Consider the following 137,615-nt stretch of genomic DNA (forward strand, 5'->3'; position numbering starts at 1 on the left):
GAATTCAGCAAGAGGAGTCTTTCTGATTAGTGCTCCATCCATTATGGCACCACCTAGTGGATCTTATCCATTATTACCAGTCCTTATTTCTATCTTGTGTGTGTATAAACATTATGTGTATGTTTATATATTTATCAACATATTTTAAGAATCTAAAATGGTGGATTCAAATTGGTCTCCTCATATAAATTTGATTTTTCCTTCTCTTTGGAAGAAATTTCCATTTATGTCTTCAGAATTTCATTGTTTGTTTTCTTCCATAACATCCTATCATGCCTTCCCATCATCTGTGGAAGCATTTCCTGTGGAAAAGGAGCCAGCCGTCTCCACAGGCTGATGGTCACAGAGCAGCCAAGCCTACCGACTTGAAATATCAAGGCACCTGGAAAGGAGGGACAGACAGGCAGTTTTTGCCAAGGCAGGTCAACCCCCAACTCCCTTGATCACCATCTCCCCATATACCCTGATAGAGACTGCCCAGGAAACTGAGCCCAAGGGACTTGGAAATAGCCTTGCTTCCATCCCGGTGCCCTTAGCTGTCATCCTGGAGAAATATGACCCAGAATTGCTCCTGCAAGGTTTGCAGTCACAGCTACCAAAGACCCAGATCAGAAAATACTTGTCCCCCAAATCCTTGGCATTTTCAAATGATTCAATAACAAGATAATCAGTGGACATCATCATAATAATATTTATGTAGAGCTTCCCTGGAAAAGGTAGGCTAAACTTTTCACGGTGATTATTTCATTGTGTCAAGCCTCTTCTTTTTAGTAAGCCAGGAAAGAGTTAAATGCCCATTCGTGCTTCCTAAGGTTTTTACCTTGAGTTCTTCCTATAATTCCACAAACCTGAGTTCTGATAACAAGGTTCAGGCTCCTTTCTTACAGGAGTTTTTTAAGTGATCCCACACTGCTCTTCTGTTTTCTCAAAAGTTCCCTAACTTTCTAATTCCTTTCATCTATGCTCTTCTCATTTCTATATGAGAAATATTTCTCTCTCTGTATATATTTCTCACTATTTTGCTATATTAAACATATTTTTTTTCTCTCTCCCTCTCATGCAAAGCTTTTGCAGTCAGCCAGAAGTATAGGAGGGAAAAAGATTTTCTCTCCTTGCACTACCCTAATCTTGAAGAGCTCAAAATTTGCTCCCAAATTATCTTACATGATCAAATACACTCTGAGTCATTTGAAAAGAATTACTACTCTGAATGAATTCTAATTTTAATAATTCACAGTGATATTTTTCCTAGTCAGCAATACAGAGGCTGAATTCTTCTCTCTTTTATGACAGAGAAATCTTGCTAACTTTTAACACAGAATTCAGAATGCAAAACAGACATACACATACAGAGGAGTCTATTTTCAGCTTTTATATACAATTTTTTTTTTTTGGTGAGGTAATGGGGGGGTAAGTGACTTGCCCAGGGTCACACAGCTAGGAAGTGTTAAAAGTGTCTGAAGTCAAATTTGAACTCAGGTCCTCCTGACTTCAGGGCTGATGCTCTATTCACTGTACCACCTATCTACTCCTTATGTACAAATTGAAGCCTAATATACTCAAGTAATCTTGGAAGTGTCCTCCCAGTTTTCTTTCTTTTATATATTTTGCTTCATTGCCAATTTCACAAAGAAGAAAAGGGAGTGGGGGAATTCATTTTTACTACACTGAGGTCTCTTTGGATTTTTCTCCCTTTCAGGGGAAAGTCCCACATCCAAAGTCACCAAAAGTTCTGGTGTGATGTCTGCTTTCAGATTTCGGTTGGGAAAGGAGTCAAAAATTCCAGACAAGTTTCATCTGTCTTCCTATTATTTCCCATTTTTCCAGGTCAAGACTTCTCTGAGGTGGGAAGCTGTGATAACTGCGTATTTTAAAATCAGCTGGAGTCAGGAATTCAGGTTAAGGGAAAATCTTCAATCTTTATTTTCTGTGGAGGTGAAGGGGGATTTGCAATGTGAACAGCTGCAACAGGAACCAGCCAGCAGTCTCTTTCCCCCTCTCTCTCTGCCCCTCTGCTTCCACCCACCAAAATCATCATTTCCTATACAACACATCAGGACTTGCACAAAGATGGGCGGGGGCCATTCTTTCTCCAAGCATATATATTAATAGAGTATGGTCCAATTACTATTTAGCCTCATTTGCTTGGGACCTCAGTGCATCAACTCGAGCTTCAGCCCATTACATCTCCCGCTTTCTTTTGTTTTAGATCACAGGTGGTCATGACATCCCTGAGGGATGGTCAGAGCCCCCAAGGGGAGGTGATCACACTCTCCCTGACTTCTCAGGAAGGGAGGTGAAAGCACTAAAAAGGAGATGATCATGCCCTCCCCAACATCTCAGGAAGGGAGATGAAAAGCACCAAAGGGAAGTGGGGGTTGCTAGTGGGTTTCTGGGCTGAAGGGTCTTATTATGCACAAACCCATCAGCATGGGAGGTATTACATAAGCACATAGCAATAACACAGAGGCTATTAGTGGTGACCCTTCCCTCAGTCATGCAGGCTTGATGTGGTGTAACAAACATGAATTGTACACGCAAGTAGCGGTGTAACAAACAATATAAATCAATCTGGTGTTGTAAAAGATTTCCAGAAGTCCCAGAAGGAGGGTATGTAAACAACAGTCACACATACGCCTTCTTCAACAGCAAGAGATAGTCCAAAACAAATCTAGTGTCCATGCTTCACATGTCAGGAAATCCAATGATCCCTCCAAGATTTTGAAGTCCTGCAAAAATCTTTTTATGTGTTAGGGAATCCGATGATTCCAGCAGATTTTGAAGTTCTGTAACAGTCTTATCATTTCTCAGAAAATCCAATGATTTCTGAGGGCTTTCAAGTCTTATGTCTCAGAGAATCCAGTGATTCCTAAGGGTTTTCAAGTCCTACGACAATTTTATCATGTCTCAGAGAATCCAATGATTCCTGAGGGTTTTGAAGTCCAATAATTTTCGATGTCCATGAGTCAAACACCATAACTGCCACACTCTTTCAATAATGAGCACAATCAGCAACAGAAACACCCAATATTTCTTGGGTCTTCTCCTTCGTTTCAAGGGTCTTCTCTGTCTCTCTCTCTCCAATGCACAAGGCGAATACAGCTTGCTGGCACTCATCTGATTCCTTCCCCACCTGTAGAAATATAAGTAAACCCTCTCCCTCAAGCAGTTAGCCTATCTGGTCCCTTCCATTCACTACTTTCTGGATCTCTCCACATCACCTGGTAATTATCTAAAGATAGTGGAGCTGCTTGCACTGGACACTGCCCTTCTGGTGGGTTACAAAACCTGTCTGCCGGAGCCAGTGCATCTTTGTCAAAAATCAAGAAGTTAATAGTATAAAGGGTTAGATTTAGAAGTTCTCTAGGGTTACCCGTGGTTCCCCCTTTCTTTTATTTTTGGAGGAGCATCTTAATGTCTCTGTTTCTCCTCTCTACTATTGCCTGTCCTTGAGGATTAAAAGGTATGCCAGTGTTTACTCATACAGAATCCTAATAAGCAACCTGGTGATAGTCACCCAGATTCTGACTCCAGGCCACAAAATCCAGGAATATACTAGACAGCAGCTGTAACAGCTGACTGACCTATGCTCATGATCTATATAAATGACCTACCATTAGAAGGATTGGTAGACACAGGTGCAAATCATACACCAGTGTGGATAGAACAGTGGCCCTTTGGTAGCAATAAAATTCAGGCCTTATTAGATATAGTACAGGAGCAACTTGACCAAGGACACTTACAAGCTTCTCTAAGTCCTTGGAATTGCCCAGTGTTTTTTATAAAAAAGAAATCTGGAAAATGGAGGATGTTGACTGATTTAAGAAAGGTAAATGAACAGATGGAAACTATGGGAACTCTTCAGCCTGGACTTCCATCTTCTACTCAATTGCCTGGAGAATGGTCTCTTTGGGTCATAGATATTAAGGATTGCTTCTATTCTATCCCTCTGGATAAGGAGGATATGAAAAGATTTGCCTTTTCAGTGCCCAGCGTTAACTTAGCTGAACCTTATAAAGATATGAATGGACAGTTTTGCCACAGGGAATGAAAAACAGCCCCACGTTGGGCGCCAAATGTGATGACTGCGTATTTTAAAATCAGCAGGAGTCAGGAATTCAGATTAAGGAAAAATCTTCAATATTTATTCTCTGTGGAGGTGAAGGGGGGGTTTGCAATGTGAGCAGCTGTGACAGGAACCAGCCAGCAGTCTCTTTCCACCTCTCTCTCTGCCCCTCTGCCTCCACCCGCCAAAATCGTCATTTCCTATACAACACATCAGGACTTGCACAAAGAATAGGTGGGGCCATTCTTTCTCCAAGCATATATATTAATAGAGTATGGTCCAATTACTATTTAGCCTCACATGCTTGGGACCTCAGTGCATCAACTCAAGCTTAGCCCATTACAGGAAGCATTTTTCTATACACATCATGAATTCCTTTAATTGATCAGTAATTATAAGCAATCCCCTATCTTTTACTTCCTTTTTCAAAAACCACTTTTAGATATACCTGTCTGCTTTTCTGCTGATTGATATTGTTCCATTTTGCTAAACTAAATAAAGTGAAATTAAAATTAGCCCAAGACTTTAAATAAAACTGCAGCTCCTCTTCTATCTCTAATAATGACTGGGCCTGTAAATTTTGTGCTTTCCTGTTGTCTCTCTTACCTCTTGTTGCTTCAGAGTCTTGAATGATTAGGGATACCTTGTCCTCCTCAATGTTTCTCTGCTTCACTGTAGACCTGTGTTCATCCCTGTTTGGGCACCACTTGAGACCAGTTCAAGGGCCTCATTGGGAAGAAGGCATGAGTGGGACAGAAGGAGACTTTGATTAATGAATTTCGAAGTTCGTTTATTGATTTGAGAGCCAGAGTTTATATACTTTTATGTTAATGTTACAATAACGTACATGTAAAGTTACATAATGTATATTCCATTGTTAGATTGTAGCTAGGCATTAATATTAAATAGTAACTAGCAATAACAACCTGTGTACCACAACATAACGATAGCTTGTCTGGTTTGTGATGTCTTGCAAAGTTCAGTGAATTTCTCTCAAACACGGTTTCCTGATGCTTACATGTTCACATAGGTAACTTCCAGATTTATTGCACCTTTGTGCTAATAGCGCTTCTTTGATCTAATAGATCAACACAGCCTATTCTCAAATTTGGTTATGGGAGAGCGGTGAGCCTATTGCACATCAATCCAGAGCTGCACAGAGAGTATGCTAACTGTTAAATAGCTTTTTAGGAGATCTGCTTATTGGCAGCCCTCTACAGATGTGCTATTATTATTCCCACTTTACAAATGAGAAAATTGAGACAAGTAGAAGTTGAGTAATTTGCCCAGCTAGTAAGTATTTGTGGCTGGATTTGAACTCAAGTCTTCCTGTTTCTCCCATTAGAATGTGAGTTCCTAGAGAGAAGAGATTCTTATATTTCTATTTATATTGCCAGTGCTTTGCACATAGTAGGCACTTAATAAATGCTTCATTCATTTATTCATTCAATCCCATAAATGGTTTCTTTGAGAGAAATTTCATCCATGGGATCCTACCTATTCTTCTTCTAAAACTTCTGAAATCTGCTCTCCTAAAATCTAAGGAGAATGTGAGACTCTGCTTGGATTTCCTCTCTTCACAAAAGCCCTAGGATGGAGTAATCCCTTATCTCCAACCTTCCTATAATTTCCAGCTCCTTCCTGTTAGTGACTATCAAAATCAAAACTCTTAGACCTTTTGAAATAAGAACTACTGTTAAAATATTTTATCTGCCTGGGTTTCTTACTTCAGAGATCTTAAAGGAGGAAATGGGACCCACAGCTGCATTTTTGTTTGTGGCAGCCCTTTTTGTAATGGCTAGAAACTGGAAAATGAGTGGATGCCCATCACTTGGGGAATAGCTGGATAAGTTATGCTATATGAAAGTTATGGGATATTATTGTTCTGTAAGAATCGAGGGGCAGTGAGGTGGCACTTAACCCCAATTGCCTCAGTAAAAAAAAAAATCTAACTGTAAGAAACGACCAGCAGGATGATTTCAGAGAGACTGACATGAACTGATGCTGAGTAAAATGAGCAGAACCAGGAGATCATTGTACATGGCAACATCAATATTATTCTATGATGATCAATCCTGATGGGTGTGACTCTTTCCAAGGAGTTGATTCAGGCCAGTTCCAAAGACCTGTGATGAAGAGAACCATCTGGACGCAGAGAGAGGACTGTGGAAACTGAATGCGGATCACAACATAGCATTTTCACTCTTTTTGTTATTGTTCTTTTGCATTTTGTTTTCTTACTCATTTTCTTTCCTTTTTGAGCTGATTTTTCTTGTGCAGCAAGAGAATTGTATAAATATGTTTACATATATTGTATTTAACATGTATTTTAACAGGTATAACATACATTGGATTACATGCCATCTAGGGAAGGGGGTGGGGGGAAAGGTGAAATTTGGAACACAAGGTTTTGCAAGGGTCAGTGTTGAAAAATTATCCATACATATGTTTTGAAAATAAAAAGCTTTAATAAAAAAAAAAAAAAACATTTGCTTTTGGCAGAGATAAAGAGATATCGAGAGAGACATATTTGGAGAGACAGAGATATGGAGACAGAGAGGCAGAGAGATATTGAGAAACAGAGACAGACACAAAGAGACAGAGAGAGCACCAGGAGACATCTGGATAAAATTGAAGTTCTCCATCAGTCCTTTGTCATGCCTCATTCCCATGTTTTCCAACTGTCTCTCAAACATCTCCTTTCTTCTTTCTTTCTGCCTGGTGGTCTGTAAGTCTAGTCTGATGACAAAAATCACTTGTTTCTCCCACCCCGCAGGCCTCCATCTCTGCCCAGACGCTCTGCCGAGATTTCCCCTTATGATCCCTGTATTTCCTCACAAGGGCACCTCCCCAGCGCTGGCCCCTGGAGTTATTTCCCATCTCTGTCTTTATCTAGCCGATTCTCTTGGCTCCTTCTGAAGACCAAATGGCCTCTTGGCTGCCGGACCTCGTCTTCATCTTGCCGCTTGCCCAGACTTGGAGAATCTGCAGAGACCCTTGAGCTCATCATTTCAGGCCCTTTTCTCCAATCTCCCGTGAACTTGTGAGTGTTTCAGCTCCTTTTCTTCTTTGCAGCCATTGGCATCTGCTTTGTTGGACCCGTGCAGGAGGGGGCAGCGCCCCTCCCCATTCCTTTTAAAAAATTGCTCCTACAACGACTAGACTTCCATGATTGGAGGCAGATGAACCTGGCCAGGAATCTGTCTGTATTCCCAACGTTCAGGAGGGGCCCCTACAGGTGGCCTGGAGTCAGGAGGACCTGAGGAGGACCCCAGAGCCATACCAGCCTGGTTATTCCCATTTTCCAGCTGAGGAAACTGAGGCGAAGGCAGCCATAGCACTGTAAAGCATAGAAAGCCGTGGCCTGGAGTTAGGAAGCCTTGAATTCAAATCCGGCCTCACACACTTACCAGCTGGGCAAGTTTTCACCCTGTCTGCCTCAGTTTCCTCAGCTGGAAAATGAGCCCCGAGAAGGAAATGACCAACCGCCCCAGTATCTTTTTGCCAAGAAAACCCTAACGGGATCACGGAGGGTTGGACCCGACTGCAATGACTCAAGCCCACCACCACCGCCACAATAACAAAGCTCGCAGAGAACGGGGAGGAGGGTGAAGGAACCAGAGGAGATTCCAGAAGTCAGGAGGAGTGGAACAGGCCGGGGGCGGGGCTCCCCCAACGCGCACGCGCGGCCCCCGCCAATGGTCGGCTTGGCGGGAAACAGAGGCGGGGCCGCGTCCCGGCGCCTTGCCCCGCCCTCTGTCCTCCCGGCGGCGAGCCCCGGATGAGGAAGTGCCGGCGGCTCGGGCGGGGGCGGGGCCGCGCTGAGGGGGCGGGGCCTAGGCACGGGCACGAGCGCGGGTGCGAGCGCGAGCGCGGCCCCTGCCCCCGGTGCCGGCTCTGGGAGCCTGGGTCCTGGGTCCGGGCGGGCGCGTCCAGGCCGGGAGCGGACTGGCGGACGAGCGGGTGAGTGCAGGCTGCGAACCCCTCCGGACCTCCCCCGGCTCCGAGCTCCTGGGGAAACTGAGGCCCAGCCCCGCTTCTCCCCTTCTCCCGCGGCCAGTGTCCCCTCGTTGCAGCGCGGGCGGTGCGGGCTCGGCGGACCCCGGAGCGCTCCGAGGTTACAGGCGCTGACTGAGGCCCGGAAACACCACGTGACCTCCTGACCGGCGGAGGTGGGACTTGAACCCAGCACCTGGGAAATCCGAGGGGGCGAGAGCAGTGCGCACAGCAGGCGCTGAATCAGTGCTTGTTGACTTGCAAGAGGAGGGAGAGGACACGGGGCTCTAGCGTGGAGGAGGCGGGGTGATAGAGAACCTGGAAGTGAGGTCGGTGCTGGGGAGCCGCAGGGTCACATGGGTGGTGGGGTAGTGGTCTGTGCCCGGTTTCCTCCCTCTGCCCCGCCCCCTCCTTTCCCCCCTTTTCCTCCCCCTTCACGGCCTCCTCCAGCTCCCGAGGGAGCCAAGCCGAGTGGGTGAGCACCTACTGTGTGCAAGGCCCTGCGCCCCCAAAGGCCAAAGGTGGGCCTGCCCTCAGGGGGCTCCCGGTCTCGGGGGAAGGTCTGCAACCATTTATGGTCAGAGGAGACACAGGATAAATTGGAGATTGCCTTGAGGGGAAGGTGCCTGTGAACTCGAATTAAGCACCTACTGTATGCGGGGACTGTGCTGAATGCTGGGTACTAGAAGCGAGGCACCCGCCAGTGCCTGCCCTCAAGGAGCTTTCTGTCAAAGAGGGGGGAGGGGAAGAGAGGCACCTGCACACAAGCCTGGGCCATGGCCATCCCGGAGGGAAGCGGGGTCACTTAGGGCCCGGCCTCAGAGGAAGCCAGGCGGGGATCAGGCTCGCCAAGGCTGCGGGGGGCCTGCAGTGAGGAGGCCTTGTGAACCGGGAGGCTATCCCAGAAGGCCGTGGGGTCCCTCCTCCCTTGCTGGCGGGCGCTGGAGTAGAAGGAGCCCCTGTTTTGAGGTCCTGCCTTCCCCGGCTGGATGATCTCCAAGCCCTGACCTTTTATACATTCAGCCACATTCGAGGCGCTTTGCATCTGTTGTGTAGGATGGCCTGGGCCGATTCTGTGTTACACCGTGGTGAGCGAGGGGGGGGAGAGCAGGAGCCCTCCTGGAGCTGGGAGAAGGTCCTAGGCTTGGGTGGGCTTTGTGGGCCCTTGGCCCCTGCTCCCCCTCCAAGGTGAGGGGTTTGGCCCTTGGTCCCTGCTCCCCCTCCAAGGTGAAGGGATTGACCCTTGGTCCCTGCTCCCCTCTAAAGTGAGGGGATTGGCCCTTGGCCCCTGCTCCCCTCTTAGGTGAGGGGATTGACCTTTGGCCCCTGCTCCCCTTTAAGGTGAGGGGGTTGACCCTTGGCCTCTGCTCCCCTTTAAGGTGAGGGGGTTGACTCTTGGCCTCTGCTCCCCTCTTAGGTGAGGGGATTGACCCTTGGCCCCTGCTCCCCTTTAAGGTGAGGGGGTTGACCCTTGGCCCTTGCTCCCCTCTAAGGTGAGGGGATTGGCCCTTGGCCCCTGTTCCCCCTCCAGGACCCCCCAGGCTCTAGGCTCCTGCAGGACCTCTTCCGGAGTACCTTCAGATTTGATCTTTATAGAGGAGAGGCAGGAATTCCATTGCTCTGTCATTTGTGTAAAATAAAGGGCTCACCCTAGGTTTTGGTTGAGTTGTTTTCAGGCAGTGTTTGGGGCGAGTTTCTTGGCTGGAGCAGTTGCCTTCTCCAGTTCATTTTACAGAGGAAGAAACTGAGGCAGGCGGGGGAAGTGGCTTCCCTAGGGCCACACAGCCCGTCGGTGTCCGAGGCCGGCTTTGAACTCAGGGCCTGTAATCTACGAACTCTGTCCCTTCTCTGTCCCTCCCGGATCGATGAGAAGGGGAACAGTGGGAACATTTCCTCCTAGTCTGGCTTTCTCTTCCCGTGCTTTTCCCCAGTTTTTTCCCATTAGGCTGTGTTCCTTCCTCTAATTGCTGGAACAGGGGATAGGGGATGGTGATAATAGAGACATCCAGGAAATCCGGATGAACGTCCAGCTTGGTTAAAGGGAAATCAGAAGCCTTTGGTTCAAACCCCCCCCCCCCCCCCCACCAGTGACACCTGTGGGCACTGAAGTCCCTGAGTGTCCCTGGTCATTCTGACTGCGTTACGGAGCAACGGCAGATGGGCCTCGGGAACTAGACTTCCTCACGTTTTTTGGTCCGGCCGTAACTTGGTCCGAGTAGGGAATCCCCCACCTCAGGGAGTCGGCAGCTGCCTCGGGGTTTCCATCTGCAGGTGCCGTCTGGCCACAGCTGGCTGACTTGCCGTCGTGTGTTAGAATCAGGACCTGAATCCGGGCCTTTCAGCCCTGAGCCCAGCCAGGGGCCCCGGAGAATTCCAAGTGGGGATTTTGTTGTCGTAGCTTGTAGTTTGCCAGATACTGAACCTAAAATCTCTTCTCACGCCTCGGCAGCTGAACTTGCAAAGTTATTATTATCTTATTTTCACAAGTGTGTGAGTGTGTGTGTGTGTATGTGTGAGTGTGTGTGTGTGTGTGTATGTGTGAGTGTGTGTGTGTGTGTGTGTGTGTGTGTGTGTGTGTGTGCAGGGTGATGATGACTAAGTTTCCAGGTAGTGAAATGACTTGCTCCGGATCACGCCTCCCATGGGTCAGTACTGGGGCTCCCGGCCCTCTAACTCCAACTCAAAAGCTTGGATGGTTTTCTAAAATCCATTTTTATTTAGGATACTTTCTTTCTCTATGACAATAAATAGATGTTAAATCTGTTCCCTCTGAACGAATCATTTTAAAGCAAGTTTACTGATTTCAGCACGGGAGCTTCTTGAAGTTAGAATCGGTTTAATTTTTGTTTGTCTTTATAGCCCTGACTCCTGTCTTGGTTCCTGCACATAATAAATCCTTAATAAATGCTAAAAAAAAAAAAAAAAGAATTAATTTTTTATGTCATTATAGTTTCCCCCTTCTTGCCCCGAGAGACGTCCTGTATGACAAATAATGATTTCTTAAAAGACTGAAGAAAAAGATGAAAAATCTGAACTGATCAGTAAATCAAAAAAGTCAGCAACTCCACGATGCCCTCGGATCTCTCACCCCGCAAAGAGGAGGGCTGGGGGCGTCCTCTCCTCTCTCTCATTTTCTCGTGCCGTCGTCTTCCCACGTACGCTGTTGTCGCTGTACGTGTCGTTTTCCCGGCTCCGCTGAGTTGTCCGCGTCGGTTGTGGCGGCTCTTCGGGTGCTTCTCTGTATTTGTGACACCGCCGTTTCTGGTAGCGCAGTGATATTCATTCAGGGGCCACCATTCGATTAGCCGCTCCCCGGGCGATGGGCTGCCCATCATTCCCGGTTCTGGGCTGCTGCTGACCTGTCGGTGTGAGGTTTTTCCCACGTCAGACCCTTCCTGCCCAGGGTGTCGGCTCTTGCCATCCTGGGCCCCCCTCCCTCGCCCGCACCTCCGGGTAAATCAGCAGCCAGTTGCCAGGGATGAGTTTGCCAGCCTAAGCCTCTCCGCTCCCTTTGGGTCGGTTGAGTCGAATGCCCCCCTCCCCCGATCCCGTTTCCTCTGGCCCAGCAGCTTTGTGGGTGAGCGAAGGCCGCCTGAGCCTGCAGATCTTTCTTTGTTTTTCGATGGCAGGGAGCCACGATGATTTCTCTGCGCCCGGCTCGGAGCAGTTGAGAGAGCGCCGGCCAAGATGAGGACAAACAAGCTCTACAAACTGGTCATCCACAAGAAGGGGTTCGGGGGCAGCGGTGAGCATTGCTTGGCACAGGGGGAGGGGCGCAGGGGAGGGCCCGATGCGGGGGGGGGGTGGCCTCTGGGCCTGGCATCCCGGGACCCCAGAACATTGCCGGGGGCTTTGGAGGGGACCTACTGAAATCTACCCCAGCTGACTTCTGAGGTCTCTGTGAATTGGCCAACGCCCCCAGGGGCCCCGCAGGAGGACTGGGGTTTTCCTGATTGGGAGGACTGGGGTTTCCAGATGCCCAGCCTGATTCTAGCCTGACTAGAACTTCTTGGTGGGGGAGCTTTGCATCCCTACTCTCCCTGGGCCTTTGATCAGCCCTGTGTGGGAGGTGCTGGGAGGGTTTCTGAGCCGGGCCCTGAGAGGTTAAGTCATTGGCCTGGGGCTGAGCGGCTAATCCAGGCCCGGGCCTCCAGGCTTCACGTCTCAGCGGGTTCCTGGGAGAGCGCACCTGGCGCGGGGGAAGGGGGCTCCGGGTCTCCCTCGGATGCCCTGGTGCTAGGGCCTCTGCCTTCCTGGCTCCGCCTTCTCCCCCACCTGCAGTTTCCTCTCATCTACAGATGCCCCAAGAGCATTTTTCCCTCTTTTGCACCTCTGAACCCTCCCGGTGTCTCGGGGGTGACTGGCTAGATTGCTTTCTTAAGGACCAGACCTTAAACCCAAACCGATTTGATTCTCCTCGATCACCCGGAGGTCCCAGACCGAGTCCCATTTGGTCACTGTTTGGGTCCTGATTGACTCAGACTGAACTTAAATAACGGTCATTTCTGCTTTGGCCAGAGACCCTGAAGGTCTTCCCCTCCCCAAGTCATTCATTCATTCATTCATTCATTCGTCTAGATTTTTGGGATTAGGTGCAAGAGGGGATTCTTTGCCCCGTGGCTCCCCAGCCTTAAGCACTGACTGGGTGTCGCCCCCATTCTCACTCTGCTGTGGCGCCCCCGGCTGCTCCGGCTTCACCTCCCACTCCCATGTTTTTGTTCCCCTCACCTGGGGAGAAATGAGCACCTGAGGGTAAATCCTACAATCACGCTGTGGGAGAAACATTTTGGGAGGCGCCACGTGGTCAGCACGGTCACGTGAGGTTTAGACCAAATCTTCCACAAGGAGAAAGAAAGTTTCCTGAGAAAGTTAGCGCCGTCGGGGTCTTGGGACTTGGAGCCCAGTCACCCCCTCAGGGACGCGAAGAAACTTTTGTCCCCTTCCCCAGTCACACCAAGAGCGGGTAGAGATAGGAGAGTAGGCCGATCAAGGCCTTACCTGTCCCTCAGCCAGGAAGCAGGGCCGGGCACGGTGCAGAGCGCCAGGGAGCAGTGGGGAAGGGTGCCGGGCACGGTACCGGGCATTGGGCTGCCAAGCCAGAAAGGCGGCATCTGATGGACCCCATGCTGGGCTTTATCTGTCCCCTCCCTTCTGGCGGCGGGTGTGACTCCCATTTCTAGGCCATGCTGCCTGTACACATTTGTTCCATCCCGTGACCACTGCCCCTGGGAAGGAGGTTGGGCAAGGTTATTCTCCCCATTTTACAGCTGAGCAGACTGAGGTCTAGAGGAAACAAACCCGAGCCATGGCCCTGGCTCTCCGTGGGGCTGCTCTGCCTCAGGCAGTTTTGGCCCCATCAGGGTGATGTGATCCTGCACTAATGAGAATCCCTCATCTGGGATCAGTTTGCTCAGTCTGTTGGGGGATCCCCATGGGGAGACCATAAGCCCCACAAATTTGCTGCATGACTGTGGGCGGGCCGAACCCCCTGCTCTGTGGTGGGCTCCTCAGGCCCCCGGGGTCCCCGGCTCTGCCCTTAAGGATTTGTGGGCCCTCGGACAAAGCCCCAAAATCCCATAAGGGATTGACTGCTCAGGGGGCGTTTGGGGTCCCTGGAGGAAGCGGTTGGGGTCAGGAGGTCAGAGCTTGCGGCCCAGTGTTCCCATTTACTCCTGGCGTCTTTGAGCCTCAGTTTCCTTGCCTGTAAAAGGAGGCCCCTGCCCAGGGCTGAGGGAGGGCTGTCCTTGGAGACTTCCTGTGAGGGCACTTGGGGTTTCACGCGCTGCTCGCCTGTCTTTGCAGATGATGAGCTTGTGGTGAATCCCAAAGTGTTCCCCCAGATCAAGCTGGGGGACATCGTGGAGATCGCACACCCCAACGACGAGTACAGGTGAGGGCGCTTTCTCCCCTGGGCTCGGGCGGCAGGGAGGCCCCGTGTGCCCACGCGAGGTCCGAGGAGGTGCCGGCTTTGGGAGGGGTGCCATGGCTGCCGAGAGGTCTTGTGAAATGGGATCGTTAATGTCTGAAGATGGCCGGGAGACTCCAGGAAGCCCTCGGGCCTGCTGTGGCAGAGCACTGGACGGTGGAGAGTTGGGTCTGGTGCTCGGACTCTGGGGATCGGGAGACCCAGGGGCAGGGGGGGAGCTGGCTTCAGACACTGTCCAAATGATGTGAGCCTCCATTTCCTCACCTGTGAAATGGGAGCAGTAATGCACTCCTTCTAATCTAAGTCCTTGAGGGGGAAGGAGGGAGGAAGGAAGGAAAGAAGGGAGGGAGAAAGGAAGGAGTGAAGAGAAGGAGGAAGGAAGGAAGAGAGGGAGCAAGAGAGGAGGAAGAGAGGAAAAAAGGAAGAAAGGGAGGGAGGAAGGAAAAAAGGAAGGATGGGGAGAGGGAGGGAAGAAAGAAAGGAAAGAGAGAGGGAAGAAGGAAGGAGAGAAAGAGAAGGAAGGAGGGAGAGAGGGAGGGAAGGAAGAATAGAAGGATGGAAGGAAGGAAGAAAGGAAGGAGGGAAGGAAGGAATGGACAATTGAGTAATTTATGTAGTGTCTTTAGGAACTGGGACACAGATACAAAAACAAGACAGTCCCTGCCCTTGAGGAGCTTACTTTTCCCCAGGGAAAGAGGGAACATCTAGGGGAGAGGCTCCGATGAGGGAAGTCACCAGCATGTGGCTGGAGCCCCAGGATCGCGGTGCCACCTCCTTGCCAGGAATAATTCGATTCCTGTTCCTTGGAGTGTGGGGGGAACTGTAGGAGAGGAGGGGCCGTGAGGATGGCCAGAGCCAGTCAGTGAGCCGGGAGGAGTGGGGGGGAGGGCTTGGCCTTGTCCGGAGCCCAGTGATCCGGAGCCAGGGCGGGAGCACTAGTGGGGAGTGACGGGTGCAGCAGGCTCTCGAGAAGATGCTTAATCATGAAAAGAGCGCCAAGGCTTGCCGAGCAGCCTTGCAGTCGCAGCCCTGCTTTCAAATCTTGTCTCTGGGTGACCCTGACATTGAATCTCAGCTCTCTGGGTGAGCCCTCAGTCACAGACCAGCTGCAATCTTGGGGTGCTTTCCCCCAATCACGGCTCGTCTTTGAAACTGCCTCTGTAACTCATGAGAAAGAAGAATCAGGGATCAGGGGCTTGTGATTTGGGGGAGCCTGGGGCTCCAGTCGTAGAAGGTTCCCCCCCAGGAAGGGAGTGACTGGCCCAGAGACATGCAGCCCAGGGGCGAGCTGCCCATTCGCAACAGTGACCTCTGCCCGGGGGCCGGTGCCTCCCCAGCTCCCGTGTGTGGGGTCTTCAGGCCGGGAGGGCCAGAGGCTCTGGTGTGAAATGTCTGAGTTCTTCTGTCCCTTTCCTTTCCAGCCCTCTGCTTTTGCAGGTGAAGTCACTTAAAGAAGACCTGCAGAAAGGTAAGCTAGCCGCTCCCTATCCTTGGAGCCCTGTGTATTTGGTTGGTTTGGTGGGATGTCTGTGGGCCCAGAGGGTCGGCCGGGTCCTGCATTTCTGGTCGTGTCCAAATTAGCTGGGAGCTGAGCGAAACGAAGCACGGTAGCGCCCGGCCCCTGCTCCTTCTGGGGGTCCTGAAGCTTCTGTAAAAGTACATAGACTGAAGCCGAAGTATCGGGGACTGGGCAAGTTTGGGAGTGATTCAGAGTCTGAATGGGCTGCCTCGGATAAACAATCAGAACGTCCGTTATTCTAGGCCAGGATCTGTGCTGGAGATACAAACACAAGCCCAGAGAAGGCTCGGGCAGCCCGCGTGCCCGTGGAGGCTGGTGCTGTTGGGGGGCTTCTTGGGGGAGGCCTGATTCAGTCAGAGTCCAGACTGGTTGAGCTCAGAGTTCCTGTGGATCCAAGGAAATATGAGGGTACGCTCACTTCCTCTACATGCGAGCGTTGGGAGAAAGAGGGTTCATGGAGAAGATGGTTCTCAGGTCCCGTCTTTAATGACACGGAGGGGGACTCGAGGCTCAGCTAGAAAGGAAGGATGCATACGGAGAACTCACACAGCGCAGGCCCTCACGCCAGGGTCAGAATAAGCAGTCCGAAGACATTTTCAGTGTCTCCCGGCAGAGCTTTGGAGTCACTTCTGTGACATGGGAGACGCCGGCCTAGGACCTCCTGACGTGGAGCGCCCGTCTCAGAGAAGGCGTGTGCTCTATGAGGGAAGCAGGAAGGTAGGAGCTCAAAGGAAACGGGAGATGAGCAAATGTTTATTTGGACTGTTTATAGCTGATCTGTGGTAAACCTGAGCTTTCATTGGTCTCCTCGACCACACTGGACTTTGACTCCAACACAGTGACGGCATTTTGGTCCTTTCTGAGAACAAGGAACAACAACCACCCCGAGAGTGCCGCTCCCGATTTTTTTTCTGCGTGGTGAACCTTCGTCTCTGCCATTGACCTTCTTGCAGAATCTGCTCGGGCACGGGCTTGCCAAGTCCAAGAGAATGGGCAGTTTCGTCATTTTTCTTGCGTAATTCCGAACCAGTTCACTGCTTCCCCAACAGTTTGGGCAAGTCTGTCTTCCCACAGCCCCTTCGCCATCGATCGTTCCCATTTTCTGGCATCTTTGTCGATGCTTGTGGTTTGCTGTAAAAATCTCGAGCGGTTGTAATTTACCTTTGTCTTATTCTTTGGAATAATTCTTTGTGAAATCGGTCATTTTGGTAATATTGATGTAGTGTGAATTATTCTTAAGGATGATGGCTAATTTGCACCCAGAGAGAGGCCTATGGGAACTGTGGATCACAACATAGCATTTCCACTCTTTTTGTCCTTGTTTTCTTGCTTTTTGTTTTCTTTCTCATTTTTTTCTTTTTTGATCTGATTTTGGGCAGCAAGAGAATTGTGGAAATATATACAACATGTTTAACATAATATTGGATTACTTGCCATCTTGGGGAAGAGGTGGGGGAAGGGAGGGAAAAAGTTGGAACACAAGGTTTTGCGAGGGTGAATGTTGAAAATTATCCATGCATATGTTTTGAGAATAAAAGAACTTTAATTAAAAAAATAATAATAATGGCTAGCCTTTATATAGAGCTTTAAAATGTGCACATCTCTACAAATTTTAATTCATTTAGTTTTCGCAGTGATCTTGGGAGTGGGAAGGGTGTGATAGTCCTCATTTTATAGGTGAGGAAATGGAGGCAAGCCGGGAACGTGGTTAGGAAGTGTCTGAGGCCATTTGAGTGAGGGTCCAGGGCTCTAGCGCTCCCTTGACTCTGCCTCAGTTCATATGCATCTTCCTGGGTTTCTCTGAGGCTGTCTCTTCATTTCTGAGCACGATAGTGTTAGTCTTTGTAGTCTTTATTGACTACCCAGTCCTTCTAGATAGTCTCTTGTCCCAGGGTCCAGTGGGCCCGCCTTCTCTTGGTTTCTCCTAGCTTTCTGACCACTCACTCCTCATTTTGCTTGTCTGGCTTTTCACTTAACCATTCTCCAGTTTTGGGTATATCTGGGCCCACTTTCAGCCTTGGTACTCTTGCTTGCTTGTGCCATCTTGGTGAAGAACACAGGTCCGGCCTTCATCTTTTCCCTAAGTTCTAGGCATGAGCTACTTGACTGGATGGCCCGTGAGCATCTCAGGAGCGCCTCAAAACAAATCATTTTGTCCCCCACAAAACGCCCCCTCTTCTAGTCAGTTAATGAATCAACAAGCATTTATTACATGTTTACATTGGCTCAGCCACTGTATTATGGGTCAGAGATACGAAAGTGAAATGTGCCCTGTCCTCAGAGAGCTTACGTTCTAATGGAGAAGACATTAGCTATACATACAGTATATGTAAAGTGGGCTGCTACATGGTGCAGTGGGTAGAGTGCTGGGCTTGGAGTCAGGAAGACTTCTTTTCCTGAGTCAGATCCGGCTTTAGACACTAGCCATGTGTGTTCCTGAGCAAGTCGCTTTACTTTATTTTCCTCAGTTTCCTCATCTGTAAAATGGAGGATGCTATTTCAGCATCTTTGCCATGAAAATTCCAAGTGAGGTCATTACGAACCAGAGAAGACTGAATGACAACAAATGCACAAGTTGTGTGGGGAGGAGATATTGGAGGTTCAGGGTAGGGGATGCACCAAAAGAATCAGCTGTTAAGTATTTTTTAATTTTATTTTTTAATTGTATTTTATTTTTCCAAATATGTTCAAAAATAGTTTTCTTTTTATTATTGTTAAAGCTTTTTATTTTCATCATTCACCTTTGCAAAACCTTGGGTTCCAAAATTTTCTCCTTCCACCCCTGGACAGCAAGCAACCCAATAAAGGCCAATCATGCACAATTCTCCTAAAAATATTTCCGTATTCATCGCAAGAAAAAAACATCAAAAGGAAAAAAAAACACAAGAGGAAAAAAAAGCAAACAAATAACAACCAAAACAACATAAGGTGGACATACTATGCTTTGATCCACATTCAGTCTCCATAAGCACTTAAGAATTGAAAGAAACCAGGGATTCTGTGAGTAGTGAGGACATTCTCAGCCAGATTGTGACAGATCCTGCCAGCTTCTGGTGGATCAATAAAAGGGATACTTGTGAACTTAGAGTACGGAAAAGATGGGTTCAAGTCTAACCTCAGGCACTAATGAGCTGAGGGACTCAGCCAGGTCCCTTCCCTTCTTTTGCTTAGCTTGCTCACTTTTTCAGACAAGGGAATGGGACTCAGTGGCCTCTGACGGCCCTTCTAGCTTGGCCCCCCCAGATCTGAGTGTATCATTCTCAGCCCCTCACTCTCACACAATGTCAGATCTTGTCACCTTTCCCCACGATATCTCTCCTGTTGGCTCCGCTTCTCCGTACTCCCACGGCAGCCGCCTGCCTTCTGGCCTTCTTGACTTCTCCCTTGTACTGTTGTAATAGTCTTTGCTGCTTCTGTCCCCCTGTTGTCCCCGCCATTGCCCCGGTACAGATCTGAGCCGGTCACTCCCACTCGGGAAATTCCAGTGGCTCCCTTTTGTCTTGAGGCCCCGATGCAAACTCCTCCACTTGCCATTTAAAGTTCTTTATAACTTGGCTCGTTGCTATGTCATCTCTCACTCCCTTACCCCAGATCTGTAATTGAGCCCCATTAACCTGCTCGTTCCTCACATGGGACGCTCCAGCCTTTAGGGAAGAGGCCCTCGGAAATAAAGGACCAGTCAGCCATTGCCTCCCATGGTGGCACACTACCAAGCATGGTGAGCCAGCTCCACCGGAACCGCAAAGCCCTGAAAGAGACAGACAGATGGGGGCCGGGCACCTCCCCCGTGCTCTGCTGATAGACCATTCAGGACTCCTCAAATTGAAGGGCCTCAGACCACTGGACCTGCTTCCAGCTGGACCACACATATCATTGGGAGGAACAATCCCTGTGGAAAAGGGGCTAGTATTCTGTCCACTATCAGCCCTAGTCACTGACCAGCTTCTTGCAGGAACCTCCAGGATAGCAGTGCTCCCCAGAGCACTGGTCGTCCCAACGCCAGGAACTGCCTCTGACCAGCTTCTTGCAGGAACCTCCAGGATAGCAGTGCTCCCCAGAGCACTGGTCTTCCCGACACCAGGAACAGTCACTGACCAGCCCTCTGTGTCTTTGTCCTGGCCATCCCCCTTGCTTGGGGCCTCTTTCCTTTGTTTTGGCTTTTGGAATCCCTGGCTTTTGGAATCAGCACAGACTGGGTTTTTAGGGAACGATAGCAGCGTGATGCGTCGGTCATGGCGGCTGATTTGCTCTCGGGCTGCATGAAAAGGCTCCATCTCCAGGAGTCAGGGGGGGCGGACCTGCTGGGCCCTGCTCTCTTCATACTCCATCTGGAGAACTGGGCTCAGCTCTGGGAGCTGCACTGACCAGCAGGAGAGCATCTGGAGGACAGTGAGAGGATGCCGAAAGGCCTGGGATCACGTAGCATGAGCAGCGGGGGAAGAACAGGACTCTCTTTTTCCCGGGTCCCCTTTGCTGCGTCCACTCCAGGTACATCTTGGAAGTGAGGACCTGTTTGTTTACGTACATGTGACCTCTCCCGGGGAGACGGAAGCTCCTTGTAGACAGGCCCTTCTCCACACCTAGCAAAGAAACCAGCACTGAGTGAACTATAAATAAATATTGGTGATTGACTTTCGAGGGCATTTTAGCTTGGAGGAGGCAGAACTCCATGGCGACACCATTATTGTCAGGTAAAAGATTTGTTCTGTCACAGAGACTGGAACCGGGATGTTCCCGGTCGGAGTGGTGGATTCCGCCGTTATAGCAGGCTTCCTCCCAATGAGAGTTATCCCACAGTGCAGGGAAGAGCCCCAAGAGCTGGGGGGTTCGGCCTCCTCGGAGGTCCTCCAGCCGAGGCTATCCCCTTTGATTAGAAGGACAGGGGTGGGGTGGGTGGGGGTGGGAGAGTCTTTTCCGAATTTAAACATTAGAAGTCTGGTGGATAGATTGGTCCTGGGTAGTGGGTAAAGGAGAGTATGGAGCGGGGAGAGACACTTAACACTTCCTGTCTGTATGACCCTGGGCAAGTCACTTAACCCCAGTTGCCTCAGCAATAAAAAATAAACAAATAAATTATGTATCCATTTTGACCTTAACTTGGTATATGGTGTAAGATTTTGGTCTATACTTAATTTCTGCCAAACTACTCTAGTTTTCCAAGCATTTTTCGCCAGATGGTGAGTTCTTGTCAACAGCTTAGGTTTTGGGGTTTCTCAAAGTAGATTATTGTGGTCATTTACTATCGCTCATTGTGTATCTATTCTGTTCCCACTGATCCTCCTCTTTCTTAGCTGGGACCACGTTGTTTTCCCGGCCTCCACTTTCTGATTTGGTTAGAAACTTCTTGGCCGCCTTCCTTCACACTTTTCCATTGATCCCAAAGGTCTCATTCTAAGGAGGGAGATAACCCGTAAACAACTGCATACATACAAGGTGTAATTTAAAAATGCTTCCTCCTAAATCTTAGAGAGGAAGGCACTAATAGTGGGCTGGCAGGGAAGCCTCCTGCAGAAGGGGGAATTTAAACCGTCTTAAAAAGTCTTGAAGACCAGAGAACCCCCGAGGCTGAGAGATGGGAGGGCATCTACTCTCAGGTCCTGATTTCCATTTTGGGAAGATTTAAAAAAAAATTTTTTTTGGGGGGAAGATTGTTTAAAACAATACACAAAAATCCCCCTCCTATCTTTTTTAGTTGTTCCTTATTTATGAAAACTTGGATCTTTTCAAAGTTTTTTGATATTTATAAATCTAGTTGGGAGGGTAGTTTAAGCGCTTGGCAGCTAAGCAGATTAATCCTGACGATTGTGGTCTCTGATGGCTTCCTTCTTCCAGAAACGATCAGCGTGGACCAGACGGTCACTCAGGTGTTCCGGCTGAGGCCCTATCAGGACGTCTTTGTGAATGTCGTCGACCCCAAGGTATGTCTGGGTTAGGATCTGAGCTCTTTGTGGCAATTTTAGGGTCCCTCTTATCTTCCCCTCCCCCAGTATTAAGATCACAGCCTTGAAGGTGATTGTTTCCCTTCCGAGGCTGAGCATGTGTGAGGGTGTGAGGGTGTGAGTGTGGGCTGGCTGTGGGCGGGAGCACTGCCTTGTCCAGAGGCAGGCACTTGGTGGGGCAGCCGCTGCAAGTACCTTACGCTCCGGATTACAGAGGAAGCAGCCAGGCCCTGCGAGGGGCTGCGGCCTGTCCTTGGGCAGAGCGAGTCCCTCCCTGGCTGACCCGGGCCCGGAGCCTCCCTTCTTGATTGTTCAGCATCTCTAGGCCGCCCACGTGTTACTCTGGAAGTGCTTCATGCACACATTGCTCTTTTCTGAACATTCTAATGCTGTTCCCCATTAAATTTAAATGCAGAAATAGAGCCTGTGTTCCAGTGTCAGGCTGGGACAGCCTTGGTCCTGACCTCTGGGTTGCATTGGGAACTGAATCCCGGGACCTGGAGAAGAAGCCCTGGGCCGGGGGACCTTTCCTGCACGGTCCCCCTCAGCCGGTCAGCCTGCCGTGGGGACACTCAGTGAGGGGGCATCCGTTTGATCTCGGGACAGCTTTATGAGGAGGTTGTTTTGTTTCAAGCCCACACTTGCCCTGCAGATTCCTCCCACGGCTGGGCTCTGCTCCCGGGGCCAAACCGTCCCGGCAGGGCGCCGATTCTCTCTCCCAGTTGGCCCTCCAGACTCTTGAAGGCAGCGACTTATCTTGTGCACTCCTCCTGTCTCCAGTTCTTCCACCATGGTCTCTGTGCTAGGTTTGAACAGTGTCTGAGCACAGGCCAACCAGAGGCAGGAGTCATTGAACCCCTCCGTTTCTGCTCCTGAGAATCTTGCCCAGTGCTGTAGCTTTTTTGTCTGTCCCTCAGCCCTGCTTGCCTCAGTTTCCTCATCTGTCAAATGAGCAAGAGAAGGAAATGGCTAACCGCTTCAGTACCGGTGCCAAGAAAATCCCAAAGGGCTTATAGAGAATCGAACGTGACTTAAACAACAGAACAATCACCAGTCACAAGGTTGCTTCAGACTGAGCTTGTGGTCCCCTAAAACTTCCTGATCTTTTTTCCACCTGGTTGCTCCTATTTAAAAAAGTTTTGATGGAATTATCCACGTAGTAATGAAAAGAACTCTCTCTGTTTGTGTCCCTCCCCGTTCCTCTCCTCTGTTTTCTCCTATGTCCTATGGGCCATTTTTCTTTGTTCTCTTGATCGTCAAGATGATTCTCTTTGGAGAGAACTCCCATTGTGTGGTTCGGCCTCCCCTCTCTGTGCCATGTGACAGCAGTCTCTCGGCCTCTTTCCCCACATGGGGGGGGGGGGGAAGTCCCTCTTCTTTTCCCCTTGTCCCCTGCACTAGCTACCAGTGCGGGTACCCTCTGTGCCAGCCTCCATCCAGTCTGAGCCCTGCCAACACACACTCCTACAGGAGAGCATCCTCTGCTCTTGGCTGTCACTGCCAGCCTCTGCCCAGCTCCCCTTTCCCCTGGCTCTCCCTGTGTCTGCCCAGTTTTGTGGTGTCTCCCATTCTTTGGCTCCATCTACTCCCACGGGCATCTTTGGGCTCCTCCTTTCCTTTTCCATCCCATTGGGCCTCTAAAGTTGGCCTTCAGCTGAGGCAGCTTTGGTGCAAGCGTGGAGAGTGACTCCAGGAGCATTCTGGGCCCATTTACTTCCCAGAATTTCCTTGGCCTTGGGGGTTTTAGTAATCCTGTTTGTCCCACTCCTTCCGTGGCATCCCAAAGCCCATCGGAAGGTCCTGGTGGGCAGGGGCCATCCATGGGGCATATGGATGAGGGGAGGGAGAAGCTCTCGAACTGATATTGGGGGCCTAGGATGGGGGCCAAGCACCGGGATGGGAATGAGACCAAAACATCTCTCTTTCTCTTTCAGGAGGTGACTCTTGACCTAGTGGAACTCACTTTTAAGGACCAGTACATTGGGCGTGGGGATATGTGGAGGCTGAAAAAGAGCTTGGTAAGATCTGGTGGCACAGGGTTTACTCTGCACACTTGGTCTTAGAAAGTTTTGTCGGTGCTTTTTTATCAAGTGGGAACATCCCAGGATCTCCCTCTCCCTGTACTTATCAAAAGGGCACAATAGTGTATCAGCATCAGATCCCGTAGACTTCTACCTCTCTCTCCCCTTTATTGTTTCTCCTCCTGGACCAAGGTTGAGTGCTGTCCGAGTTCAGGTGTGTGTTTTTTCTCTTTTTGTTTATATTGCCTCAGTTTAACATTTCCCACATCCATTTTTCTGCTTAGAAAGACACCCCTCCCCCCCCCCAAGTTCAGGCTTCAGTCTCCTCTCACTTGGGCCTTCTGATTGTCTCTGGGCTTCCCCTCAGCTGCCAGGGCCATTTTCCTAAAGCACAGGTATGGTCACTTTCTTCCTCTCCTTCTCCCACTTCCAGTTGTCATTAGGATCAGATCCCTCCTTCCCTGATTGTGGGTGGAAAGGTACTTTCCCTTGCAGTTTTTGGTGTGACCTTTTATGTTTCTGTCCTATGCCTGTCCTTGCTTGACTTCTCTTGGTTTAGAAGAAAAACATTCCTGTTAAGGCCTCAACATAATATGTATTGCTAGAGGGAAAAATGCCCGTGCATTGTCGCTGATCTTTATCCAGTTCTCTGAAGATTCAGTGGGCAAATTGCTCTTATTCTGCTGTTTTTGCAAACTTATTTTTAAACATGGCATGACCAGAATTCAAATCTGTTTTTGAAAAGTGTTTTCCTATTTAACTATAATTTCTTTTTACATTCATTTTTTAAGCTTTTTATTTTCAAAACATATGCACAGATACTTTTTCAACATTGACCTTTGCATAGTCTTGTAGCATTCATTTTTTTTTAAATTTTTAATAGCTTTTTATTTACAAGTTCTATGCATGGGTAATTTTATAGCATTGACAATTGCCAATTGTTCCTTTTGTGACCTTTTGTTCCAATTTTTCCCCTCCTTCCCCCCATTCCCTCCCCTAGATGGCAGAATGACCAATACATGTTAAATATATTAAAGTATAAATTAAATACAGAATAAGTATATATGTCCAAACCGTTATTTGTAGCATTCATTTTTTAAAAAAAACTTTTTGCGTTCCCTCCCTCTAGTCTTTTTTCCGTACTGAGGCTAGAAATATACTGTCATATATATACATATATATTTATTTTTCTCTTTTTATTCTTCCTGGTTTAGGTATTAATTTCATAATTGTTTCATAATTTATATAATATTGGAGTTGGTTGATCTTTGAATGTTTGCTGGAATTCACTTGTAAATCCATTAGGTCATAGTGCTTTTCTCTTAGGAAGCTCATTTATGGCCTGTTCAATTCCTTTTTCTAAAATAGATATATTTATTATCTATTTAGATTTTCTATTTCCTTGTCTGCTAATATAGACAATTTATATTTTTGTAAATATTCTTCCATTTCACTTACATTGTTAAATTTATTAGTATGTAACTGGACAAAACAATTCCTTATAATTGTTTAATTTCATCTTCGTTGGTGGTATATTAAGCCTTTTCATTTTTAATACTAGTGATTTGATTTTTTCCTCTCTTTTTTAAAAATCAGATTAGCCAAATATTTATTTTGTTTTTTTCATAAAATTAATTTAATAATTTGTTAATTCAATTTTTTTATCATAAGTTTTATTAATCTCATCTTTAGTTTTTAGGATTTCAATTTAGTGTTTAAATGGGGATTTAAAATTTGTTCTTTTTCTAGTTTTTTTAGTTGCATACTCAATTTATTAGTCTGCTCTTTCTCTATTTTATTGATGTAAGCATTAGCAATGAAAATTTTTCTCTAATCGTTGCTTTTGTTGTATCCATAGGTTTTGATATTTTGTCTCATCACGGTCATTCTCATTAATGAAATTATTGTTTCTGTGATTTTTCTTTAACTCACTCGTTCTTTAAGATTAGGTTGTTTACTCTCTAGTTAGTTTTTAATTTATGTTTCCTTGTTCCCTTATTAAATAAAATTTTTATTGCATTATAATCTGAAAAGGATACTTTTAGTATTTCTGCTTTTAATTATGAAATTTTTATTACTATATATGGCCCATCTTTATAAAGGTAACATGAGCTAGTGAGAAAAAATTGTATTCATTTCTGTTTCCATTCAGGTCTTTACAGATATCTGTCATAATCTAGTTTATCTAAAATTCTATTTTTCCTTAAGTTCTTTTTTATTTATTTAAATGAATTCAAACAAATTTTTATCTATTTATTTATTTGATTATTTAATTATTTATTTTGGGTTTTTCTAATTCTGAGAGGGGAAGATTAAAGTACCCTACTATTATAACACGCCTACCTATCTCCACCTGTAATTCATTTAAATTTTTAAAATTTAGATGCTACAATGTTTAGTATACAGGGTCAGTATTGATATTGCTTCATTGTCTATGTTACTTTTATCAAAATGTAGTTATCCTGTTTCTCTTTTAATTAAGTCTTTGAGAGCATAATTGCTACTCCTGTCTTTTTTGCATCAATTGAAGCATAGCAAATTGTGCTGCAACCCTTCATTTTCACAGGGTATCTCTCTCATTTTAATTTTATTTTATTCAAATCTGGAAAATGCAAAGCAAAAACAGGACTTTGAGTTACCTACATAACTTTAAAAAACATTTATTTTATTTTCTCTGAATTAATTGTAAAAACAGTTTTCAATGTGAGTTCCAAATTCTCTCCCTCTCCTTCCACCCCCTCATTGATAAGGCAAGCAATTTGATATAGTTATATTTGTGTAATCATGTGAAACATTTTCATAATTAGTCATGTTGTAAAAGAAAACGTAGACTGAAATAAAAACTCAAGAAAATAGAGAAAGTAAAAATATGTTTTAATCTGTATCAGAGATAGATCGCTTTTTTCATGATGAGTTCTTCAAACTTAGCTGTCATTTATAGTTTGATCATCTTACAACATTGCTATTACTCCACACAGTGTTCTCCTGGTTCTACTCATTTCACTTTGCATCAGTTCATATAAGTCTCTCTAGGTTTTCCTGTGGGCATCTGGCTCATCATTTCTTATATCACAATCATATCCATAAATTACATAGCCATTCCCAATTGATGGGCATCCCCTCAATTTCCAGTTATTTGCCTTTAGAAAAGAACTGCTATGAATATTTAAGGATCATTCCAGATTGCTTTAAATAAAGGTGGAATGAGTTCACAATTCTACCAATAATTCATTAATATCTTAATTTTTCCACATTCCCTTCAGCATGTATCATTTTCTTTTTGTGTCCTATTAGTCTATCTAATAGGTTCGAGAGTAGTACCTCAGTCATTTTTTAAAAATTTCATTTCTCCTATCAGTACTGATTTAGAGCATTTTTTCATATGGCAGTAGATAATTTTGATTACTTCATCTGAAAACTGAGTGCTCATGTTTTTTGATCATTTTGTCAATTGGGGAATGGTTCATATTTTTCTAAATTTGATTGATTTATCAGAGACACGTGCTTCAAACATGTTTTTACAGTTATGATTGTTAATTTATATTTCCTTCTATCCTATTCCTTCCCACCATTTATTCTGTTGCTCTTCTTTTACCCTGTCCTTCCTCAAAACTTTTATTTTTGACTGTTGTCTCCCCCACTCGACTCTCTTTTCTGTGAAAATTCTTCTCTTCCCTCCATCTTCTTCTCCTAATTTCTTATAAGGTATATACAATTGAATATGTATGTTATTCCCTCTTTGAGGCAATTCCTTTTGCCTCAAAAGTAAGTTCAACCATTCCCTCCCCGCACCCCATCTTCCCCTGCATCGTAATAGCTTTCTCGCCTGCTTTAGGAGATATAATTTACCTCATTCATTTCTCTTTTCTTTTCTCACAGTGCATTCCTTTCTCACCCTTTAATTGTTTTTAAAGATATCATCCCGTCATACTTGACTCACACCTATGTCCTCTTTCTAACTGCCCTAATAATGAGAAAGTTCTTAGGAGTTACAAATATCATCTTCCTTAAGTCCCTTTCCTGTTTACTTTTTATGCTTGTCTAGATTCTTATGTTTGGAAGTCCCATTTTCTATTCAGCTCTGGTCTTTTCATCAGCAATGCTTGAAAATCATCGATTTCGTTGAATAACCACTTTTTTCTCCTTAAAAATCATTTTTTTCTGAGTAGGCGATTTATGGCTGTAATCTTAGCTCCTTTGGAATATTAAATTCCAAACTCTCCTTTCCTTTAATGTAGAAGATACTAGTCTTATATTATCCTGCCTGGCCCCATGGTACTTGAATTGTTTCTTTCTGCTTACCTACTTGCAGTATTTTTCTCCTTGATGTAGGAGTTCTGGGGTTCCCAGTATTCCTGGGAGTTTTCATTTGGGGATCTCTTTCAGAAAGTGATCGGTGATTTACTTAGAGACTTCCGGTTAAGATGGCAGAAAGTGATTGGTGAATTCTTTCAATTTCTGTTTTATCATTTGGATCTAAGATACGAAGGCAATTGTCCTTGTTAATTTCTTGAAAGATGATGTCTCGACTCTTTTTGATCATGGCTTTCAGGAAGTCCAATAATTGTAAAATGATTTCTCCCAGATCTGTGTTCTAAGTCAGTTATTTTTCTAAAAAGTTATTTCACATCGTCTTCTAGTTTTTCATTCTTTTGGCTTTGTTTTATTGTTTCTTAATGTCTCCTAGTCATTAGCTTCCACTTGCTCAATTCTGATTTTTAAAGAATTATTTTCTTCAAGGAGGTTTTCTACTTACTTTTCCAAGTGCACTTTCTCATGCGCCAGGGGTTTGGGACGGCTCTTTTCAGAAATATGTCTTTTGATTTGTGAGTTTTCAGTTCTTCCAAGATAGTATGATCTAAGGAAAGGTGTTTACTCCTCTCCTGGCTTGTGAGTGATCAGATATCTTTTCTGCCCTGGAACTGTAAAGAAGGTAAGGAGCAGAGGCTCCATTATGGCCACAAGGTCTGGTGGGATCCTCCTCAGTCTGGGACTGCCACCCACGACCGTGCCCCAGATTTGAATATGGCGACACAGTCCTGCTCTCATCTGTGGGCTGAGCGCTCCAGAAGTAGCTTGTTGCAGCTGCTGATTCATTCAGTCCCAAGGTCTGCTCCCGGTTTCCTGGGCCCAATCTGGGCATGTGCAACCACTCAACCTGGTGTGACAAACTTTTCCTGCCAGACTTCCAAGTTGTCTTGAGCTGAAAAATTGTTTACTGTCTCCTTTTGTGGGTCCTGCCCCTCTAGGATTTATTTTTGGGCTTTATTTAAATGGTTTGGGGGAGAGCTCAGGGAAGTCCCTGCCTTCTCTCCGCCATCCTGGTTCCCTATTTCTCATTTTAAAAAAGTATTCCTTGTAAACAGCATAATGTTGGAAATTTGTTTTTGCTCGATTCTGCTTTCAATTTCTGTTTTATGTGTGAGTTCATCCCATTCACATTTAGTTAGAATTGCTATTTGTGAATTTCCCTCCATTTTGTTTTTACTCATTATTTGCCTTCCTCGTCTCTCTTTTTACCCTATCCCTGTTACCTTATTTTCTCTTAGCCTTTTATCAACTCTTTTCAAAAGGAGTAAGAGAGAGTAAATGAGTGAGTGAGAGTAAGGGTCCAATATTACCACCCCTCCATCTCCACCCGATTCTTTTGGATTAGTTTTTCCTTTCACGCCACATTTTGATGACCTATTTTTTCCTTTTAAAACCTTTTCCTCCCCAGTTTTGTATTTTAGAATCATCTCATCATATAATAATAATGTTTTCATAGCACAAGTAAAAGATATTAATCAATGGTTTATAATTAACCTTGAATGATTTCCTTGTATTTTGAAATGCTTTTTCTTTTTCACTCAGGATTATACTAATTTACTGGATATTCTATTCTGGAATGCAACCCCAGCTTCTTTACTCTTCTAAATATAATGGTTTTTTAGTGTAGAAACTTGTATGTCTTGTGAAATTCTGATTGTTTTCCCACAGTATTTAAAATTTTTTTCTTCTTGATACTTGCAGTATTTTATTTTTAAACTTGGCTATGACATTCCTGTAAGTTTTCTTGCTGGGATCTATCTTGGGTGATGATTGGTGGATTGTTTCTTTTTGTATTTTACCTCTTTGTTTCCTTCTAGAACTTCAGGGCAGTTAATAACTTTTTGTATTATTGTATCCAGATTCTTTTTTTTCCAAATGTAAAATAGATTTTACTTATACAGAAACAGACACAGAACTTAAATCTAGTAATCTAGATTTAGTAATCTCAGTAATCTAGAAACCTATTATTCCTTCTGGTGGGTCTTTACTTTTTCACATCCTTTTTTTTTTTTTTTTTTTTCTTTTCTCCAGTTAAATGTAAAAACAATTTTTTTTTTTGGTGGTTAAACATGTACTTTCGTTTTTTTTTTTTTACATATTTCTTGTAAATCATGTTGGGAGAGAAAAAGCAGAACAAAAAGGGAAAACTATGAGATATTTAAAAAAAAAAAAAACCAGACGAAAAAGGAAAAAAAAGTGAACATAGCATATGTTGATTTATATTCAATCTCCATAGTTCTCTCTCTGAATGCGATGGCATTTTCCATCCAAAGTTTATTGGGATTGCCTTGGATCACGGAAGTGCTGAGAAGAACCAAGTCTGTCGTAGTTGATTCTTTTTTTGATAAACTTTTAGGTAGTCCAACAATTTTTATAGTCTCTCCTTGTTCTCTTCTCCAGATCAATTGTTTTCTAACGAGATGTTTCGTATTCTTCCAGTTTTTCTAGTTGTATTATATCTTGGTGTCTTTTTAATGTCATTCTGTTTCACTGGTTCAATTCTAGCTTTTAAGAGTTATTTTCTTAAGATTTTGTATTTCTTTTTCTTGATATGGTCGATTGTGGCACAGGTGTAAATTCCACTTGGTCAAAGTGTATTTTCCAGCTGATAAGTTGTAATCTCTTTGCTACTGTATTTCTTTCTTAAATAGATTAGCTTTCTTTTCATAATTTTCTTGGATTGCTTTTATTTTGTTTTCTAATTTCTCCTTGTTCTCCCTTATTTGATTTTTGAATTCCTTTTTAAGTTCTTCCAATAATTCTTTTATGGACTTGTGACCATTTGATGTTAATCTTTGAGGCCGGAATGGCTTTTTTTAAACCCTCACTATCTTCCTCTGAATATGAATCGAGATCGTCTTTAACACCAGTGTAGTTATCTATGGTCTTTGCTTACTCATTTTTATTTTTAATTTGTATCATTTAATTTTTTAACAACTTATTATTACCAAGTTGAATATGGATGGAAACATCCTAAATAAAATACAATATATTACAAAGATTATACATTGTGATCAAGAGGGATTTATACCAGGAATGCAGGGATGGTTTAACATAAGGAAAACGATTAACATAGTGGATCATATCAGCACTAAAATTTTTTTTAAAAACCATATAATTATATCAGTAGATGCAGAAAAGGCTTTTGATCAAGTTAAAAATTTATTTATGTTAAAAACACTTAAAATAATGCTATAAGTAGATTTTTTTCTCTTGAATTGATAAAAAAAGCATTTATTTAGAACCATCTGCAAGCATTATTTGAAATGGGGATAAACTAGAGGCCTTCCTAGTAAGAACAGATGTGAAACAAGGTTATTGACTGTCACCAGTATTATTTAGTATTGTATTGGAAATCCTACCAATAGCAATAAAAAAGAAAGAAATGGAAGAATCAGAATAAGGAATGAGGTAATAAAAACTATCTGTAATTGTAGATTTTATGATGATATTCTTGGAAAATCCCAAGACTCACCTACAAAGTTGGTTGAAGTACTTCATTAATCATTTTAGCAAAGTAGCGGGATAAAAAGGAAATCTACAAAAATCATCAGCATTCCTGTATATCCCAAATAAATTTCTTCTTTAAACTTCAAGATAGTTTAAAAATACCCCATTGGAAAGGTAGGTAAAAATATTTGTAGCAGCTCTTTTTTTAGTGACAAGGAACTGGAAACTGAGTGTATACCCATTAGATGGGGAATGGCTGAATAAGTTATAGCATATGAATATTTTTTTAAATAACTTTATTGACAGAACCCATGCCAGGGTAATTTATCCTGCATTATCCCTTGCACTCCCTTCTGTTCCGATTTTTCCCCTCCCTCCCTCCACCCCCTCCCCCAGATGGCAAGCAGTCCTTTACATGTTGAATAGGTTACAGTATATCCTAGATACAATCTATGTGTGCAGAACTCAACAGTTCTCTTGTTGCACAGGGAGAATTGGATTCAGAAGGTATAAATAACTCGGGAAGAAAAACAAAAATGCAAGCAGTTTATATTCATTTCCCAGTGTTTTTTCTTTGGGTGTAGCTGCTTCTGTCCATCCTTGATCAATTGAAACTGAATCAGTTCTCTTTGTCAAAGAAATCCACTTCCATCAGAATACTTCCTCAAACAGTATCGTTGTTGAATATATATAATGATCTCCTGGTTCTGCTCATTTCACTTAGCATCAGTTCATGTAAGTCTCATGGCATATGAATGTAATGGAATATTATTGTTCTATAAGAAATGATGAAATGATTTCAGAAAAGCCTGGAAAGACTTACATGAACTGATGCTAAGTAAAGTGAGTAAAATCAAGAGAACGTTGTTCAACAGCAGGATTTTGTGATCGACTACGATGGACTTGGCTCTTTTCAACAATGAAATTATTCAAGGCGATTCCGACAGAGTTGTAATGGAAAGAGCTGTATGCATCCAGAGAGAGGATTATGGAGACTGAATGTGGATCATAACATAGTATTTTCACCTTTGTTGTTGTTTGTTTGTTTGCTTGGGTTTTTTTTTTTTTTCATCTTTCTCATTTTTTCTCTTTTGATCTGATTTTTCTTGGGCAGCATGACACACATGGAAATAGGTTTAGAAGAATTACCTATATTTAACCTACATTAGATTACTTGCTTTCTGAAGGAGATGGAAGGAAGGGAGGGAGAAAAATTTGGAATACAAGTTCTTGTAGAGGTTGAAAACTGTCTTTGTATATATTTTGAAAAATGAAAAGCTATTATAAAAATTAAATTAAATTTTAAAAATACATAAATGATATTCATTTAAAATAATATATAGTATCAGACACATACCTCTCCTTGTGTCTAATGGTATCTATCTCCAGGGTAGAGGGGGAGGAGGAAAAAAAAGAAATTTGCGTGATATTTTTGTTGTATATTTGAAAGGTAATCTTTTTTTATTGTACCGTGTTGTGGAAATGCTTGTTTTATTCCATAAACTTAAATAAAAGAAAATAAAGCAAAACATTTTCATATGAGCCATGTTGTGGGCTCCCCTCCCCCAATAAAAAGTAAGAAACACTGTTAAAAAAAGTCAGCTTTAATCTTTCTTCATTATTCATCAGCTCAATGAGTAGGTCCGTGTCATTTTTCATCGTGGGTCCTTTGGAATTGTCTTGGTCAGAGTAGCTCAATCCTTCACGATGATAAGTCTTACGATAGCGCTTTTGTTTTCGACAACGTGTCCACATATATCAGGAGATCCTGATTCTGTTCACTTCGTGTATGTCTTATATGGTTTTTCTGAAACCATCTTCTTCTATCACAGTAACATTTCATCATAGTCATTTATCACTGTTTGTTCAGCCATTCCCTCATTGATAACCATCTCTTCAATTCCTAATTCTTTGCCACCGCAGAAAGATTTGCTGTAAACATTTTGGTACAGATTGGCCCTTTTCCTTTTTCAAATGAAGTCTTTGCGATATAGACCTCGTAGTGCTATCCCTGGGTGCGAGGGTATGCGGTTTGATAGCCCTTTGGACATACGTCCAAATTGTTCTCAGAATGGTTAGATCAGTTTACAGCTAAACCTAGGGTAGTGTCGCCATTCGCCGAGATCGCCTTCAGTACTTTCCTTTTCTCTCGTCTCAACCAATTTACTAGATGTGAGGTGATACCGCAGTTATTTTAATTTGCATTTTTCTAATCAATAGTAATTTAGAGCATTTTTCCATGTGACTTTTGATAATCTTGATTTCTTCTGAAAACTGCCTGGTCTTCCATTGGGGAATGGCTCTTGTTTTTCTTACAAATTTAGGTCAGTTCCCTAAATATTTGAAAAATATGGCCTTTAAATATTATTGTTCTGTAAGAAATGACCAGCAGGATGAATACAGAGAGGCTTGGAGAGACTTACATGAACTGATGCTAAGTGAAATGAGCAGAACCAGGAGATCATTATACACTTTGACAATGATACTGTATGAGGATGTATTCTGGTGGAAGTGTACTTCTTTGACAAAGAGACCTAACTGAGTTTCAGTTGATAAATGATGGACAGAAGCAGCTACACCCAAAGAAAGAACACTGGGAAATGAATGTGAACTATCTGCATCTTTGTTTTTCTTCCCAGGTTATTTTTGCCTTCTGAATCCAATTCTCCCTGTGCAACAAGAGAACTGTTCGGTTCTGCAAACATATATTGTATCTAGGATATACTGCAACATATCTAACATATATAAGACTGCTTGCCATCTAGGGGAGGGGGTGGAGGGAGGGAGGGGAAAAATTGGAACAGAAACGAGTACAAGGAATAATATTATAAAAAAATTACCCTGGCATGGGTTCTGTCAATATAAAGTTATTATTTAAAAAAAAAAAAAAAAGAAAAAAGAAAGAAAAATATGGCCTTTATCGGAGAGGCTGAACGCATTTCCTCCTTTCCTATTCTTTGGTTTTGACTGCATTGGTTTGTTTGTATAACCCTTTTAAATTTTGTATAATCGGGATTTTCCATTTTACATCTCCTGCTTGGCCATAAATTCTTCCCTTGTATATACAACTGAGAGTTAAGATATTCTGGCTCCTCTGACTTGCTCACGATACCAACCTTTACGTCCAAGTCGTTTGTTCATTTCGAGTTTCTCTTGGCACATAGTGTGAAATATTGTTCTGTGCTTTGTTTCTGCCAAACCGCTTCCCATTTTTCCCAGCAACTTTGTCCAATGGCCAGTTCTTACCCTAAAAGCTTAGGTCTTTGCATTTGTCAATCACTAGATTACTGTGGTCATTTATTATTGCTTGTTGTGTAGCTAATCTAGTTTATTATCCACCACTTTATTTTTTAGATAGGACCAGACTGATTTCACTATCAGTGCTTTGTAATGAGTGCGTGCGTGTGCGTGCGTGTGTGTGTGTGTGTGTGTGAGAGAGAGAGAGAGAGAGAGAGACAGAGACAGAGACAGAGGCAGACTGTTTAATCAGTTATGCTCCTGACTTTATACTGACATGTCCATGAGACTTGGGCAGCCTGGGGTCTTGTTTCCTTCTGGGGCCTCTGGGTGCTCAGTCGCTCTTTCTTTTTTCTTCCTTCCCAGGTCAGCACCTGTGCCTACATCACTCAGAAGGTGGAATTGGCAGGTATCCGGTGAGTCATTCCCCGTATTTGCCCTTTTGTGACCCCGCGGGAGCAGCTGTGTAGACCATTACCGATGGCGGCTTTCTATGAAATGTCAGACTTTACTTACCTCCAAGGGAAGCAGTTGTAAAAATAAGAGCAGCAGCAGCAGCGCAGATTAGCAGATGTTTAGAAATAGGTGATGTGGAAAAAACAATGGACGTGAAGTCTGAGGACCTGGATTCCAATTTCACTTCTGTCTCTTAACTACCATGTGACCATGGGCAAGTTATTTCACCGTGGACCTCAGTTTCCTCATCTGTAAAATGGAACTATGGGCAGCACTCACTTCCTAGAGTTGTTTTAAATACAAATGGGAGGATGTGATAGAAAATGTTTCACAAATCTTAACTGTGAGAATGATTATAACAGGACCCCGAGGGAGGGGCAGCCCGGTGCCTCCCAAGTTTCCCTGCTGCTGCCTCACTTTTACACAGCTGTCATTTGGGGGATTTGTTGTTCGCTTGACATTGTATCGAAATCTTGTTCTGTTTTCCTCCTGTACGTGCTGCCCCTTGCTTGTCAGACTCCTTTGAAACACCTGTTGTGGTCTCTTGCTTTTAGGGCCCAGGCGGGTGAGCTGTGGGTGAAGAGTGAGAAAGTCATGTGTGGCTACATCAGTGAAGACACTCGGGTGAGAGCCCTCCCAGAATCCCCAGCAGCAGCCCCCGCCTCCCCTCCCCAGCCATGCTTGTCCCGCGCTGTTCTTCCTCCTGCGATCTGTGAGGGATCTCTGGCCTTAGTCCTCGGGGAAATGTGACCGTGTCTGGTTTTTTTCAGGTGGTGTTCCGTTCGACTTCAGCCATGGTGTATATATTTATTCAGATGAGCTGTGAAATGTGGGATTTCGATATTTATGGTAATGTCGCTGTTAGCTGTGAATGGTCAGAATCGGGCTGTCCCCGAAGCAACGCCGAGATCCCCCGGTCCGACAGCCGGAGCGTCAGTGCTCCCTTGTCAGGCCCCGGAGAGGCCGCTGACCCTCTCGTTGTGGGGCCTTCCTCCCTGTTAGTGCAGCCCGAAGCCCGGCCCCACCTTCCGATCCTCTGAAACTCTTGTCATATCAGAGACTGTGTGCCAAGTGCTTCCCACTGTGTGCGGCGCTTAGTAGTTGCTATATAAATGCTTATTCCCTTCCCTTCCCCCTCCAATCTCCAACTACACTTCTACTAAGAGATTCACTCAGGATAAGAACTAGTCTTTATATAATGCTTCACAAATATCTCATTTGATCCTCACAGTGACCCTGGGAGAAAGATGGATCCCATTTTATGATCCCCATTTTACAGATGATGACACCGAGTCAGAATTAAGTAACTTGCCTAGGGTCACACCGTTGGGAAATGTCTGGAGCTGGGTTAGAATTCAGATCTTCCTTTCTTCAGGCTTGGTGCTCTAGGTCCTATACTGTTCTGGGAATTGCCGAGGAAGCGTTGGGTCTTTGGGCAAGGCATTTGCTTTCAGGACCTCAGTTTCCCATCTGGAGAATGAGCTCTCTGAGGTCATCCTTTCTTCTGGTCCTCCGGTTGCTTTTGCTCCTGTGCACATTTCTTTTCTCCTTGCGGGGCACGTGAGCTCCCAGAATCATAGAACTTATCGGAGGCAGAAGGATTCTCGGCGCCCATCCAGTGAACTCAGAACCAGAACCAGAAGAATCTTGCTCTCTATTCCGTGCCTCCTGCTTGAAGATCTCTGTTCCGAGAGAGCCCACCCCCCATAGGGGCCGCTTATTCCCGTGGGGACAGCTATATGCTTACTCTGAATAAGGTTTTCTTGACATCAAGCCCCTATTTGTCTTTTTGCGCCTCCCTGCCCAGGAGGATCCTGGATCTGTTTTTTGGGGCCAAAAAGAAGCGTATCGCTCTCCCCGCAGGCACACCTTCTGATACTCGACTACAACCATCTCATTGCCTTTTCCTCCCCTCTGTCCCCCAAGTCTTCTCTTCTCCAAGCTGACCGTCCCCGGTTCTTTCAGCCCCAAAATGAGACCCATTGGTGTCCCCTTTGCTCTGGTCTGGACGCCCTCTGGTCCTTCCTGGACAGTGAAGCCCACCACTGGGCACAGTTCTGCAGATATTGTGGGATCCCTGAAGCGGACGCGCTCGTCCCTTCCCGCCCCTGCGCCCCCTGAGGCTGTTAGTCTCCTTTGCCCTCCTGACACCCTGTGGTTTACCCTGAGCTTACCCAATACTCTGAGCTCTCACACAATTCCCCACAGCTCTCTTGGATAAAAGGCAACCTCTGCCCGGCTTTGCTTGCCCAGGTTAGGAAGCCAAGGTTGCACAAGCCAAGCGTCAGACTTGACCTTTGCCCCTGTTCCATTTGATCTCATCTGACCTGTCCAGCTTCTGTGGAGGCCCAGCTTTGTGCCATCCGGAGGCCTGGTGAGTGCCGCCCTCCCCCGTGCTGCTCATGGTCAGTCACATGGGACCGAGGGGGCCTCGCAGCCTCCGGAGACCTCCTTCCTTTTTTTTTTTTTTTTAATAACTTTTTATTGACAGAACTCATGCCAGGGTAATTTTTTACAGCATTATCCCTTGCATTCACTTCTGTTCCGATTTTTCCCCTCCTTCCCTCTCTCCACCCCCTCCCCCAGATGGCAAGCAGTCCTATATATGTTAAATAGATTACAGTATATCCTAGATACAATATACGTGTGCAGAACCGAACAGTTCTCTTGTTGCACAGGGAGAATTGGATTCAAAAGGTAGAAATAACCTGGGAGGAAAAACATAAATGCAGTTTATATTCATTTCCCAGTGTTCTTTCTCTGGGTGTAGCTGCTTCTGTCCATCTTTGATCAATTAAGGCTCTCTTTCTTGAAGAGATCCACTTCCATCAGAATACATCTTCAAACAGTATCGTTGTTGAGGTATATAATGATCTGGTTCTGTTCGTTTCACTCAGCATCAGTTCATGTAAGCGGAGACCTCCTTCCAAAAGAGGCTGCTCTGGTCTGGCCGCGCAGAACGTCGTCCCAGCCGCAGCTTTCTCTCTTTAGAAGGAAACGCCCCACGACCCGAAGCAGGAAAGGGGGCTCAGATGCTTTAATGTGGACCAGCGATCCTTGCAACAATGATCTGCCAGTTACCACCCAGCAAAAGGCGCCAAGGCCACTGGGGAAGGAACTGGTCTGTTTTGTTAGACTTCTGTCCCCGCCTTTGGGCACCACGTCGTTTCCTTCCATTTTCTTTCCTCCTCCCTCCTCTGTGAAACCTTCTGGCAACAAAGAACCGTTTCTCAGGGCCGGCCCCGGGCAGCCAATGCCGCGTGCCACGTCCGTTGTCCGCCACGCGCAGGGCGTGGCAAAGGGTGCGTTTGCTTCGGGCGCCCGTCGGTCTCGCCGAGCCCGCCGCCTTCTGTCCGCTGTGGGGTCCCGGGGTGATTCTCTTCTCATTCCGCCTCTTGCCGTGTTTGTCAGGATCCTCGTGTTGGTCCCATTTGGGGCGCGCTCCATCGTATTCCTCTCCTGCACTTGGGCTGCCCATCTCACAGTTGAGGGGGCCCCTCTCCTGCACTTGTCACTGCCCCCAGGTGGGGTCCCCGTGTCTGCAGGGGTCCGCAATGGGGCCAAGCGGCCATTTTGGGAGTCCTCCCTCTTCTGCCCCGTTCACAGCGTGCGCTAGGATTTTGTCGGACCTTGGAGTCCAGCGCCCTGGCCCTTACTTCCTTATTCTCCCCGGCTGCTTCTCGGGGTCTCGCCAAGGAGGTCACGGGGGGCTCGGGCGCCGCATCGGTGCCTTATTTCACTGCGCTCCATCGCGGGGCTCGGGCCGAGGTTCTTCGGGTTCCTCGGGGGTCGCTGGGCCCGCTCGCCATCCCCGTCTTCCTCCGCTGCCCCTGGCAGTCCTGACACAAGGAAGCAAAAGCAGCTTGTCTTCTTTCTGTTGTCATGAGCGAATGAAAGAAAAAGCATTTACTCACCGCCTGCTGAGGAGGGAGGAGTTTGCATGTGGCCACTGGGATACCCAGGGTCCCACAGCTAGGAAGTGTCAGGTGTCCAAGGCCGGATTCGAACTCGGCTCTTTTTAAAAATGCTCTTTCAGAATGACATGGCGGCCCCCGGAGGGCGCCGTCCCCTCGACCCCTTGTCCTTGAGGCTGGCTCCGGCCTGTTCCCCGCGCTCCGTCTCCCTTCCTTCCCCTTTGCCAGCCCCTCCCCCAGGACCGCCGCAGCCCCTCTGCCCCTTGCCTTCTGGGTCACGTGACGGGGCGACGGCAGAGAGCTGGGGCTCTGGGTCCCCGGTGGCTGAGAGCCTGCGGCCTTGGTGCTGGCCGGGCCCGGGCTGGCTCCGTGGGCCCTCGGGCTGAGGCCGCCGTGTGGCTGAGGCCCAAGGGAGGGGGAGGCTCCGTCAGGCCCTTCTGGCTGGTCTGGGCCCCGGCTTTTCTCAGACTAGCCCTGCTGCCGGCCGGGGGTTCGGGGAGAAGCGCCCCCCCCAACTTTGCTCTGCTCCTTCCTTTGCAGGAGACTTGTATTTTGAAAAAGCTGTGAATGGTTTCCTTGCCGACCTCTTTACCAAGTGGAAGGTAGGCTCAGACTCTGGGTTGGGACTGTGGGAGTGGGGGTGGGGCTCCCCCGTGTGACCGGGGGCGGCTGAGCCAAGGTTTGCTGACCTCTGACCCCGCCCGGGGCCGTGACTCCGGCCAGCCCTCCGTCCCCCGGGCCACCATCGGCCTGTGCGGAGGGACGGCCCCAGCCGAGGAGGTCTCGGACCCGGACGTTTGTGTCGGCCTCTACGAGGAGCTCTGGGACGGGCAGAGTCCGAAACTGAGCGCTGATTCTCGTTTCCCATGGGCGTGGCTGCCGTGGGCCCCGGCTTTCACAGGCCCCGGCTTCCACTGGCCCCCGGCCTCCATGGGCCCCGGCCTCCATGGGCCCCGGCTTCCACTGGCCCCCGGCCTTCATGGCCCCCGGCCTCCACGCGCCCCAGCCTTCACAGGCCCCGGCCTCCACATGCCCCGGCTTCCACTGGCCCCCGGCCTCCATGGGCCCCAGCCTTCACAGGCCCCGGCTTCCACTGGCCCCCGGCCTCCACGGGCCCCCGGCCTCCACGGGCCCCGGCTTCCACTGGCCCCCGGCCTCCACGGGCCCCCGGCCTCCACGGGCCCCGGCTTCCACTGGCCCCCGGCTTCCACTGGCCCCGGCCTCCACGGGCCCCGGCCTTCACGGGCCCCGGCCTCCACATGCCCCGGCTTCCACTGGCCCCCGGCCTCCATGGGCCCCGGCCTCCACATGCCCCCGGCCTCCACGGGCCCCAGCCTTCACGGGCCCCGGCTTCCACTGGCCCCCGGCCTCCACGGGCCCCGGCTTCCACTGGCCCCGGCCTCCACGGGCCCCGGCCTCCACGGGCCCCGGCCTCCACATGCCCCCGGCCTCCACGCGCCCCCGGCCTCCACGGGCCCCCGGCCTCCACGGGCCCCCGGCCTCCACGTGCCCCCCGGCCTCCGTGCGCCCCGGCCTCCATGGGCCTCCGGCCTTCACGGGCCCCCGGCCTCCACGGCCCCCGGCCTCCATGGCCCCCGGCCTCCACGGGCCCCGGCCTCCACGGGCCCCCGGCCTCCATGTGCCCCCGGCCTCCACGGTCCCCGGCTTTCACAGCCCCCGGCCTCCACTGGCCCCCGGCCTCCACGGGCCCCGGCCTCCATGTATCCCGGCCTCCACGGGCCCCCGGCCTCCACGGGCCTCCGGCCTTCACGGGCCCCCGGCCTCCACGCGCCCCCGGCCTCCACGCGCCCCCGGCCTCCACTGGCCCCCGGCCTCCATGTATCCCGGCCTCCACGGGCCCCTGGCCTCCACGGGCCTCCGGCCTCCACGGGCCCCCGGCCTCCACGCGCCCCCGGCCTCCACGTGCCCCCGGCCTCCATGTGCCCCAGCCTTCACGGCCGCCGGGTTCCCATCCCTGGGCTGAGCCGAGCCGGCTTCCCGGCAGGACGGAGGGTCCCAGCAGGAGGGAGGGGGCTTCCATTGGGAGCCTGTGCGGGAAGAGTGAATCCGCCCGGCCCACACCCTCCCTCTCGTGCAGGAGAAGAACTGTAGCCACGAGGTGACCGTGGTCCTGTTTTCTAGGACTTTCTATGACGCCAAGTCGATGGGTGAGTCTCCAGCCCCCCTCCCCAGGGCTCTGGGCCTCTCAGCGGCACCTTCTGCCTCCCAGAGGCCAGGGCTCCGCCCACCTTCTCTGCCCACCACGCCCCGGGGGCGCCCTCATGGGCACGCCCCCGACGGGTTTCACTGGCGCAGGGGTGCGGTTGGGGGGGGGGTCCGGGTGCCCGCCGGGCGTGCTTGTGGGGGCGTCGTGGGGGCCGCGACCCCTTGGTGCCCGGGGACGGCCCTCGGCGGGGCTCCTGCGAAGGGGGGAGGCGCTGCCCTCGGGCCCCCTCTGCCCTTTCTGACCCCCCCCCTCTCCCCCTCAGATGAGTTTCCCGAGACTCACCGGGCCTCGATTCGGCAGGACCATGAAGGCAGATTCTATGAAGACTTTTACAAGTAGGTTTGCTGGCGCTGCCGTTTTCTGGGCCGCCCCCGAGGTCTGTGGGTCAGGCCCTGCCCGGAGGTGCCGGGAGAAGCTGGGAGGCCCCGGGGACTCACGGGGGGGGGGGGGGAGGGGAGTCCCCGAGGGGGAGGGGCCGGGGGTGCAGGGGGAGGGGCCGGGGAGGGCCTTTTCCTGCCTCGGGGGGCTCACAGTGGAGAGGAAGAGGAGGGAAGGAGGGAGGGAGGGGAGAAAAGGAGCAGGGGGCGTTTCCCGGGGCCTCCGTGTGCCGGACGCAGCGGGCGCGCTGGGCGGCGGGTCCCGGAGCGTCCGGTCCTTCTCGGGGCCATCGAGGGGAGCCGAGCTGGGGCTTTGGCCGGGGCTGCTGGGTGGGGCCGTAGGGCGGATCGGGGAGCCCAGAGCGAGCGGAGGGAAGGCCCCTGGGGGGTGGCCACGTGAGAAGGAGTGACCGGGCATTTATTTAAGCAGCTCCTGGGCCAGGCACTGGGCTGGGGTAGGGTCTCTATTTGTTCCACTCCGGGAGGGAGCTGCTTTTCCCATTGAACAGGGGAGGAAACTGAGGTACGCAGAGGCTGTGTGACTCAGTTGGGGCTGGATTCGAACTCAGGCCCAGCCCTCCGTGTGGTAGTGCTCCCTGGCCATCTCAGGGGGAAGGGGGGATGGGATGGGTGAAGGACCTGGCTCAGCCTGGCGCCCGGGGGGCCGCAGACCCAGAGCTCCGTCCTGGTGGTCCAGGGCAGCGGGGACCACGTGGGGGCTAAGGGCGGGGTCCGGGCTCTCGCCCTTGTGGCGCTCTGGGCCCCGAGGGGTCACTAATGCGGTGTCCCCCCAGGGGCTCCCTCGGGATGTCCCCCTCAGCCGGCGCTGTCCAGGGTCCTGCAGCAGCCCCAGGGAGCCTCCTGTCAGCATCTCCCTGGCCCCGAGGGAGGCTCAGGCTTCTGGGCCCAGCCCGGGGGGAGGGGGCAGGGGCAGCGTCCAGCTTTCCCCGCCCTCTCTGGACGCTGGCGACTCCCTAGCTGGGCCGGGCGGGCCTCGGGTTCTTCCGCAGACGGTCCTGGGGGGTCCGTCCTCAGGGGGCCCTCGGGGACAACAGTGCCCCCCCGTTTCCGGTCTCAGAGGACGCTTTGGGGGTGACTCCTCCCTCACAGAGCCCGGGGGCCAAAGCACGTCCGCCTCTACTCCCGGGCCTCCGAGCTGCCCCTCCTCCCACCACCCCCGCTTTCTCAGTGCGACTGGCCGAGCGCTCCACAAATGGGACCCCCCTCATCTCGCGGCCGGGGAGCCCGAGCAGGCAGAGGCGCCGCTGGGGGCTTGTGCCGAGGTCCCGTGTGACTCGTGCCCCTCCGGCGCGTCCGGCTTTGGCCGGCGTTATTAACGAGCCCCGCCTCGGCGGCGGTTTTTGTTCAGTCCTTGGTGTGGTTAGAGTCTGCTCAGGTGAAAGCTCCAAGGAGGGTCCCACGAGGGGCCCGGGCCCGGCCTTTGTCTGGGCCTCCTTCACGGACAGGAGGCTTTGGCGGAGCCGTCCCCTTTGGGAGGGTCCGGCCCGGGGGCTCTCGGGAGGCCTCTGCAGGCTCTTGTTGGATCCTTCCCGGGACAGGGAGCTCGCTGCCCGCGCGGCTCAGGCCCCCCTTTGGTGCGTGCCCGGGCAGCTCTGCCAGAAGCGTCGGCTCGCGTGGCACGACGTCCGCCTCAGGCCTTCGGGTACGGCCCTGACGCCCCCTCCCCCCAGCTCCAGGCTCTGCTCCCCGGGGAGGCTCAGCTTCCGCTGGGGAGGGGGCTTGTCAGCGCCTGGTCGGGGGACGCGGGGCAAGGACGGGCCCGGGGGCCCGGCTCTCCTCTCCGACCCTGGCTGCTCCTTGGGAGCGCGGCTTCCGCCGAGGCCGGAGGGGATGTGGGGCTCGTGGGAGCGATCCCGCCTCCTGGTGGCGAAACTGGGCCCGGAGCGCGGTGGTGACCGAGCCCCCGAGGCCGGAGCCAGCGCCCACTCTGGCCCCTCCGCGTTCCCGCAGGGTGGTGGTTCAGAACGAGAGGCGAGAAGAGTGGACGTCGCTCCTGGTGACCATCAAGAAGCTCTTTGTCCAGTACCCGGTGCTGGTGCGGCTGGAGCGAGCAGGTACCGTCCCTCTCCTCCCCGGCCTTGGGGGTCACCTTGGGGGTGACTCAGCTCGCTTACTTCCTGGGAGCCTCATTCCTGCGAGCCTTGTGGGTGCCCCGCTCTGTGCCCGGGAATGTGCCCACGCTTCCCTGTGCCCGGGACCACCCTGTGCCCGTGCTGCCCTGTGCCTGTGCTGCCCTGTGCCCACGCTTCCCTGTGCCCGGGACCACCCTGTGCCCGTGCTGCCCTGTGCCTGTGCTGCCCTGTGCCCATGCTTCCCTGTGCCTGTGCTGCCCTGTGCCCGTGCTGCCCTGTGCCCACTTTCAGGAGTGCGGCTTGTGGGGACTCTGAGAGGTGAGGGAGGGGATGCAGACCCTCCTCGGGCTCCTTTTGGGGTGCAGCAGTGACCGGGCCCCCACGGGGCCTGATGGTGGGGGGGCCTCCCGGTGAGACCCGGAGCCCAACCGTCCATCTCCGGTCTGAGGCTGGCCAAAGCCGGCGTGCGCAGACTCATCCCCGGGCAGCTGCGGAGGGATTTGGCCCCTGCGCTCTTGGGCCCGGGGCCGAACGTGGGTCCTTGGCCCGGCCTCCACTGACAGTCTGCTCTTCCTGCGCCGGGCGTGGGGGCCATGGGCCTGAGCACCCGCCTCTTCGGGGGTCCGAGCACGGAGGGCTGTTCCGGGGGAGGGGCTCGCCCTGCCCTGCAGACCCCTCCCCCAGCTTGGTGCTGTGCCGCGGGGATGCCCTCGTGGGAGCCGTGCGGGGGTGGAGGGGAGGGCTCGGGCCCGCGGGGGCTCACGCCGTCTTTGGTCTCTTTGCACAGAGGGCTTTCCCCAAGGAGACAATTCTACCTCGGCCCAAGGGAACTACTTGGAGGCCATTAACCTGTCATTCAATGGTGAGTGGGGCCTCCCGGACGTCCCTCCTGGCTGGGCAGCGCCCGGGGGCTGGGAGCCCGAGCGCCTGCATGAGACCCTTGTGCCGGGCCCGCCCTGCCTTGGGCCAGCGGAACTGCCGGTCTCCGAGAGCGCGGCCCCCGGGGTCCCTCCGGCGGCTCTTCTGGGGGGCACAGTAAGCTTCCACTGAGAACCCCCCCTTGTGCACGGCCCCCTCTGGAGTCAGGAGTGGAGACCCAGGCGTTAGCCCACGTGTCCTGGGGGGGGTTCGTGTGTATGAGTGAGTGTGTGTGTGTGTGTGTGTGAGACACCGTGTGTGAGTGAGTGTGTGTGTGTGAGTGTGTGTGTGAGACACCGTGTGTGAGTGAGTGTGTGTGTGTGAGTGTGTGTGTGAGACACCGTGTGTGTGTGTGTGTGTGACACGTGTGTGTGTGAGACATTATGTGTGTGTGAGACACGTGTGTGTGAGACATTATGTGTGTGACACTGTGTGTGCATGTGTGTGCGTGTGCGTGTGTGAGTGAGCACACTGTGTGTGTGTGTGCGTGTGTGTGTGTGTGTGTGATACCGTGTGTGTGTGTGTGTGTGAGACACCGTGTGTGTGTGTGTGTGTGATACCGTGTGTGTGTGTGATACCGTGTGCGTGTGTGAGTGTGAGCACACTGTGCACCTGCCCCGGAGCGGGGGCTCCCTGAGCGCGGCTGCTGCTTTTCCCAAGCCCCGGCGGTGGGTTTTGGAATTGGAAACGAAGGTGGCTAAGAAACGGACGAGTGGCCGGTGGACGGGTCAGGGCCAGATCGTGCATCAGAGAGGTCTCCGTGGTCACCGCGGTAATCTGGTGTTCGCCAAGCCCAGAGGCCCCGGCTCCTGGGACGGGCTTTCACTGGGTGACAAAGTCACCGAAAATAGCACGGCCCTGACCGACGTCTCGTCCCCCGTCCCAAGGTCAGGGACCGCGCCTTAGACGTGGAGAGCGACACGATAAGCGGGTGGTTCGCGGGCCGGCCCCCTCGGACCCGTGGGGGGGAAGGGATTCGTGGCCAGAGAAGCGCCGGAGGCCGCTCCGAAACGCAGGCGGACCGTTTTAGGTTAAATGAAAAGGTTTTGTACAAACAAAAGCGATGCAGACAAAATTAGGAGGGAAGCAGGAAACGGGAAAAGCGCTTTGCGTCCCGGGCTTCTGGGAAGGGCCGAGAGAACTGACTCAAATGTATAAGAATTCAAGCCATTCCCCAATTGATAAAGGGTCAAAGGGCAAATTTTCAGGCAAAGAAATTAAAACCATTTCTAGTCACTGGAAATGCACATTCTCCCCCCAGTGGGGCGGGGCCTCCAGTGGCCCGGCTGCCAAAGGGGTTGGGCGTCCTCTTCCGGGCCCCTCCCCCCCCCGGGGGCCGTCTTCTCCAGGTGCGGGAGCCCGTCACCCCCCACCTGGGCCTCCTGCCGCCCTCCTCCCGTGGAGGGTCCTGGGACCTAGTTCTGCCCAGGGCCTCTAAGCCTCTAATCCAAACTCTAGTTTTTCAGAGGAGGGAAACAGACCCAGCTGGGGAAGGGGCTTGTGGTGGGGGTCCCGGAGGCTTTGGGGGGCCGGTTGGAACCTTTCCGTTGTGGTGCGCCGGCCTGGCTGGACTTTGTCCCCACGGACACGGCTCTGAGGGCCCGGGGTCCGGCAGGATTCAGGGGGTTTTCCCAGGGGCCGTTTCGGGGACAGAGAGGGGGTCCCCCTGCTGAGGGTGGGCCCTCTGCGGCCGGTTGTTTGCGGGGGCCCCGAGCCTTGGATCAGGCGGAGCCCGGAGGATTCTGGGGATGCCCTGAGCCGCGGGCCCGCCTGTGCTTGTGTCTCCTAGTGTTTGACAAGCACTACATCAACCGCAATTTTGACCGGACGGGCCAGATGTCGGTGGTCATCACCCCCGGGGTCGGCGTGTTTGAAGTGGACCGGCTGCTCATGATCCTGACCAAGCAGCGCATGATCGACAACGGTAACGGCGCGGGGCTCTGCGTCTCGGCTTCCGCCCCCGGGCCGCGCCCCTCGGTGCCAGCCCGCCCTGGCCGTTCCCACCCGGCACATTCCAGATCAGCGCCGAGTGACGGGTCCTGCCGGGGGCGCAGACAGAGCCGCGGGGGCCGGGCAGGGAGGAGGCGGAGCCGCCGCTGGGCTTTCCCCCGCCCATTCTGCACGGCCCCAGACCCCCCCCCAGCCCTCCGCCCCCGAGAAGCCCCCGATCCAGGCCGGGAGCCTCGGCTCCTCAGACAGGCTCCTCCTGTTCTTCGTCCTAGGGATCGGCGTGGACTTGGTGTGCATGGGGGAGCAGCCGCTGCACGCCGTGCCCCTGTTTAAGGTGAGGAGGCCGGGGCTGCCTTTGCCTGAGTCGGGACAAATAAGTGTGCATTAATTAAGCACCTGCTGGCTGCTTCGCTGAGACAGAGACGGGCAGTGGCTGCCCTCGGGAGGCCCCCAGGAGGGAGGCTGACGCCCGTGTCTCTGGGCGGAGAGGCCGGGCTCAGGAGCCGGGAGGATCCGCCGAAGGCCCTTGGGCCAGTGCACTGTGATGGGCCCCGGGCCGTGAGACGGGGCCGTGGCAGGAGAGGTCCTGAAGGATGGCGTTGTAGGCCCCCCAACTGAAGGGGTTTGTGCCCGGGGCCGGCTCCCGCTCCAGCTGACCGAGTCCCCCCTCCCCCCTGCAGCTGCACAACCGGAGCGGGCCCCGGGACTCCCGCCTCGGAGATGACTACAACATCCCTCACTGGATCAACCACAGGTAGCGGGGCCCGGGGGGCCTGAGGGTCGGGGCCCTCGTTCCGGGCTGGCCCCCCCGCCGGCCGGCTTGCCTTCGCGAAGCTCCTTCCCGCGCCCGGGAGCCGGGCTCGCTGTCCGAGAGCTTTGTCCCGTGCGGACCTCGCGGGGCCTCCCTGGCCGGTGTCCGGGGGCTGCGGGACCGGGGGCCAAGGTGGACCCGAGTGTGTCTGATCTGGCCCATCCAAGGACGGGCGAGGAAATCAGGGCACGTGGGGGGAGCCCGGCCTGCCGGGGCCCAGCCCGGGTGCCTCCGCCCTCCGTGGCCGCGGACAAAGGCCGGCAGGGTGGCAGGCGCGGGGGCTTCTGGCCCTCTGGGCACGGTAAAGGGAGCGGGGAAGTCGGGGTCCCCCTCCCCTCCCCTCCGGTGGTGATGCCGGGTTCCCTCCTGTCCGTGCGTTTGGGAGGGGGGATGGGGCGGGGCCAGATGCGTCTGGAGCCGGGCGAGAGGGCCCGTGCCCCCCCCCCCCCGACTGCGGGCTCAGGTCTGTGTGTCCCGAAGGAGCCGGGCCCAGCGTCACGGGCTCTCTCTGCTCTCGGCAGCTTCTATACCTCCAAGAGTCAGCACCTCTGCAATAGCTTCACCCCGCGAATCAAGCTGGCGGGAAGAAAGGTGGGTATCCCGGCCTCTCCCGGGCCTCTGCGGCCCCGCCTCCCTCCCCCGGCCTCTCCTGGGCCTCTTCGGCCCCGCCTCCCTCTCCTGGCCTCTCCCCGGCCTCTGCGGCCTCCCTCCCCCCGGCCTTGCCTCCGGCCACCAGGGGCCATCAGGAGTGGCCCCTTTGCCACGTACCCCCTGGCGCTTTTTGGCGCCTCCGGCTTTGGGGCGAGGGGTGTCCTTCGCTTTGGGAGTTCCCCACACGCCCCTCTCCAAGGTGCTCCCCTGGGGGTCCCCGAGACCCCTCCCTGAGCCCCAAATTACTCTCATCGGAGTTTGTCCATTAAGGTTCTCCCCCTTTCTCTCTCCCCAAAGTATCAGAAGCCGAGGGGGGGAGCCGGGCCCCGGGGAGGGGGGCACCATATCTACAGACAGGGCCTCCGTTTGTTTTGCTCCCCCCTGAGGCAGTTGGGGGTAAGTGACTTGCCCAGGGTCCCACAGCCAGGAAGCGTTAAGTGCCTGAGGCAGGATTTGCCTGACCTAAGGCTGGCGCTCTCCCCACTGCGCCCCCTGGTGCCCGACCGGTGCCGCTGCTCCGCGTGTGGCTTTCTCCAGCGGGGTCGGTGGGGGCCAGGCCCTTCCTGCCTGAGGCCCCCGGGGCGCGGTGCCAGAGCTTCTGGGAGAGGAGGGGGCCCAGGGCAGCCCGGGGCGGGGCTTGGCTCGGCCTTTCCCACATTCTTGCTCATTTTCCGTTTTCGTTTTTTCCAGCCTGTGACCGAGAAGGCAAAAAATGGCCGGGACACCTGTGAGTGTTTCTTGCAGCGGATCCGCCCGGTGCCCGGGGGGGGAGAGGGGCCGCGGGGGGTGGGGGGGGGTGGGGGAAGGCCTCGAGGGGGGTGACTCGCCTCGGTGCGGGCGCTGAGAGAGCTTCCTGCTCCCGCCCGGGCGCCCAGAGCTGTTGCTCCCATTTTCTAGATGAGGAGACCGAGGAGACTTAGGGGCCGGAGGTGGTGACTCACCTGGGCCCGCTGGCTCCGACCCTGGGGCTCCTCCCACTGGCCGGGGGCAGAAAGTGGGGCTGGGAGAGACTGGGGGGGGTTGCTTTGAGGGAGGCTCCTCGCTGCTCTGGCCCCGGGGAAGGGAGGGCCCGTGTCTCCCCGGGGTCTCTCCCGCTGGGGTTGTGGCCCCTCTTAGTTCAGGCCGATGCCGCCCCACTCGGCGCCGGGACGGCTGCGCCCTGACCCAGAGCAGCCCACGTCCTGCCATGTTTGTGCGTCTCGCCAGCTCTTTCCCCGCTGGTTTTTCTCCGGCCGGGCGCTGGGGAGTGTCGTGGGCCGGGCGGCCTCTGGCACAGCGTGGGGTCGGGGTGGGCTGCGCTGGTTGGAAGCGTTCCCGGCGGGGAGACCCCCCCCCAGCAGGGCATCCCTCCCCAGACCTGTCCCCCGAGCTTTCTGCCCCCCCCCCCCCCGAGGTGCTCAAGGCCGGGCCCTCCATCCCAAGCACTGAAAGCACCGACTCTGTGCCAGTCTCGGGCTCGGTGCCCAGGCCAGAGAGAATGGCAGGAGCGCGGCCCTGGCTCGCGGGGGCTGCGGTCCGAGTGGGCCTCGCGGAGCACAAGTGGGAGGGGCCGGAAAGGCGGGGCTGGAGAAGTCGGGGGCGGGGCTGGAGCCCAGGCCGGGGAGGGGCCCGGGGGCCCGGCAGAGTCCGAGCCGTGCTTTCGCGCCCCCTCATCTTGTCTGTTTTTGGATTTCAGCGATCGGGACCCCGAAGGAGTCGGAGAATGCGCTGCCCATCCAGGTGGACTACGACGCGTACGACGCCCAGGTGTTCCGGCTGCCCGGCCCGGCCCGCGCCCAGCGCCTCAGCACCTTCAGGTCCGTGTCCGGCCGTGCGGCTGCGCCGGGGGGAGGCTCTCGGGGCCGGGGCCGTCGGGCGGCCGAGAACGCGCCTTTAGCCCGCTGCGGCGGGACACGGGGCGGGGTCGCGGTCCCGAGGGCGGCCGCTGGAGCTGGGACGCCGGGTCCGTGACCGGGATTCGGAGATCCCGTCCGCTCGGCGTGGCCTGTTCCCCGGCTCTCCGTGGCCGTGTCCCGTGGACTGGCTCCAGTGCCGGGCCACCGTCGCGGACGTTTGGTGGTTGGGGACCCCCCGGGGCCCCTCCTGCGTCGAGGGTCTGGGACGGGGCGTGTTCCTCGCCTCGGCTGAGCGGAGCGAGGCGGGCCGCGTTCTCCGAAGGCCCGGGGCCGCCCTGAGGAGGCTCTGGCCTTTGCTCCCAGGCTGCCTCGCACTCGCTGCCCTTTTGACTCTTGAGGCCTCACTTTTCCCATCAGTGAAATGGGGGCATGATGCTTGCAGCACCTTTTCAAGCGCGGCCCAATCAGTTTCATCTTCATAACCACAAAAACCATTTCTTTTTTCTTTCACGTTTAACGTTTGTTTTTTCCTCAATTACACGAAAGGCGCTTTTAACAGCCGGTTTTTAAGATAGCTCCAGTTCCCAGCACGCTCCCTCTTTCTCCTCCCCCTCCCCGAGAAGGCGGCCGACCCGATCCAGATTATCCCTCTGCGTCTCGCAAATCGTTTTCCCATCGGCCTCATTGCGACAGAGGATGCACCGAAAAAGCACAAATGACGAGGAAAGCAGAAAGCGTCCGCGTGGTCGGCGGCCCGAGAGCGTTTCTCAGGCCCCTCCGGGGGACAAGGTGGCGAGGAGCGCCGGTGCTCCCTCCACAGGGACGCCGCCTGGTTTGGTTTCAGTTCAGCAAACACTTAGTAAGCACCTACTGTGTACCCGGCCCCGTGTTAAGCAGGAAGAGGCAAAAGTCCGAGCCTCTCGAGGAGCTTTTGCTCTAACGGGGGAGACCAACTAGACTGTCCCGAGTGAGCCGGAAATACCGGAGCGAGGGGAGGCCGTCCGCAGCCCAGGGAGCCCCCGGGGTAGCCTCGGCCCCTGCGCTCCTCCCCAGGTCAGAAATGCTCTGAGCACGTGTGGGACAAAGACCGAGACCCAGAAATAGCAGAGTCCTCCGTACCGAGCAGAGCGCTGTCCGGTTCATGGGACTGATCTTCAGGTTCTGGTGTCCTGGCTGGCGGGTTCCAGGGTTCCGTGGCCGTCACGGGCGGCGCGGGGCCCACGTGGCCCGGTCACTGTGAGGAGGAGCGTCGCTGCCCCTGGTGACCCGCTCGCGGGCAATGGCTGGATTCGAATGTGGCTCCCAGGACCCCCAGGTCCGGCGCCGGCCTTCCTCCCCGGCCGTCCTCCTTCAGCGCCGTCCCGTCCTCCCACAGGTCCGTGAGGGAGCGCGAGAGCCACACCCGCAAGAGCTCCAGCTCCTTCGACGTGTCCTCGAGCCCCTCGGTGCAGAGCCGCGCCCTGCCCGCCGAGGAGGTCCGGAGCCAGGCCTCCGACGACAGCTCTCTGGGCAAGGGCTCCCACGTGCTCATGATCCCCCACGCCCACCTGCACCAGTACGACGTCAGCAGCTCCCTCGGCTACACCAGCACGCGAGGTCCGGGGGCGCGGGGGGAGGGGAAGGGGAGAGGGCTGCCCGGTTGGCTGGGGGGGGGGGCGTGCGGGGGGCATCTTGGTGCCAGCCTGAAGCTGGGCAGAGCGCGGGGTCAGCTGATGTCACCTCCCCTCCAGGAGGTCTTTCTTTTTTGGGGTCTGATGTATGATTTCATTGGCCTGAGACCCTGGGGAAGCCCCACCCCCCACCCTGCAGAGGGGCGTCTCTGGGAGAGGAACAGGCCCTGTCGGGTGGGTTCAGAATTCAGGTCCCTGGGCTCCATGGCCTGCCCCGCCCTCCCGTTGCATTTTCGGTGGCCTCTCCCTGAGCAGAACTGTGGGCTCACCCTTCTGGGGTCTGGGTTCGGGAATTCTTCCCCCAGCCGTGAGTGCTCCCCTCCCCCAGTTGTGAGTGCTCCCCCTCTCCCAGCCATGAGTGCTCCCCCTCCCCCAGCCGTGAGTGCTCCCCTCCCCCAGTTGTGAGTGCTCCCCTCCCCCAGTTGTGAGTGCTCCCCTCCCTCAGTTGTGAGTGCTCCCCCTCCCAGCCATGAGTGCTCCCCCTCCCTCAGCCGTGAGTGCTCCCCTCCCCCAGTTGTGAGTGCTCCCCTCCCCCAGTTGTGAGTGCTCCCCCTCCCCCGTCTCATGCTCGCCCACGGTGACCCCCAGATGTCCTGGAGCACATGATGGAGGCCCAGCAGCGGGACTCGAGCGCGCCCGGGAGGTTCCACGTGGGCAGCGCGGAGTCCATGCTGCACGTCCGTCCCGGCGGCTACGCGCCCCAGCGCGCCCTCATCAACCCCTTCGCGCCCTCCCGCATGCCCATGAAGCTGACGTCCAACAGGAGGAGGTGGATGCACACCTTCCCCGTGGGTGAGCGGCCCCCGCCGGGCCCCTGGGCCCGCTCCAGCTCCGCGGGTGCCCCCCTCCCCCCAGGGGGGCACTTGGGTGGGGGGCCCGGGGTCGGCCTCCCCTGCGGCCCCGCTCCGCCTCGGCCTCCTGTCTCTGGGGTTGGTCACCTTCTGGGCCCGTCCCCCTCGGACCGGCCCTGGACGCCCCACGTTCCGCCTCCGGGTGTTTTGTCCCAGCCTGAGTGCGGGTGCCCAGGCGGGGGGAGGGGAGGCTCTGAGAGCTCCGGCCGGGCCCCGCAGCCACCGCCCGCCCGCTCGTCCGTAGGTCCGTCCGGAGAGGCCATCCAGATCCACCACCAGACGCGCCAGAACATGGCGGAGCTCCAGGGCCGGGGCCAGCGGGACCCAACTCACTCGTCCGCGGAGCTGCTGGAGCTGGCCTACCACGAGGCCGCGGGAAGGTGAGGATGGGGGGGCAGGGGGTAGGGGGCAGGGAGCGTGGGGCAGGGAGCATGGGGCACAGGGCACAGGGCAGGGGGCAAGGGGCACAGGGCACAGGGCAGGGAGCATAGGGCAGGGGGCAAGGGGCACAGGGCACAGGGCAGGCTCCTGCGGATCCTCCCGGGCCCTTGCTCAGGGCGGTCTGACTCTGGGAGCCCACCTGGGGCAGAGACACTGGGGACTGAGGCTCGTGGGCTCCCAGCTAGGAAGGGTCCAAGGCAGCATTTGAACTCGGGTCCTTGGGACTCCAGGGCTGGTGCCCTGCCCCCACCCCCCTCACTGCCCACAGCACGGAGCAGTCACTAGGTCACGGTGGTTCCAGGCAAGGGGACGGGGGGCGGGGCTGCCCCTCCCCCACGGCCGCCCTGGGTCACACACCTCATTCACAGGCCTCTCCTTGGTTCGTTTCCTTTTCTTTCTCTTCTTTTTTGGTCATTGAGCATGTCTCCCTCTCTCTCTCTCTCTTTCTTTCTCTCTGTCTCTGTCTCTCTCTCTGTCTCTCTCTCTCTGTCTCTATCTCTGTCTCTCTCTCTCTCTGTCTGTTTCTCTCTGTCTCTCTCTCTCTGTCTCTCTCTCTCTGTTTCTCTCTGTCTCTCTCTCTCTGTCTCTCTATCTCTCTCTCTCTGTCTCTATCTCTATCTCTCTCTCTCTCTCTCTTTCTCTGTCTCTGTCTCTGTCTCTCTCTCTCTCTCTGTCTCTCTGTCTCTGTCTCTCTATCTCTGTCTCTCTCTCTCTCTCTGTTTCTCTCTGTCTGTTTCTCTCTGTCTCTGTCTCTCTCTGTCTCTGTCTGTGTGTCTCTGGGCTGGCTGGGGCCCCGTGCCCTTCCTGCTGCCGGGGCTTGGGCTGCCTGCCCACCTCGGGTTCCCCAGGCCCCGCCGGGGCTCCCTGGCAGCCTCTGCCCCGTGCCCGCCCCACAGCCGGCCTCTGTTCCCTGCAGGCACCTCCCCTCCCGCCAGCCCGCAGACGGCGCGTCCTTCCTGAATTTCAGCGGGAACGGCGAGTTTTCTGCCCGCCTGCTCAGCAACAGTGGCGCAGGTAAGTGGTACGAGGGGCGCCGGGCGCGGCAGTCCTGGCAGAACCGGGACTCGGTGCCATCCGTGCCCGTCTGCAGCTGGGCGCCCACCGGGGCCGCGTCATTAACAGGACTCGGGAGTGGGCGCGGTTCTGGGCGAGGGCCCCCGGCCCCTGACACTCGGTCTGCGCCAGAGGGGGCCGCCCTTGGTGCTTGGCCACAGGGAGCTTAGGGCAAGGTGGGCGCGGGCCAGCGAGCATTTATTAAGCCCCTGCTGGGTGCCCGGCTGCCCTCGTTGCACTCCTCACCTAATGGAGCTCCCCAGGGGGAGGGGCAGCATGGGCATGGCAGCTGTGGGCAGAGGACTTGGAGTGGGTACCTAGGAGAGCAGCGGGCATCCTGCCAGGGCCAGGTGAGAGGCGAGGCATGTGGCGCCAGGCTGCGGGCTCTGAGTCTCACCCACCTAAGGTGTGGGTTTCTCGGGGGCCGAACCAGCCCTTGATGGGACCTTGGTGCGGCCATGGGGGAGATGCTCGCCCAGCAGGCCCGAGGCGCCAGACGACCAGGGCAGGAGCGCCGGGCGGGCTCTGGGGTGGCCGCAGAGAGGGCACAGGGTCACGGAGCCCTGGGTTCGGAGCCTCCCTCGGGCACCGATCGTGAGACCCTTATTCTGGAAGGAAGAGCTCGGACGCGAGGCCCCGGCCGCACGGGGGGCCCTCAGCCACCTCTCGCTGCCCCAAGTGGCTCCGGGGCCGCCGCTGGCAGGGCCTCCTCCTTCCTGGGAGCGTCCCACCCTGAGGAAAGTGCCGGGCCGGTCCCAGAGTGCCAGCGCGCCGCGGGCTCTGCCCGGGAAGTCGGGGGCAGCGGGCATTGCCGCCGTGCCCAGGGGGGAGGGAGGGGGAGCGCGGCCCGGCCGTCCTGGGGGTCTGCATGAGGCCCTGGAGAAGCCCCAGCGGTGGCTGCCCTTCTAAGTCCCTGAGTGTTCGTTGGGTCCCGGTGTGCCGGGCACGGTGCCCGAGAGCCCCCAGCGGGGAACGGCCCCCAAAGGTGCTCTGGGCCCCGGAGGGGAGGGGAAAGTGGCCCAGAGGGGGCGAGAGGCTCCGGGCTGGCGAAGGCCGGGGGGCGAGGAGACTGAATCGGGACCGGGGGGCCCAGGGAAGGCAAATGTGGGGGCCGTGGGGCGCTGGCCGCCCTTCCCCCCGGCCTTGGGGCAGCCCCCGATCCGCGCCCGGCGACCACTGAGGTCGTTCACGAAGCGCGTCCGAACGGGATCCTGGGAGGTCCCTTGTACAGATGGAACAACTGAGGCAGGCGGCCTCCGGGACGGGCCCAGGAGCTCGTGGCTACGCGGCCGAGGCAGGATTTGAACTTGGCTCCTTGAGGGCTTTGTCCAGTCTCAGAGTTCCACAGACGGCGGGGACCCCGCACCTCCCCGTGCCCGCTGTGTTCCTCAGGGGCAAATGTGTCGGTTTTGTGTGTATCCCACATATATAACAACGTACAAACAAACGTATTTCCGGTAGAAATGTCCTCCCGCCGGTCACGGAGAAGACGCTCCCAGCCGAGCCAGGCGGGGGCGCCCTTAACCCTTCGGAGGCGCCGCTGGGGCTCAGGGCGGATTTCCCCGAGTTCCCGGCTCCCAGAATCCCCCGGGGGGGGGTGCGTGTGGGCGGGGCCCAGACTTGTTGGCAGGTGGGTTTGCGCTCTGTGTGCCGGGGGCGGGGCCGTGTCCCCAGCGCCCCAGCATTAGCTGCCCCCCCTTCCCCGTGACCAACCACCAGACGGAGAGAGCGCACTTCGCCCCCGTTGGACACCAGGTGGCAGCAGAGACAGGCCAGCTCTGCCCTCAAAGGGCCCGGACACAGGGTCTGGGACGGAACAAGGGGGCGGAGGGCGAAGGCAGGGCTGCGGTCACCGGGAGCTTTGGAGAAGGCCCTTGTTCCCCCTCGGAGAGTGGCCGGAAGGCCCCGGTGCCCCGCTGGCCAGCGTGAGGACCCTGGCTCCCCGGCCGCCATCGGCCTGCGGAGGCCGTGCCGCGAGGGCCGCCACCGGCCTGGGACGCCCGGCCCCTTCTCCCCCACAGGCCCCCCTGTGGCCCTCGCTCCGCCCTCAGACCGTCAGACCCGCCTCCTCTGCCAGCCGGCCGTCGAGCGTGGCCACGTGGGCAGCTCCGGGGACCGGGGGCCTCCGGGGGAGGACCAAGGCTCTGGGCCCGTCCGTCACGTCCTCAGTCACCAAGACAAAGGCGCGGGGGATCGTCCCGGCGTCGCCGCAGCTCCTTGCGAGGCCCTTTGCACGTGGGGGTGCCGTGACCCCCGTTTTTGCAGATGAGAAAATTGGGGCGAGAGAAGTGAAGGCGCACAGCGACCGAAGCAGGACTCGAACTCGGGCCTTCCTCACTCCAATGCTCCCCGCCCAATGCTGGGCTGGAACTGGGAGATCTGAGTCCAGTCGGCTTACCCCACTTAGGCGGCCTCGGTTTACTCGCCTGTGAAATGGAGCGAACGACAGCACCCGCCTCCAGGACTGGGACCTTGGCACCGTACCACTCTCTGCCTGCCCCTCCCACCGGCCTGGTGATGCGCCGTCACTCTGCTCTGCCACCCGCTGCCAGTAGATGGCGGGCATGGCCTGGCACACGGCAGCAGCCCGAGCCGGGGCAGGTCCAGCTTCGTGTCGGCGTTGGCCCGGAAACATCTGTCTGGGGAAAGCCTGGGTTGTGGTGACTAACACGTGGGATGGGGCACATGGCTGGGGGCGGCTCCGTGTCCAGAGTTAAGGGTGGCATCGGTGCCCTCCTCCGGGGGCAGCCCCAGTGCCCTCCTCCCGGGGCATGAGGTCTGCTAAGTGTAGATGTGGTGCGAGAGCATCTTGGTGTGTGGCCTGAGATAAGTTGTGCAGCCCCTGACCTGAGGGTGGTCTCCATGGTCCCTGAGGACTGGTCTCCGTGACCCCCGAGAAGTGGTCTCCGTGGCCCCCGAGGACTGGTCTCCGTGGCCCCCGAGGACTGGTCTCCGTGACCCCCGAGGACTGGTCTCCGTGGCCCCCGAGGACTGGTCTCCGTGGCCCCCGAGGACTGGTCTCCGTGACCCCCGAGGACTGGTCTCCGTGGCCCCTGAGGGGGTTCTCCGTGGCCGCTGCCTCAGCTTCCGGCTCTGCCCGAGGGTCCTCGGGCCCTGGAAGACGCTGAGCCGTCCCATTGGACGAGAACATGTGTCTGGTGGGCCGGGAATCTCGCCCCCAGGCGGCTTTGTGTCAGCACCTGAAGACCTCCGAGGAAGCCTCCGGCCCCTTCACTCTGCCCGTGGCTAATCCCGCCCCGTCACGTTGGGTCCCAGCCCGGTTGGCCGAGGCAGCCGACGCCCGGCAGAAACGGGGACCCCTCTGGGGCTGCCGTCCCCACTTGCCGCGTCCCCCCAACCCGCGGCGTCTTCCCTGGAGCCGATCCTCCCCATTCTGCGTTTGGCTCCTCTGGGGGCCTGATTGAAGGCTCCCGGGGCTTCCCGGTGTGGGAACTCCCTTCGCCGGCGTCGCTCCCAGGGAGCCCAGGGCCACACGGACGCTGTCGGAGGCCAGTTGGAAGCCGGCTCTTCCTGCCCCTGGGCCGCCTTGTCTGCGTTCTCTGGTGGGGCAGCGAGCGCCCCTCGGGGGCCACAGAGAGAGCGGGCGCGCGTCCTCGGGGGGGATGTTCCACTGTGCAGACTCGCGTCTCCTGGCCTTGCAGTCTGGCCTCCCCGTGTGGGGCAGGGTGAGGGGGTCGGGGGGTGTCACGTGGGTCAAGGGTCTCTCTGTCTTTCCGCAGGAGCCAGGACCCAGAACAAGGATTCCCTGGAAGACGGCGTGTCCGCCTCTGCAGATCCAAGTAAGGGGAGCGGCCGGTCAGAGGCGGCGGGGAGGGCGTGGGGAGGGGGCGAGGGAGGGCCGTGGCTGCGGCCCGAGAGGAGCCGAGAGGCAGTTGAGGCAGAGGAGGGGCAGCCTCCCCGCGGCCAGGCTCCCCCCGTGGGCCGGCCGTGCCCGAAGTGGCTCTGGAGGCGCTAGAAACGGGGGCAGGGAACTGGGCCGGGTTAGACCGAGTGCCTTTGTCCCCCTCAGCACCATGGTCAGCGCCAGCCTCAGGGGAGCCTCCCCTTTGTTCTGAAAGCTCCCCAGGCGGCCAACAAGCTGCCCCACTGCGCGCCGGCCTGGGGCTGGGGGGGACAGAGCCGCGGAGCTCTCGGCCCTCAGGGAGCCGTCAGGCGGAGCTCATTCAGCGCAGCTAAGGGGGGCGGAGCGGAGGCCCTCTGGGGCTGGGGGAAGGACGTGGCCGGAGGGCAGCACCCGCTCCCAGGTCCTCGGGCCTGGAATAGTCTGGCTCTGTCCCTTCCCCGGGTGTGATGGTGACTGGAAGGGACTTCGCTTTAGACAGAGGGGAACCCGAGGCCTCCAGGGGAAGGGGCTCTCAGGAAGTGCTCGCCCGGGGCCGGCGGGATTCAGGTCCGGGCCCTTGATGGCCGAGCCCCGGCTTTTTGGGCGAACCCGCCGTCTCTCCCAGGGGAGCAGTCCCCACCTCCCCGGGGGCCTGGGAGCCGCGGCAGCGCCCTGGACAGTCACGGCCCCCCCGGCTCTTCGGTGGCGGGCACAGCCGTGGCCCCCGCCCAGCAGCTGTCGGGGCGGGTGAGAGACCGTTCCTTGGTCCCGACGGGCAGACGGCCCTGGCGTGCGGGCGCTCTCCCGAGTCGGGGGCAGCTTTGAGAGGTCAGGATCCCGGACGTGCCTCTGGGGCCTGGGGGTCTCTGCTGCGAGGGGCAGTCTGGTACGGGCGCAGGTTGGCAGAGGGCATTAAGCCCGGCCGCAGGGGGGCCCTTTCTGCTCCCAAGCGTGGCCCCTTCTGGAGTCTCTCCCTCCCGGGCTGCTGCGGTCCAGGAGCGGGGGGCTCTGGGCCGGCCCCGCAGGCCCTCCCCTCCCCGCCCCCTTCCCCTTCCGGGTCTGTCGCTTGGGTGGCCGCCTGCGCAGTCGCTCCCGTTCACGCTCTGTCCGCTGCTCCGTCCAGAATCCGGCCGAGCTTCCCTCCCGCCCCGGCGGCGGCCCCGGCGACTTTGCAGCTTGTAGCCGACCAGCGATCGTAAGGATTAGCTGAGCTCCCACTGCATGCTGGGACTGGACAAGCATGTGCGCTGCCCTGGTTAACCAACTCTGTGTCTCTCTCTCTCCCCCTCTCTCCTCCCCTGGCGACCCGACCCTCTCTCGCTCCGCTCCTGGTCTGCGTCCTCTCCCTGCGTCCCCGCTCCTCGTGGGGGACGCCCGCGCCCTCGGTCCCCGCGGCAGCTCTGACACTGTCTGCTCCCCCTGTAGTGCCAGGCTTCTGTTGCACGGTCGGAGTGGACTGGAAGTCTCTCACTACTCCGGCCTGCCTGCCCCTCACCACCGACTACTTCCCCGACCGCCAGGGCCTGCAGAACGACTACACCGAGGGCTGCTACGACCTCCTCCCGGAGGCGGACATGGACAGGTGAGGGCCCGGGGCGTCCCCCGTGGGAGGGAACCCTCGCTTCTCCCCGACGCCCCCTCCTCGCGCCCCGGCACCGGCTGGCACGTTCTGCCCCAGGGTCCCCGGCCCCGGGGGAGGCAGCTCCCCTTCTCCGCCGCTCCCCGATGGGTCACACGGCCGCCGGGCTCCGCGCCACCGTTCTTCTTCGGGGCGGGGGCGGTCGCATCTTGGGGCTGCGCGGTTTTCTGTTTTCAGAAAATCTCAGGACGGGAGACCCTGACACGAGTCCTCGTATCCTCGGCAGCTTAGGGAGCGGCTAAAGGGCCCCCCCTGGATCCCCCCCGCAGCCCGGAGACGAGGCTGTGAGGCCCCCCTTTTCCTGCCGCCCACGGCAATCGACCCGTGGCCCAGACATGGCCGACACATTGCTCGTCCTGCCGCCGCTCCTCCCGGCTGGCCCAGGACCTTCCCGTTGCTCGGGTTTGCTTAAGGTCCGAATTCCCGAGCGGTTGGGACGCAGTCAGGGGCGGCGGGGCGTGAGGGCCGCATGGCCAGCCCTGCCCTCGCAGAAGCAGGGAGCCGAGCACTGGTGGGGAGCCGAGCACTGTTAGGGAGCACTGTTGGGGAGCTGAGCACTGTTAGGGAGCATGTTGGGGAGCTGAGCACTGTTAGGGAGCACTGGTGGGGAGCCGAGCACTGTTAGGGAGCACTGGTGGGGAGCCGAGCACTGTTAGGGAGCACTGTTGGGGAGCCGAGCACTGGTGGGGAGCCAAGCACTGTTAGGGAGCACTGTTGGGGAGCTGAGCACTGTTAGGGAGCATGTTGGGGAGCTGAGCACTGTTAGGGAGCACTGGTGGGGAGCCGAGCACTGTTAGGGAGCACTGGTAGGGAGCTGAGCACTGTTAGGGAACACTGTTGGGGAGCCGAGCACTGGTGGGGAGCCAAGCACTGTTAGGGAGCACTGTTGGGGAGCTGAGCACTGTTACGGAGCATGTTGGGATGGGGAGCACTGATGGGGAGCCCCTCTGGGGACAGCACCCTGAGAATGTTGGCTGGACTCGGAAGAGTTGCCCCTGTGGGGGTGCAGAGCTCCCAGAATGGCTTGAGTGGCCGAATGTGGGTCCTGGGGGCTGTCTGGCGCAGGCCCAGTGTGTGGGGAGATGGGCATCCTGCCTGAGCCGCCCAAGAGGAACCCCCCCCCTCCCCCTGGTTAGACTGACAACTGCTTGAAGTGGGTCGGCTTCCCAGAGCTCACACCCCATGGGCCGCGCCCCTTCTGAGCGTGCCCCGACTCACCCGCCAGGAGCCCGAAGGACGTGCGAGTGTTTTCCGAGAAAGCCGAGGGTTCGTGCAGAACTTGGACCTTCTGCTCAGAGGTCGCAGCTGGGGCCCCCTCCGGATCCTCCGTCCGGCCCCTTTCAGTCCGGGCTTGTTCTCTGGTCCGGGCTTGTTCTCTGGTCCGGAGCCCCCGGCACACGGAGCACCGGGCCCGGGGTCAGGAATGCCGGGGCCTCAGACACTTGGGAGCTGGGGGCCATTGGGCAGCTCATGAGTCGCCGTCTGCCTCGGCTTTCTCAGCCATAAAATGGGCTCATGGCTGCAGCTGCCGGGCAGGGCGATATTTGGGAAGTGCCGAGCGCACTGGCGAGCCGGGCAGGTGCGACCCCTCCCCACCATGTGGGCGGCTCGTGCTTTTTTCCCCTGCGAGAAAAATTGAGTTTTCCCATAGAAACACCATCGGTCCCATCCCAAGGCAACGTGATGAATCCCACCGCTCCTCGGGAAGGCTTTAAGCCCCGTCTGCCCGGCCTCGGGCTCGGGTGCGCCTCTTGCCCCTCGGTGCCCGCCGCGTCTCTGCTCTCGGGCCCAGGTCGGGCCGCCCGCCCCCAGTCAGGACTTGGGCCCGGGAGCCCCGCGCGGAGCCGCCTCGTGATGCGAGCGTGTCTTTGCAGGAGGGACGAGGAGGGCGTGCAGATGACCGCCCAGCAGGTCTTTGAGGAGTTCATCTGCCAGCGTCTCATGCAGGGCTACCAGATCATCGTGCAGCCCAAGCCGCAGAAAGCCAACCCGGCTGTGGCCCCTCCCCTGAGCAGCAGCCCGCTCTACAGCCGCGGTGAGCAGCTGTGCCCTCCCCCACCCCGGCCTCGTCCCGCTGTCCCTCTGTCCGTGTCCCTTGTCCCGCTGTCCCTCTGTCTGTCCATGGGTCTCGTCCCGCTGTCCCTCTGTCTGTGTCCCTCCTCCCACTGTCCCTCTGTCCATGTCCCTTGTCCAGCTGTCCCTCTGGCCCTCTGTCTGTCTGTCTGTGTCCCTTGTCCAGCTGTCCCTCTGTCTGTCTGTCTGTGTCCCTCATCCCGCTGTCCCTCTGTCTGTCTGTGTCCCTCGTCCCGCTGTCCCTCTGTCTCTTGTCTGTCTCTGTCCCTTCTCTGTCGATCATTTTTTCTCGTTTCCCTCCACCTTCCTCGTGGGCGCCCAGAGAAGGCTCGTAAGCTTCCTGTGGGAGGGACCGGGGCCTTCCCCGTCTGAGGAAGTCTGGCCCCGCAGCCCGGCCTGGTGACCGTGGCCCTCGCTCGGGACCACGGGCGGCTCCGGCGCCTCCTGCTGGGCAGCGGCTGCTCCCCCGAACCTTCACTGCTTCAGGCCGAGCCCCCGCAGGTCTTCCCCGGGGCTCCCCCTGCTGGCCACATCCGGGCACTGGCCGCCTTGTCTCTGCCCATCCTGAGCTCGGCTCCCCAGCTGGGGTCGGGTCAGAGAGAGGCTCCGGGGCCTCGCACTTGTGGCGGCCCCTCGGCTGCCCGGCAGGCGGGAGACCCAACCCTGGGCCTTCCGGCCGCTTTCCACACAGCCGTCCCTTAGCCCACCTTCCACCCTAACTCTTGGGAGGGAGAGGCTCAGGGTGGGCCTTTGCTCCCCCGCCTTTAAGCCTGAGCCGGGCCCTGGCCTCCAGGAGCTCCCTCTGCTGGGGAGGGGGGGGGGGGGGGGGGGGGGGGGGGGGGTCCCGGGGGCGGGGGGGGGGGGCGCTGCCTGGAGGGGCCAGGAAAGGCCTGGGGGCGGAGACGGGGCTCGTGCTCTGGAAGGGCTGGGAGGCCGCTCGTGCCCAGCATCCTCCCGCCTCCGGGGCCGGCGCCTCCCATCGTGGGGTCCCACTGCTGTCCCGCCTCCGGCCTTTGCCGCCCCCTGCAGCGGAACCCGCGGGCCCAGGGCGCCTCCTCGCGGAGAAGCGCCCCTCCCCCCTCTGCCGGGGTCCGGGGCGGCTCCTGACCCTCCTTGTGCTTCCAGGGCTGGTGTCCCGCAACCGGCCCGAGGAGGAGGACCAGTACTGGCTGAGCATGGGCCGCACCTTCCACAAGGTGGCGCTCAAGGACAAGATCATCACCGTCACCCGCTACCTGCCCAAGTGAGTGGCTGAGGGCCATGTGGCTCCTGGGGAACCGGGGAGGGGGAGTCACACACCTCAGCTCCCATGGAACGGGGGGGGGGGGTGGGGGGGCACACACCTGGGCTCCTGGGGAATGTGGGGGAGAGAGGGGGGCACACGCCTGGGCTCCTGGGGAACGTGGGGGGGGGGGGAGAGGGGGGCACACACCTGGGCTCCCGTGCACCAGTGCCGGGGTCGCCCATCCAGAATCCGGCGCGCCAGGGGAGCAGCAGCTGTGCTCGTGGGCGGGGGGCTCGTCGAGCTGGTCCCGGAGCAGGCCGGCGGGGACGGGGGCGCCCCCTGCTGACGGGCGCTGCCCTGGTTCTCAGGTATCCCTACGAGTCCGCCCAGATCAACTACACCTACAGCCTGTGCCCCTCCCACTCGGACTCGGAGTTTGTCTCCTGCTGGGTGGAGTTCTCCCACGAGCGCCTGGAGGAGTACAAGTGGAACTACCTGGATCAGTACATCTGCTCGGCGGGCTCCGAAGACTTCAGGTGAGAGCCGGCCACGGGCGGCTCCGGCCACGGCGGCTTCCCTCCGCGTGCGGCCCTCGGCTGTGGCGGACAGGGAGGCTCCCTGAGGGCCACAGCTCCGGTCCGGGAGGGGGACGGTCAGCTGCCGTCGCGTGCGGGCCATTTTGCCGACCTTTGGGTTTTTAAGCTTTTATTCTTGGTCGGCGGTGGGGAGGGAGCCGGGCCGCAGCCCAGGAACGGGGGGTAAAGGCCGGCCTTTGCCTCGGCGGGTGCTCCCGGAAAGCTTTAACAAAGGTGGCGAGCGCTTCTTTCCCCTCCCCCCACCGAGCTGAGAGAAAATGGCGTCCCCGTAGCCGGTGGGCTCCTCGTTGGGCCGTCCAAAGCCGGGCCCTGATCCTGCCCCTCGGGGCCTCCGGCCGCTGTCCCCGGTCCCGGGATGTGGGGCACGCGCCACCCTCGCGGGGAGGACGCAGTGACGGCCGTCATTTCTGTGGTGCCCGCTCCGGGCCGGGCGTGGGGCCGGGCGCTTCGCCTCCCCGGGAGGTGGTCCCGCAGCGGCGCGCCCGGGGGTCAGGGATGGAAGTGCGGGGGCCGGGCCCGCTGCGGGGGCCCCCAGGGGCGGCGTCTCTTTGGGGCGCTGACTTACAAGTCTGCGTTCGGGTGGGTGCAGTTGTGCCCCCTCCCCCACTGGTGTCGGGGCCCCTTCCCCTCCCCTCCCTTCCCAGCTCAGGGGCCTCCTCGCCCAGCGGGGGGCGCCGGCCCGGCCTCGCCAGCCCTCAGCGGGGCCCGCGCTTTCACCCCCGAGGCTGTGAGGCCGCATCCCTCCCGCGGCCCTTCCTCCCCGAGATGTTCCCAGCGCGAGGGAGCCGCCCGGGCTCTGGCCTCCCTCGGGCCCCTCCCTGCGGGGGTCCTGCGCGGCTCGGGGCGAGCCCCTGTTCTCTGCTCTCCGCGTCCAGCCTGATCGAGTCGCTGAAGTTCTGGAGGACGCGCTTCCTGCTGCTCCCGGCCTGCGTCACGGCCACCAAGCGCATCACGGAGGGCGAGGCGCACTGCGACATCTACGGCGACAAGCCGCGCTCCGACGAGGAGGAGTGGCAGCTCCTGGACGGCTTCATCCGCTTCATGGAGGGCCTGAACCGCATCCGCAGGCGCCACCGCTCCGACCGCATGATCCGCGTGAGTGCGGCCCCGCCGGCCCCAGCCGGGCTCCCCTTGTTGCGGGGTCGGGGAGACGGGGGCGCGAGGCTCGAGTCAGTGGGATGGACGGACCGAGAGGAGGGGAGGAGGGAGGGGGGGAGGAGGGAGGGGGGGAGACTTGGGGCTGCTCCACTCAGAGATTCTGGGGGGGGGGCGGGTATCAAGGGGGCCCCTCCCCCCCAACGTCTTCTTCCCCTCCTCTCCAGAAGGGGGCGGCCATGAAGGGCTTGCAGATGGCCGGCCCGCTGCCCGCCCACTCGCTGGAGCCCGCAGGCCCCCCGGTTGGGAAGAAGGGGACATCCGCTCTGTCAGCTCTGCTGGAGATGGAGGCCAGTCAGAAGTGAGTGCCGGGGGCCTCGGGGAGGGGCTCCCCCGGCCGGGTCCGGCCACGGGAACGGCTCTTGGGCCATTTGTCTGGGGCCGGCTTCTCCCCGGCCTCAGAACGGCTCCAGCTGCCTCTGCTGCCCACTTTTGTCCCAGAGGGACTGAGCCCCTCCGAACAATCACGTGCCCCCAGGTGTCCTGTTCTAAATGGGGGGCCCCTCTCCAGGCTGGGGGCTGGGCAGATCCCTCGTCACAGATGAAGAAAGCGGCTCTCGGGTGCTCAGGGGACTGGGCCGGGGCCTCGTGGCAGCTCGCCGAGGTTCTGACCCAGAGCTCGGGGCTCAGCCCCCGGGAGCCCCCCTCCCCTGCCCTTGTCCCCCGGGAGCTTGGAGGGGCTCCTCGCCATGGGCTGTTATAGAACCTCCCAGAGCCCCTTGGCCAGACCCAGGTGGGCGACAGGGGCGGGGCTGCCTTGGAGCTTGGGATCGGGCGTCAGAGAGGCGGTGAGCGGTGCCGGCCGCTGATTGTGAGCGTCAGGAGCGCACTCCCGCCGCCGGGCAGAGGGGTGCGGCGCCCGGAAGGGAGGGAGGGGCTCCGACGGCCGCCGTCTCTGCTGGGGGCGGGGAGCTCCCTTCCCTGTAACATGCTGGGGCTGCCCTTTCTGCCTCGGAGGCTGGTGGGGAGGGGAGGCCGGACGGGGCCGAGTGCCCAGGGAGGTCTCATGGCCCAGAATTGAGAGAGGTCGGGGTGGGGGGCCTTTGGGGAGGCCCCATGCTGGGGACCCGGGGCTTCCAAGGCTCTGCCAGCAGCCCCGGCGGCGGGTTCCTGGTGCCGGGAAGGCTTCGAGCAGAGGCTGGAACAAGGGCCGGGCCGGCTTCCTCGGGTGCGGCGCGGCGAAGGCTGGAGGGGCTCGTGCCCCCGGGGACGGGTCGTGTCCGCACAAAACGGCCCCATCGTGGGACGTCCTACAGGAAGTCCCCCCGGCGCCCGCTCCCCCTTAGAAGTGGGGACTTTGTGCCATGGAGCGTGGAGTCTGAAAGTGGGAGGGAGTCTCCGCGGCCATCTTGTCCGACACGCCCATGATGGAAACCCATGAGAGCCTGGCTCGGAGAGCCGCGCAGGGGAGCCCGCCGCCTCCTGTGGTAGCCCCGGCTCTGGACGGCTCACGTCGCCTCCTCCGGCCTGGTTCTGCCTTCTGGGCCAAGCAGAACAAGCCCTGCCCTTCCTCCCCAGCTCAGCCTTCCATGTGCTCCCGAGCTTTCATTTCTGGGGCGACGAGGTGCCCCAGAGAACCTAAAATCTCCTTAACTGAAAATTTTGGCCGGTTCCAAAACTGCGGCAGCCAAGGGCAGCGCCAGCGCAAAACGTCAGCTTGCAGATGAACATTTAATGGCGGGTGCTGGAGGCGGATGCTGGAGGCGGGCGCTGGAGGCGGACGCTGGAGGCGGATGATGGAGGCAGATGCTGGAGGCGGATGCTGGAGGCGGACGGTGGAGCCTAATGAACAGTCACTTCATAGAAGAGAGAAAAGCAGCAAAGGGGGGTCAGGCTCCCCGAATGCTTGCAGGAGACCCAGCCAGGCTGTGCCATCCGTGGAACATTTGGGGTAACCCTGGAAGGAGGAGGACAGTTGAGGAAAAGGTCTCTCAGCATTCCCAGATCTCCCTCAGTTCCATCATGAAGGGCCCAGGCAGAGCCTGTCTGCGCGTCGTACAGCCACGCGATTGGCTGCAGCGCGGAGATGCGCCGGCCCTCTGGGTCTCCCGTTTGTTGGCGTTAAACGCTCGCTCGGGGCTCCAGGAGAATCGGGGACCCCTGGGGGGCTGCTGCACGCAACGCCCACCGTGGCTTGGTGCCCCCCCACGCAGGTTTTAAAACCTCGGGATTCTCTGAAGGTTCTAATGGCTGATAACCCTGATTGGGGGTGTCATGTGAGCCCTAAACTGGGAGCTGGGCAGCCCTCAGAGGCACTCGGGCGATGCCCCCGCAGAGGACGGGCCGAGGCTTTGTGCCCATCGCGCCCGCATCGTCCCGGAGCCTTCCCCGCCAGATTCCTCGGGAGCCCCCCACCCCCAGAGCTAAACCAGAGGAGGGGACGCTGCGTGTCCGGAGTCCGGCCGGCCCGTGAGGACGTGCGTTTCGCGCAGACCCGGGGACGGGCCCAGAAGTGAAGCAGGAGCGGGGAGCTGGGGAGCCCTGGGGGCTCCTCCCTTAGAGAAGGCCAGTCCTTGCTGGGCTTCTCCTTGGCCGGGGGTCGCTGTGGGTCACTCTCCGGGTAACCACGGAGACAAGAAGGCCCAGAGCGGCAGCGTGGGGAAAGCCCCCGGAGCGAGGCCAGACGGAGGAGGAGGAGGAGCCGTAGGCCCGAGCAGCCCCTCCTCCCCTCCGCCCTGTCCCCCCCCCCCCCCCCCACGCCTCCCGCCCACGGGCGGCCCTCGGGAGCGAGCTCTTGCTGCCGACGTCACCTTAGGGGGAACCGACACCGATAAATCGCTCAAATACGGTTCAAGTTGTTTAGAAATAATCAACCTGCTCCAAGTGACCAGAACGTTCTCTGTGAGAAATAACCGGCAGGAGAAGGGCCTGTTTTACGCGGCTCGGGCCGGTTTCTTCCTGGAAGGCAGCCGGGCTCTCCCCCGGCCCCTGCTCGCCGCTGGGCCGATGATGTTGCTTTGGTTGGGGCCGGGGAGGAAGTCTGGCCCTGCCCCCGGGCGCCGTCGGCGGAGGAAGATCTCGGAGAGCGGCTCCGGGTTAGGCTGAAGTGGCCAAACCCCGGGGGGCTGGCCCGGGGCGGCTTCTTTGTGGGCCTGGGACTGGGGGGAGCTCAGAGTGGACACGGAGGGCCGGACCTGGAGGATGGTGGGAGGGTCGCTGCCTTGGCAGAGAGAGGCCCGGCTTCCCGTCGTGGCCGGCGGTCCTGCTCCTCGGCCTCTGCCCGTCTGACTGAGCGGTCACACCGGGGGTTCCAAGGCCTTCTGGCCCCGGTCTGCGTCTCCTGCCCCGTGAGAGGGTCACATTACCCGAAGTCCGGCCTTCTCCCCGGCCCGGCCCTGCTGCCTCTGAATCTGGCCCTCGTCCCGCAGGCGTGGGCAGCATGGCCGAGGTCTGGGCTGCCCTTGGGGAAGGCGTCCTCGGGGGGAGGGCGAGCCCGCGGGCACAGCCGGGTGGGAGGCTCCGAGCTCCCGCCTCCCCTCTCGGGGCAGCTGCCTCTCCTTGGGGTCCCTGTGCGCAGGGCGGCCAGCCCTGACTGGCAGCGAGCCTGCTCCAGCCCCCCAGCCCCTCCCCGGGGCTTCCGGCTCTTCCTGCCCTTTGCAGCGGGCGGAACACGCCTTGTCCCATGCGGCAACTGTTTAAATGGGGACTGAGAGGAAGGAGATCTCGGGGCAGCTTTGGGGAGGAGGAGGAGGATGAAGGAGGAGGAGGAGGAGGATGAAGGAGGAGGAGAGGAGGAAGAAAAAGCAGCAGCTGCCATTTAGGTGACACTTTCTGGTTTGCAACGTGCTCTAGAAACATTTTCTGATTTGAGCCTCACAACATGTGCTGTTAATTATTCCTGGCTTACGGGTGAGGAAACTGAGGCAGACAAAGGTAGAGTGACTCGGCGATGTGTCTAAGGCTGGATTTGAACTCAGGCCCAGGGCTCCATCTGCGTCCTCATGTGGCCTGGAGGAGGTGGGAGGGGCCACGACTGCCAGCTCAGGCCTTGAAGGCCATGTGGGCGGGTCCCTTCTGCTCCCTCCACCCACAGACAGGGGGCCCCCGGCTGCCCCCCCCCAGCTGCCCTTGGCCCTTGTGGCCGTGCCCTCGGCCTCGGGGACCTCCAGGGGTCACCGCAGCTTCTCCGCTGGGTGGTGGCCCCCCCCCGGGCCTCTGTCCCCCCCCCCCGGCCTCTGCCCCTCCCCAGGCACTGTGGGGAAACGGCCTCCCCTGGGCAGCACTTCTCCGGGGGCTGGGGCTCCTGTGGCCCCGGGGAAGGAGACGCTCAGTGGTTAGCCCGCCCTGGGCAGAGGGGCCGGGGGTCAGGGCCTTAGCCCACCGTCCCCGCCCCCCCGGGGCCTTTCCTCGGTTTGGCCACTCGGAGGCCCAGCCTTGGCCTCCCTCCCTCCGTGGGCAGGGCCAGGGTGGCAGGACTGGGGGGGGCCCTGGGAGGCGCTGGGAGCCCCCCCCATCCAGGGCCATCAGAAGGAGCCGGATCTCTCATTCCAGGAGGGGCCTCTCGGTGCATGACTCATTTGGCAAACGTTTATTAGGCTCTTGCTGGATATGGGGGGGGGGTGCCTACAGCTAATACTATAAGGGAGGAGAGCGGGGGGAAGGAAGGCTTCCAGGCCTACGAAGGGGCCCGGGGACGCAGAGAGCGCCGGCGTTTGCTGAGGGACTAGTGGTGACCCCGTGAGCTAAACCCTGGGTCACAGCAATGGAGGCTTAGAAGGCTCCGGGGGCCTCCTGGCCAGGCAGCATCAGGAGCCGGCTTGGGACCCAAGTTTCTCCTGCCTCCAAGTCAGAGCATGAGGGAGCACAGAGCGAGGAGCCAGGGCCAGGGGGAGCACAGACTGGGAGGCAGGACCAGAGGGAGCACGGAGCGGGAGGAGGCAGGGCCAGAGGGAGCACAGACTGGGAGGAGGCAGGGCCAGAGGGAGCACAGACTGGGAGGCAGGACCAGAGGGAGCACAGAGCGAGGAGCCAGGGCCAGGGGGAGCACAGACGGGGAGGCAGGACCAGAGGGAGCACGGAGTGGGAGGAGGCAGGGCCAGAGGGAGCACAGACGGGGAGGCAGGACCAGAGGGAGCACGGAGTGGGAGGAGGCAGGGCCAGAGGGAGCACAGAGCGGGAGGAGGCAGGGCCAGAGGAGGAATGGAGAGGGAGGAGGCAGGGCCAGAGGGAGCACCGACTGGGAGGAGGCAGTCAGGGCTCTAATCCGCTTGCTCAGCACGTCTCAGGGCTGTTGTTCACCCCTTAGGTGCTTGGGAGAGCAGCAGGCCAGCCTGCATGCTGGCAAGGGCCCTGCCCATCCGGCGGAGAACAGCAGCGTGGCGCTGACGCCCACCTACCTGGACAGCCCTCGGAAGGTGAGCAAGGGCGGCGCTGCCCCCACCCCCATCCCACTCCAGGAAGGCCCGTGGCCCCTCCCACTCCTGTGGGCCGTGGCCTTTCCTCCCCCGCTGGCCTGCTGAGTCCCAGCTGTGAGCGGCCGCTGCTGCAGCCCGGAGCCTCTCTTGCCCCTCCCGTCCCAGAGGACGCCATTTTTATCATCACGAAAGACGCCTGGACTTTGTTAATGAGAGTTTTAAAAATTGACGACTAGGGGCTATTGTACAGAAGAAATACTTTGGGAAGTGAGCCGTGGAACACCACGCGGGCCCGGCCCCCGGCCCCCCGCGCCCAGAGCTCCGTCCGCAGACCCGGGCTCCCCGGCCCTTTGCCCTTCCTCCTGTCTCTTCTCGGCTGAGGGAGGAGGGGGAGCTTGTGGGGGGTGTCAGGAGAAGGTTCCGTTTCTGGAGTCGGAGGGGCGGTCGGCTGCTCTCGGGCGCCCCCTAGATCCCCCCCCCCCCGGTCTCCTCGGCCCATCGGTCCCGGCGTCCCCTCTCAGACCCCCTCGGAGGCCACTGGCCGCTCGTGCCTCATTCTCGCCCACGTTGGTGGCTCATCGGGAGCCGCTGGCTTCGGCGCAGTGAGAGCCCCGTCCCCGGCGCAGTGAGAGCCCCGTCCCGGCGCAGGGAGGCAGCCCTGAGTGTCCCCGGGCAGTGCCCCGGCCTTGTCCGGACGCCCACGGGGCTCACCTTCGTTAGCTGGTCAGCGGCCCCTGGGAGGCAGCTCCGGCCCCACCGCGCGGCCGGGGCGTCCGAAGGGGCGGGAGTCGCCTGTTCTCGGGAGACGGGGCTGCCCGCGGCTCATTCTCTCCTGAAGAAACCCCGGCAAAGCGGAGTCGGTTCAGAGGAGGGGCCGGGCCTGGGACGCGGTTTGTGGCCCATGGGGGGAGGCGTTCAGGGGGCGAAGGAGCCCGTGAGAGAGTGGGCGGTGTCCCCGCGGGCACCAGGCTGAGGGGAGGCGGTGGATGCCCCGGGCGCCTTTGCACCGGCTTCCTTGAAGGCCCCAGAGACCCGGCGAGCGCCGACGGCGAGGAGAGCTCTCCTAGGGAAGGAGAGGGAGCGACGTGGGGCCCGGCTGCGCGTTCCGGGGGATTCCGGGCAGAGATGCGGCGGGGTCGGCTCCTCCAGCTCCTTTTACAGAGGAGGAAACTGAGGCGCGCCGGAGCAGGGAGTGGCCCAGGGCCCCCTGCTGGGGAGAGTCTGAGGCTGGGTTCCAGGTGTGCGCCACGGTGCCCCCGACCCGCTGGGAGAGGGGCCCCGGGGAAGGGGAGCGCCCGAGCCGGCCAGGCCACCGTCCCCTTGTCGGGCAGTCCCTCCCCCGCGGACCGGAGAAGCGCCGGGTGGTGCCCCGGATGTGGGCGCGGCCCCGCGAGAGGGGCCCTGGGGAAGGCGGAAGTCCCGCCCGCGGGGCAGCCCCTCATCAGCGGCCCAGCGTTGGAGCCCCGGGAGGGGGTGGGGGGGGTAGCCGGCGAGCAGAGCCTTGGATCTGAGCTGGGGGACCCCCAGACGGACCTTCTCCATTTCCCTCAGTTTCCTCATCTGTAAAAGGGACCCCCCCCCAGGGTTACCATGAACTCCAAAGGAGGCCCCCTGGGGCAGGTGCTTGGCACCTCAAGTGCCACAAACACGGCTTGGGCCTGGGGACCGGCTGGCGGCTTTCTCCCAGGACCCGCCCATCGGCCACCGCGGCCTCTGAGATCCCCTTTGGCCCCAGATCTGTGGCTGCGGGCGCCTCCGTGGCGCAAGGGGCCTCGGTCACCCAGCCCGTTTGATTGGACCGTTCACTTTCGGCTTCTGGGGAATCTGGTGGAACTGTCCATCAGTCCACAAGTGTTTATTTCGCACCAACTTCCGGGGATGAACTTTTATCAAGCACCTGCTCTATGCCACGGATGAGCATTTATTAAGCACCTGCTCTATGCCACGGATGAGCATTTATTAAGCACCTGCTCTGTGCCACGGATGAGCATTTATTAAGCACCTGCTCTATGCCACGGATGAGCATTTATTAAGCACCTGCTCTGTGCCAAGTGATGGAAGGGAAAAAGACAGAAGTTAGAGCTCTACTCCTACCTTGAATCATTCCAGTCTTGTCTGACTTCCCGTGGACCCATTTGTGGTTTTCTTGGCAGAGGTACCTGAGTTGGCCATTTCCTTCTCCAGTTCATTTGACAGACGGGGAAACTGAGGCACACAGGGTGAAGTGACTCATCCAGGGTCACACAGGTCGGGGTGTCTGGAGCTGGATTTGCACTCGGCCTTCTCCAGGCCGGTGCTTTAGCTCCTGGGCCACTTAGCCGCCCTCCCCGCCTGAGGGAGAAGCCTGTCTTTTATTGGGAAAGTCGGATGTCCCCAGTGTCCCAGTTAAGCTCTAGGAGGGAGCAGGGCGGGATGACCGGGGCTGGCAGAGCCTCTCGGGCGGCCGCCTCCCTGCAGACCAGGATCCGGGGGGCAGGGCTGGGACTCAAACCCGGCCCTTTGGGATCAGGGGAGACGGGACCAGAAAAGCACAAGGTGTTCACAAAGGCCCCAAAGAAACCTCCTGGCCTTCCTGCCTCCTCTGCGCCCTGATCCCAGAGGAAGAGAAATGACTCGGGCAGCGCGGCCCCTCGGGCCCGGCCTCGGGAAGGCAGCTCAGACAAGAGTGCGGACTGAGTCTGAGGAGGCGAATTCGAATCCAGCCCCGGGACCTCGGGGCCGCCTTTTCCCCTTTTGTAAAATGAACGGCTTGGACTCCCTGGTCTCTGCGCTCTGGGAGGATCCTGGCGTTCTCTGTGGAGGGAGGAGGCTTCTGAGAAATGGCGGAGGGAGAGAAAGGGAGAGGATGTCACCAGACGGAAGGAGAGCGCCGAGGACGTGCCCCTGGACATGAGTCGGCGCAGGGAGCTGAGTGCGAATCCCTGAGCCTCGGGGGTCCAGGCTCCTCATTGGGCACCATGGGCGGCCTCCCTGCCCAGAGTCTGGCTGCTCCCCCGGCATCCCCGGTGCCTAACACGCTGCCCGGCTCACAGGGGGCGCTTCCCGGCTGCCGGGCCGACAGCGTTGGGGGCTGCGCCCGCCCTGCGCCAGGGGCTCCTCGGGGCCGCTCTCGTCCTCCCTGCCGGGCCCGGGCGCCCCCCCCCGCCCCCGCCTCTGCAGAGAAGCCTCGGGTTGGTTCATTTGCTGTCCTGTTGTTCTCCCCTCCGGTTCTTTCTGCTGCCCTGCCCCCGGCCCCCGTGACCGCCTGCTGGTGCCCTTCACCTCCTCGACCCGACCCGGCGGCCGCCTCTTCCCCTGCCGCCTCCAGGAAGGGGCCTTCTTTACGGAGTCCGTCCGCAGCCCACGTCCGGCCGCCTCCGCCTTCCACCCCCAGGTCAGTCAAACCCCCGCCACCGTCTCCTCTGGCCGCACAGGCCGGGCCACGGACTCGGGAGGAGGCTGGGCGGCCCCGGGAGCCTCTCTGCCCACCTCCGGGCTGCCCGGGCCCCGGGCCTCGGCTCTCGGGCTTCGGCCTCGGCTGGGCCGGTCCCTGGCGCAGCCTCTCCCCCAGAAGGACTCCCGGCCTTCACGTTCTTGCCCCTGGTCCGACGGGTTCTGTTCCTGATCGGTTCTTGTTCCTCCTGCAGGGATGGAGGGGGAGGGGGAGGAAATGAGCATTTATCCAGCGCCTGCTGTGTGCCTGGCGCTCAGCAGTGTTGCCTCGGTTGTCCTTCCCGCACTCGTCCCGCCTGAGCTGCCCGCCGCTCCCTCCTGGCCCGGGCAGCATCTACGGGCCCCTGGTGCCCTTTGGGAGCCAAACGGCAGTTTTTAGGTCAGCCAGGGTTCGGGGGGCGGCGCGTCGGGCCCAGAGTCAGGAGGACCCGAGTTCAAACGCAGCCTCAGACGCGGCTTCCCCGGGTGACCCTGGGCAAGTGCGCCGCCTGCCTCAGTCTCCCTGCGGTGCCGTGGGGCCCTAACAGACCCCCCTCCCAGAGCCCGGCACCGCGGGCCAGTGCAGAGCGGCCATCGTAGAAAGGGCCCCGAGCCCTGGGCCCCATCCCCCTCCTCTTCTTCACGGCCGCAGGGTCGGGGCCCGGCTCTTCCCTTGCCCGTCGGGGACCTGCCTGTGCCCGGCCCAGCCCCCGCGGCACCGAGGAAGCGGCTCCTTGTCTCGTGTCCTGCAGAGGGGGCAGGGCCCGGGACCCCCGCACCCCTCGGCCGCAGGAAGGGGGGCCGGCCCACGCGGGGCCTTCTCCGCTCGCGCCCCCTTCAGGTGCCGCCGGGCAGAGCCTTCTCTCTCCGGTCGCCCAGGGAGCCCCAGGGGGCGGTGCTGCTGAGGGTGCTGGGGGCGGCTGCTTCCCCCGGGGCCCGAGGCTGGGAAATGAGGCTCGGGGACCTTGATTCCACAAACGTTTATGGAGTGCCGCCTGTATACGGAGCCCCCTGAGTAAGCCGGGCCCCTCCAGGAGGGGTCACAGGGGCGTTCTGCGGGGCTGGCAGGAAGCGGGGGGAGGCCAAGAAGTTCTTGGGGGGGTCACTGGGCTTTAGGGAGGGATGTCAGAAAAGCAGGGGAAGGGGGGGCAGGCAAAGCGAGGCTGGGCGCTCCCGCTTCTCTCAGCGAAGTGCCCGGGGGTGCTCGGGACGTCCCCCCCGGGAGGAGCCTGGGAGCCGAGAGCAGGTGATTGGGGGAGGCCCCGAGACCCACAGGGCTGCTCCGGGCGGTTAGAGCGCTGCGCCCTCAGTGGCGTGGCAGGGTCTGCCTCGGTTTCCTCATCTGTACGATGGTGATAATGAACAGCACCCACTTCCTCGGGCGTATCCACGAGGTGCCACATAAGCGCTAGCGCGGGCCCGACTTGTTTGTTGGGCCCCCCCAGCCACGGAGGGGGGAGCAGAGGAAGACCTCTGACCCGAGGGCGGGGACTGGCCCAGAGTCACGTGACAGAACCCCCGCGGCCCTGCCCTCGTCCCCTCGCCGCGGCTCCTGTGAAAGGGAGGCTGATGCTGGGGGGAGAGTGGGCGGCAGCAGAAGTGCCAGCCTGGGGGCAGCGCCGCGGGCAGAGTGAGGCTGGCAGCACCCCCAAGGCGGCCCCCTCGTCCGGGGAGCCCGGCAGTGAGCAGCCCCCGCTGCTGTGGGGGGAGGAGACCCCGGCTGAGCGGCACTCGGGGCTGATGGCCGGGGGACCTGGGCAGTGCGGCCACGGCGAGCGGCGATGGGGAGGGGGGCGAGCGGCTGACCCGAAGGGGCCCCAGAGGCATCTCTGCCCGTTGTCCTGCAGTGGGCGCCCTGCCCCGTCCCTGGGGAGCCCTCTGGCCCTCCGCCTTCCCGGGAGAGCTGGCACTGGTCACTCCCCAGGCCGAGCGCCCGGCCCGGGCCCCAAGGCCCAGAGTGAGCAGGGCCGGCCCCCCGGAGCGAGCCTTCCTTAAGCACAGGCCCCGCTGCGTGCCTGCCTGTCGGGGGTCCCCGCCCGCCCCGGCCTCGGGCCCCCCCGCCTGGTTTGGCGACGGGATTGGCGAGGATTGGCAGCCGATGCCCAGTGCTCCCCGTCCGGGACCAGTCTCTGTGCCCCCCCACGTTAGCGCCCGGCTGGCGCGGAGCCGGGCGCTGACTCGTCTCCTGGGTGGGCAGCGGGACCCCACGTTCCTCCGCACGGGGCGCGGCCCCCCGGGGCCTCCTTCCGCAGCGCGCCCCGGGCCGGGGGGCCCCCGCTGACCCCGCACGTCCCGCAGGTCTCGGTGGATCAGGGCCCCGCTCTGGCCTTGGACGGCGTCGGCCCGGGTGTCAGCCTGGGGCAGCCCGCGGACAGAGGCGGCGCGCAGACCGCGGGGGAGCCCGGCTGCCCGCCCGCAAACCCCGGCGATGGCAGGTGAGACGCGGCCCCGGAGCCTGCTGGGAGTCCTCGGGCCGTCGCGCTTCCCAGCGCTGGTCCGGGAGCGGCCGGGCCCTTCCCGTGTGGGGAGTCCGTGGGAAGGCTTCCCGGAGGAGGCGGCGTCTGGCCCGAGGGAAGAGACCCGAGAGAGGCCTCTGGGGAGGGCGGGGGCCCCCCGCGGCCACGCTGAGGGGGCTCCGGGCCCAGAACGGAGACCAACGCTGCCCCCCGTGTTCCAGCTCCCAGCAGCTCCCGACCAGCGCGCTGACCACCTCCTCCACGCTGCTGGAGATCCTGGAGGCCATGAAGCACCCCTCGTAAGTGGCCGGAGGCCGGGGGAGGGAGGCGGACGTGGGCCTGGGAACAGGGGGCCCGGGGCCTTCTGGGAAAGGCAGGGAAACGGGCTCTCCCAGCCCCCTTTGCTCAGGCTTGGCCTCCTTCCAGGAGCCCCCCAGAGCCCGGGGCTCCCTCTCTGTCCCTCCCCTTCCTGGCGCTCCCTGGAGGACGGCGGGGGGGCGGGGGTGAGGCTGCCCCCCGGGGCTCGGCCCTTGTCGGCGGTGTCCCACTGAGCTGTGCCCCCCCCCCCCGGCGGCTCCAGGACGGGGATCCAGCTGCTGTCGGAGCAGAAGGGCCTCTCGGCGTCCTGCTTCATCAGCGCGGAGGTCGTGCACTGGCTGGTGAGCAGCGTGGAGGGCGTCCAGACCCAGGTCATGGCCAGCGACATCATGCAGGTGAGCCGGGCGCCCGTGGGGAGCGGGGTGGGGGTGGGGGGAGCCCCCTGCGCCCTCGGAGCCGCCCGGGCCCCGCCCCCGCCTGACCCTTGCCGTCTCCCCTAGAAAATGCTGGAGGAGCAGCTCATCACGCACGCCTCGGGGGAGGCCCTGCGCACCTTCATCTACGGCTTCTACTTCTACAGGATCGTGGGCGACAGGGAGCCCGAGCGAGGTCAGCGGGGGCGGGGAGGCCGTGGGGGGGGGGGGGGTTCTCCGGGCCGGCCGGGGCTCCGCCCCCAGCTGCCCCCTTGGGCCTCTCGGGGTGTGGGGCCTCCTGGTCCCTCCGTGGGGGGCGGGGGGGAGCCCCTGGGGGGGGGGCGACAGCAGCCCCCGGCCCGGCCCACCCTCCCTCGGCGTCTCCCCAGGGGCCCTGCAGCAGCCCGCCACGTGGCACACGGCGGCCATGGACGACTTCACGGCCTTCCAGCGCAAGTGGTTCGAGGTGGCCTTCGTGGCCGAGGAGCTGCTGCACTCGGAGATCCCGGCCTTCCTGCTGCCCTGGCTGCCCAGCCGCCCCGCCTCCTACGCCAGCCGGCACAGCTCCTTCAGCCGCAGCTTTGGCGGGAGGAGCCAGGCCGCGGCGCTCCTGGGTACGTCACGGACGGCGGCCGGGGGCAGGGGCCGTCCCCTCAGCTTCCCGGGGGTCTGCGGGCCGCGCTCTCCAGGGTGCTGACGGCCTCCCCGAGGCCTTGGGGAAGGGGCCGGCGAGGCCGGAGGGCGGGGGAGGCCGGGGCTGGGGGCCGGCCCTGTCAGCTGTGCCATCCCCCTGTGCCACAGGCCCGGGTCCCCCCCTCGGCCCCAGGGGCCGCTCGGCCGAGCCCACGCGGAGTCACCGCAGCCCCCGGCCTCAGGGCCCTGTCTCCCACCTTCCCCCAGGGGGGCCGTCCTAGACCCGGCAGGCTCCGGGCTGCTCCGGGGCTTCCCGGTCCCCTTTCCCCTGCTCCACGGCTTCCGAGGCCCCCCAGGCTCAGGCGGGTTCGGCACGTCGGGTCCTTGGAGCCTCCCCCTTTCCTGCGGTGCCCCCCCCGATCATCCTCAGCCCCGCCTCTGCCCCCCGAGACTCGGCCCCGAAGCCTCCTCTCCCCCAGGCCTTTCTCTTTCCCTCCTTGTCCTGCCCCCGTGGGCAGCCCCTGGGCCGGCCCAGTGCAGGAAGGGCAGCCGAGCCGAGGCTGAGCCCCTGTGAGGCCCCCAGCCTGGGGAGAGGGGGCTGGTCAGTGTGACCTCGGGCAAAGGGAGAGGCGAGCGAGCGGGGGGCCAAGGGGTGGGGGAAAGGGGCGGGGCCAAGGTAGGGGCCGAGGGGCGGGGGCTCAAACCGAGAATGCCCCCCCCCCGCCAACTCCCCCCATCCCCACCCAGCGGCCACGGTGCCCGAGCAGAGGACGGTGACCCTGGACGTGGACGTCAACAACCGCACGGACCGGCTGGAGTGGTGCAGCTGCTACTACCACGGCAACTTCTCCCTGAACGCCGCCTTCGAGATCAAGCTGCACTGGATGGCCGTGACGGCCGCCGTGCTCTTCGAGATGGTGAGGGCCTGGCCGGGCGGTGGGCGGGGGGCGGGACCCCCCCCGAGGGAGCCCGGGATTTACTCTCGGGGGACCCGGGGGTCGCCGTCCTGCCCCCGTCTCGGGGCCCGCCGGGCAAGCGCAGCAAGGGCTGAGGCCCGGCCTTCTCTCAGGTTCAGGGCTGGCACCGTAAGGCCACTTCCTGCGGCTTCCTGCTGGTTCCGGTTCTGGAAGGCCCCTTCGCCCTGCCCAGTTACCTGTACGGCGACCCGCTGCGGGCCCAGCTCTTCATCCCACTCAACGTCAGCTGCCTGGTGAAGGAGGGCAGCGAGCACCTGTTCGACAGTAAGGCGGGGCCTCGGTGCCCGGGGGAAGCCCAGGGGGCGCGGGCGGCCCTCCCTCCCACGGCCCCTAATGGGTGGGACGCCCTCGCCCCCTGGTTCCGGTTTCAGGAGTTCAGCCCTTGGTCACGGTCTGGCTTCCCGTGGGGCCATCCAAGCCCGCAGCCTCCCCAGTCCCTCCTGGCGTCCGCCCTGAAAGCAGGGCCCGTTTTTGGGGAGAGCCTGTCCCTCTCCCTTGTGGGAAGCTACCGTGTGCGCCCCCGAGGGGTGGGATGTGTCCCGTCCCAGAAGGGGCAGACTTAGGGCCGACCCCCACTTTGCCAGCCAGAATCCGAGGAGCCAGAAGGAGGCGCCTGGGGGGCTGCGCCCCCCACCCCCGCTGTCCCTCGGGCCAGGACGCCTCCTCTCTGAGCCCCTGCCTCTGGGTCGGGGGGGGGGGGGGGGGAGCGGGCTCGGCTGCACGGCTGCTTTGTCTGGGGATGCTGCTGCCTGCATCTGCCCCAGGGGGCTCTGGGCCAGCAGCCGCCGCAGTTGCCATGGTGACAGTCAGGGAAAGGTACCGCTCTAAGTGATTAAGGACCAGCAGCTGGAGGCTCGCGCTGGCCTCCCTTGTGCCCTTTGTGCGTCATGTGAACGTGCTCCAGATTTTTAAAAGCCAAAAGCTGGATAGAGTGTTCAAAGGGAAAGCACCGAGCCCCCCAAGCCTCTCTGGGTGCTCCAGCACGCACATGGAGGGACCCCCAAAGGGCCACCGGCCCCGCTCGGGTTTCTGGGGACAGCTTCCTCCCCATCATGGCGGCCTGTTCCTATGGCACAGCCCGCCCACTGTGGCGCGGCCCCTCCTGTGGTTCAACCCCCTCCCGTGGCGTGACCCCCTCCTGTGGCGCGGCCCTGCTGGCCGGCTGGGAAGCCTCCCTGATCCAGGGCGTTGAGCCCCGCCTCCTGTGCCCCCCTTGCCAGGCTGACCGCACCTTTCCCCCCAGGCTTTGAACCAGAAACCTACTGGGACCGCATGCACCTCTTCCAGGAAGCCATCGCTCACAGGTACGCCAGGTGCCAGGCGGGTTTGGGGCACCAGCCCTGTGATGCCAGGGGACCCCGGGCTCGCCCCTTCTTTCCCCAGGCTCTCGCCCACACCTTCTCCTGCACCCCTGGGGAGCGGTCCCCTCCCCCGCCCCAGTCCATTCCTGGCTCTGTCCGTGGCCAACTTCCCAGCATGCTCTGGGCCTCTGCTGTCTCAGCCTGAGCCCTTCAGAGCTCTCCTCTCTGCCTGGTCAAGCCCCGGGGGCCGAGTTCAAGTGGTGGGAGCAAGGCCAGGATGTAGAAGGGGCGGGGCTGGGGAGCCACGTCCGCCCAGTCAGTCCTGTGGGGCCGGGCTGAAGAGGGGGCTCCTCGGCCCTCACGCCCCCTCCCGCTCCTCAGGTTCGGGTTTGTGCAAGACAAGTATTCCGCCTCCGCCTTCAACTTTCCTTCGGAGAACAAGCCGCAGTATATCCACGTCACGGGTGAGGGCGCGGCCGGGAGACCCTCCTGGGGACCGGGGGGCGGCACCCAGCCTTAGTGGGAGGAGGGCGTCACACGGCGGCCCGTCCCGGGCCCAGAAAGACCCCGCTCTGGCCGGGGACCTCGCGGCCCCGCGGCCTTCCCCTTCGGGCCCCGCCTCCCAGGGCGTGGGGCAGCCCCCGGGGCAGCGCCCTTCCTGGTGGCCTCCGGGACGGTCCCCCACGTGGCACAGGCCCCCGCCCCTCCCCCGGCCTTGGACGGAGCCGGAGTGGGGGGAGGAGGCCTGGCCTGGAAATGTCTGCCCCAATTCCATCGGTCTCCAAACCTCACTTACGTCACCTCGAAACTGGGTTAAGCGCCCGGTTAAAAATGGATCCTTCTCCCTCCCTAAGCGGCCCAGAGGAGGAGGGGGCGGGGTGGGTGCTGTCCATGGTGGGAGAAGGCGTGTGTGGCTGCTGCTGGCTCTGGGAGTGTGTGCCCATGTGCCCGTGTGTGCCCATGTGCCCGTGTGTGCCCGTGTGTACTCATGTGCCCGTGCGTGTGCCCGTGTGCCAGGTCTGAGTGTCGGGGTGAGTGTGAGCAGCCCGGAGCCAAGTTCTGGATTCGAGGATTCAGAAGGCCTCCAAGCTGGGGGCTTGGCTCGGAGGAGGGGCCGGGCCCTGGGCCTTGTGCAGGACCCCCGTGCCAAGGACTGTGGGACCCTGGGCTAGGAAGGGCCTTCACTGCTCCCCTTCCTCCTCCCCGTAGTTTCTCTGGTCGGGAGCAGAGCGAGGCTCCTCCCACTTCCTTAGACATGTCCCCCCCCAGCACGGTCCCCCTGCCACAGACACTCCGGCTGGCCCGGGCCTCCCAGTGGGAGAGCAGAGCGCCCCCTTGTGCCTCGGCTTCCCCCTCTCTGACCTCCCCGTGGTCCAGGGCCGGACCCTTCCAGGTTTCCCCGTTGGGACTCCTAAGGCCCCTCCCATCCGGGGGGCTGTGCCCTCTTTGTCCAGAGCAGCATTTCCCCCAGAATCCTCTCTGGCGCAGCTTGTAGGGACCACGTTCACCTTCCCGGTGGGGGTTCCCTCTGTGAAGGCCGCATTCGGGCCCAGGGTGGGCCCCTCCGGTCACGGGCGCCCCAGGGAGCCGCTCCCCCGGGCCTGACGGCCCCTGCCGCCCTCTCTCCGCAGGGACCGTCTTCCTGCAGCTGCCCTACTCCAAGCGCAAGTTCTCGGGCCAGCAGCGGCGCCGGCGCAACTCGACCAGCTCGAGCGGCCAGAACCTGTTCTGCGAGGAGCGCGTGGGCTACAACTGGGCCTACAACACCATGCTGACCAAGACGTGGCGCTCCAGCGCCACTGGCGACGAGAAGTTCGCCGACCGGCTGCTCAAGGACTTCACCGACTTCTGCCTCAACCGCGACAACCGCCTGCTGGCCTTCTGGGCCGGCTGCGTGGAGAAGATGCACGCCAGCGCGCCCTGAGCGGCCGGGGGCGATGCCGTGGGTGTGGGCACGGGCCGGGCAGCCTCCCCGGAGCCCCGGCCCACTCAGGGAAGCGGGCATCGGGTGGGGGGCGGGGCGGCGCGGCCCCACTGTGCGCCACCAGGTTCCCCTCCCCCCCAGAGGGTGTAAAATAATCCTGTGAAATAATGTCAATACGAGTGTACATAGCTGTAAATACGCAGAAGAGAAATAAAAACCGAACCAGCCTCTGCCTCCGGCTTCCTCTCTGGGCAGTGGGAGGGTGCCCCCCTTGGAGCAGGGATGGGGGGGCCTGAGAATGAGGGATGTCGGGGCTGGGAGGGGGCTTAGAACAGGGGGTGTCAGAACTGGAGGGGCCGGAAAACAAGGGAGGTAATGGGGGATCAGGGTAGTTTAAAACAGAATGTCCCAGACGGGAGGGGCTTTATTACATTGGATGTCAGTGTGGGTGGGGATGGCTTAGAACAGAACATTCCATGTGGGGGAGGTGGGAGTGGCTTATGTCAGGGATGAGAGGGACTTGAGAACATGGGATGTCCGTGGGGGGTGTTGCTTAGAATAGAACGTTCCATGGGGGAGGAGCTTAAGGACACTAAATGTCAGTGGGAGGTGGGAGTGGCTTAAATCGGGGAATGATGGGTGGGAGGGGCTTAACGACACAGGATGTCAGTGGGAGTGGCTTAAGTCGGGAAATGTCGAACGGGAGGGACTTGAGAACATGGGATGTCAGTGGGGGGTGTGGCTTGGAATAGAACGTTCCAGATGGGGGAGGAGCTTAAAGATACTGTCAGGGAGGAGGTGGGATGGCTTGTCAGGGAATGACGGATGGGAGGGGCTTAAGGACACTAAATGTCAGCGGGGGAGGCGGGAGGGGCTTAAGTCAGGGAATGTCAGGGATGGGAGGGGCTTAAGAACATGGGATGTGGGGGGTGGCTAGAACAGAACGTTCCAGATGGGGAGGAGCTTAAGAACACTAAATGTCAGCGGGGGAGGCGGGAGGGGCTTAAGTCTGGGAATGTCAGGGAAAGGGGGTTTGGGAACCCGGAATGTCAGTGCGGGGTGGGGGGGTTTAGGTCCGGGGATGTCAGGGATGGGGGCGGCTCTAGAACGCGGCGGGAGCTGCTTGAGATGTTCGCAGTTTAGAATGGGCGCATCCCCGGGGCCGGAGAAGCGGTGACTTGTCCAGGGTCACCCGGGGTGGCAGGAGGCGCGCCCCCTTCCCGTTGGTGGCCCCCCCAGGCCCCGCCCCCGAGGCGCTGACCCAGCGCCGACCCCGCGCGGAGAGGGGGCCTCGCTCCCGGGCTGTCCCCAAGCAGTGGCAACAAAGTGTCGCCGCCCCGCCCCGCCCCCTCCGGCGCCACCCCGGCTCGTGCGGATGCGCCAGCCCGCCGACCACACCCACGGGCCAGGGTCCGAGCAGCCTCTGCAGCTCCGGCCGCGGCGCAGGGCGCTGTCCAGGGCCTGTCCCGCCCCCCGCAGCCAGCCCGGAGTTCGAGGTGAGGTCCTCCCCTTCGGAGCTGGGGGGAGGGGCTGGGGCGCCGCCGGGCCTCAGTTTCCCCGGCTGCCGGGAGGAGGGAGTGGCCCGAGGGCCTCCTCCTCACCAGCAGTGCGTCCTGAGGCGCCGCTCCGCCCGGCGGCCAAGCCCAGGATCCACTGCCCGGCGTCCCCGCGGGCCACCTCGGGTTCTAGGCTCTCATCTCCCCGGGGAAGTCGGAGCCCTCAGGCCCCTCCCCCCCACAGTGTAATTTCTGGTACCCCTCCCCCTCTGGCAAGCTGTCCTAAGGCCCCTCCCCCTTTGGCAGTGTCTTCTAAGGCTTCTCCCCCCATTGACAGTCTGTTTCTAGAGTGAGTTTCTAGACTTGACTAGGGGTCTGGGACCCTCCCCCTTCGGCAGGCTGTGTTCTATGACTCCCCCCACCCCTGCCATCCCCTGACCTTTCACAGACCCGGAGAGCCTCCCCACTTGCCTTAGTTGCTCACTGTGTCCCATGTGGGGTCCCGTCCCCTCTGACTTGGGGTTCTGGGTTGTTCCTGCGGCTCCTTCTAGCTCTAGGCCTCCGGTTTGGGAAGTTCCCCTGCTCGCCGCCCTGACTCTCCTTTCCGCTCCCACAGACTCTTCCATGGAGACCCCCGAGGGCCCCCAAGCGGGGATCTCTCCCGTGATGGGTGAGCCCCCCGCCCCAAACCTCCCGCTGCCACCTGCAAAGGCCGAGGCCGTAATCCCTGCTGAGGACTCCAACACTGACATGCAGTGGCTGCTCCAAGCCCCCCGGCTCTGACACCCCCTGTTCCGAGCCCCCTCCCAGCTCCGTATTTCTGTTCTAAGCCCCCTCCCAGCTCCGTATTTCCTGTTCTAAGCCCCCTCCCAGCTCCGTATTTCTGTTCTAAGCCCCCTCCCAGCTCCGTATTTCCTGTTCCGAGCCCCCTCCCAGCTCCGTATTTCTGTTCTAAGCCCCCCCCAGCTCCGTATTTCCTGTTCCGAGCCCCCTCCCAGCTCCGTATTTCCTGTTCCGAGCCCCCTCCCAGCTCCGTATTTCTGTTCTAAGCCCCCTCCCAGCTCCATATTTCTGTTCTAAGCCCCCTCCCAGCTCCGTATTTCTGTTCTAAGCCCCCTCCCAGCTCAGTATTTCTGTTCTAAGCCCCCTCCCAGCTCCGTATTTCCTGTTCTAAGCCCCCTCCCAGCTCAGTATTTCTGTTCTAAGCCCCCTCCCAGCTCCGTATTTCTGTTCTAAGCCCCCTCCCAGCTCAGTATTTCTGTTCTAAGCCCCCTCCCAGCTCCATATTTCCTGTTCTAAGCCCCCTCTCAGCTCCATATTTCTGTTCCGAGCCCCCTCCCAGCTCCGTATTTCCTGTTCTGAGCCCCCTCCCAGCTCCGTCTTTCTGTTCTAAGCCCCCTCCCAGCTCCGTATTTCTGTTCTAAGCCCCCTCCCAGCTCCGTATTTCCTGTTCTAAGCCCCCTCTCAGCTCCATATTTCTGTTCTAAGCCCCCCTCCCAGCTCAGTATTTCTGTTCTAAGCCCCCTCCCAGCTCCGTATTTCTGTTCTAAGCCCCCTCCCAGCTCAGTATTTCTGTTCTAAGCCCCCTCCCAGCTCCATATTTCCTGTTCTAAGCCCCCTCTCAGCTCCGTATTTCTGTTCCGAGCCCCCTCCCAGCTCCATATTTCCTGTTCTAACCCCCTCCCAGCTCCGTATTTCTGTTCCGAGCCCCCTCCCAGCTCCGTATTTCTGTTCTAAGCCCCCTCCCAGCTCCGTATTTCCTGTTCTAAGCCCCCTCCCAGCTCCATATTTCCTGTTCTGAGCCCCCTCCCAGCTCCGTATTTCCTGTTCTGAGCCCCCTCCCAGCTCCGTATTTCCTGTTCTAAGCCCCCTCCCAGCTCCGTATTTCCTGTTCTAAGCCCCCTCCCAGCTCCGTATTTCTGTTCTAAGCCCCCTCCCAGCTCCGTATTTCTGTTCTAAGCCCCCTCCCAGCTCCATATTTCTGTTCCGAGCCCCCTCCCAGCTCCGTATTTCCTGTTCTGAGCCCCCTCCCAGCTCCGTCTTTCTGTTCTAAGCCCCCTCCCAGCTCCGTATTTCTGTTCTAAGCCCCCTCCCAGCTCCGTATTTCCTGTTCTAAGCCCCCTCTCAGCTCCATATTTCTGTTCTAAGCCCCCTCCCAGCTCAGTATTTCTGTTCTAAGCCCCCTCCCAGCTCCGTATTTCTGTTCTAAACCCCCTCCCAGCTCCATATTTCCTGTTCTAAGCCCCCTCTCAGCTCCGTCTTTCTGTTCTAAGCCCCCTCCCAGCTCCGTATTTCTGTTCTAAGCCCCCTTTCAGCTCCGCATTTCCTGTTCTAAGCCCCCTCTCAGCTCCGTATTCCTGTTCTAAGCCCCCTCTCAGCTCCGTATTTCTGTTCCGAGCCCCCTCCCAGCTCCATATTTCCTGTTCTAAGCCCCCTCCCAGCTCCGTATTTCTGTTCCGAGCCCCCTCCCAGCTCCATATTTCTGTTCTAAGCCCCCTCCCAGCTCCGTATTTCTGTTCCGAGCCCCCTCCCAGCTCCGTATTTCTGTTCTAAGCCCCCTCCCAGCTCCGTATTTCCTGTTCCGAGCCCCCTCCCAGCTCCGTATTTCCTGTTCTAAGCCCCCTCCCAGCTCCGTATTTCTGTTCTAAGCCCCCTCCCAGCTCCGTATTTCTGTTCTAAGCCCCCTCCCAGCTCCGTATTTCTGTTCTAAGCCCCCTTCCAGCTCCGTATTTCTGTTCTAAGCCCCCTCCCAGCTCCATATTTCCTGCTCTAAGCCCCCTCTCAGCTCCGTATTTCTGTTCCGAGCCCCCTCCCAGCTCCATATTTCCTGTTCTAAGCCCCCTCCCAGCTCCGTATTTCTGTTCCGAGCCCCCTCCCAGCTCCGTATTTCTGTTCTAAGCCCCCTCCCAGCTCCGTATTTCCTGTTCTAAGCCCCCTCCCAGCTCCATATTTCCTGTTCTGAGCCCCCTCCCAGCTCCGTATTTCCTGTTCTAAGCCCCCTCCCAGCTCCGTATTTCCTGTTCTAAGCCCCCTCCCAGCTCCGTATTTCTGTTCTAAGCCCCCTCCCAGCTCCATATTTCTGTTCCGAGCCCCCTCCCAGCTCCGTATTTCTGTTCTAAGCCCCCTCCCAGCTCCGTATTTCTGTTCTAAGCCCCCCCAGCTCTTCCGTTCTCTGCCTCTAGGTGCCAAGCTGAAGCAGTTCCTGGCCGTGCTGGAGGAGCACCGGGCCTCCCCGGCCCCGCCGCTGGAGCTGGTGCACTTGGCGGCCCGGCTGTGCCAGGAGCTGGCGACCGTGCCCCTGCTGCTGCTGGAGCCGCTGGCCGAGGGGGTGCTGGGCAGCCCCCACTGGCAGTACTTCCTCTCCAACATCGAGATGGTCAGGACGTGCGTCCTGGTCCTGGCCTGCCAGGGGCAGTACCCGTCGGCCTGCAGGCTCCTCGAGGTAGGCGGGGAGGGCCCGGGGGCCGTGCCCTGGGCGAGCGGAGGAGCCCGTGCCCGTCCCTCCTGCAGCAGCCTCGCGGCTCCTGGTGGCCCGGCCGAGCCCCCTTATCTGGCCTTCAGAGCCCCCGCTCTCGCCCGCCCGGGGCTCTCCGCCTGCCCCTCCACGTGTCCTGGCCGCTCCCCCGAGGCCTCCATCTCTCACCTCCTCGCATGGGTCCTGGCTGCCCCCAGTGCCCAAGGCCCCTGGCTTCCCCTCCAGGAAGCGGCTCCCACCCCCTGGCTCTGGAGCCTTCCCTCAGAGTCGCCTCCGGCCCGGCTTCTGGCGTGTCCCCGGCTCCTGGGGGGCAGGGCCTGGCCCTCCCCAATGCTTAGCCCGGCGCCCGACCCTTGTGGGGCTCACGCCATCCTGTCCGGGGGGTTTCCTTGGCACGGGGGGCAGCGGTCGGCCATTTTCTTCTCCGGTGGATGGAGGCAAACCAAGGTGGTTGCCCAGGATCACGCAACTAGTGACTGTATGGGCCCCATGTGAACCCAGGTCCTCCTGGCACACAGTAGGCGCTTAATAAGTGAGGCTTGCCCAGGATCACACAGTTCGGGAGCATCCGGGCCCCATGTGAGCCCAGGTTTTCCTGGCTGCCTCCTGGCACACAGTAGGCGCTTAGTACATGTGGCCTGCCCAGGAGAGTGGCCGGGGGCTCCCAAGCCGCAGGTCGGTCTTTCTGGCACCAAGGCTAGCTCCTTTTGGATGCTGCCCTGACCTTCTCCACGGGCCTGTTTTTCATTGGTCAAACGTGAGTCAGTCGGAGTAGATCGGGAACCTCAGATCCTGGATCTAGAGCAGGAACGGCCCGCAAGGGCCGCCCCCCCGGCCCCCCAACACCGCGGAGGGGGCCCAGATCCCGGGACGCGCGGTGGCCGCCCGAGACCCTCCTCGGGGCCAGGGCCGGAAGCCGCCGCTCCTGAGGGCCCGGGCTGAGACCCCCCCGCTCCCCCCGCAGCACTGCAGGGAGGCCGGCGACTCGGAGCAGCTGATCCACCTCTGGCACGAGATTCACTACCGCAAGGCCATGGACAAGTACCGGGTGGGCGCCCTGACCCCCGTGCAGAAGTTCCGCTGCCGGAAGAGGTACCGGGGACCCCGAGCGACCGCGTCCTGGGGCTGGGCAGCGGCCGGGCTGCGCTCATGCTCCGCTCCCGGCCCTCTGCTCTCCCCCCCAAGGAACCCTCCTCCTCCCTCCCTCTGCCCGGAGGGCATGAAGAGCCGCAACTTCTCCAAAGACGTTCGCCACAAGCTCCTGGGCTTTGCCTCCAGGGTGACCATGAACCCCAACAGGGAGCAGCGGGTAGGTGGGGGCCGGGCTCCCCTAGTACAGCAGGCAGGTGGGGGGCCAGACCCTGCCCCCCGAGCACTGAGCACTTCAGGGGCTTTGGGGGCGCCCAGGGTGGCTGCCCCTTGGCCACTCGGTACAAGAAAGGTGGGAGCTCCTGGGCTCCCTGGGCCTTTGCCCAGCTGGGCCCGTTTGAGAGTGAGGTTCCAGAAAGGGAACGGGTTCAGGGAGACCTCGGGCTGGGGGTCTAGGCCAGAGCTCCCTCGTGGCCCCCGACCCCTGGAGGGCCTGGGACCGTCGTGAGGTCACCCCAAGCCGGCTCGCCGATCTGGTCACTCCGGCCGTTGGGCAGCCCCTTCCCTGGCGGATCGGCCTCCCGGCCTCCTCCGGCTCCGGGCCTGGCCAATGGGGCAGCCCCGACACACACCTTTCTGCAGAAGCCCCCCTGGTCTCGGGGCTGCCCGGGCATGTTTGGGTTCTCTGTGCCTTCCTCCCAGCGGCCTGTGATGTCCGCGCTGCCTTGGGCCCCCACTTGTGGCGGGCAGCCTCACCCCCGGGGTCCCCGACTTCCCCCGGCCCCACCCCCGGGGTCCCCGACTTCCCCCGGCCCCACCCCCGGGGTCCCCGACTTCCCCCGGCCCCCAGGATCCCCGACTTCCCCCGGCCCCACCCCCGGGGTCCCCGACTTCCCCCGGCCCCCAGGATCCCCGACTTCCCCCGGCCCCACCCCCGGGGTCCCCGACTTCCCCCGGCCTCACCCCCGGGGTCCCCGACTTCCCCCGGCCTCACCCCCAGGGTCCCCGACTCCCCCCGGCCCCCGGGATCCCCGACTTCCCCCACCCCCGGGGTCCCCGACTTCCCCTGGCCCCCGGGATCCCTGACTTCCCCCGGCCCCGGAGTCCCCGACTTCCCCCGGCCTCACCCCCGGGGTCCCCGACTTCCCCCGGCCCCACCCCCGGGGTCCCCGACTTCCCCCGGCCCCACCCCCAGGGTCCCCGACTCCCCCCGGCCCCCAGGGTCCCCGACTCCCCCCGGCCCCCAGGATCCCCGACTTCCCCCACCCCCGGGGTCCCCGACTTCCCCCGGCCCCACCCCCGGGTTCCCCGACTTCCCCCGGCCCCCGGGTTCCCCGACTTCCCCCAGCCCCCGGGATCCCCGACTTCCCCCGGCCTCACCCCCGGGGTCCCCGACTTCCCCCGGCCCCGGGGTCCCCGACTTCCCCCGGCCCCGGGGTCCCCGACTTCCCCCGGCCCCACCCCCGGGGTCCCCGACTTCCCCCGGCCTCATCCCCGGGGTCCCCGACTTCCCCCGGCCCTGGGGTCCCCGACTTCCCCCAGCCCCCGGGATCCCCGACTTCCCCCGGCCCCGCGCCCGGTTCCCTGACCTCCCTCCACCTCCCGGGGCCGCAGGGCAGACTGGCGCTGGAGACGGGGCTGCAGGTGCACCAGATCTACAACTGGTTCGCCAACTACCGCCGCCGGCAGAGATCGTCGGTGCAGAGGCAGGAGAGGTTCCCGGGGCTTCCCCAGGAGGAGGAGCCGGCGCCCCCCCTCGCGGCCCAGCCTTGGCCGGACCCCGGCCCTTGCAGCCGCCAGCCCGAGGGTAGGCTTCCCTTGGTCTCCAGAGGGGGCAGCTCGGCGGGGAAGCGTGAGGGCGCCCCTCCTCCACCGCCGCTCCTTCCCGACCCCTAAGCCCCTCCTTCTCTGCTTTCAGCCCGATTCCAGGGAGAGGGTCACCTGGGGCCCCCCGAGCCCCCCCTGGGTCCTTGTGAGCTGGCGTGGGAGCCCCCCCTCCTGGGCCTGCGGTGCCCTCCGGAGGAGGGGCTGGCCAAGAGGCTGGACGCCAGGTAGGGCAGCAGGGCTAGCTGGGGAGGGGGGGGCAGGAGGCCTCGAGGAGCTCCCGGAGAGTGGGGAACAGACCCGCGGGGAGGAGGCCCCGGAGCTGGGCCTTGGAGGATGAGCTTGGGGAGACGGGTCGGCAGGAGGGGACCCACACCCGGCCCGAGGCAAGCGGAGGGGGCCGGGAAGGGGGGCCCTGGGCTCCCCGGTGGGGACCCTCCTCTCCGGCTCTGGCTCCCCCCTCTGCAGGGAAGCTCCGGTCGTGGCGGGTTTGCGGGGCCCGGCCCCTTCCTCTCTTCCCTTTCCTTCTCCGAGGCTCCTCTTCCCGTTTGGGCCTTTGGAAAGTCTCAGGTCCCCCCTCCCCCCTGTGATTCTGCTCCCGTGTTCCCGGCTGCCTCCCTCCCCCGCCTGGCCCAGCCTGACCGCTCTCCCCCTGCCCCCCCCCCCTGCCCCCCCCCCCTGCCCCCCCCCCCTGCCCGGCCTCTTTCCGGCTCTGCCCCCAGGTTTGTGAGGGGCAGCGAGATGGCGGCTCAGAAGCCGGGCCCGGACCCCCGGACCCTCATGCTGACGGCGGGAGCCGGCTTCCCCATGGAAGGCCCCGGCGCTGCCATGTGCCCCCCGGCCTCCGCCGGCAGGCCGGGGCCTCTCCTTCCCGCCCCGGCCCCCTGGCCCGAGAACTTCGTCCTGGGCCCCTGCGGCGCGCTGCCCGGCCAGCTTCCTGACACCCTCTATGGCCGAGAGCTGGAGCTGCTGCCCCCGCCGGGGGCCCCCCCGGAGCCGGCCCCCCTGGGGCCCTTCTCTGCCTTCTGGGATCCCCGGGCCTCAGGTCAGCACCCAGCCTCCCACAGCGACCTGAAACCCTCGTTTTATTCAGACGGGGAAACCGAGGCTGGGGAAGCGGATGGGAGTCAGCACACTTAGAGCCTGGCCGTGAGCCGGCCCGGCCCCCGCCTGGGGCTTTCTGGGCAGAGACACAGGAGGGGCCGCCCTTCCCTTCTCCAGCCCCTCCAGAGGAGGCAGCAGAGGGGGGCGGGGCGAAGGGACTCCTCACACAGCGGGTCGGGGGGCGAAGGACTTGTCCGGGGTCACACAGCGGGTCAGGAGGCGAAGGGACTCGTCCGGGGTCACACAGCGGGTCAGGAGGCGAAGGGACTCGTCTGGGGTCACACAGCGGGTCGGGGGGGGCGAAGGGACTCGTCCGGGGTCACACAGCGGGTCAGGGGGCGAAGGACTCGTCCGGGGTCACACAGAGGGTCAGGGGGCGAAGGGACTCGTCCGGGGTCACACAGCGGGTCGGGGGGCGAAGGACTCGTCCGGGGTCACACAGCGGGTCAGGGCCCCCGCGGCCGCCTCCAAGGACCTGGGCCCTTTCCTACTCTTCCCAGGAAATCTCGAGGTCCTGTCACAAGCCCCAGATGCTCAGTTTCACTGAAGGGGGCCCCACAGAGAGGTGGGGGAGCCCCCCCGGAGCCGGCCCCCCTGGGGCCCTTCTCTGCCTTCTGGGATCCCCGGGCCTCAGGTCAGCACCCAGCCTCCCACAGCGACCTGAAACCCTCGTTTTATTCAGACGGGGAAACCGAGGCTGGGGAAGCGGATGGGAGTCAGGACACTTAGAGCCTGGCCGTGAGCCGGCCCGGCCCCCGCCTGGGGCTTTCTGGGCAGAGACACAGGAGGGGCCGCCCTTCCCTTCTCCAGCCCCTCCAGAGGAGGCAGCAGAGGGGGGTGGGGCGAAGGGACTCCTCACATAGCGGGTCGGGGGGCGAAGGACTCGTCCGGGGTCACACAGAGGGTCAGGGGGGCGAAGGGACTCGTCCGGGGTCACACAGCGGGTCAGGGGGGCAAAGGACTCGTCCGGGGTCACACAGCGGGTCGGGGGGCGAAGGGACTCGTCCGGGGTCACACAGCGGGTCGGGGGGCGAAGGACTTGTCGGGGGTCACACAGCAGGTCAGGGCCCCCGCGGCCGCCTCCAAGGACCTGGGCCCTTTCCTACTCTTCCCAGGAAATCTCGAGGTCCTGTCACAAGCCCCAGATGCTCAGTTTCACTGAAGGGGGCCCCACAGAGAGGTGGGGGAGCCCCCCGGGGGCGTCAGAAGGAAGCCATCTTTTGGGGCCTCCCCCAGAGCAGTTTGCCGCCTCTGAACACTTAGAGTCTGAGACAGTTGTTTGGTGCGTCCAGACCCCAGGGCGACACAGGGAGGAAATGGAAGAGACAGGACTTGAACCCAGGACTTTCTTGCTTAGCACAGTGCGGGGGCAGTGCCTGAACATGAGCACTTAGTAAATGCTGATTGTCTGAATTTTGGAAGAGCTCTTAGAACAGGAGAGTCAGGGCTGGGAAGGGGCTTAGAACAGGGGGGTCAGGGCTGGGAGGGGGCCTAGAACAGGGGGGTCAGGGCTGGGAGGGGGCCTAGAACAGGGGGGTCAGGGCTGGGAGGGGGCCTAGAACAGGGGGGTCAGGGCTGGGAGGGGGCTTAGAACAGGGGAGGTCAGCCCACAATATTGTGCAGTTGAAGGAAGGATAGAGTTGGAAGCTTGGGGTCCCAGCTTTTCCATCACTGGCTTCCCCTCACCCCCCTGAGATTCGTTTCCATAAGGGGGTGCCGCTGGAGCAGGCGGCCGTCCCGGCTGGGTAAGGGCGACAGGAACCCCCAGTTCTCTGACTTGGAGGGAGCTCTTTTGGGGGCCCACCTTGCCTGGACGATCCTGAGCAAGCAGGCACCCGGAGGGCGGAGCCTCCCTGCCCTGGGGCTGCCTGTGAAGCTCCTCATTGGTCTCTCCAGGTTACCAGGTCCCCCCAGACCGGAGCCCTCCCAGGGCGGGCATGGGGCCCCATCCCGAAGTGGCCGGCAGGCAGCCCGGCCTGGAGACGGGCAGCTTCATGCTCAGGGAGGAGCCGCTGGGAGCCCTGGAGTGTGTCCTTCCGCAGAGGTAGGGAACAGAAGCGGGCGGGGCTTTGGGGCCTAGGAGGAAGGCCCAGGTGAGCCCTGTGTTATTGTGAAGGAAACGTGTTTCCACCCCCTCCCCACCCCCCCCAAAACCCCCAGCCCTGTCTAAGGGCTGAGCCCACAGGGAAGCGCAGGGGCCGGGGAAGGGGCCGGGGAAGGGGCCGGGGGACCCACTGGTGGCCAGGTGGGGGCCCAGCAGGCGTGAGGCCCCAGCGGCTTGGCCACATGCAAGGGGTAAAGAGCCCTCGGAGGTCCGGCTGCCTCCGACATCCCCTGTTCTAGAGCTCTTCCCCGTGTGACACTCTCTGGGTGCTGTTCCAGCCCAGCTGGTTCCTTGGTTCCTGTCTCGGGGCTTAACTCTCTGGCTCTTCTCCTGACAAACGAGGCACAGGAAAGTAGGATCCTGGGAGGGAGCCCTCGAGTATGATGTCCAAGCTCCGACGGAGGCAGCCAGGGTCACATGGCTGATCAGTGTCTCCAGCGGTCCTTGAGTCCAACTCTTGACATGACAAACTGAGTACCATCAGAGACCATCCCGCTTGCTCTGGGACTCAGTTTCTTTCTTTCTTTTTTTTTAAGCTACATTTCTCTCTGTGTCTGTCTCTGTCTCTCTCTTTCTACTTACCTGTCTATCTGTCTCTATCAGCCTATCTATCCATTCATCATCTATCGATCTATCTATCTATCATCTATCTGTCTTATCTATTTATCCATCTATCTGTCTGTTTGTCTATTTATCCATCCATCCATCTATCCATCCATCTATCTGTCTGTCTATCCATCCCTCTATTTATCCATCCATCTATTGGTCCGTTTGTATGTCTGTCTATCCATCTATCTGTCTATCCACCCATACATCTGTCTATTTATTCGTCTATTTGTCTGTCTGTCTATCCATCTATCTGTTTGTCTATTCATCTATCTATTTATCTATCTATCTGTCTGTCTGTCTATTTATCCATCCATCTATCTATCCATCCATCTATCTGTCTGTCTATCCATCCCTCTATTTATCCATCCATCTATTGGTCTGTCTGTCTATCTATCCACCCATCCATCTATCTGTCTATTTATTTGTCTGTTTGTCTGTCTATTTATCTATCCATCCATCTATCCATCTATCTGTCTGTCTGTCTGTTTATCCATCTATCCGTCTATTTAGCCATCCATCTATCTGTCTATCTATCCATCCATCTATCTGTCTATCTATCAGTCTGTCTGTCTATCTATCCATCCATCTATCCATCTATCTATCTGTCTGTCTATCGGTCTGTCTGTCTATTTATCCATCTATCTGTCTATCTATCCATCCATCTATCTGTCTGTCTATCTATCAGTCTGTCTGTCTATCTATCCATCCATCTATCTGTCTATCTATCAATCTGTCTGTCTATTTATCCATCCATCCATCTATCCATCTATCTATTTGTCTGTCTATTTATCCATCTATCTGTCTATCTATCCATCCATCTATCTGTCTATCCATCCATCTATCTATCTGTCTATCAGTCTGTCTGTCTGTCTATTTATCCATCCATCCATCTATCCATCTATTTGTCTGTCTATTTATCCATCCATCTGTCTGTCTATCTGTCTGTCTGTCTAGTTATCCACCTATCTCTGTCTTTCTGTCTGTCTAGTTATCCATCTGTCTGTCCTGTCTAGTTGTCCATCTATCTCTGTCTGTCTAGTTATCCATCTACCTATCTGTCTGTCTGTCAGTCTGTCTGTATTTAATTCAGAGCTTTTTCTTTTCCAAATCCCCACAAAGAAAGTTTTGCACATTCCCTCTTACAAAGCTTCGTTTGCCAAACTTTTCTCCCTCCCTTCCCACCCCTCCTCCCCTCCCCATGGCCAGTGATCCAATTTAGGTTAACCGTGTGCACAGACTTCCACCATTATCACGCTCCATAAGAAAAATCAGATCAAAAAGGAAAAAAATGAGAAAGAAAACCAAAAGCAGGCAGCCATGAACCAAAGGGGAAAGCAGGCAGCCACGAACAAATGGTCCCCTCTGCGCCCCCCATCCCCCAGCCTCTCTCTGGGTGCTGACGGCTCTCTCCGTCCCAAGTCTGTCGAACGTGCTTCTCAGTTCCTCGGTCTAGACTTCACTCTCTCCTGGGAAAGAGGAGCAGGACCCGGGCAAATGCCAGCCCCGTTCTAGAGAGCGGGCTCGTTCGGGGAGCAGCCCACGTTCCCCTGGACGAAGACAAAGGCCGGGAGGAAGCCGTGTGGCTCGTGGGGTGGCCCCGGACGGTTGCACTGGGGGGATCCCTCCAGCTGGCCGGCTCTGGCCTGGTCTCCCTGAACCTTCATCCCTGCCACGGTTCCCGGTGTGCGCACGAGGAAGCTGAGTCTGGCAGTGCCCACTTAGGGCCAGCGTGTGTCTAGGGGCCGATTCCAGCACGATGGTGCGGGTGAGGCGCTTTGCAAGCCCGGCGGCCTGGCGTCAAGGGCCCTCCAGGTCACCCCAACCTGGGAGATGGGGACGGTGGCCCTGACCCCGGCGGCTACGGAGAGAGCCCTTGGCAGGCTGCGACGCTCCAGCAGTGGGCTGGCCGGGCCTTCCCTCGGGCCGATGGCAGCCTCTCTCTGCGGAGGCCAGTGAGTGTCCAGAGAGACCTAATCACTGCCTACCAGACGGAGCCGGGCTCCCTCGGGGGTTTCTGGCGCTCCATTCCAGCCTTTCCAGCTGCTCCCTTACAGGGAGCTCCGGGCCCCCCAGCACCACGAGGCCCGAAGGCAAGCCCAGCTCTTGTTGTTTTCCAGTTCCTCGGAGATGGTGCTGGAGAAGCCCCCGAGTCCTCCCCAAGTTTCCATCCTGGCCGAGCCCCAAGCTTTGCAGTACCACCAGGTAAGGCTCCCCAGCCGGCGCTGAGTCCTTCAGACCGGACACCGGGTCCTTCGGACTGGCACTGGGTCCTTCGGACTGGACACCGGGTCCTTCGGACCGGCACTGGGTCCTTCGGACTGGACACTGACGTTCTGAGCTTCCCTTGACCCAATCCTGCCCACGAGGGACACCCGGGCTTTCCTCCCGGGAGCCCTGCATTCCCCATTTATTAAACACAAAGGCAGGCCCTCTCCAGCAGGAGGGAGTCAGGCTCAGCCCCTTCCCAGAATTCCTTTGGGACCTCAGGCATCCCGTCCCCTGCTCACTCTGGGCCGGCCACGCCCTCTAGTCTGGACCCTCCATACATAACCTCCAGGACGGGGGAGCTTTGGGGCAGCTCTCAGTAAGAGGAACAGCTTCCCTTCTTCAGTGGCCTTCCAGATCCTCGAGGGGAGACCCCGATTCATTTTTGTCCCCAGTACCTTGCACAGCACCTGGTATACAGTAGGTGCTTAGTAAAGGGAATTCAATAGTAGTGAATACTATAACCCTGAGTAGGGTGTCAGCTCCTTAAACAAAGGGACTGGCTCCTTTTGGTCTTTATAGCCTTGGTACTTAACTTAGGGCCTGGTATACAGTAGGTGCTTAATAAAGGGGATTCAATAGTGTTGAATATTGTAACCCTGAGTAGACTGACAGCTCCTTAAGCAAAGGGACTGGCTGCTTTTGGTCTTTATATTTCTGGTACTTAACTTAGGGCCGGGTATACAGTAGGTGCTTAGTAAAGAGAATGCAGTGGTGGTGCATGTTGTAGCGGGCCCCCCTGGCCCTTGAGGAGCCTGCTTCTCCCCAGGCCTACCTCTCCCCGCTTCCTTTACCCCCGGCGCGTCCAAGCTCCCTGCGGGCAGGAGCCACGATGTCGCTCTCTGCCCCTGCAGGACCCCCTGGCACCTGCAGAGAACCCTGGCGCAGCCCTGAGTGAGCTGGATGTGGCAGAAGAGGTGGCGACCACTTCTGTACGGATGAGTATGGCGATCTGGGGGGAGCTCTGGGGGGGTCAGGGGTCGGAGCCAGCGGCCTGCGCGCGGCTGGGCTGGCGGTCCCTCGGCTTTCCCCTCCCCACGCTCACACACGGCCCAGACTGAGCTGGCTCCCTTCACGGGGAGACGCGTTCCTCGCTGGGCACACGGGGCGACTCTGGCTGCTCTGTGCCCCTCCCCCAGACTCATTGGGCTCCCTGCCGCCGAACCGTGGCAGTGCCTGCAAGCAGCCCGGTCCGTGGCCAGGAGCCCGTTTGGAGAGCTCGCTGGCTCTGACCAATCAGACGGCAAACAATTATTAGGCACCTACTGTCTGCTCAGCATTGTGCTGGGCACTGAGGAGACGGAAGCCCCCCAAAATGCCTTTCAGAAATAAAACCATCTTGTCCTCCAAGAGTTCATGTGGGCACATGACATTCAATTCGGTAAGCATGCATTAAGTTCCTGCTGCATGCCCAGCACTGGGCGGCACGCTGGAGAGACAGGACAAAGAGGGAGCGTCCTTCCCTCGGGGAGCTCGGCTCCCGGCTGTCAGGTTGAGTCACTTTCCTCTGGGAGTCAAGCCCCCAATTTCCAGGTGAGGAAACTGAGGCTCCAAGGGAGGACCCGGTCCCTGGGCCAGGCAGTGCCGGGCTGAGATAGGGACTGAAACGCGTCTCCAGATCGTCCCCTTCGGCTCCTCCCTCACCCACCCTCCTCCTGGTGCACGGCACTGGCCGAGGGTCAGACACGGGGGGAGGCAAAGCGGGGGCTCGAATGCGGGCGGCTCCTTCCTGCCCCTTGGCCCCTCACCTGGGCCCGCCCCGAGGTGCCCTCTGAGGCTCCCGGGGTCCTGGGGGGAGGCAGGGACCTCAGAAGCCCAGCCCCCATTTTGCAGATAAAGTAAACTGAGGCTCAGAGGGAGACACCTTGCTTGGGGTTCCCCTCAGCCCAGGACGCAGACTGGACTCTCATCTCTTGACTCTTCCCCCAGGAAACCTCACACTTTCTTCCTCGGTTCTCAAAGCCCTGGGGGCCAACCCAGCTGTAGAGGCTGTGGGGCCCTGGGCCGGGGGGCTCGTGTGCCGTGAGTGGGCCCTGGGCCGGGGGCAGACTGCTGTGTGTGGGGCCCCAGGCCCGGACTGAGCCCCGAGTACCAGTGCAGATGCTGAGGCCTGGGGCGGAGGGTCGGCCAGATGAGACCAGGCTCAGGGCAGCCTGCCCGGGGCCCCTTCCCTCCTGGCTGGCAGCCCGTGGGCACCCCCTGGAGGGGAGGGCAGAGGGCAGTCCGACCCCTCCCCCACAAAGGGGCCCAGGAGATGAGCCCGGGTCCTTCGGACCCCTGCTTTTCCAGGTGTGGCTGGGGGGGGCTCGCTGGGAGGAGGATGGCGGCTGCCCCGAGGGGCACCTCGAGGCCTGCCCGGCACTTGCCATGTTGCCATGGGGCCAGATCTGCATCGGATCCAGGCAAGGCCCAGACTCTTGTACATATGGGGAAACCGAGGCTCAAAGATCCAAAGTGAGCTGTACGGGGGCCGGGGATCAAAAACCGGCCTGTCCTGGCCCCAAACGCAACAGTCCTGTGACGTGTCCAGGAGAGAACGGAGGCGGGGAGCCCTGGCTCGGACGGGGGAGCAGCTGGGGTCCGGGAGGGTCCTGAGGACCAAGGGAGGGAACTGAGAAGGGGCAGGACATAGGAGCTGAGAGGGCCTATGGGGTGTTGGGGCTGGGAGGGTCCTGAGAACCCCACAGTTCTCATCCTGGTCCTGCAGGGAGGGGTTGGCCTGCATGTCCCTTCCCCCTCTCAGGTCTCCACAGAAGGCAGATCGTCCCCATTCCCATGACTGACAGGGGTGGGTTCTGGGCTGGAGTCAAGAAGACCTGAGTTCAAATCTTGCCCCCGACACTCTGTTTGGACCTGAAAGTCCCTTTCCATCTCCGGGCCTCAGTTTCCCCATCTCCAGGTGGGCGCTGGCTTGGGCGCTCTGCTGGTGTGGCTGGAGGGCGAGGATCCTTCCCCGAGTCCCTGGAGGTCAGGCTCGGGGCCCTGGGCCTTATCTCGGCCATCCCCCGTGGCCCAGGCAGGACCCGCCCCAGGTTGCGGGCCCCGAGAGGCGCTATCTCCTTTCGAAGGCCCTGCAGGGACGGCCGATGTTCCCTCTGTGGCTTGGCAAAGGAGGGCTTGGCAGTGCCCTCTGCCTCCAGGCTGGTCTCCCGGGCGTGTGTTCCAGAAGGGTCAGGGGGCAAACCTCGGTGATGGGAGCAGGGTCTGCCCCTGGAGGCCCCCACACTGGCCCAGAGAGAGTCTCCTGGAGACGCGCAAGCTTCATTTTACAGATGGACACACTGAGGCCGGGACAGAGGGAGGAGTGTGGTGCGAGGCACAGGGCCAGGAAGGGCAGGCAGGGATGGACTCAGTAGAATGTGAACAGGCGTCATGCTGATTGTTTTACCTTCAGTATCTGCCAGGACCAGACATGCAGCAGGTGCTTAATAAGTGCTTTTTGGGTGGAATCTGAGCCAGTTTCCCAGATTCTTCCCAGGAGTCCTGAGAAGTCAGGGAGACCTGGTTTCATATTCCCCCTTTGACCCGTACTGGAAGTGTGATCCTGGCCAAATCACTTAGTCTAGACAGCTTTCTCCCTCCCTTCCTCCCTCCCTCCTTCTTCCTTTTCTTTCTTTCCTTCTTTTCCTTCCTTCCTTTCTTTCTTTCCTTCCTTCCTTCCTTTCCTTCTTTCCTTTCCTTCCTTCCTTCCTTCCTTCCTTCCTTCCTTCCTTCCTTCCTTCCTTCCTTCCTTCCTTCCTTCCTTCCTTCCTTCCTTCCTTCCTTCCTTCCTTCCTCCTTCCTCCCTCCCTCCTTCTTCCTTTTCTTTCCTTCCTTCCTTCCTTCCTTCCTTTCTTTCCTTCTTTCCTTCCTTCCTTCTTTCTTTCCTTTCCTTCCTTCCTTCCTTTCCTTCCTTCCTTCCTTCCTTCCTTCCTTCCTTCCTTCCTTCCTTCCTTCCTTCCTTCCTTCCTTCCTTCCTTCCTTCCTTCCTTCCTTCCTTCCTTCCTTCCTTCCTTCCTTCCTTCCTTCCTTCCTTCTTCCTTCCTTTCTTTCCTTCTTTCCTTCCTTCCTTCTTTCTTTCCTTCCTTCCTTCCTTCCTTCCTTCCTTCCTTCCTTCCTTCCTTCCTTCCTTCCTTCCTTCCTTCTTCCTTCCTTCCTTCCTTCCTTCTTCTTCCTTCCTTCCTTCCTTCCTTCCTTCTTCCTTCCTTCCTTCCTTCCTTCCTTCCTTCCTTCCTTCCTTCCTTCCTTCCTTCCTTCCTTCCTTCCTTCCTTCCTTCCTTCCTTCCTCCTTCCTTCCTTCCTTCCTTCTTCCTTCCTTCCTTCCTTCCTTCCTTCCTTCCTTCCTTCCTTCCTTCCTTCCTTCCTTCCTTCTTCTTCCTTCCTTCCTTCCTTCTTCCTTCCTTCCTTCCTTCCTTCCTTCCTTCCTTCCTTCCTTCCTTCCTTCCTTCCTTCCTTCCTTCCTTCCTTCCTTCCTTCCTTCCTCCTTCCTTCCTTCTTCCTTCCTTCCTTCCTTCCTTCCTTCCTTCCTCCTTCCTTCCTTCCTTCCTTCCTTCCTTCCTTCCTTCCTTCCTTCCTTCCTTCCTTCCTTCCTTCCTTCCTTCCTTCCTTCCTTCCTTCCTTCCTTCCTTCCTTCCTTCCTTCCTTCCTTCCTCCTTCCTTCCTTCCTTCCTTCCTTCCTTTCTTTCTTTCTTTCTTTCTTTCTTTCTTTCTTTCTTTCTTTCTTTCTTTCTTTCTTTCTTTCTTTCTTTCTTTCTTTCTTTCTTTTTCTTTCTTTTTCTTTCTTTTTTGTTCTTTCTTTTTTGTTCTTTCTTTCTTTTGTTCTCTTTCTCTTTTTTCTTTCTTTTCCAAACACATGTAAAGATAGTTTTCAACCTTCATTTCTGTAAAACTCTGTGTTTCAGATTTTTCTCCCTCCCTCCCTTCCGTCCCCCCCAAAGACAACAAGCAATCTGATTCAGGTTAAACACGTGCAGTTCTTTGACACGCATTTCCATGTTTGGCACATTGTATAAGAAAAGTCAGATCGAAAAGGAAAAAACCACGAGAAAGAAACAAAAATGAAGCAAACAAACAAGAGCAAAAACAAAAACAAAAAACTCTGCTTTGACCCACATTCAGTCTCCATGATTCTCTCTCTGAATGGCTGTTTCCATCACAAATCCATTGGAAGGGCCGCCTCCATGGTTCAGTGAATAGAGCCCCGGCCCCTAGAGTCAGGAGGACCTGAGTTCAAATCACCCTCAGATTCTTAACATTTCTTACCTATGTGACCCTGGGGGAGTCACTTAACCCCAATTACTTCACCAACCCCCCCCAAACAAGTCTGTTGGAATTGCCTTGGATCACCCCATCATCGAAAAGAGCCACGTCCATCACAGCTGATTATAATCTTCTTGTTGCCGTGTCCAATGATCTCCTGGTTCTACTCATTTCCCTCAGCATCAGCTCCTGTCAGTCTCTCCAGGCCTTTCTGAAATCATCCTGCCGGTTATTTCTTACCGAACAATAATATCCCATAACATGCATATACCGTAACTTATTCAGCCATTCCCCACCCGATGGGCAGCCACTATTTTCCAATTCTTTGCCACCACAAAAAGGGCCGCCACAAACATTTTTGCCCACGTGGGTCCTTTTCCCCTTTTAATGCTCTCTCTGGCCTACGGACCCAGCAGAGACCCCGCTGCATCAAAGGGGATGCATGTTTCTTTTAGCCCTTTGGGCATACTTCTAAATCTTTCTCCAGAATGGCTGGATCCGTTCACAACTCCACCAACAATGTATCAGTGTCCCCGTTTTCCCCCATCCCCTCCAACATGGGTCCTTATCTTTTCCTGTCACCTTAGCCAGTCTGAGAGGTGTGTATCTCAGAGTTGTCTTCATTTACATTTCCCTGATCAATAGTGATTTGGAGCACCCTTTCACATGACTAGCAATAGCTTTAATTTCTTCATCTGAAATTCTGTTCCTGGGCTTTGACTGCGATCAGATGATTTGTATTCTTATAAAGTGGAGTCAGTTCTCTACCTGTTTTAGAAATGAGGCCTTCGCTGCCCAAAACCTCTCCCGGCTTTCCTAGCCGCTTTCTAAGACTTTATGGTATCGTGTACAATACCCGGAGGACCCGGGAGGACTTGGTGGGCTTCATTTCACAGGGGAGGCAACGAAGGTCGAGAAAGTGGTCGTTGGGTTCCAAACTGGGGGGAGCTCGGGCCCGGACTGCCTCATTGGACGGTCGAAGGGGCAGTTTCAGAGAGGGCGTGGGACTCGGCCGAGGGCACGCAGCCCGTACCGCCGCCGATTAGAGACATAATTCTGTGTCTGCCGTTCCAGGTTCCGGGGGACTCCCTGAATGAGCAGACCTCCAGCGACACTTTCTGGGCCGCTCTGCTGCTATTTGAATTCTCAGGAGGCAACCGGGTCTGAGGCGCTCCTGGAGCCTGGCAGGTCACGCCCCCGCTCTGGGTTCGGTTTCCTCGTGTTGCAGAGGAACGCCAAGCCCGCCCTTGCGGGCGCCCACTTCTGGGGGCTCCACGGGGCCACTTTTCTGTTCTTGTTGTGAGTATGGGGGCGGGCCGCCGCCTTTTTGCTCTCCCTGGCTTGGGTCTCCCAGCCTGTTTCCAGGGAGGGCAGAGTTTGGCTTTCCTGGTTCTTTAGCTTGTTGTTAGCGGGAGCTGGGCCTGGGAGTCGTACAGACGAGCCCCGAGGCTGCCCAGGGCTTTGCCACAGATTTGGCAGATTCCCCCCCCCCTTGCCTAGAGTGAGCGGGAGGGCTCTGCTCTCAGCCTCGGGGGTCTGGGGTCCAGACTCCCAGGGGCTGAGAGAGGAATGGCCGCCGCCCCGGCTCCAGGGCCAGCACCAGTCAGCCTCGAGGTTGGCCTTTGCTTCCCTTCTCGGGGGCCACACGGGGCGTCGCGCCCGGGACTGACTGAACATCGGAGGGGCCCCTTTGCCACAGTCCTGGGGGGGAGCAAGGAAGGAGGGCAGTGTGTTAGCTCTGCTTCTGATGAACTCACAGTTTGCTAAATAAAAGTTCTTGAAAGCACGAGGTCGGGTCGGTGATGGTGCCGGGAGAGCGGGGGACGCGTGGAGAATGTCCCAACCTGGCCGAAGGGGGGGCGACACCCCACGAGGGCGGTTCTCTCCTCCACCCACTTTCTCCTCCCTCTCCCTTGGCGGATGGGGGTGTCAGATCATCTGTGTTTTGATACCATCCGGGACTCTTGGGAAACTGAGCCTCAGTTTCCCCAACTGTAAAAAGGAGGGGCTGGCCCCAGCGACCCTTTGGCTCAGAATCTGGGATGGTCAGAGGCTCTCACAGGCCGTTGCCTTACTTGGAAGGGAGGCTCCCTCCTGGGGCTGAGATGGGATGAGAGTCATTCTGCCCCAGAGCCCCCTCCAGCCCCTCCCTGCAAACCCCCGAAAGGCTCAGCCCCCCCTTCCAGAGGATGATTTGTCCAGAGACACCCCACGGGCAAGGACCTGGACTCAGATCTTTGGACTTAGGGCTCCCTCCTGCCTTGGGGCAAGTGGGAGGAAGCCAGTGTCCGAAGGAGCCTTCCTTGGGCCCCAGAGGAACATGGGGGATGGGAGAGGGCCGACCCCCTGCCGCGTCCCAGCGCCTTCGGATGCAGCGCCCCCTGCTGGCTCAGGGGCCCAGGCTCGGGCCTGGTGTGAAGGAGCTGGCCGCGGTGGGAGCCGCAGGCGCTCCTCTCCCCCAGCACCGGCCGTGCGAACAGCTCCCGGGGCCCATGGAGCTGGCCCTCGGTTCACTCCTTGTAATCCCGTAGCTCTTAAGCAGGGTTCTGAGGAGGTTCCGGCCGACGCATCCCTGACCCAGAGCAGTTTGGCGCCCCGGGGCGTTCCAGGACTAAACTGCGCTCCGGGGGCGGCGGCTTCCCCCCAACCGCGCCGGAGATTTGGGGGGCGGGACCCCAAGGTTAGGGCTGGGCAAGGGGCCCCGCGGCCATGGGGCTGCACCGCAAGGGATCCTGGGCTCGGGGCTAGAAGGGACAGCTAGGGTTGGAAGGGGGCGATGCGGAGGTGAAGAAGGTCAGGGGGAGAGCTCCCGCCCGGGTCCCCCGCCAGTCCAGCGCCCTTTCCCGTGGCTCCAGGCTTTCCGGCTCCCGGCCATCCAGCCTCAGGTTCTCACGAGAGGCCATCCCCTGCCTCCCCGGGAGCCAGCGGCTGCCGTTTGGGGGCTGGGGGAGCCGGGGAAGGGGCTCGAGGGGGCGGAGCGGCTGTGACTGCTGCCGAAAGCCGGGCAGAGGCCCGCGACACGAGGCCAGCGGGCCTCCCTGCCTCCGAGCACCAGCTGCTTCCCCTTCCCCCCCCACTTCTCGGGGGTCCCGGGCCCCTTCTAACAAAGGGAACAGCCAATCCCCCCTCCCCCCAGCGGTGCGGTTGGCGTGGGGAGAGGACCGACGTGCCCCCAGCCCGGCTCCCACTTCGCCATTGGCCGCCGCGCCCGGCAGCGCCATGGCAACAAGGCCGGCTGCGCTGGCTGGCCGCTGATTGGCCCGCGGGCCTTAGCAACAGAGCCAGGCGAGATCGTCTCCCACGGCGACGGCGAGCCCACGTGTCCGGCTTGGCTCCCGGAGCCGCGGGCGGCCTCGGGGAGGGGGTGGGGGCTGTCTGACGTTCAGGGACCCTGGGGCTGGAGCTGGGAGGGACCTGAGGGGCCATCTAGTCCAACACCCTCGTTTACAGACAGAGAAACGGAGGCCGGGAGGGAGCTCCCCAAAAGGGAGCGGATCCCAGGCTGGAAGGGACCTGGGGCATCCATTCAGGAGACCTCCCTCATTTACAGATAGGGAAACTGAGGCGGCGGGGGCGGGGAGGGAGCTAACCCAAAGATATGGGATCCCAGATCCAGTCTGAGGGGCTCAGAGGCCAGCCAGTCCTACGCCCTCATTTGCGGACGGGGAAACCGAGGCCCCACCGCACGTGGCAGCACTGGGGTGGTCTCAGAACGTGCTTTGGGAGGGGCAGAAGAAAGGGGAAAATCCTGCCCCCCCAAAAGGGAGGCCGGCCCTTGCTCCCCAGAAACCTCAGAGGGGAATTCAGAGAGTAAGGGGGCTGCCGTCCGTCCCTCTCCGGTCTCGCTGAGGGAGCACAGGAGGCTGGGAGGCCCGAGACTCTGCTCTCCTCTGGTCTTGAGGGAGGCGGCCTCGGAGCAGAGGGAGGGATACCTGTGAAGGTGGGGAGAGGGAGCACGATGTGGGGAGGGGGAGCAGGCGGGGGCCCAGCCTCGGGACACGCCTTGAACCTCAAGAAAGCCAGTTTGGCTGGAAGGCCAGCCCTTGGACAAAATCAAGCCTGGGAGCTGGCCGAGGCCGGGAGGGGGCTCTCTCCCCAGCCAGAAGAGCGGGCATTTGGTCCAGAGGCCGGCGGGAGCCACCAGGACTGCTAGAGTGAGAGAGCTGCTCCCGCACCCCCAGCCTTCCGGTCCCTGCTCCTCCGGCTTCAAGCCCTCGGCGGGGACGACACGAGCAAGGGGGCCTTTGGGGCTGTGGAGCCGCCCGAGACAATACCCAGTTATCCCGTTCCCCTCCCGATGTCCCGAGGAAAGGGGCGGGAGTGGGCGGATCCGGTTGTAGCCCTCCCCCCGCCGCGCGCCCCGCCTCAGCCTTGCTTCCCAACCCGGCCCCGCGACCCTGTGTCTGCTCCGAGGGAGGGGCGGGCCGAAAAGCCCCCCACCCAGCCCAGCCCCCGCCCCTCCCCTGCCTGCCTTCCCACTGCTGCAAAATCCATTCCGGGCCTTCCTGGCCTCCCGGACCCTGGGGGGGCTCCCCGCCCCTCCCCGGACTCCTGCGGGCGGGACCTAGGCTCCGTCCTCAGACTGGACTGTGAGCTTCCTGCGGCCCGGCCGGTCCGGCTGCGCGTGAGGCCTCAGAAAGGGAACCGGGCCCAGCCCCGCGCTGTCCCTCTGTGCAACTGGGGGTCCTGGGGTGGGGTGGAGGGGAGGAGGTGCCCCCAGAGCTCTGACACCTTCCATTCCAAGCTCCCCCCAGCTCTGCCATCCCCTGTTCTAAGCCCCCTCCCGGCCCTGACACCCCCTGTTCTAAGCCCCCTCCCAGCCCTGACATCCCCTGTTCTAAGCCCCCTCCCAGTCCTGACCTCCCCTGTTCTAAGCCCCCTCCCGGCCCTGACACGCCCTGTTCTAAGCCCCCTCCCAGCCCTGACACGCCCTGTTCTAAGCCCGCTCCTCGGTTCCCTGGCCCGGGGCGTTGGGGAGACATGTTGAGGGACGGGTCAGTTCCCCGAGAGCCTCCCCAGCTGTGGATCAGAGCATCTGCAGGAGCCGCGGGGCAGCCGGGCGCGGGTGCTGCGGATGGGAATGAGATAAACTGGAGGCAGAGGGGGAAGGAGGGAGGTCAGACAAGGCAAGGGCCCCTCAGAGAGGTCAGAGAACGGCAGCTGCCTCTCCGTCTCCCAGTAGCCTCCCCTCCCGGGAGGATCCATTCTGGGCGGGATCCCCAGCAGCCCCTGGCAGGGGGCTCCCGATGGTACAACAGAGACAGACCCTCCTCGTGTTCCCGGCCCGGCTCGCTCTCCCGGACCGCCAACCGCACCCCGGGGCCCAGGCTCCCTCGGGCCTCCTGCCGAGCTCCGGCATCTGAGCGGCTCCCACAGGTCCCGCAGCTCCTGGCATCCTGGTGGGCCTGGCAATCTGGGGGGGGGGGACGGGCAGGCGCTGCGGGACTCAGCCTGGGGGGCCTGCCCGCGGACAGTGCGGGGGAGGGGGAGCTCCAGAGCCAAAGGAGCCAAAAGCCTCATGGGAAGGAGAGCTCAGAGACCTGGGGAGAGGGGAAAACCAAGCTGTCAGGGCTGGGACAGGCCTAAAACAGGGGGTGTCAGGGCTGGGAGGGGCTTAGAACAGGGGGTGTCAGGGTTAGGAGGGGCTTAGAACAGGGGAGGTCAGGGCTGGGAGGGGCTAAGAACAGGGGGTGTCAGGGCTGGGAGGGGCTTAGAACAGGGGATGTCAGAGCTGGAAGGGGGCTAAGAACAGGGGGTGTCAGGGCTGGGAGGGGCTTAGAACAGGGGGTGTCAGGGCTGGGAGGGGCTTAGAACAGGGGGTGTCAGGGCTGGGAGGGGCTTAGAACAGGGGGTGTCAGGATGGGAGACCAAAGACTATGTCGGGGCTGGGAGGGCCCCAGGGATGCACTCAGAGCTAAGAGAGCCAGGCTGCTCCCCAGCTACTAATCAGCCCCTTGGGGCACATTAAGTTATTAGGAGCCCAGCTCAGGCAGGTTCACTCATTCCCCTTTCCTAGTATCTTGTTCTGGAGAAGCAGGAGGTTCTCCGGCTGATGACCCAGAACCCGCGGTGGGCTGGGGGAACGAAGGCTCGCAGGCAGGGCCCAAAGCCCAGCTCCGATGCCGCCCTGGCTGGAAGGAGCTGGAGTGAGAGTCAGGAGGGTGAGCCCAGCTGGACCTGGGATTGCTGTGTGATCCCCCACCCCCTCCGCCCCTGGGGGGCCGTCCCTGCCCCTCCCCACGGGACAAGGGCTTAGCCCCTTCTGTGGCCCCGCTAATAACTAGCATTTACATGGACTTGACACGGACAAATTGCTTTACAAATATCTCATTTTATCCTCTCTACAAACCCCGGGAGGGAGGTACTTTTAGCATCACTCGATGGATGAGGAAACTGAGGTAGATGAGAATAAGTGGCCTGGCCAGGGCTACCCAGGCTAAAGCATCTGAAGCACCATTCGCACTCGGACCTTGGGAATCCCCGGTCCTTGTGCTCTCTCCCTCGAGTCACCTGAATGCCTCTGGGTAATGTGGATGAGCCAGGAAGTCCCTCCCAGCATCAGTAACTCCCCGGGATGTGAGCGGAAGGAGGCTGCTGAGGAGCAGACTTCTGGGGCCGGAGGGCAGTGCCCGGCTGGGGAGAGGAGGCCGGCCTCTGAGTGAAGGACCATTGCTGGCCTCCCCCGGGGCCCAGGTGGGAGCAGCAGGAGCTCCTGGAATCACTTGGTATCCACTTCCTACTTTTCTGTTTGTCTCCAGCCCGGGAGGATTGTTTGCATTTTAATCTGGACACCTGGTGCCCCAGAACTCTCTCTCTGGGCAGGGGGCTGGCCAATATGGCCTCTTCTGGGGGAGACCTCTGAGCCTGGGTAGTGGGAGGGAGGCCCTTCAGCTTCATGGGCCGAGGAGGGCTTTGGGGGAGGGGCAGGAGCAGCACCTCCCTGGGAGCAACAAGGGTAGGAGCACAGCCTGGCTCGGGACGCCTGACTTCGGGCCATTTCTTTCCCTTTTAGTTCACTCTTCTGGGCAACAGAAGGGGATTGAATTCTGTGGATTCAGTTCCAGGTTGTGCAAAGTCACCAGCCTCACGCCCTCCCCCAGAGCCGCCTGGGAGGGCTCAGATTGCAGGGAGGACCTTGGCCTTGTTGAACTCGGGTTTTTGACAGGTCTCAGTTAAGGGGAGGTAAGAAAAGAGGCAAAGAAGGGCCCCTTCCATCGCTCTGGGAGAAGACCCTCGAGGTTTCTGGCCAAAAGAGAACAGTAGTTTACATTCACTCAGGGCCCAAACAACGGCCTAAGAGAGACGGGTGAGGACCTACTGTTGGTCAATCAAGAACCGGAGTGATTTTCACTGAGAGGTGGTCCTTAAGGAAAAAATGAAATCTAGCCCGTAACTCCTTCGAGAACACATGCAAGTAGGGGTGAGATAGTCTATGTGGACTGAGGAGGAGAAGGGAAAGAGGAAAGAAAAGCAGAGAGAAGAGAAAAGGAGAAGAAAAGGAGAGAGAAGAGAAAAGGAGAAGAAAAGGAGAGAGAAGAGAAAAGGAGAAGAAAAGAAAAGGAGAGAGAAGAGAAAGGGAGAGAAGAGAAGAGAAAAGGAGAGAGAAGAAAAAAAAAAGAAATACTTTGTTGCCCAACTGCCCAGTGCCACTTTGGTCCCCCGTGGGCAGCTCTCCTCACAGAGGTGGCTGACGGTCCCAGGTTCTCAGAGAGAGGCGTTTATTCTCCTTGCACTGATCGATTTTCCTTTTTTTGCCATTCCCTGCCTCTTTTGTTCCGGAGCCTTAGTCACTGAATGGGTGTTGCCTGGGACCAACAGACCTAGGAAGCTCAGCTTAAAAAGAGCCAGGTCTCCCCCTGCGTCCAGGGCCTGACTCTCGTCCTGGTGACTGTGGCGGGGGCGGGCGGCCGGTACAGCCGTCTCCCCCCGAGCCCGGTTCACTTGCCCATTGTCACGGGTATCGTCACGGTCTCTTGGAGAAGGACAAGCCATCCCAGCGGTCTCTCTTCTATCCCACGATGACGTCAGTCTCATAGGTTTCCACATCCAGCTCCTCCGTACGGGGGAGCAGAGGCAGGAGGGGAGACCCAGCCAGTCCCAGTCCCCCGGGGAGCCTCCTTTCTAGAAGGGGGAAGGGGGCAGAGAAAAAGAAGATTCTTTTCAAATCTCAGGGCCCCGCCCAAAGCCAGTCCCTGCCCCCCAGGAGCTTCCCTTCTTTTGGGAGGAGATAACCTTGGCTCGGTCCTTGTAAGTCTCCGCTCTCCAGTCGAACTTTCCTAACTGTGGAGAGCGAAAGGCCATTATTAACCGGTTTCTCGTCAGCCGCCATGTTGACCCACTTCTGCCTGGGTCTGTTTCCCTGTGACCCTCCCAGAGGATGCTCCCCCTCCCCGCTGTGGCCCGTGTTAGGGGACCACCCACTCTGCTCCCCGCAGTGGCTCACAGGGCCTCGTCCAAGGTCACGGGCAAGTTGGGGAGCCATTGTTGGGTCCAGGGCTCCTGGTTCCCAGGCGTGGTTCCTACCGGCTAGTCTCATTACAACAGTTATCAATGGTGTTTAGAGAGCGCTTTAAGCTCGGCCAAACACCTTACATATTCTAGGTGTCATTATTACGCCCATTTTACAGATGAGGGACGTTGTTCATCCAGGTAGCGAGGGCTCGGGGAAGTTTTCCCGGCTCGGGGCAGTTTCCCGACTCCGGGGCTCTGACCACCGGGGGGCCCAGCTGCCGCCTCCCTGGGTGGGCTGGAGCACAGATGGAGCCGAGCCGGGTCTGTTGTGACTCCCGGGGAGGAGTCCTCCCCCAAGCCAAGGTCGAAGGTCTGGGCGGTGTCTTCCGTGTATCTCAGTCCTGGGACCACAGACTGAGGGGGGGGGGTCTCCTTATACAGAGAAGGGAACGGGGGCTCAGGGAAATAAGGTCACACGCTGGTCAGGGACAGGACGAGGACTGGAAGCCTGATGCTCAGGCCGGACTCTGGTCTGGGGATAAGCTGAAGGGGAAGGCTGGGGGGAGGCAGTCAGAGCTGGAGGGGGATGCTGAGACGCCCAGCAAAGGGCAGCTGCCGAGACCTCGGACATCAGGGTTAAGGACACCCGCTCTTCCTGCAGCCCCTGCCCCTGCCCCTGTAAGTGTTTCCCAAGGTCCCGCCCTCTAGCCCAACAAGGCACCTCAAGCCTTGGCTCTGTGCAAGGGCCTGTTTGGAGAGGGAAGGGGGGTGAGGTAGGGAGCCCCCAAGCCCCCCAAAAAACCAGTTCTGCCCTCGGCAGGTCCAGCTCCTGCTGTCGGTGACCCGGCCAAGCCTTAACTTCCACCTTTCTGACCCCAGAACCTTGTTTGTGAGTGACAGCCGAGCCCCAAACTGTCCAGTTTGTCCGAATGAAGCCCCCAAAGTAGGGAAGGCGGGATGGGGGCAGGTCATCCTGACAAAGGGGAAACTGAGGCACGGGGTCACAGGACAGTCAGTGGGGAGCTGGGCCTTGGCCTCCAGGGCCAAGCGTCTCCCATCTCCAATGGCCGCCGAGGTGATTCTCTGAAGCCCCCGGTCTGACCGCGGCAGTCCCCCAATCAGTAACTCCAGGCTCCCCATTACCTCGAGAAGCAGATGCAAGCACGCTCAGCCTTCACTTACCCGTGGAGCCCCGTGAGATCCAACCCCTCGCCCTCTCACACACGGGGCTCCCTTCCCTCGCCTCTCCCCTAGCCTCGGCCTCCTAGAGTCCTTTCAGTTCCCTCAAGAGGAAGGATGCGGGATGGCTTCAGAGGGAGGAAGCCCTGGATGCGAATCCTTCCTCGGACACTCAGAGCCACGGACTTGAGAGTTCTGGGCCTCAGTTCCCTCATTTGTAAAAGTGGACACTTAAGCACTTCTAGGTTCCTTTTCATCCATGATCCCAAGACTCTGCTCAAGCTCCATCTTGGGCTTGAACCCCCCAGTTGCTACTGTCCCACCCCTTTTCAAGCTCTTGGTGTTTATTTTGGGATACAGAAGGTCCCCTGCTAATTCCCCCAACGGAATATAAGGCCAGGGTTTCATTTTTGTCCCTGCCTCCCACCTCGTGCAGTAGGCGCTTAATAAATGCTTTGTATGCATTAACAGATGCTTGACTGGACAGGAGGGGAGAGGGAAGCCCTGGGGAGGGGGGGGGGGGCTCAGCTGTACACCGTGCTGGGGAGATGTCCTCGGAGGACAGAGCGGAGCCAGAGTGCCCGGCGGGGAGCCCGTAACACCCGCTCCTTCTGGGCACCCGCTGCCTCTGGGCAAGTGATGGGCTCGGAGGCCCTGTCGCCGGGGCAACGTTGCCGATGGCCGGCGGCATCTTCTCTGACCCGGTCTCCACTCGGGTCCGGTGCTCGTCAGCCCATGGGGGCGTGGCTGTGTAAGGCCCGAGAAACTGAGCCAGAGATCAGAGAGTATTTAGTAATTTATTAAAGGGAGAGATTTACTGGGACCAAGTGGATCCATGGTTGGTCCCGGGGCTGGACGAGACTATGGTCTCCAAGAATCCAGCCCAGACTGGGGGATACCAGACTCTTTTATGGGGGAGGCGCCTGGATGGGGATGACCTGATGGGGGGCACCTAGGATGACATAATGAGAGGTTGGATAAAGACCTTTATCCCATCAAACATTAAGAGGGAATGAGTATAGCCTGAGGTCTAAGATATAAGACTTTTATCCCATCAAACATTAAGAGGGAATGGTCAGAACCTGAGGAAGAGTAACTGAATAGGACAATTAGGGAAACTGGGTCAGGACATTAAAAGGGAACCGAGGCACAACAGCTGCTGGGGGCTCTGGGTCCCAAGTTTTGCCCACTCCAGCCCAGCCTCCATCGAGCCACTAAAACGATTTTTCTAAAGTGCGGTCCTGGCCATGTCCCTCCCCTACTCACTAAACTTCAGGGGCTCCCTACGGGCTTGAGGAGAAAATCCTCTGGCTGGGAGACCTGGGCGATCGGGGACGTCCTGGCCTGTGTTCCTCCTCAGTGGCCAGTCACTTTGCCTGCTCATCTTGGTCTCCGTGCTCCCAGCTAAGACCCCACCTTGTCTCCCCACGGCGTCCCACGCCAGTCGGCTATCTCCCATTCCAGTAGGCTATCTCCCAGACCAGTGGGCTATCTCCCACGCCAGTGGGCTATCTCCCAGACCAGTGGGCTATCTCCTATTCCAGTGGGCTATCTCCCAGACCAGTGGGCTATCTCCCACACCAGTGGGCTATCTCCCACTCCAGTAGGCTATCTCCCAGACCAGTAGGCTATCTCCCAGACCAGTGGGCTATCTCCCACTCCAGTGGGCTATCTCCCACGCCAGTGGACTATCCCACTTATCCCGGCTATGGCCATTTGCCTGGAGGATGGGGCAACGTCTCCAACCCTCGGCACGGGTGTTTCACTGCTTGCTGACTGTTGGTGGTTTCAGGAGTGGGGGGAATGGCTGAAAGGGAGCCCAGCCTCGGAAAGTCGGGCTTGGAGTCCTACCTCTCCACAGCTTTGAGATTTGAAGAGCACCTTCCAACCTACCTCATTTAATCCTCACAACTGTGGGAGTCGGCTACTGTTATACCGATTTTACAGATAGAAAACTGAGGCAGTTGGAGTAACCTGCAGGCTGGGGGGAGAGGGGGAGCTGGTGGGAAGCAGGGCCCCAGCTCTCTTGCTGAGTCCCAGGGCTCTGTCCACCGCAGCAGGCCCCTCCTCCATGGGGGCTTTCAGAGAGTGCCCTCATTTATTTCCTTGTCTGTACCACGTAGTCATTCCAGGAGAAGATCCCAAAGCCCACCTTGGTTCCTCCACGGAACCTCCAGCAATTGGTTGTGGAGTCCTTGGGAACTCGCCCGGGAAGGATGACAGCCCCCGGCCCAGGAATCACACCTGAGAGGGTTTTCCTGTGGAGTATATGGAGTCTTGGAATGTCACAGGCAAGAAAGTTCCAAAATGGGGGAGGTCAGAGCTGGGAGGGGGCTTAGAACAGGGGGTGTCAGGGCTGGGAGGGAGCCTAGAACAGGGGAGGTCAGAGGTGGGAGGGAGCCTAGAACAGGGGGTGTCAGGACTGGGAGGGAGCCTAGAACAGGGGAGGTCAGAGGTGGGAGGGAGCCTAGAACAGGGAGTGTCAGGGCTGGGAGGGAGCCTAGAACAGGGGAGGTCAGAGGTGGGAGGGAGCCTAGAACAGGGGGTGTCAGGACTGGGAGGGGGCTTAGAACAGGGAATGTCAGAGCTGGGAGGGAGCCTAGAACAGGGAGTGTCAGGACTGGGAGGGGGCTTAGAACAGGGGAGGTCAGAGGTGGGAGGGAGCCTAGAACAGGGAGTGTCAGAGCTGGGAGGGGGCTTAGAACAGATGTCAGGGCTGGGAGGGGGGTTAGAACAGGGGATGTCAGAGCTGGGAGGAGACTTAGAACAGGAGATGTCAGGGCTGGGAGGGAGCCTAGAACAGGGGATGTCAGGGCTGGGAGGAGGGTTAGGACAGGGGGTGTCAGGGCTGGGAGAAGGGTTAGGACAGGGAGTGTCAGGACTGGGAGGGAGCCTAGAACAGGAGATGTCAGGGCTGGGAGGGGGGTTAGAACAGGGGGTGTTAGGGCTGTCTGGGGTCCCCTGGGCTGCCCCGAGAAGCCCCCGGACCCCTCCCAGTGTCTCTGGAGGCCCCGTATCCATATTCCTCCAAATAAACCAACGCCATGATGGTGCGGACCCTCTTGCCCACCCTCTTCTTCTGCCGGGACGGTGACTGAGGCCTTGGGGTGGGGGCAGGGCTTTGGCCAAGGTTACCCAGAGCCGGGCGGCTCCCGCTAGGCGCCGAGCCCTCTCGCTCCGCAGTCCCCGCCCCTCCAGGCTCCCACCTCCACCTTTGCAGCACCAAACTGCACCACGGGCAGGGCGCATGCGTCGGGGCTGGCTCCAGCCGGGCGGGGAAGCGGAGAGCTCGGAAGGGCTATTTATAGCGGGTGACGTCACCTTGAAATAGCCCTTCTGGGCGGGTCCGGTCGCCCTCCCCCTCCCGTCGTGGGCGTGGCTCGGCGGTGGCGGGCCGGGCGGCGCGCGGTGCGCAGGCGCACAGGGCGCTCCCGCCGCCTCCCGCCCGTGGCCCTCCCCCCAGGAGCCGCCTTCTGCTCCTCCCCCGCCCCTCCCGCCCGGCAGCGGCAGCCTCAGCCTTGGTTTCGGCGGCGGCAGCAGCGCGAGCCCGTCAGAGCAGCAGCGGCGGCGGCGGGAGCCTCCCTCTCCTCTTCCTCCCGCTCCTTCGCCTCGCCCTCGCCCGCTCCCTCCCCGTCGGGCCGCAGCCCCAGCCCCGCAGTCCCCGAGCCCCGCGGAGCCGCAGCCGCCCCAGGTGCGGGCGCACGTGGCCGAGCGAGCCCCAGCCCAGCCCGGCGCGGGCCTGACGAGGAGCCGCGGCGGCGGCGGCGGCAGCAGCGGGAGCGGCCGGAGCAGGCGGCGGCAGCGGCAGCATGGGCGACCGGGAGCAGCTGCTGCAGCGCGCGCGGCTAGCCGAGCAGGCGGAGCGCTACGACGACATGGCCTCCGCCATGAAGGCGGTGAGTGAGTGCGCGTGCGCGGGTGGCCAGCGCGGGGGCGCGCCCCGCTTTCCCCGAGAGGAGCCCGCGAGGGAGGGAAGGAAGCGCGCGCGCGCCGCCGGGGCCCTGCCCGCCCCCCAAACCGCGCCCTCGCAGCCCATCCCCCGCCAGCCCCTCTGTCATCACCCCCTCCGGCTGTCCTTGTCCCTTGGGAGGTCGGCGGTCATTTCCTGCCTCCCTCCCCCTTTCCGCCCATCCCCCTCCCGCAGCCCCCGCCCACCCTTGAGCCATTTCCTGTCCCGAGACCCCCACCCCCAGCCTCTCTCTGGCCCCCTTGGGGCCCCCCTCGGCCGAAATTCGTCCCCATCATCTCCTCAGCTCCTGGGGTCCTCCCCCTCTTCAGGATGTCTCAGCTCTGGACCCTTGGGCAGACCCTGAGCCCCGCCCAGACTTCCCCTACCCCAAATGGGGATTCCTGAGCTTCTAGACCCTCCTGTAGTGCCCCCAATGGGATTTGGGCCGGACCCCAGACTCTTCCGCGAGATCATGGGTCTGCGGGGTCTTCCTGTCTTCTCCCTCCCCAGTTTGGGGGTCTGGGGAGGGGGCACCGTGGCCTTGGAGGGAAGAGAAGCGCCTGCTAGGTGATGGCAGCTTCTAAGGAAATGTGATGTGTCACTTACTCCTGGGCCACGCCCAGCATTTGGGTGGGTTCTCCTGGGGCCGAGCAGCTGGCCCCCCCTCCCCCCCAAGGCTGCTCCTGCGGCCACCTGCTGGGTGACCTTGGGCCCTCCCTGCGGGGCCGGGTCTCCTTCCTGTCAAGTGTGGCCGGGCCGGGGTCGGCCCCAGCAGGGGAGGCCGGCGCGCTTGGGAGCAGAGTGGGCTCACCCAAGGAGACATGGAGCCCCGGGGACGCCCTGTCTCTGGAGGAGCCGGGGGCAGGATCCGGCCGGGCCGGGGATTCCCCGCCCGAGACTCGCGCTCCTCTCTGGGCTCCTCGGCCCGCCAGGTGCCGTCAGGTCCTGGGGCCTGGAGGGCTCCCACTGGGGGCAGGGAGGCAGCTCTTCTCGCATTGTGTCCCTGGAGATGGAGGAGACTCGGTCATTCGGGATTTGGGGAGCACCTGCTGTGTGCCAGGGATGCAGAGGGCACAGACGGGCTCTGGCCCCAGACTTGTCTCCTTGGCGGCCCCCACGGGCCCCGGGGCCCAGAATTGCGGCTGAGGGGACACTCCCTTTTAGGGCTCCCGGCCCCCACCTGCCCTGCTAGTCCCATCCCTGCATCCCGAGCACTCGCTGCTCCCCATCTGCTGCCCTGGCCTCCGCCCTCGGCTTCTTGATCCTTTTTCAGTTCTGGCCGGTGTGGTTACCGGAGGCTTTGCTTCCTCTCCCCGCCGGCTCCCCCAGAGCCGCCTGCCTTCCCATTTGTGGCCCTCACAGTCCCCCCTTCCCTGATCATCTGGTCCGGATGCCGGCCCTTTCCAAGCACCGGGGGCAGGACCCTCCGCGTTTTGTCTGAATGGAGGCAGCCGTTCCATTGTTGGACAGCTCTCGCTCTTTGCACGGGGCTTCCATCGCTCCCGCCCTGGGTCTCTGCCTCGGGGGCTAATTCACTGGGGGCTCTGGGGGCTTTGCCCTCTGGCCTTCACTTTCCCTTGATGCCTCACGGGGGAAACGCCCCAGCGCAGCCAGGGACCGTCCTCGCCGGGCTCCTGATGCTCCGCCTGGTTTCCCATCAGAATCTTGGGTCCCCCAAGTCTGAATTTAGGGAGGATTCAGGGGGTGAAGCGTGACCTGGTTCGGGGAGAGGGGCTGGCTGGGAGCTCCTGGGGATGAAGTTGGCCTGGGACCAAAGGCAGGTCCCTGCCCTTCCCCTTCCCTTATCTGTAAATGGATTGGAGGGGGTGGGGCGGGGCTAGGCGCACACCCAGCTCTCCTAGCTCTTGCCATTTGTGATTGAGGGGGTGGGGTCCCCAGTGCAGACCATCCTCACTGTCCTTCCTTCTCGAAGACATCAGGGAGGCGATGTCAGGACCACCATGAAGTGGCTTGGGGGAGGGAGGGAGGGCTGGAGGGCGTGCAGAATCACCAGCCCCACGCTCTCCTCCCGAGCCCTCTGGGTCTAGTGGCCGATGACTGGAGGGGCCCCATGCAGTGGGAGCCCGGGGCTTTTCTTTTTTAATTAAGTAAATGAATTCTGATTGTAATGAAACAGTTACCAGAATGTTAGGCAAGAACTTCCAAGCTCATGGACTCCTGCCCTGCCACATTATCCCTTGGTAAGAGGAAGTCAGGAAGGCTCTTCCTCAACCACTGATCATCGATGCCATCGATCGCTGAATTGTAAGAGCGAGACAACGTAGCCAAACCTTCAGAGATGATGGCAAGTGGCACGCTGTAGTTATCCCATGTGCAGCGTAGCAATTATAGGAAAATGACTAGTCAGTAAAACTGGCGTCAGAAAACTGCTAATTAGTCACATCTTAGGACATGATGTAGTTTTCTCCCTGTCCTCTTCCCACCCCTAGACAAGGAATCCAGTATATGTTAAACATGTGCAATTCTGGACAAATTTCCACAAAAAGGGGGGAAAATGAGAAAACTCTTAGCAAACGACAATAACAAAAGGTGGTTGTGGTTGCGGCCCACGCTCAGTGCCCATAGTCCTCGGGGTGGAGACGGCGTCTCCCTCACAGGACCTTTGGGACTGGCCCGAAAAGAACCCCGTCCCTCATACGATCTTGTTGCCGGACGTTCCCCTGGTTCTACTGACTTCACTTAGCATCAGCTCATGTAAGTCTCTTAGGGCACAATATGAAAAGAAACATTGTCCACAGATTCCTTCATCCCTAGGGTTTTCAAAAATAGATCTCAGATGATCCCCACAAATGGAGCATCGGGAGGCCTTGGCACCCATGGGGGCTTGGTGGCTCTCCTTTCACTCGAGTCAAGGCCCTGAGACACCCCCACACACACTCCCCACCCCCCCCGCGCTTTTTAAGCTAAGGTCTTTAGCAGGTCTCGTTTGACTGGGGCACCACCCATTCTGGGATTTAAGGCCGGCTAAGAAAAGAGTCAAAGAGTGACTTTTTTCTTACTCAAATAGAAATAAAAAAGGAATCTGCCTGAGAGGGGAAGACCCCCAGGTTTCTGGCCCAAACAGTGACAATTGCTATTTACATCCACTCCAAGACAGCCCAGGCCCAAATTGAGACTAAGTGGGCTTGACCGGGGACCACCCTGAGGCCCAGAGAGGTCAGAGACACTTGTTTTCAGGTTCACATAGAAGCCAAATCTTGCTGGCTCCAAAAAATACCACCTTGCGGCCCCTCCTCCCCCCCACTTTGCCTTTTGGAAAATCACTGATTGAATGGTGACAGCATTGTCAGCGGGAGGGCTCTGCAAGGCCAGCAGAACTGCCCCTCCAGCCCTGGACTCCCCCCCAGAGGCGGTTCTATTCTCAGCAGTTTGGGAGGAGGCTTGGCTGGAGCTTGTTGCAGACCTCCTCAGTGATTGATTGCTGGGCGGAGGGGGGGAGGGGAGCCCTATTTTTCCATATTCTAAATTCTAAGTGAAGTTTTTTCCTGGTCAAATTAACTGGGGCAGGGCGGGGGTGGGTGGGAAGGGAGGATTGGTGGTGGTTATTGTTCTCTGGGACTTGGGGGAGTGTAGACTACATTCCCTTATCTATAAAATTAAATACAATTAGGACTGCTAGGTCACCTCAGACACTTAGCTGTGTGACCTTGGGCAAGTCATGCTACCTTGTTTGCCTCAGTTTCCTTCTCTGTAAAATGAGCTGGAGAAGGAAATGGCCAGACCCCTCCAGTGCTTTCGGTAAGAAGCCCCAAACGGGCTGGTGGAGAGCCTGACCAAGCTGAATTTGACCCATAATAACTGCTGCCTCATGGTGGGGGTGGGTGGGGAACAGCTGATGTGGAGGCCGGCCTCAGATCTGCGGCCTCATTTTCTAACTCGATTTCTTGTTTCTCGGTGGGAGTCGCCACTGACCAGAGGAATGAGGTTGGGCCCGAGGGATGCTCTGGTTAAATTAGGAAGTAGCCCAGGGTGTGTTGGAGGCCTCGGCGTCCAGATCACTCAGTAAAACGGGCTTCTCCTTCCCTCCCGTGGTAGCAGGAGCAGGACATGTTCCTTTGGGTCCGGAGAAGGGGCAGCCTTGAGCTTTCTCTCCGACACGCTGGGTCCCAATCTTTGGGGCCCGGGAGGAGCATTTTGCCCCCGCTTTCTCCTCTGCAGAAGAGGAGGGGTGACCTTTGAGCCCCTTTGCAGCCCCAAAGCTGTGAGCGCAGGGGCTTTCTCTGACCCAGGATGCCAGGGGTGGCGATGGGAGAGTGTGGTGACTCTGACAGTTAAAAGAGGCAGGAATCTTGCTGGAGACGCGGGGTCAAGTGGTGACTAGGGAGAAGAAATGTATCTCTGGGACCCCCAGTTTCCTCAGCAGTAAAATGCAAGTAGCTTATCCCGTCTGCCCCAGTTCTAAAGCAGGGGCTGCACTTGTGAGTCGTCATTCTGACAAAACTGGGCAGTTAGGGAAGATTTTAAATATTTAAGGAGCAAGGAGCAGGCCCTAATGAAGTTAATTACCTGAGGTGGAGAATATTAATGGAGCTAATTTCCCCGGGCCCCACTGCCCAAGATCGCTCATTTTAAATTAGAACTGAGAAATAGACATAGATCTGTGGAAATTATAAACCCCAGTTAGAATCGATCGGTGCCGGCGTGTCCATCGGGCTGTTCTCGGCGCCCCTGGATGGAGGCTGCTTGTGAAGGCCGAAGGAGCTCCAATCGCTTGGGTCACGGGAAGTGACTTGGGGAAGAAGGGGCCGGAGAGGAAGAGACCCCAGTGGGCTCAGCCGCGGCCGTACGGGGCAGATCATGTGAAGGGCAGATGAGGCGAGCGGAGGGGGCAGGAGACCCCTTGGGACCGTGGAGCGAAGGCACCAGGGCAGACTTTCCCAGCCAGCTCAAGGTCTGGAGCCATGTGTCTGAAACATTCTAGGTGAAAAGCTACCAGGGAGCCTGCTTCCTGCTGCCAGTACAGAGGAGGAATAGAATCACGGCTTTGTCGGTTATCTTAGGAGGAAATCTGAGCCGACTCTTCCCTCCCCCACCCCCCTTCCTGAGTTGAAAACTGGTGAGAAAGTGCGATGTTCTCACCAAGTGGCCCGCCTGGCCACGGGCCCTGGTCCTCTCAGACTCTGGGCTCTTTTTCACTTGAGTCGGCCGAGTAGCTAGCTCCATCCCTTGCTCTCCTCTGTTGTATGAATCCCTTCTTCCTGCCTGAGGAAACTGCCTCCCATTTATAGTGCTCCCCACTGACTTTTTCCCCTTTGTCTCATAACCAGCGTTCATATGGCCCTTTTAGGGTTTGCACAACATTTTGCATTATCTCCTTTGAGGAAGAGGGTGCTATTACCCACATTTATGCAGATGAGGAAACTGAGGCATTTAACTCCAGTTAAAGGACGGCCGAGTCGCTAAGCTCTAGTAAGTGTCTGAGGCAAGGTTTGAACCCAGATTTTCCTGACTCCTCCTGCCGGATCCGTTTGAGTCATGCCCCCGGTGCCTGAATTTCAATCCCCGTTTGATTTAGGTCCATCAGATTTAGGACCGGGAGCTCTGGGTTGAAGGGGGAGAAATGGCTTGCTCAGGTTACAGGCTAACGTCTCGGCAGAGACCTGGAATCGGCTCGGTCTTGTTGCCTTCTGGGAGTGTTGTATACGACTGTACCTCTAAGTACATTAAAAATAAAGCCACTTTCACGTGGACGCGGTGGGATAATAACTCTTCCTCTTGGGATCGCTGATCAGCCGGTGGGTAAGTGCAGGCACTTCCTGTTGAACCTTCTTTCAGGTCCCTGTTAAAAATTGTAAGAATTTGTTCAAACCAAAAAATTTCTGTTCTCCTGGCTCTGGTGCTAGTGTTTTAATCCGTGACTAAGACCCTGGGAGCCTAATCTGGCCTCCCTTCTACTGGCTTTTGTCTCTTATCTAAAGTGATTACCTTTAACTAGGTGTGTAAACAAGGCCTTAATTTTCCAAATATTCTTCCTGGTTTCCTTTGGCGACTCCAGTTTGCCGTTGGTAAAAGCCCTCCGGGTGACTCTGTCTGGAGGTGATGGGAAATCGGGCTGTTGGACGCTTCTGATCCAACAGGACTGGGAGCTGGAAGGGATCACAGGCTGCGTTAGGCCTTCACTTAAAAAAATCTTTTTAATCTTTAAAATTGAAGATTTTTGTTATTATCTATTGTTTTTCTGCCCCCTGCATTGTCCTTCCTCTCTCCACCCCCCGAGATCCAGGTCACAGAAGCAACGGATCCGTCGCCAGGTTCGGGAAGGTTCGGGAAGGTTCCGGAGCCCGGTGTTTGCTTATTTCACTTTGCATCGGTTGGCGGGAGCCCCCTCCTCTCCCTTCTCTTGTCAGACAGCCATGTTCCTCGCCCCGCTCAGCCCGCACCCATCAGGGCTTCGCCTGCTCTTGCATCTGCAGCAGAGGGCTTTCCTTTCTGGGGGCGAGCCCCGGTCTGGGCCTGGAACGGGGGTGCCCGGGGAGTGTGTTCCAGCTTGCAGAGCAGCTCCGGGCAGCAGCAGGCTGACTTAGGTGCAAAGGGAGCTTCTGTCTGGGATAGGAGGAGGGCAGGGGGGCCTTGTGGAATACACGTCTACTCGAAGGGGCTTGACGAGTGTGGGGGCTCCGCTGAAGCGCCCCTAGGCGGGATGCAGAGACAAACGGGCCCTTTCCTGCCAACGGGAAGCCTTCGTTCTGCCGGGTGGGAGGAGTAGGAGGGCAGAGCTGGGGGTGGGAGGGCAGAGGACCAAGAAATGGGGAGTCAGGAAAGGCCTCTCAAGGCTCAGGCTGAGGAAGGAAGGGAGTGCGGGCAAAGGGTCTAACCTGGGCAAAGGCAGGGAAGGAAGATGATGCTGGGTTGGGGAGGTGGAGAGAGGCCGCCTGGGCCGGGGGTGGGAGTAGTTTTGTGAGTGAGGCTGGAGCGAGAGGTGAAGGTCTCGGTGCTGGTGGAGACGCTATTGTACAAGCGGGAGCCAGACACCAAGCGCCCCGAGCAGGGGCCACGGGCTGGGGGCCATTAGATCTATCTAGTCCAGGCTTGATGAGGGCTTGAACTCGTGAATCAAATACTTGAGGTGGGTCCTCGCAGCATCTACTGAGGTCACCCCAAGTACTAAGTAGCAGGTGAGATTCAAACCTGGGTCTGCTGACCCCAAAGGCACGCGCCCCCTCCCCCCTTTCCTATACCATGTGTGCTCTGGGGGTCTCTGAGACCCTTGCAGGGACTTTGTGAGCTCTAAAGTAGTTCATGACAAGACATTTCGCTTCCAAGACAACGTTTTGCCACGAAAGCTCTTTGTGGGGCATTATGGAAGGTGGTGAGACCAGGAAGTTGGAGAGCTGCTGCCTCCCCCCGTGGAAGGCCCCAGGGCCCCGCTGCTGGAGCTTCATTTGGTCCTGTAGCAAAGCTCAGTCGGAGGGTGGTGTAGGGGCTTGTGTAGTGTAGTTGGGGAAATGTCCCCGCCCCCCGGGGGCTCCCCTCGCTGGCCGGGCAGTGCAGCCACTGAGTCCGCAGCAGCTCCCTGGGCCCCACGGGCCCATCTTTCTGGGGTCCGTTTCCCCTGACCTAGAGCAAGGTTGTTTTTCCTGCGGGCAAGGACTGGCTCAGCGTCACCTAATGGGCGAGTTGTGACCCCCCGTGCAAGTCCAGCACTTAGCCCTGTGCCTGACACATAGTAGGGCGCACTCTCAGCTCTGCCTCGCCCAGAACGGAGCCAGAGGACGCTGGGGGCCGTCGGGAGGGACTGGAATCGCCCCAGATGGCCCAGTTCTTTGGGGCCGGGTGGCGGGGGGAGCGAGCCACAGTGCAGTTTCCTAATTGTTTTTGGCCTAGTTCTGGATCCACCAGCCCGCCCTGGCCTTTTCGTGACAGCCTTGTGCCCAAGATGGGAGGATTGCAATGAAGGACGTTTTCTAAAAATATATGAATCCTTAATGGGAGCACTTTTAGTTCTTCCTGACTCACGGGGTCCGGGCCCAGAAGGCCTGAGGACGGCGGGGCTGCAGGTACCTGGGCTGTCCTTGTAATGGTCTAAGGCCGGGTCACGGGTCCGTTATTCTTTAATGGCCAGAAGGAGTATCTGAAGCTGTGGGTGAAGCCGAGGCCAGGGGCCACCTTCCCTCGGGCTGGTGTTTGAGGGGAGCCAGTTGGCTACTTCCTGGTCCAGCCTCCAGCTTTCTGAGCTCCAGTGGGGCCGTGATTCAGTCTTACTGGCAGGCTCCCAGTTGATTATTCTGTAAACATCTGTACTTCCCAAGTAACTGACTCCTTTTGAAGAGGAGGTCGCCCTGGTGGTGGGAGAAGGGATGGGCGGCCTGATAAGGAAGGGCTTGTAAGGTTCTGGCAGTTCGGGGGCGGGGGGGGGCGGTCACGTCGCCTCCTCCTGGGCCGGGAGACCTGTGGCCCATCGGTCACTCTCTCCGCAGTGTAGATGATGAATCAGTGTTTGTCGAACTGAACTGGGACAAAGCCCACACCTTGTTAGCCAATAGCCATGGGCGTCCTCCTTGAACAAATCTTGTATCAGACGCAGAACAAAGAGCAGCAGTGATTGGGTTCCCACCACGGGGGCTGCAGGGGCAGTGACACAACGAGGAAGCACTCGAGGCTTCTAGAACCTTGTCCTCGGGAAGGACTGGCCCACCCTTATTTCACGGGGGAGGAAACTGAGGCCCCGTGGACAGAACAGTCTAGAGACAGCAGGGGAGCTTGACGGGCTCTTGCTGGCTTTCCCTTCCGCTGGGGGCAGTTTTTAAAGGCAATAATCAGTGTCTCCCTTTACTGTTTCAGATGGGCAGTGAGGCGGCCTATGGCCCGTGAGTCCCCGAGAAGCTGTCATGGTGGAGGGAGTAGGATTCACTTGGCCCCAGAGGGCAGAACTGGAGGGGAAGCCGGGTTCAGTGTAAGACATTTCCTGAGCATTGGAGCTGGCCTGCAGTGGCGGGGGGGGTTCACCCTTCTCGGGAGGTCTCCGGGCAAAGGTTGTGTCCTGTAGCTAGGAGGAAAGTCTTCTTCAGAAATGGGTCAGACAGGACAGTGCCCGTGCGATGGGAGCCGGGTGAGGGAGAGGGCTCTGTGCGGAGGATGAAAGGCACAGGTGGGGCATGGGAGGAAGCCAGTGTGGGTTAGATTTCAGGAGTAGGAGCGAGGTGTGAAAAGACTGGAAAAGTAAGTGGGGAGCCGGGCCGCGGAGGGCCTGGAGAGATCCCGATGGGAATAGTTATGAAATAGGAGCCGACAATCGCTTGGTGGCCAAAATGGGAAGTGAAGGGAGGCAGGTGTGGCGGGAGGGCAGGTGTGAGGTGCCGAGGGCCCTCCCTGGCCGGGGAGCGGCAAGACTCAGCTCGTGGGAGTCGGTCAGGGAGGAACCGAGGCTGGGGGACGGGGCGGGGTCGTCCCAGAAGGGGGATGGTTAGGAAAGAGAAGGTAGGTTGGCTTTCGGATGGAGAGAAGTGAAGGGGACTATGGACTATTCAGTCAGTCTGCGGTGTCCACTATCGGCTTCGTGATTGGCAACTGAGAAGTTAGGGCTGGTCAAGTGAATCTGAGTGTCATCAGCAGGAGACACTAATTATCCCCTAACCACGGGGGCTGATGTGACCAAATGAAATAATGGGGGACAAGGGGGTGATCAGAGTCATCACAGATGGCAGGGAGTATGGGAAAAGCCCATGGGTGCTTTCCGTTGGGACACTTTGCGTGAGTGACAGGGTCTGGAGGCAGTGGGTGGGGAGAAGTTAGGGCTTTTCACTGAGGACAGCCCTGGGGGCCCCCCGGCAGGGGAGACCGGGGCAGTGCCACGAGAACTCGGGGAGAGGAGGGTCTCTAAGGAGGGTGACGGATGGAGAGGTGAGTAGTAGCCCCAGGATCTAGTGCAGCTTGGGAGGCAGAAACCAAGGCCTTGGGCTGCCGTGGACTCTGGCAGTGAACTGAAACCTGGGAAAGAAAGCCTGGGGTGGTTTCCCAGAGCTGCCATTTCCGCTGGCCTTGCCTCTTAATGGGTTTATTCAAGGGTCCTTGGATTCCTGGCTTAAAAAGTGGGTTTGTGATATCTGAACAAGTGACAAGGTCATTGAACAGCGGGCGCCAGAAAGGGAGGCCGGGGGCTCATTCTTCACTACGGAAATTTGTCTTCTTGCAGACCCGTTAATAGAAAACTTCACTAAAAAAAGGCGCATAAGGTAGTTCTTTAAAAAGCAGCTTCCCCTAGATCCCGGCCGGCGAGTTCTGGGCGCTGTGTTTGAAAGGACTCGGCAGACTGAAAAGTGATCCGGAAGCTTAGAATCCCGGGTTGGCCCGGGGAAGAAAATGAGGTTAGGAAACAGGGACGCGCCAGGTCGGCATCTGCACGTGTCCCACTGGCTCCACTGATAGGAGAAGTAAAACAAGGAGCTGCCCGATGCCACGGGGGGCACCTCCTACAGCTGGCAGGGGAGCTGGAAAGTCCTTGGGCAGTGTTCTAAGCAAGCCTGGCCTTTGGCTCAGAGCAGGCCCGAGCTCTGGAGAATGGGGAGCCAAGTAGGTGGTCCCCACATTTTATGTGAGTGTAATGGAATAGTACCCCCCGGAGCACCCCCTCCCTCCACCTCCAGTCACAGCTTCAGCTTCCAGACGCAGGCCCCAGAGCTTGTGCAAGAAGACATGAGAAAAATTGCTGGAACTTTATTTTTTGTTACAAAGGAGGGGCTGGATACTTTGGGAAGTGAAGGAGATAGAAAAAGGAAGTTGTAGGTAAAATGCCTTCAAGTCCTAAGGGTTGGTGGAAAGAAGAGCAGATTTCTTGTGGCTGCAGAGGGCATCTGAGACAGGAGGAGGAGGCACCTAGCCCGGGGCTCCTGAAGGCCCCTCTGGCTCAGGGGTTGGAGTTACGGGGAGGCAGGTTGGGGCTCAGTAAGGAACACCCCATTCATCCTAGCGCCTCCAGCTTCCTTTAAGGCTCAGCTTAAGAACTGCCTCTTACCTGATTGGGGGGAGGGAGAGGCTGGTGGGGGGTGGGACAGATTTTAGAACCGGAAGGTCCTTAGGGGCATCTTCATTTTACAGATGGGGACACTGAGGCACAGGCAGGGGAAATGATTTGCTCGGGATGTAGACCCTTTGAGTCCTGGTGCTGGTTCTACTACATCAGATTTCCTGTGAGGACGGAGGCTGGGCGGCAGCAGGGACTTCTCTGTCCCCAAAAAGCCTTATAAGGTTTCTTATAAGCCTATAAAGGCCAACAATGAGGAAATGTAGATCAGAAAAGGAGGCGAGTTGGCGAGGGAGCGCAGAGGGACAGGTGAGCCGGTGGATGACCTTGACCTTTGATGTTGAGGGGTTTGCTGTGCATCTGGTAGCTATTAGGGAAGGACATGATGGAAATGATGAGTTAAAGACCCCTGTTTGCCCCCTCTGGCAGATGTAGGAGCAGATTCCAGTTTGGAGTAACTAAATTACTATTAGGTAACGAATTATAGTTAGATAATAATTATATTAGGTAACAATTAGAGCTGTTCAAAAGTGGAATAGACTGTCTTGGAAAGTAATGCCTTCCTCATGGTGGGAAGGTGACTAAGATGGAGGGCAGGGATGTTGAGGGGAGAATCCTCCATAAATGGTGTGGGGAGACCCCAGGTGGGGGCCTGGAGGCCGGGCTCCCACAGAACCCAGAGACCCCAGCTCCCGGGGTCCCAGGATGGGGGCTGCAGGCCGTGGCTCAGAGAAAGCTTGGAATCGGGCGTCCTGGGATGTGTAGGGTAGAGGAGAAGCCTTTGTAATCGGGAGTGCCGGCGGCAATAGCCGCCTGGGAGGTCCACGGGGATGGACGATGGAGGGAGACTGAAGAGCCGGGGTTTGCCATGTTGAGCATTGGGCAATAGGCTCCTCGCACGTGAGCTAGGGATCTTGGGCGGCAATTAAGCTATCGTGATTCACCATGAGTAGAAATACCCGACAGATTTTTTTAAAAAGACAGGGGAAGATGGAGGGGGAAGAGGACATTTAGACAAAAAGAGCTTTTCTTCCTCAGAAATGCGGGGATGAGTTTATTTCAGATCGTTACACCCCCTGTCCATGGAAGGTGCTTTAGCAGAGGGGTGGCCGGTGTAATCTTATCGTTTAAAACCATTAAAAAAAAATAAACTTAACCTGCCCCAAAGACAGGGAACAAATCTCAGCCCAAATCTCCAGCCTTGAACAAGGTAAAACTGAAAGAATGAACACGCAGAAAGGCCCAGAGTAGAGGAAAGATGATTTTGTGGGTGGCCGCCCCCGGACCTGTCTGCAATCCCGCCCGTGGCCACTCCCCCTTCTTTACTCAGTGTGTAGGAAGCTGGGGCTGAGCTGTTTTTCCTCCCCCTGGCAGACCCGGCCCTGGCGTTCTCCAGTTAATTGTTGGACGTGTCGGCGGCTGAAGGATTTTCGGAGGGTTTAAAGCTAAGAGCTGAAGCTGTGGGGGGTCTTCATCTTCCCCTTTCCTGGGAACTAATCCCGGCCGTGGGATTGGTGGCTGCTGCCTCCAGAGCTGCTTTTCCAAGATGTTTGTGTTGCTCTGAGCCCTGGCTTCCCGTCCACATTTAGTTTGATTGTTGGGGAGAAGGACTCTATCCAGTCAGTGCCCTGGGCATCTCTTTCTTAATATTCCATTAGCTTCTTGGGGTCCAAATCACACCGTTGAAGTCATTGAGCTTGCAGTCCACTAAAGGCCCCTGATCTTTTTCTGTGAATTGCTTTCTAGGAAGGCACTTTCATCCTGGACTTGTGCAGAATATTTTGTCCATAACTAAAGGGGGAACTCCGGATCTAGCTGGGCCGCTTGGAACCCAAGCTTCATTCCCTTTCAATTTTCTCCTTTCTTGCTGGTTCTGCCTCCCGAGCCTGGGTCAGCCTCCTGGGTTGAACCCTTTCTTCCTTTGTCATCTCAACCCTGACTGTGGGGACTGGTGCTGGTGTGGGGTTGGCAGCAGGTTGCTCCCCGGGGAGGGTTGATGGAGTTGCCTCCCCCCTTCCGAGCGCGCTCCAGAGGGGGTCTGGGCTCGGCCGTGGGGCTTGCCAACAGTGACTGCCTTCCCTGTGGCAGACGAGGAACGGGCTTCCTTGGCCCTGCCAGGCTCGGTCTGCATGCCCAGAGAGCGCGGGGGCTTCTGGGCCACCTGACCCGACTCGCGAGGCCGCTGCCCCTCGTGGGGTGTTTGATGTTAGGTGGTCGGGTGCTATTTCCCATCTCCGGTTAGCCTGACGGACACGGTACGTGAGACAGGCTCTAGCCTGGGCCATCCCAGACCTCTGCTGAAGGCACTCGGGTGCATCGGCAGGCGGCCGAGGGAAGGCGTGGCTCGGTCCCCGGGCCCCCTCCCGCGCCAGGCCCGTGAAGGCCATTTTCGGACCCGAGCTTTCCCGTGGCGGGCTCAGCTAACGCGGCTCTTTGTGGGTTTTTGCAGGTGACTGAGCTCAACGAGCCGCTCTCCAACGAGGACCGGAACCTGCTCTCGGTGGCCTACAAGAACGTGGTCGGGGCCCGGCGCTCCTCCTGGCGCGTCATCAGCAGCATCGAGCAGAAGACGATGGCCGACGGCAACGAGAAGAAGCTGGAGAAGGTGAAGGCCTACCGCGAGAAGATCGAGAAGGAGCTGGAGACGGTCTGCAACGACGTGCTGGCCCTGCTGGACAAGTTCCTCATCAAGAACTGCAACGACTTCCAGTACGAGAGCAAGGTCTTCTACCTGAAGATGAAGGGCGACTACTACCGCTACCTGGCCGAGGTGGCCGCCGGCGAGAAGAAGAGCAGCGTGGTGGAGTCCTCCGAGGCCGCCTACAAGGAGGCCTTCGAGATCAGCAAGGAGCACATGCAGCCCACCCACCCCATCCGGCTGGGGCTGGCCCTCAACTTCTCCGTCTTCTACTACGAGATCCAGAACGCCCCCGAGCAGGCCTGTCTCCTGGCCAAGCAGGCCTTCGACGACGCCATCGCCGAGCTGGACACCCTCAACGAGGATTCCTATAAGGACTCCACGCTCATCATGCAGCTGCTGCGGGACAACCTCACCCTCTGGACGAGCGACCAACAGGACGAGGAGGCCGGGGAAGGCAACAACTGAGCGCGCCCCGCGACCCACGGCCCCCGCCCCGCCCCAAGCCGTCCCCATCGTTGTCACCGACACCTCCCCTGCCCGCCACGGTCCCTCGGTATCTAGTGCTAAACCTATCTGTATTGTCCGCACAGCGACTCCAAGCCGCCGCCCTCCCACGAATCCGGAAGCAGCCCCAGACAAGGCTTCACGGGCATTGCTGGATGGATGGATGGTGGGAGCCCGCGGGGCCCCTCCCCTCGGGCTCTCGAACGGACGTGCTCCTGCTGAGCTGGGAATCCCGGCCAAGGGAGGCAAGCGAGGAAGAGAACGGAAGGAGAACGAGTCTGCGCCGATCTCCACGGTGTGTCCCATTTCAGCCGAGCTAATAGTGTTTTGTTGAGCAGTCTGTCACCTGCATGCGGATTACGTTGCCCCTCCCCCCACCACTGTCTCTCCGCCAACGGGAAACAGGTACAGGAAGCTGATGCGCCAAGAGACGAGCCGACCCTCCATCAGCTTACGATGAACTGTCGCAAACGTGAGGTTTCAGTAATGCCTTGTTTTCGCCTCTTTAAATTATGTGCACAAACCTTGTTTTCAATGCAATGCCTCTAAAAGTTTTGATACTTGTAACTTTTGTTTTTGGTTGCGATTGTTCAAGAATCATGGATTTATTATTATTATTATTATATTTTTTTTTTGGTAACTCTTTGGCCGTTGTCCCTGTGTATTCTGACAGCGAGTGCCATGTGTCAGCCCATGTCGATCAAGGTGGATGATTGTGAAACACCAGACTTCTAAAATCAATGTTTTGGAATTCAGTGGATAAAATAAATGCTGCTTTGGGGATATTATCGCTACATGTGTGGTCTTGACTGCTTCTTTCCAGCCCCTCTCTGGTGTGTCTGCTTCCCCCACCCCACGAGAGGGCAGGTTGGGCCATGGGATGATAGTAAGGACTTGGATTCAGATCCTGCCCCTGACCCTCATTAGCTGTTAAGCTGGGCAGAAAACGAAACTTGGAAGGTAATAGCAGCAGCTTCTACTTCAGTGGCATAAACGGTGCTTTGCCAGCCTTTAAAATCTGCAAAAACACCGGCTCTCCCTCCTACCCCTTGTGTGTACGGTACTGAAGCGACCTCTGGCCCCAGAGGGGCTCCCTTTACATAGGGACTTAGAGACCTTCCTGGCATTGTGCCGCCGGGTCCTAAAACCTGAGGAAGTCAGGGGAAGAGACAGGGATGGATGGAAGAAAGGGAGGGAAGGTGGAGGAATGGATAGATGGATGGATGGATGGCAGGAAAGATGAATGAAAGGAAGGCTGGATCGGTGAATGAATGAATGAAGGAATAAATGAATTCAGGATGAGGAGATTTAGAATAGCCACGGCCTTTAGAGAGCAAGCCCAAGCTTTTGCAAAAGAGAAAATTGAGATCAGACTTGGCAAAGGGACTTGTTCAAGGTCTACATGCACTAGAAACAAGGCTGCTGACTTCCAGTGTGGTGGTCTCCACTAACTCTCCAGCCCCTGGCCCTTCTGCACCGTGCCCCCCTCCCCTTTCTGGCCTCCACCATCTCTGTGGCAACAAACTGCCTTCTCCACCATCTCCAATCACTTGACACACAGTCATGGTGTCTGCAACATCCCCATAGGCAACACTGATTTAATCGCACACGCCCTCTAGTCTGGCTGCTGACTGTAACAGGCTCTGAGGTCTCTGAGGTTACACAGATGCTGCCTTCACCTTTACAGAAGGCGGAGGTTCATGTTTAATCTCAATGTTGGAACCCTGACAACTCCACCTCAGTGTTGACAGCTGATCCTAGATAGGCGACTGAGCTTTCTCTTCACTGGGGTTAGTAGTATTTCCTCATTCCTCGGGAGGAGGGCAGATTACACAGGTATCCCAGAAATCTTTCTCCACCTTTAAGCTTGAATAAACTTATTAAAATCGTTAAATTTTTAACAAGCGTAGAACTATGGGGATGTTTTTGGACACCTATCTACAAACTATCTTGTGTGATTTGGTGTTACGTCACCCGCAGTGTTACATCATCCACCACAATAGGTGGGGTGATCGATTCTTTGTCCGTAGTAGCCCAGTCGGACCTACCTGATCATGATTATGGCACCTGAGACAGTTCATTAAAGTTTGCAGAAGGTTTTACATGTTATTGGAGCCTCGTAGCAACAGCGATGCGGTTGTTGGTGAGGTACCTGTTTTGTAGATGAAGAATGGCTGGGAGCTTAAGTGACCGGTCCAGGATAATGGGGCTCTTCCAGCCCAGGTCCCGCCCGGGACGGGCTCCCCCAAGGCCGAGAACGTAAGCTGTGTCCGAAGGAATTCCCACGGGACGGTTTCTTGAAGCCGAAAGGAAATGAGCTGCCACAGCCCTGCTCCTACTCAAAGGCGTCTCTGAGCTTGTTCCCTCCAGGGGTGTTCATGGCCCCCCACTTTCACCTGCCTCTTGTGCGGGCTCTTCCCTGTTCTCCCACAAGTTCTTCACACACTGAGGAAGAGAGAATGCCTTGCTACAAATGCAGTCGGGGAAAAGCAGATTCTGTACTGACCCCCCCACCCCCTCCCTGAGCCTGGGTCTCCGCATAAGTGAGTCTTTTGGAGTTAGGGTTGGCCATTTCTGCCCCAGGGTTTCATGACTGTCTTAACAGTGAGCATGTGGTCCGCCTATCGATTATCCATCCCTCATACTGATAACATTCTGCCCAGACCCCAATGCTCAGCGAGTGCATTTCAGTGTTAAGAATAGGGAAATTTACCCATAAATCTCAATGCCAAGTCGTGCCCTCATTTATGGTAACCAAAGACGGGCTTATTAACGCTTCTTCCAAATAGTTACGGCCATGGTCCTGCTTCCCCTTCAGCGCAGAACTGAATGTTGCTCGGCACAAGGGCACCCAGATTGTTCCCTAGACAAAAATGGCCTCATGTCGGCCGAGAGGACGGTCCTAGCCGGAGTGCCCGCGGGATCTCTGGCCCGAGTTTTTTAAATCTGTGATTTAGGTAAAAGCATGGTTGACAAATCTGCGGATGACTCGGCTGAGGAGGACACCGAAAAACGACTTGGATACTGATTCAGGAAGACCTAGACCCTGAATTAAGATGGAGTTGCATAAGAACAGGTGTAGAGTTCACCAATAGGAGGTGGTGGGAGGGGGAGGGGTGGAGGGAGGTGACTGGCAATTTGCAAAAGGCATTGGGTATTGCTGAACTTTGACCTCAACACAAGTCCAACAAGACAACAAGAGTTGTGAAGAAAGCTGATGCAACCACATTAAGGGGGGGAGGGGTGGAGGAGGGTCTCCTGTCTAGAACCAAGATGGCCGGAGATCTGCTCTAGTCAGGACGCTGGAATTTTGCGCCTGGTTCTGGGTCCTGCCTTTTGAGAGAACACCTAGGTAAAGGTCAAAGGGAACGTGAGAGGGCTTGCCACATGAAGATCAACTGAAGAATGGGGAGCTATGGCCCAGAGAGCAGGTTGGAAGTGGAAGGAAAAGTAGAGACTATTAAACGGTTATCCAAGGAGGGATGAGCCTTGTGACAGGAACAGTGGGGGAAGAGAGCCCATTAAGTCTCTATAAAAGGGAATGTCCAGACTAGTGTCCAGAAGTGTAGTGGGCTGCCTTGGAGTGTTGGCAGAACCCCTTTCTCTGGGCCATCACTTGTGGGATATCGGAATTCTGGGGCAGCCCGGTGCTGGATAGGGCAGGAGGCCTGGAATTCCGACCAGCCTCAGACACCTGGGTAGCCACTGCCTTCTGTTTGCCTCAGTTTCCTCATCTGCAAAATGAGCTACGGGAGGAAAGGGCCAAGCACTCCCGGATCTCTGCCGGGTCACGGGGAGCTGGGCACGACTGGAATGGCTGAACAACAATGGGAATTCTTGTCCAGGAATGGATTGGACGAGACACCTTCAAACCCTAAGATTCCATGACGGTTGTTACCTCCTCAGAATACGACTATTAATACGGACTGAAAACAAATTGACTTTGGGATGATGGATTTAGAACTGCCTGACATCCCTGTCATTTTGCAGATGTGGAAACAGGCCCAGGAGGTTGTGGCTTGCCCAGGGTCACAGGCAGGAAGGAGCAGAACCATCATTTGAACCCGGAACTTCTGGTTCCAATACATTTTCCCTTGTGCCACTTTCATCCCATCACACACGTGGCATAAATTGCAATTGCAGATCCATGAAAATTCAGGATTTTTGTTTTGTTTTGTTTTTCATTCACCTTCATCCTTCATTTGTGTGATTGGTGATTTTTTAATATTTTTCACACTTAAGTTCAAGGTTTTCTGTTTATGAGATAAGGTATAGAGAGGGAATAACAGTCAAGTCATGAGATAATAATAGCTCATATATAGTCCTTTAAGACTGGCAGAGCTACACACACACACATATGTTCTGTCTTTCAGACTTAGATCAGGAGGGGACCTTAGAGGTCAGCTGTTTGGGGTATTTTCAGTTGGGGAAACTGAGGCTGAGAGGCACTCTCTCGCTCAAGCTGCTGGCAAGTGGCAGGGCCAGAATTTCGACATTTCCACTGCATCCTGCTGTCTCTATTTAAAAAACGCTCAGAACCCACCCCCACCTCAAATTCCACCAGGGAGCTAGGTACACACGAGTTGGGCGTTTCAAATATAGCTTCCCTTATATAAGCTGGTGTGTATTTGATTCAGCCGGCGCTAGTCAAGTGGATCGTCTGAGTCATCCCATCTGGAGTCCGTGTCCAGTCCTGGGCACGTTGTCGGTTGGGATTCGGGAAACCAGGTCTGTCAGACAAGGATTAGGGATTCACGATGGGGAGGGCTCTGGGGGACACCCGAGGAATGGGCTGAAGGGAAAAGTTCTGCTCAGAGAAGCGAAGAAGGGTTCCAAGGTTTTAACGGCTTCCAGGAGAAAGCCAGCTTGTTTTGTATGATTCCAAAGGACCTTAGTTAATGGCAGATTCCAGAGGGACTTTTCCAATGTTTGGGGGGAACTTTCCAATTATGGGAATCAATAATAGGATAGTAGAGAACCTCCCATCGCAGGAAGTGTTTCAATACCATGGAGAAGGTGGACTAAAGGACCTCATAAGTCTCTGATTTTTTCATGGACTCTGTTAGCTGTTGGAATACAAAGGGAAAGACAACTCCTGCCCCTAAGAATTTGATAATCTGATTGGGGGAGAAAAATCCGACATGGGCTTTTCATAGAAATAATTCAGGGGCCCAACAAATAGGAATCAGCCCTACCCATTGATATAAATTTTTTAAATTATTTTTTTCAGTGATCAACTAGCATTTATTAAGTATCTACTGTGTACTGAGAATACAAAAACAACCTTTCCCCCCAAAACAACAACAAAGCAAAAACACAACATCTGCGTTTGTTCTCTAAGAGTTCATAGGCTAATGATTAAGCATTTCTTCTTGCCTTCACTCCAAGAAAAACAAGTAAACACACCATTGTAAGAAAATACACGATCAAATAAAATGATCCCATTGTCTATCTCCTAGATTACATCTAATTTTTGCCTATTTACTCTAGCAGCCCTTCCCAGGAGATGGCATTCTCCATCAGTGGGCCAGTATAAGGAGCTGACTCAGAAAATGGACAATATATGTTAAAGCTTCCCTTTATTTATGTGATAAGTCCATAAGGAGTGTGAAGAGTCCTGATTTAGGAGTCTGGATGGCTTGGGATCAGACGCCATCCCTAGATCTTACTATTTGTATGATCTTGACCTTTTGAATGAGAGCAGATTGGGCCAGATGATTTCAAAAGCTCCAAAACTCCAAAATCCAAATTAGGATAGTATAATTTTTTAAAAAAAAATTTAGTATTTTTTAAAGGTTTTACTTTAGTAGTATATTATTTTTCCAATTATATGTAAAGATGGTTTTCAACATTCATTTTTGAAAGAGTGAGTTCCAAATTTTTGTTCTCCCTTCCTTACCTCCCCTCTCCCCACGCTTAAAAGCACTCTGATAAAGGTTATACGTGTATACTCATTTTTAACATATTCTGCATGAGTCATGTTGAGGAAGAAAAATAAGAACAAAAGGGGAAAACCATGAGAAAGAAAAAAAACAAAAGGAAAAAAAGTGAAAATAGTATGCTTCGATCCAGTCGTTCTCTGAATGTGGATGGCATTTTCCTAGGATGTTATAATATTAATGAAAAGGAAATGATTGCTGTGGTCTGGGATCAGGGAAGGCTTTTTTTTTTTCTTTTTCATTTAAAAAAATATTTCATTAATCCTAGCTGTGTGACCCTGGGCAAGTCACTGAACCCCAATTGCCTCAGCAAATATCTATCTATCTATCTATATTTCATTAAATATTTCCCACTCACATGTAAAACCTTGTAAACAATCATTTTTTAAAAATTGAGCTTTGAATTCTCTCCCTCCCTCCTGCCCCTCCCCCATTCTTGAGAAGTCAATTTGATTTCAGTTATACATATGAAGTCATGCAAAACAGTGCCATGTTAGCCACGTTGCAAAAGAAAATGCAAACGAAATAAAACGAGATGAAAGGATTTTAAAAAAAGTATCCTTCAATTTGTACTCAGACTTTATCAGTTCTTTCTCTGAAGGGGATAATGATTTTCATCTTAGATCCTTTGTGATATCTTAGACCATTATTATTATTTTTTTAGTAAAGCTTTTTATTTTCAAAACACATGCGTGGAGAATTTTCAACATTCACCCTTGCAAAACCTTGCGTTCCAAATTTTTTCCCTCCCTTCCCCCACCCTTTCCCCTAGATGGCAAGTAACTCAATATACGTTAACCACGTGTTATATATATTTCCACAATTCTCTTGCTGCACAAAAAAATCAGATCAAAAAGGAAAAAAATGAAAAAGAAAACAAAACGCAAGGAAACGACATCTCTCTGTCGCTGTCTCTTTTTCTCTCTCTCCCTCCCTCTGCCTCTTCCTCCCTCCCCCCCCCCCCCCTTTCTCTCTCTTCCTCTCTCCTTCCAACACCTTGTACATAGGAGGCACTTAATGTTTATTGATTACGATTCTGGAAGACCTTGTATGTCAGACCAGAGTAGGCAACTTGAGCAGGAGAGTGGCCCTTCGATCTAGGCACAAGGAAAGTTCGCTACCAGAATTAGTCAAGGGTAGACGGGTAGAAAATAGAGGTTGGAAGCCAGGTTAGGAGGTTTTAGCAATAATTCATGGCGGGGAAGGAGCTTGTGGTAGGAAAGTGGCAGCTGGAGCAGAAAGGAAAGGCTAGAAGTGGATTATTTTAGGAATCTACTAAACAGTAAATATGACGAATTCAAAAAATGTGAAAAACTTTATAGAGCCTATGAACCCTTATAGAACAAAATAAGACAATATACACAAGTAGTTAATACATGTAGAAAGAGAAAAAAGAAAAAAAAACTACCCAAACTCAACAACCCCCAATGAAACCAAATGCCTTCTGATGATAAGGGTTAAACTTGCCCCTAGAGCACAGATAACACATTGGGTTACCTCTCTGCTTTGCAGAGATGGGGGACTGTGGGTGTAGAAGCTGCATTGATAGGTTGATTAGTTTTGCTTAACTGTTTCTCCCCCCCCCCCCTCTTTTTTTTTCTTGAGGCAATTGGGGTTAAGTGACAGGGATCACACAGCCAGGAAGTGTTAAGTGTCTGAGATCAAATTTGAACTCAGGTCTTCCTGACTTCAGGGCTGGTGCTCTGTCCACTATAGCGCCCCCTAGCTGCCCCATCCCCCTTCTCTTTTTGAATTCTCTGTCCCATGGGATGCCTCACTGCGTAGGCAAGGGAGAAAGGATATTCATTTAGAAATGATGACATGACAGTGATGGAAAAATTATAGATATTGACATATATATATTATTTATATATAAATAAAAATATAAAAATATATTTTAAAACCCTACAAATGTCTGAGAGATTGAAGGGATAGAGTCGATAGGAGCTAAGTGACAGAAAATGAGAGAAAGGAAAGAGTCAGATGCCGAAGTTTCAAATCTAAGTTATTGGGTGAATTATAGAGTCATAGACTAGTCCTAGAGGGGAACTGAGAGATTCCCTAACTTCTCCTTTTATGAAAGTGTTTGGTGCTGCTGTCACAGGGAAAAATGAAGAAAAAAGTGAAGGATTTGGGAATAAGATGATCATCTTTATTTGGTACGTGTGGGATTTCAGATGCTCCAAAAACTTTCAGGTAACGGGCAGGGAGTGCACGATGGGGCGGCGCGGGGGGGATCCCTGGCACGGGGGGCTTGCCCCTTTCTCCAGCGCAGGTTTGTGGGTGTGTGCATGCCGGTAGAGCTCGTTTTGGAGTCAGGCTGGGCGGGAGCCTGACCGATTTCTGAGCTGTTTGTCAGCCCCTTGCCCATCCTCCCACGTCAATCATTTGGTCACCAAACGGTTTCTTAGTGTTCTTTCTTTCAGGGCCAAACTCTCCAGTCTAGAAAAAGGCAAATGTCAAGAAGATAGCTTTAGAGCATGCAATGTCAGGGCTGGGAGGAGCCTGAGAACAGGGAATGTCAGGGCTGGGAGGGGCCTTAGAACAGGGATGTCAGGGCTGGGAGGGGGCTTAGAACAGGGGATGTCAGGGATGGGAGGGAGCTTAGAACAGGGGATGTCAGGGATGGGAGGGAGCTTAGAACAAGGAATGTCAGGACAGAGCCAGGGAGTCCAGGGGTCATGGGTAACAAGCAGGAGGAAGCCAAGGCCATCGTACTGTAGAGTAAGAAGAGGGGAGGACATCAATGAAGGGTCCAGCTTGTGATGGGTTAATGGCAGAGACAGGATTTTGTATTCACTCTGGAGGTGATAGGGAGCCACTGGAGGTTACGTGGCCCGGTCAGTCTGTGCCAGCTGGGTGAAGGCTGGAAGGCGTGGAGGATAGACTGGAGAGACTGAGGCAGAGGGACCAAGGAGGAGGCCACTGCTCACGTGGGGGAGATGGTGGAAAGATGGTGGCGGTGGGAGCGGAGAGGGGCGCGGAGAGGAGAATGTGGAACGTCTGAGCTCGGAAAGCTCTCTCCCTAGCCTGGCCCTGCCCCCCTTCATTTTAGGGGGGCCTCGGCGACTGCTCCAAAAGCGAGGGCGTCATCGGCGGAGTGGTGGGGAGGTGCCCCAAAGGGGCGCGATGCATCTTTTCCCAGGGGTGTCAGCATCTGGGACATGGACTCCGAAGTGGGCGGCTGCTAATGGGGGAATCTGAGGCATCCTTGGGACTGGCGGAAGGACGCCTCGTGGGGGTTTTTGAGGGGGTGGCTCTGCCAGGTAAGGCTCCTGCTCTGGGGGCTGTGACCCCTTCCTCCTTTCCTTGTCACCAGCCCACCAGGCAGGGAACAACAGCTGTTTCACTTGTTCTCCTCTGGTGGGCTGAAAGCTAATGGGGAGGAGACCAAAGTGGTAGAGCCCCGGGGGGCCCAGGGAGAAGAGCTTGCTGAGGAAGGCTCCATCAGCACAGCCCTCCGCTCCCCAGCCCCCCTTTTTGCCCACCCCTACGCTTTCCTTTTCTCTTTTCCCCCCATCTGTCTCTCCCACCCCCACCTCCGTCTCTCCTTGCCTGCTTGGCCATCCCCCCATCCACTGAAGTGGTTACCCTGGCAACCAGCTCCTATGTAGTGACATCATTCGTTGTCAAGGCAACACTCCCAGGACAGTGACATCACATTATCACCATGGCAACGCTCCATGGAAGTACTTCTTCAATGTGGTGGGACCCACACAAATGCATAATCTTTAAC

General features: G+C 57.8%; 2 protein-coding genes across 6 annotated transcripts; both read left to right on the forward strand.

The window, feature by feature from the left end:
* The first annotated feature begins 7,908 nt into the window (after positions 1 to 7,908).
* DEPDC5 (DEP domain containing 5, GATOR1 subcomplex subunit) lies at positions 7,909 to 81,263 on the forward strand. 4 transcript variants are annotated; one of them, XM_051973172.1, is made up of 43 exons: positions 7,913 to 8,029; positions 11,692 to 11,807; positions 13,865 to 13,952; positions 15,410 to 15,456; positions 21,340 to 21,425; positions 23,381 to 23,464; positions 34,832 to 34,881; positions 35,476 to 35,545; positions 35,692 to 35,770; positions 39,376 to 39,437; positions 40,934 to 41,003; positions 41,325 to 41,397; positions 43,411 to 43,514; positions 44,320 to 44,394; positions 46,240 to 46,374; positions 46,673 to 46,734; positions 47,081 to 47,154; positions 47,733 to 47,802; positions 48,553 to 48,589; positions 49,538 to 49,658; positions 51,073 to 51,293; positions 51,956 to 52,159; positions 52,463 to 52,598; positions 53,576 to 53,673; positions 57,453 to 57,512; positions 58,955 to 59,138; positions 61,070 to 61,230; positions 62,394 to 62,511; positions 62,862 to 63,029; positions 63,965 to 64,184; positions 64,412 to 64,545; positions 69,490 to 69,598; positions 72,906 to 72,971; positions 75,308 to 75,444; positions 75,687 to 75,764; positions 76,046 to 76,178; positions 76,284 to 76,392; positions 76,586 to 76,810; positions 77,577 to 77,746; positions 77,899 to 78,070; positions 79,050 to 79,110; positions 79,489 to 79,571; positions 80,739 to 81,263. In XM_051973172.1, exons 2-43 carry the CDS (start codon positions 11,750 to 11,752, stop codon positions 81,029 to 81,031), a joined length of 4,785 nt encoding a protein of 1,594 aa, XP_051829132.1. In that variant the 5' UTR covers positions 7,913 to 8,029; positions 11,692 to 11,749; the 3' UTR covers positions 81,032 to 81,263. The 4 variants fall into 4 exon arrangements, with proteins under 4 accessions (XP_051829135.1, XP_051829132.1, XP_051829133.1 ...); XM_051973173.1 differs by having other exon boundaries at positions 58,982 to 59,138; XM_051973174.1 differs by lacking the exon at positions 72,906 to 72,971.
* Positions 81,264 to 113,630: 32,367 nt separating this feature from the next.
* Positions 113,631 to 128,734, forward strand: YWHAH (tyrosine 3-monooxygenase/tryptophan 5-monooxygenase activation protein eta). Of its 2 annotated transcripts, none has more exons than XM_051973177.1 (2): positions 113,631 to 113,761; positions 127,245 to 128,734. In XM_051973177.1, exons 1-2 carry the CDS (start codon positions 113,675 to 113,677, stop codon positions 127,899 to 127,901), a joined length of 744 nt encoding a protein of 247 aa, XP_051829137.1. In that variant the 5' UTR covers positions 113,631 to 113,674; the 3' UTR covers positions 127,902 to 128,734. The 2 variants fall into 2 exon arrangements, with proteins under 2 accessions (XP_051829137.1, XP_051829136.1); XM_051973176.1 differs by lacking the exon at positions 113,631 to 113,761 and adding an exon at positions 122,621 to 122,728.
* Positions 128,735 to 137,615: the final 8,881 nt, after the last annotated feature.

The sequence above is a fragment of the Antechinus flavipes genome, chromosome 1 (genome assembly GCF_016432865.1).
Source record: "Antechinus flavipes isolate AdamAnt ecotype Samford, QLD, Australia chromosome 1, AdamAnt_v2, whole genome shotgun sequence".
Classification (NCBI taxonomy): Eukaryota; Metazoa; Chordata; class Mammalia; order Dasyuromorphia; family Dasyuridae; genus Antechinus; species Antechinus flavipes.

Excerpts from the sequence above, each read along its gene's own strand:
- YWHAH (XM_051973176.1), top strand. The coding sequence starts at position 122,636 with ATGGCCCGTGAGTCCCCGAGAAGCTGTCATGGTGGAGGGAGTAGGATT. Across the intron at positions 122,729-127,244 it reads GAGGGGAAGCCGGGTTCAGT|GTGACTGAGCTCAACGAGCC; the intron begins GTAAGACATTTC and ends GGGTTTTTGCAG.
- DEPDC5 (XM_051973172.1), top strand. The coding sequence starts at position 11,750 with ATGAGGACAAACAAGCTCTACAAACTGGTCATCCACAAGAAGGGGTTC. Across the intron at positions 35,771-39,375 it reads GTGGGATTTCGATATTTATG|GAGACTTGTATTTTGAAAAA; the intron begins GTAATGTCGCTG and ends CTTCCTTTGCAG. Across the intron at positions 46,735-47,080 it reads ACGCCGTGCCCCTGTTTAAG|CTGCACAACCGGAGCGGGCC; the intron begins GTGAGGAGGCCG and ends TCCCCCCTGCAG.